Source organism: Camelina sativa, chromosome 12 (genome assembly GCF_030686135.1).
Source record: "Camelina sativa cultivar CO46 ecotype springtype chromosome 12, ASM3068613v1".
NCBI classification, from domain to species: domain Eukaryota; kingdom Viridiplantae; phylum Streptophyta; class Magnoliopsida; order Brassicales; family Brassicaceae; genus Camelina; species Camelina sativa.
In genome coordinates this window covers 13,510,403-13,635,938 of record NC_141891.1, presented here as the reverse complement: position 1 = coordinate 13,635,938, position 125,536 = coordinate 13,510,403, and the positions used below count along the sequence as shown (strand labels likewise).

The following is a 125,536-nucleotide window of genomic DNA, read 5'->3' as shown; positions in this document are numbered from 1 at the left end:
TGATATATATCTGATATTTGCTAAACAAACAAATTCAGATAATTAAGATTTATAAATTATATAGTTTTTTTTCTTCTTCTAAAAATGTATTTATTCATAGTTTTCATGATTTGTATTAGGATGGAGATAACAATGTAGTTATCGAAGATGTCAAAGTTCTTAGATTTAAAATTTATTAGTTTCAAAATAATTAATTATTGATTAAAGTTCACTACAATGTTTTTTGGGAAAATTATAAACAAAGGAGCTTTTTCTAAAAATTTGTCCATATACACTTTTTTTTGAAAATTGTCAATTGTGACGAAAATGCCCCTACTAATAGAAATAGTGAAGTTTTTAGGAGTTTGAACCAATAAACAAACAGAAAACCATGTTAGTATACACCTGTGTAAAAGAAAATTTGAAAAAAATGTTTTGGGTGTCAAAAATCAGTTTGTAAATTACTGATTTCTGGTCTAAATTGTTTAGAATAGACTTTCTACGATTTTTCTCTTTCTGAAGCATTTAGATTGTTCATTCTACAGTTTGTACATGTTCTACGAAATTTAGACGGAAAATTTGTTCTAAAAATTTCATAACCTGAATTTTGTATGCTCTACAAAATTAAGAATATGTATTCTACGTTTTTCTTCATTCTACATCAATTCAGAATTCGTTTTCTACGTTTTACCCTATATAGTAAAAGAAGTAGAAGATATATCATAGACATTTTAGAATTTGTAATCTGTAAACCGTATAATACCCTAAAAATAGAAAGAAAATAAATTAAATAAGGAAAGTGAATATTTTTAAATATTTTTTAAATATTCTTAATTTATGGTTAAGATTTCGTAATTATTGTTTAGATTTGTTCTAATACATTTTAGAATGCGTATTCTAAATTATTTAGAAGATAAACAAATTAAGAAAAATCGACATTATACCTTAATGTGATCGGTCACCATCTCTTCCACCTTCCACAAAAGCTTTCACTTACCTGTTTATAATGTAAATCTATGTTACTTGTGGTGTATGGACACTGGATGCCAAGAAGGAGTGAAGATTTATTGATGATGAAGAAAAACGTGCTAGATTACTGACTTTGCAACCCACTACGTCTCTTGAAGAGTTGAAGGTGATGGTTTCAGAAGACTATGAAATAGAGCAAAATATGTTGATGTGGAATTCAGTTATCTATCCACAGAGGTTAAAGTTGATTGTCCTCCTGTTGTATTGACAAATGATAGAGGTATGAAATTTTTTTTTGCATATCTGAAAAAGATAAACATGATTCGGTTGTGTGTTACATTCAAAAGAGTAGTTGATGGTGATAGGAGTAAAGTCCAGTTCGATCTGAATAAGTTCCCAGTTGATACTAGCGATGGTTGTAATGTGGAAGTTGATGTGGGAAAATCAGTAGGTATTATTTCAAGGAATTCACCTAAGCCGACTAATGATGTATTAGAAAAGCCTACTGATGCTAATCTTGGTGATGCTGCTGGTTTAAAGTTGGAAGATTCAATGGTTAAAAATGGTGAATATTTCAGCAGTAAGGAAGCTTTACAGGCTACTATGGAAATGTATGCAATGAAATATAACTGCGACTACATGATTACAAAATCTGATAAGAGATGGTGGTGTATACGCTGCATTGATAGTGCTTGTAATTGGAGTCTCCGGGCTGAGTGTTTACATATTTCAAAATCAACAAGTTTGTGGGTAACCATACAAGTGCCCCTTTAAAAATTCCTCATTTTGTAGGACTCCATCTGCAAGAACAATTGGACATCTCATTAAGCAAAGCTATGAGAGTGTGAAGGAAGGTCCTAAACCGAATGATATAGTTAATATTATTCGTTCAAGGTACGGCTGCGAGCTAACATATCACCAAGCTTGGGAGTCTCGGGAGTATGCAGTTAACGAAGTTAGAGGAATTCCTGAGAAAAGTTATGCTAAGATTCCAAAATACTTGCACATGCTACAAGAAGCGAATCCTGGTACGTTCACGAATTATGAAATTGACTTTGATGGAAGATTTAAATATCTATTTATTTCTTTTGGTCTATCAACAAGAGGGTTCTACAAGTCAATGCGGAAAGTGATAGTAGTTGATGGTACATTTTTGAAGAATAAATACAAAGGGGTTCTCCTAGTTGCTACAACTGTAGATGGTAACTCCATTTTGTATCCAATCGCATTTGGAATTGCTGATTGTGAGAATGATTGTTCATGGGAGTGGTTTTTTATGCAACTTAAGATGGTTACACAAACCAAATTCTATCTTCTTTTTTTCTCCACGATGGAGCTGCTTCAAGGTGGGTCTTCATCAAGTTTTGAATGGTAATGATACCACCTCTCTTCAACAATTTGCTCCAAAACCCATTATCATCTGTCCAACTCTCTGAATCATGACTGAAATCGGCATTGTACTTAAGACCAGTAACTGCATGGAATTCTTGCATTGAGAATCTAAGCGGCTTCTTACCAAACACAAACCACAGCTCATGTCTTCTCTTAGTCACCAACTGCCTACACATGATGTTGTGTATCAACCGAGCTGAGTACCCAAGACCATTCTCATACAATGCAAATACAGATGCGAAAACTGGATCACCCTTCACAATCTCATATTCTTCTGGTAATGCCTTCTTGATTTCGTGTAAGATAGACATTCGACAAGTGTTATTTATCTGTCCAATTTGTGGCTCGCTTCCATCTTCCATAAGCCGTTTAGGGTACTTCAATTGTTCCATTCCTGCTGAATATAGTAAAATATGAATTAGTATAAACTAGCCACAACTGAAATAAATCAACAAAGATATGAGACTTCAATTTTGCAAAACAAAAAAACAGATTACTAAAAGTATGATTTATAAGTCCATAGAACCAATAGAGTCAATCCATAAGTCCAATAGAACCAATAGAGTCAAACACTAACAGATTACTAAAGCTATGATTTAAGAACAAAAAAACTCTGTTTATTAATCATTTAGATGCAACACATGAATTTAAAAACAATAACATACTCAAAAAGGAACCAAACCGTGAGATGATGCTTACTCAATTTCTTGAGATAATGTATTTGTGTAAATATAATGCTTATAAAGGTCAACAAACAAGATATAATTCCTACCGAACAAGCATTTAGTTTAAGAAAATACAGATTACTAAAGCTATGATTTAAGAACAAAAAAACTCTGTTTATTAATCATTTAAATGCAACACATGAATTTAAAAACAATAACATAGTCCGTGAGCAATAATTCTTTCACTCCAGGTATACCTTGAATAAGTAATGTTGAAAAATTATAAGGTAAATCATATGTAATAGCATTATCAAAATTAGCTGAAGTTGAAAAAAGAACTAATGTGATCATACCTGCAAGCCGAGAGGAAAGGAAAGAATGAGGCACAATCAGAGAGTGTCTAGCTCTGTCAGCTGAAACACCAAGCTCTTGGTAAGCTATATATCTACCAACTGGAAGCTCTACACGGCTTGCACTGGTAGGATGCTGATGGATTTTCTTCAACACAGGGACCGATCTATCATGGTCTGAACCAAAACTCAATGCTGCACTTAAAAGATGGATATGTCAGAGAAAGGATATAAGCCTCTCTTGCACCAAAACAGAATCTAATCAATACTCCCACTTAAACCCAACATATAAGCAGAAACAAGTAAACTTACATACAACAACCCCCAGAAATTTCTAAATGATTCATCACAATACACAGTTCTATAGCAGACATTTGAATGAAGAACTGTTCAGATTTAGTAATTATGTTTGCTGGATTCAGAATTCTACTGTGAATGATACAAACACAAATAATGATCCAGAATCACAAAAAAACACTGTTTTATCAATATGTATATATACATGTGAGAGCAAGGAGGAAGACGAAGAAAATGCAAAACGGATCTAAAGTTATATTTACACAAATTTGGGTTGAAATCAAGTTATAAAATTTACATAATCTCAAGAAACTAATACATCAAAATAATCGACATGCAAAAAAATAAAGAATTCTACATACCCAATTCATGAAGAGATGAACCGATGGTGAAGACGGAGAGAAGGTGAGATGGAGAGGCGGTGAGAGACGATGGTGAGAACCAGACAACGGCGGACGGCGAAAGAAAGAGATATGGTGAAGACGGAGAGACGGTGAGATGGAGAGACGGTGAGAGACGATGGTGACAACCAGACAACGGAGAGAGAATGCGGACGGCGAAAGAAGGAGATATGGTGAAGACGCAGAGACGGTGAGAAACCATGGTGAGAAGCAGATGACGGAGAGAGACGGCGGAAGGTGGAACAAGGTTTTGTTTCGATTAAAATATTTTTCCCCTTTCCAAAATTTTTTGTATTCTCAATTGTAAGTTTAGACCCAAATAAGGCCCACTCGATTTCAAAATAAGACCCAACAAAAGCAAATAGTTTGTTCAAACTGTTTTCTTAATTTCAATTAATAAAAATCAACAAATTATATCTGAAAATATTATTTAGGGTATTATTAACTTTTTTTTAACCCCTAAAACCTATTTAACCAAAATTTTCAAAAAAAAATATAGATAGACAAATTTTTAGAAAAATCTCCTTCATTTATAATTTTCCCATTTTTTTATTTAAAAAATAACTAATATATACTTCCGTTGGAATTTAACTTGGTACTTGCCATCATATTCTCTCTGTAAATTTGATAACATTAAAGATTCTATAGTTACATTTATTACTTTGTTTTAATTAAAATCTTTGTTGGAGTAAAAAGATGGCATATGGAAAATATCCACTTTCCCTTTATTTCCTTTTCCAGTTTTTGTAAAACTCTCCACGGTTTTTGCTGACGTGGCTAGATCAGAGTAGTTCATCAAAAACAATCAAGTTGCTTGGACTTCACGAACCTAGCTTAGTGTGTATATATATACACTGCCAACCCAACTCTATTGCAACTTGTTCTAATCAAACATTCTGCGAATTGAACTCAGAAACAAAGCGATCGAAACTAAAGATGAGTCACGAAGAGGATACGTAATGCTTTCTTCTTCTTCTTCTTCTTCCTTATTTTATCTCTATGAATTCTATGGTTTATGCAAAGAATTAGGGTTTACAAGTTTCGTTTCTTGGATCCTTGAAGCGGTTCTGTAGATTTTTGGTTCGTCTATGTATGTGCGAGTACAGTTCTGAGAATTAGGGTTTTTTTTTTTTTTAATCATCAATACTTTCATTCGATGTATGTAGTAGACACAACTACTTTTAAGTTTGATGAACACGATAGTTAACATCGACAAATTTGGTCTTGATCACAATATCTAGGGTTTTAACGGTTTCATTGTTCTTTTTTTTATCCCGCAGGATGCAAGCGTTGAGTCATTCTGACGATGAATGGGTGAACGAACTTGAAGATGTTCTCACGGACCCTAAAGATAAGGAGGAATCGAAATTCACAGGGAGGAGATTAGTGAAAAAGTCGAATTCTGTTCCTGATGCAGTAGTCGGAGTTGAAGAAGATCTTGACGATTGTATTGAGCCTACGGCTGATGTTAATGACAAAGTCGGGAAGAAGAGACAGAGGAAGAAAGATGATCAGTCTGGTGTTGACAAGACTAAGAATAAGAAGAGGAAGAAGAAGGATGACTCCGCAGAGGTTCAAGAGATGTGGGATTCAATTACGAACGACAAGAACCCCAAGGTTTGTTTATTTTCTTGTCTAAAATCTTTTGGCTCAATGTTCTGTTTTCTTGAGATCATAAGTTTGATTTTTCTCTGTCTTTATTGTTAACAGGATGTTGATAAAGACGAAGTGAAGCGTCTAAGGAAAGAAGATAACGATGAGATTAAAAAATTGTTCAAGCTTAAGCCAAAGAAGAGCAAGGTCGAGAAAGACGCTTCGGAGATTGCGATGCAAGTAGAACAAGTGATTGCGACTCTTGAAATTGCGGTAGAAGACGATGTAACTCAAAACAGAGAAGGGAAGCCCGCCATTAATAAGCTCATGAACTTACCTCTTCTCATTAACGCTCTCTCAAAGTAAAGAAGATTCATCCAACTCTTTAATCAATCCTTTAAGTGATTATAATGCACTCTATATCTTCGTGTGATATATCTCTGACATTTTTCTCTGTCTCTTTCACAGGAAACCACTTCAAGCTGAGTTCTTAGATCATGGAGTACTTAATCTCTTAAAGAATTGGCTCGAGCCGCTTCCTGATGGTAGCTTACCGAATATTAACATCCGCACTGCCATTTTGGAGATCCTCAAAGATGTATGAACCTTCTTCTCTCTCAATCCATTATAATAAGTTCTAAAATATAAATTGGCTATAGAAAGATCTCACCTTTGCTATTCTTCTGTTTTGCAGTTGCGCATCGATCTAGATCAAGACAGTAGAAGAGAACAGTTCATCAAGAGAGGTATAGGGAAGGTAAAATAGCAAAATCGAAATAACTCATGCAAAAAAATCATTACAGAAAGGATTCTTCCTTGTTGAGTCTAATGTTCCTTGTTCTATTTTCTTGCAGGTCATAATGTTCTTATCAAAGTCAGATGAAGAAACTACACCTAACAGGAGACTCGCTAATGATTTAGTCAACAAATGGGTACTTATATCTATATATAAACCATAAATCCTTTTCTGTTATAAACAGTTTTTGGGGTTTGATTCTGTCGTTACTCACCTCTGGTCTTGATTTTTTTTTGGCAGGGCCGTATCATTTATAATAATAGCACAAGATATGATACTATGTTAAGTAAGGAGGAACGTGAAGAGCAAAAGCAAATGCTATTAAGAAGACAGAACAAGACTCGTAAGGTGTCTGAAAGAAAAACTATAATCTGTGATACAGATGTTGACCTTTATGTGTAAGTTTCTCTTTTGCTTTTAACTCAGCTTAAAAGAATTTTGTGTTTTTTGGTAATCTGAAAAATCTATGTTCAAAAAAAAAACATGCAGAAAACCAATATGCAAGCTAGGTACATGGACAGGAGGAGGAAGAACGCAAATACCGAAGGCAATGTCGATGGACTTTACGATCCGTCCTCAAAGCAAAGTTGACGAAGCTTGTGTCAAGAAGCAAAAGAATGCCAGCACCCATGAAAAGGTAAGTGTCCTGCAGTAACAGATAGATGATCACTACTTGCATTGTATCCATGACTATTTTTTTTTTGTTTGGAAACTAATAGAAAATCTGATTACCTTTGTGACAGATAATCAAGAAACTGCAGAATCAAAAGGTCTTCAGGAAAAGGGGTATGCAAGCATTGAAGCCTAGTGCAGATGGCCGCACTATGTTCAAGTACTTGTAGAGATTATTCATCAGAGAAGTTCTTGACACATCAATTGCATCCATGGCGAATTTTAACACGCATTGTGTCTAGTGTTTTATGTATAGAGACTATTATTATTATATAGAATCAAAAAGTGTGATTAGAGAATGATTGTGTTATCAGAATACAAAAAGAGTTGTTTCTCCAATTTTTTTGTCCTTGGTTCGTAAGATGTTTCCAACATTACCAAAAGTTTTATACAGAGTGGTATCAGACAGAGAACTTGACACCTTCATCATCAGCTGATGTTCCCTTGAACAATGCAAGTTTGCCCTTGTTCTCTAGAAGCTTTAAGGCTCTCATTAGAATGGTTCGATCTATCCCTTGAAGTTCTGAAACATCAAAAAGAATCGAGTTTCACAGTTTGTGTGACACATACAAAATCTTATAAGAGAAACAAGAATTGAGTTGAATACCTGTTCCAAGTGATTCTGTCCCTGAACGTATTTCTTCAACAGTCATAACACTGTCTTCTAACCCATTATCTCTCACCTGATAGAGATGATACATTAGAGAAGAGTGCAAACAAAACTAAAACAGATTTATGATGTTTCTTTGATAAATTCACATGTGACTCACAAACTGAAGAATAATGTCTGCCCAATCTTGAATCCGGTGCCACAGAATCAGACATTTCCTATGCCCTTTATCTAACCACTCAGCACGCCCTATCAATAGATAAAGAATGACACATTCACATGAAACAATGAGATTTAAAAAAACCGGAACATGAATTCATAAAACCAAAACAAACACAAGCGGATTGAATATGCTCTCGGAATCTAACCTTCTCCAACGATGGCTGAGAGAAATGTTTCCTTTGCTTCATGACTTAGAGATCCTACAAACCAAATTAAACAAACGCTTTAAAGCACTACCTTTGAAATTATAGAAAAGCTTGCATGATTAAACTGTAAAACCACAAGATTGAAGGATCTAAAGTTACAACAGCTAAGATTTTAATCAGCAAAGGCAAAAACTCAACACATAAATCGAATGGTAATCAGGTGAAAAGGGCACAATGAATCATCATACTATCAATGGCAGAGTTTGAGAAGAGAGGGAAATCCTCTTCAACGCAAATCAAGAAAGTCTTTTGGGATTTGCAGTAATCCAAAATAAGCTCTTTCCAGAGCTGTATCTGCTTCTCACGAGTGTCCCTCACAGGCTGCAACCTAATAGAAAAAGAAACATACTTTTTCTTCAATCCACAATCTTTTTAAGAACTTATAAAGGGAGAAAAAAAAAAAAAAAAAAAACTTGAAGAAGAGAGATTGAATACGTGAAGTATGGAGGATAATTGAAGAACTGAGGAAGCTTGAAATCAGCCAGTTTCTGCATCTTTGGACCTCCCAAATCTATTCACAAAGCAGCAACCATACTTATGAACTTGAAGTATTAGTATCTAGCAATTAAACATCGAATCACCAAAACCCCAACACTAGAAAAATCTAAAACCCAGAAACAACAATCACAAATTTATTGAATTTTTAGAAGAAACTAGATCTGGGTTCTGTCAATTCAACGACACATAACACATACCGATGATTCCCTAAAAAAATCTATTCCCCCAGAAGACAGAACATTAGAGAGCGAGCAGCTTACGAGGCAGACAGATGGGGTAACTGAAAGTTTGAGTCTTTGAGAGACTTCGGTGTTCTGTTTCAAAATCTCAAAATCGGTACTTTTGATTTAAGCGACGATGATTAATTGGGGTTAATATGTTTTGACTATTTTAGCCTTAGGACCCAACACTTATAAATTAGTAGTTGACAATTTGGATTCATTCCACTACTTAAGAATATGTCAAATAGGCTTAAGCCTAAAGGAAACAATAAAATTATAAAAGATGAAACTCAACTAAATTGGATCACCCTGAAATGGACGAATAGAGAGGAGGATACATTTTATGTCTGTGAAGAACAAAGGTTTAAAAGTAACTGTAGCTCCTAAAACACTTAAATAGAACTTGCATTTAATCCCCTCAGAGAATGTTACAATCTATAGCTTAAACAGACAACGAAGAAGAAAAAAGAGGAAACAAGGGTTTTAAGCTGCAACAAGATCAGGTGTCTCGGCCTCAACAGATAACAATGTAGTGTGAACTTTATCGACCCAACTGTCTAGCTGATCCCTCAATGACTTGATCTGCGGAATCCCTAACACCCTGGGTTGCGCCCATGAGACATAAACTGTTCCATCCACTTGATCTAATATTCCCTCTATCAAGTGCACCTGCAATCACTCATTCTCCTCAGTTTTCATAATGATCCGATATAAATTCACTACATAACATTCACGAAAATCCAAGAATGGGGCAGACAGAAAGAGAGAGAGAGGAAAGAGAAGGTACTCACGGATAAACTCTTCATGAGAAGGTGCTCGACATCTTCGATTGAAAGTTTAGTACGCTCGGCAATGACACTCAGAGGTATGGTCCTATCTTCAGCAGGTCGGCTGTGGCAGATGGTTGGTCATAAACAATTTAAGTACTATTTCTCTTTCGTCTGTATATGTGTAAGATGTTTCCCAAAGAGACAATAAATTACCTGAAAATGATCTCAATAAGGCAGAGAATGTTGATCTTCTCTAATAGTTTCTTCTCATTCTCAACTAGTGCTGGTTGAGCGCTCAAGGATGCGTTGTGCACACGACAAAGTTCTTGATACTGAACTAAATCACCGTGGTTGAATGCTTGTAGAATGTGGTAAAGCCATTCCACATTTGTTCCAAGTAGACTTTTCAACTGCCATCAGAAATATAACATTCAGTGTTCTCTTTTATCCTCAATGAAGAAATTTGTAGTACACTAATACGGAGGGTGAAGGCAAACTTACAACTGGATGCGCTAACAGTTCCCCAAAGTTATAGATATTGTCTCCAAGTAGAGCTGAAAGCGACAAATCAAATGCCAGATCCTGACAGACCCAAAAGTATATGATATTAGCACTACAATATCATTGGTGAATACAAAGCAGGTTCCAGAAATAATCATTTTCCTTCCATAGCTAGCTAACACTTATCCGAAATTGCTAAAAGGCCATTTGGTATCGCAAAGACCATATATATTAAACATTCCAACAAGATTTAGAATATTCAGAAGGACATACCAGCTTAAACGATTCCGAGAGTGACTCCACAGAGGTATAAGCGAGGTAAAGAAGAGCATTCTTGTAGAACTCAGAGAATTCTTGACGGAACTTATAGTACTGAGAAGACACCCAATAGAAGTTGGCATAGACTGATGGATCAATGTCAGTCATACTATCAATCAAGCTTTTTCCATCGTCCAAGATTTTCTTACACTCCTTCTGGTCACCTTGCTCAAGCTTGAACAAAGATATTTGTGTTTCTACATAGCAAATTGGCTCATTTATCCGTGACTCTTTAGTAGCTTTAAGCTTTTCAATCACTCCTTCAAGATAACTAACAGCAGCATCTTTCTCAGGGTACTGTCTCGAGACTACCACAGCAAAATGAGCAAGCTTCAGAAGATTGATCCTCGTCTCAAAGTCAGTAATGAAATTGTTGTAAAGCTGTATTAAAGCATCTCCATCCTGAGAGGATCATGGACATAAAACGGGGAAAACACGTTAACAAATCTATAAACCCTTACCAAATCATGGGGTTTAGCAGACAACCTACAGAACATAGCAACACAAAAGGCCCTTAAACCTCGTAAAAGCTAAGTTCATCTATATCTCTGCGCTAAAAATTTCAAAAGCTTTCGTCACAGAAGTGCGATAATTCACCAATACAAAGCTTTTCAATGAATCTAGAAAAACACCCAACTCATAAAAATCCACAGTCGGATACGAATCCCTTAGATCTCTGTAAACCCAAGTATGACATGACGACTCCTACCAACTTTCTCGAGATCTATGAACCCTAATTATTCCAGAACAATTTACTAAAGAATGAAAATTTTAAATCGATTGAAGAAAGTAAATGACCTGAAAAACTGAAAGAGCGATGAACTGCTCGAGCTTAAGGGTGAGCTGGTGCCAGAGCTTCTTCTGGTACAGATCTGCGAGCGAATTGTACCATTCGCCAAGCTCCGGATGCGCATTTTTCTGCGATTCAAGGTACTGTAGAGCAGCCATGGCAGATTTTTCGAAGAAACAGATTAAAAAGCTTCGATCTTGTATCAGTTTTGGGAGTAAAAGAGAAGTTCCGGAAAAACCCAGCCTTTTTAGTAAACTATATTTCTTGAGCTCAAAGACAAGTATTGGGCGATAAATGCAAAAGTAAAGATTATAAGGACCTTTTTGTGAATAAAATTTAATGACAATTTACAATTTAGGGCTCAGAACAAATTCTTGTTTCCAGGTTGAGTTATAAATTATAATGCTCTTCTTATTCAATTACTCAAAGGAACACACACACTGCTTCGTTTCTTTTGAAGCTACAAAACAAAAGAATAATTGAATTGAAGGCTATATTCGTGGATCTCTCCGTGCGCTATTATAGTATCATAGTCTTGACGAGATAGTGTTTGTCAGAATTTTCTTTAGTTCCTTTCGTAATATCTTCCCAGTTGGAGATTTTGGTATAGAGCTAACCATCACCACTTTCCTCACTTTCCTATACGGTGAAACCTAGCAACCAAAACAAGGATCCATCGGTCCATTCAGATTCATTGATCATTATTAATGACGGGAAAAGCCTTTTTGAATAAGTGGGAACCTGACCTGAGCAGCTACATAGCTTATTACATCTTGTTCCGAAAGTGCTGCTTCTTTTCTCCGGACAACGAATGCTACGGGAATCTCTCCGCATTCTTCATTTGGTGCACTGAAATGCAAAGTCTTTTGTTAGAATACAGTTCACAAATTTGGATACTTTTTTAGTAGAATAACAGACTCCAGTCACATTGTCAAAAACCGGATTTGCAGTATCTTTCACTTATTACACGATTATATTTATGCTTTGGGCGTCCGAACTTACGCTGTTACTGCAGCGTCGAGAATCAAAGGATGTGAAACAAGAACAGCCTCCAAATCTGCTGGTGCGATCTGCAAAACACAATTTCAAAGATTAAACATGTCCTATTTTACAGTTGGCTGAAAAACGAAAGTAATGTAGATGGTTTTGGGTTTGGGAAAACTGTTTCTTACCTGAAACCCTTTGTACTTTATAATCTCCTTGATCCGGTCAACAATAAACAAGTAACCATCTTCATCAAAATAAGCAATATCCCCAGTACGTAGCCAACTATCTTCAACAATTGTCATCTGAGTTTCTTTTGGGTTATTCAAGTATCCTGATAGACAAATGAATGATGAAAGTAAATTTTAAACTGTTTGATGAAAAACATGTAACACACAAGCAAGAACAAGATTATAAGCCTAATCTATCAACACAATCACCAAAATAAGCCAGAGGAAAGTTGGAAGATCCAATCTATATTTGCATTTATGAGGATGCAAGAGTTTCCCAGTGATTTGTATCTTTGACACGAGACTTATTTATATAATAAAAAGGAAAATCTCAACTATTTTGGCAAGATAGTACAATAGGAAGAATCTATACCTTTCATGACACCGGGACCTTGTATCCAGAGCTCTCCACGGTTTCCTGGTGGAAGGAAAGAACCAGAGCTCCAATCGACTACCTTGGCTTGCATATTAGGAGCAAGTAGTCCCACAGAAGAATACCTACTAAACTTTTCCGAGTTGAAGCCACGTGTTCCAACTGCGGTTGATTCAGTCATTCCATACCCCTGGAACAAAACGCGATCCCATACATATACTCTTTCAGCCAAATGTAAACAAAACACTAGTGCAACTCAAAAGTCATAGCCTCATAAATTCAGAATTATTCATTCCTTTTAAGCAAAGTTAAAAATCTAGATTTTACTTCTTACTAAAAAAAACTGCTAATTAAAAGACACTTGCAACAATAAATAAATTCAGAGACCTGAATCAAATCTACATGAGGAAGAGTCCCAAGGAAATCTTCAATGAATTTCATACTTAAAGGGGCTGCTCCAGAAGAAACTTGCTTCAAACTTTTAAACACTTCCCCACAAACTCCTTTTGCCTTCTTAGTCAATGCCATCAACATAGGTGGAACAACTGGAAAATGAGTGATCTTAAACCTTTCGATCACATTAATAACATCATTAACACTGAACCTCCTCATAATAACAATGGTTGATCCCAGAGACAACAATCCCATCACAAAGAGTGATAACCCGTAGATATGGCAAAATGGCAAAGCTGCTAGATAAACATTACTCGAGCCAGGACATTCGTATTGCGAAGCTTCAAACCTCACAAAAAGCTCCATTGATGCTATCAAATTCCTATGAGTTAACAAAACTCCTTTAGTAGCTCCAGTAGTCCCAGAGGAATACATAATTGCAGCTACATCGTCTTGCTTAATCAACGGTTTGGGAACAAATCCGAACCTTCCTCTAACTATAGCGTAAAACTTAGGATTCTCGATTCTAATCAAATCAAAATCGTAACTTTCAGGTACCCTAATCACCATTACCCCTAAAGACTTCAACTTTTCAGCGTTATCAGTAGAAGTAAACGCTAAACCAACATTACACTCACTAACTTGCTTCTTAATCTCTCCCAAACTACTCGAAGGATTCATGGTAGTAACAACGGCACCAAGCGAAACCAAAGAGAGAAAAATTATAGGGAAGTAGACTGAATTAGGCAACACGAGGGATACAACGTCACCTTGACGAACACCTAAACCGTGATAAATCCCAGCCGCCATGGATTGAACCATAACCCGAAGCTCAATGTGAGATATAGAACACCCGGTTAAGGAATCGACGAGGGCGACATCTCCGTGGTGACTGTGAGAGAAAAGGGCTGAGACGGCGTCGAGATTCGGGTCGACGGGGAGGTGGACGGAGGGGAATTTGCTGGTGTAGATTCCTGTTTTGGGAGAGAACCAAAAGGGAGGGTTTTGGTGTGATGATGTTTGGGTTTTAGTATTTGGGGTTATGTGAAGATGAGTCGCCGCCATTAGAGAGAGAGTACGAGCACTGACTGAAGTTTTATGCTGCGATCAAATCTTCTAATGGACGACCGACGGAATCGCCCGGCTAGTTTTTATAAAAAGCCAAAAGTGTAAAAAAAAAAAAGAGTTACATTTTCTTATACTCCTCTCTATAATAACTAGGATTTAACTCGCGGTGAAAAATATTTTTTATTTTAAAATTTTAAAATTTATATTATATTTATTTGTTATTTTATTATTATTTTATTAATTTTAAAAATATAAAATTTTACAGGTATTTGATATAAGTATTCAAAGTATATGATTTTTATAATATTTTCAAGGTTTTAACCGGTGTGGTATATGTATAGTATAATAATACATTTATCTTTTGGTACACATCTAAAAGTATTTAAAAAAAAAACAATTCCACTTAACTCCCAATATGGGATTAATGCCAACCCATCTCACTAAAATCAAAATAAGTTTTTGCGTAAAAAAAAATCAAAATAAGTTTTTTTATCAAGTTCAATTATGTTAATTGTTTTACCAAATTAGCATATTTTTATAGTTTATAATTTTTCCATGTCAATATATATAGTTTATGATAATTAATAGAATTTTAATTTTATTGGTACTTCCTCAAAAAATAAAAAATAAACCAAATTATATGAGAGGGGGGTTTCAACATATTTAATGTGACATTTTATAATTGGATTTTCGGTTTAGGAAATTTATTAATGTTAATATAATTATGGAGATTGTAAACTTTTGTTTGAAAAATCTGTTGTATATCATTTAAAGTTGAGAGATTCTAGCATCCATAAAAATAGTTTTGGAGATTTAATGGGTTAAAACTTTAATGGGTGGAGTTGTTTTTGGAAAAATATGAATGTATAGATGTTGTTAAGATTTTATGGCAATAAATGTAACAAATGTTGGTCAATTTAAGAAAGTTTAGTATTTGAGTTTCTCTGCAATGTTATTTATGGAATTGCTTTAGGGGTTAATGTTGTAAAAAAAAATTAAATAAGTAAAACTTAAAGGGCATAAACAAAAATATACTTCAAAAATATTAATAAATTATTTAGGTTTATTGGTTTAAAAATTTAGGTTCACCAGTTTAAATTGTTAAATTCAGAATATAACTCGTGATATAACATAGTATTGCTTGTTTATTTTAATAATAATTTAATAAACTCAATTAGATATACCTAATATTCTAAGTCGATGGTGTTAACAAAATAATGAACTGATGGTTTACTAAAATTAATGATATAATTTTCAATTTTTATTAATACACAAACTCATCCGGCTACATACCCAAACACAATTTTTCTTCCTTGCTTAAGTAAGACATGCATGTTTTTCAAAATCCAATAACGAAAAATGCAAGAAAAAATATAATTACATTAATTTTACGTATTTTATGATGAATTAAAACAAGTAAACTAAATAAATCAAACAAAGATGATAAGAAAATCGTAATTTTAATTAAAAAATATTATTTTATATTTCAAACAAAAACTTTTAATTGTGTTTGGTTATAAGGATAGTAAATAATTAATTGAAGATATTGTAATTAATTTAATTAGATATTGTAACTAGTCATTGATTGATTAAGGAGATATTTTAGGAAATTTTGTTTAACCCAAAATATTGGTTTTAAATTTCAATATAAAAATTAATGGTAATGGCATTCCTTGTAAATAAGTAGCAACTCTAGGATTTATTTGCTAAATGTCTCCAAAAATGTATATATAGATGGGGGAAAAGCAAAAATGCCCCTTTTTCCCTTCCACTTTTTAAAAATGCCCTTGGGAAGGGTCCATTTTTAAAGGTACCCCTTTTTTGGGTGAAAAAGACTTTTTTACCCTTAATGAAGAAAACCTAATTTTCTCTCCACTCGCCGTGCTTCTCTCCTTCCTCAACCGACGATTCTCTCTCCTTCGTTCATCGGCGATTCTGCGCGGCGATTCACGATTCTTCTTCGCGGCTAATCTCGATCCTTCTTCGCGGCGATTCTGCGCTTTCGTCTCTCGTATACGTAATTCCCGACATTGATTCTGGTTCTATCGCAGGCAGGTTCATTCTTTCTTTTTTTCTTTCTGGGTTTATCAATTTGGACTATCGCTTTTTTAAATTTAGGGCTTTTAGATTTCTTTGATATCGATTTGGAATATGTAAACTCTTTTAAATTTGGATTTATGTTCTTTTAAAACAGTTTTTAAAAGCCTCTTCAGTTTCTTTGATATCGATCCAGATTCAGATCTGATGCATTCAGATCGATAATTGTGTTTGATATGGATTTGAAATTAGTAAAGTCTTGTAAATTTGGATTTTTGTTATCTCTTGTAAAACACTTTTTGAAAGTCCCTGTTAAACCATTTGATATCAATTTTTAGATCGGTCGTAGTTGAATTATGTCGATAAAGTGTGTTGATAAGATGACTTCAGATCGATAACGTGTGATATTGATTTTTAAAAACCCTTTTAAAACTCTTGTAAATCCGTTGAAAAGTCTAATTAAGTGTGTTTCTTTAACAGTTGGCATCAACTGATTTTGAACCCCTTGCACTACCAGAACCAACATATGGTATGGGTTTAGAACCAATTGTTGGAGCAAACATATGTCAACATTCAGACTTAAGCCTAGTTGCCAAAGTTAAACATACATTAGGAAAAGCATCTTTCACGAAGCTTCAATCTTCCTTCCTTGGGCACATCATCAATCTTTCTGCCAGAGACATTGGATTTTCTGGGAAAATATTCCACTACTTGATGCTGAGAAGGCTGAAGACAAGAGGGAGAAACTTATGGTTTACAGTCGACATGCAACCTCTTCGGTTTTCCATGAGAGAGTTCTTCCTTACAACAGGTAATTATAAAGTGTTTGCAATGGTTTTAAAACCCTTTTAAAACCCTTTTAAAAACCTTTTAAAACTCTTTTAAACTCTTTTAAAACTCTTTTAAAACTCTATTGTAAAGGGTTTTTCCCGTTTTAAATGTTTTAAAACCCTTTTAAAACCCTCTTAAAACTCTTTTGAAACTCTTTTAAAACTCTTAAATGGTTTTTAAAGGGTTTTAAAAGGGTTTTAAAAGGTTTGTAAAAGGGTTTTTCCTGTTTTAGAAGTTTTTAAACCCTTTTAAAACTCTTTTAAAACCTTTTAAGAGTTTTAAAAGAGTTTTAAAAGGGATTTAAAAGGGTTTTAGAACAGTTTATATTAGGCAAAGTTTGAACAAACTAACATCATTGTTTTATTAAACATAGGGATTCAATGCGAACCTATTCATAGAGAACCAAGGAATAACGGAAAAGATCCAATTAGTGAACCATATTCTTGGGCGGTGAGAGGAGATTACACTTTAACTCAACTTCAATATCGACTATTTAATGAACCAGAAGAGGGTGAAGAACCTTTGGATGACAAGGAAAAGGAATGCCTCGCTGCAGTGGTATTAACAGAAGGTATTTTGATGACACCAAATTCAACAGAGAAGATACCTCTGTCTAGGCTGAAGCATGCATCAGATTTCGAGATGTATACAGCCCAACCATGGGGCAAGGAAGCGTATAACATTCTCGCCACATGCATTCAGAAATTCGATAAAAATACTTGGTTCAAAGGTCAGTATAGTGTCAAGGGATTTCCCATGGCATTATATATATGGGCCTTGAGTGCTGTTCCAATTTTTGGTGATAAATTTGCGATAAGATGTAATTTTTCAAGAACATTCTATCCACTGATTCTCAATTGGCAATCAAGTCGTTATGCAAGGTTTGATGATGTTGTTGAAGCTATTAAGACAGCAACTTGTGTAAGTTTTGAATTCTATTAAAAGTGTAGTTTTGATTATTCATTGGTTATCTATATTTGATGAGTTTTGTTTTGATGGATTTTGATTATTTTTGTAGGTTGAAGTCAAAACAATAATTGGAGATCCAGAAGAATATAAGCATTTGGTTGATAAAGATGACAATGATTTTGAAGAAGTTATTGGCTTGGTTATGAAAGGCTATAGGTTGAAGAAAGAAGAATGGTCTACAAGATTAGTTGATATTTACTGTGCTTTGGGAGAGTTGGGTGACAAAATGGGGGAAAAATTGCCAGACTTTGAGAAACAAGAGAAAATGGAGAAAAATTTGTCAGATTCAGAAAAACTTGACATAATCCTCTTTATGTTAGATGACTTCAACAAAAGACTAGAAGCCATTGAAGAAGCTGTCAAAACCACATCAGGGAAAGATAAGGATAAAGGAGTAAGATTACAAAATTGCACCTTTTCGCATATATTCGACACTAAACTCTTTAAACTGAGGTCCTTTTTTTTCTTTTCCCTTTGCAGTCTCACGAAGATGAAGATGGACAGAATAGAAATGAAGAGGTTATAAATGAAGAGGTCAGTATCTATTTTAAAAGTTTTTCTGTTTAAAAAGTGTTTTTAACGGATTTACAGCATAACACTGATTAAAGGGCAACCATAGTGACTTAAACCTTTTAAAACCCTTTTGAAACAGAATGTAAAACCTTAAAAATGATGTTGTTATATGTTCTTTTTTTTTTGTTGCAGGCTGGCAAACAAAATGTTGATGGAGATATTGCTAGAGAAAATTTCGTAGAAAGCCAGTCTGCAGATTCTGTCCGTCCATCAAACACACAAGATGGGAGCTACGCTGCAGATGATGAAAACACTCAAAAAACTGGTGGTGATGATGGTAATTACTTTGAAGAAACACCAAAGGTACATATATCTAGTATTTTTATAAGTTCTCAAATATCCTTTTAAAAGCCTGTTGTAAACCACAATTGTTATCATCTTTGAAGGATAAATCTCCTTCTCCACGCCCTTCTACACCAAAATTTGATCTTCTTTCTGAAGAAGATGAGGATAGTGGAAAAGATAAAAGCATTGATAAAGAGAAGGGAGCAAGCAGTAAGAAGAGAGTTTTGAGAGAGAGAAAACAGGTAAATCATTATTTTTTTATATAGTTGTTATGAGTATTTTAAAAGATTTCATCAAGTAAACCAAGAAATGATGAACTGCAGAGAAAGTGTAAGCAAAGCAATGATGGTGATGATGATGTTATGAACAGAAAAGAGGTTAGTAACTAGTTGTATAATGTTTTACATTTTATTAAATGTTTTACAAAAAATTGTGATTTTCTTGAGGCACTACAGAGGAAGAAGCGTAAACCAAGTGACAACCCAGATGCTGATATTCAAGCTAGAGAAGGGGTATGTATCTAACTTAATTATTTATTTCTATGAGATATTTAAAATGTTTTCCAGTGTATCGATATAAAGTGTGAAATTTTTTTGTTTTGTAAAGCCACAGAAAAAAAAGATTAAATCTGATGATGTTGGTGGTGTGCAAAGAAAAAGTGAACGAAATACAATTCCTTCTATTCACACTCAGCCGCCTTACACGGCCGAAAAGAAGAAGGACCCAATACTTTATCCTTTTTCCAAAGTCGATAAGACCCGGTTAGATGTATTTAGTGACTGGAAGAATTCAAGGAAAGCAAAGTAAGTTTTAGTTTCTAGCAACAAAAGTAAAAGTTCAATTAGTCTTTTAACAGATGTATTCATGGTTTTGAAAGTATTCTTGATTATTCTGTTTATTTTTGGATGTAGGCAACTAACAATTCTGGGTAAAAAAGTTGATGCCAAGTGGTTCACAACACTAGAGACGCCAGGGAAGTCGTTAACAACAATGGTATGATAACAAAGCTTAAGGTTTTACAAATGTGTTGTTAACGTTTCATGGGGTTTTAAAAAGGTTTTAAAAAGGTTTTAAAGAGTTTTAAAAGGGTTTTTAAAAGTGTTTACAAGAGGTTTAAAAGGTTTTAAAAGGAATTAAAATATGTCTTTTAAGCGTTTTCAAAGATTTACAATGTGTTTAAATTGGTTTACAAGATGATGTGTGACCGGGTCTGAACTTATTTATATGAGTTATTTGACAACAAGACTTGTTCTAATCTGTTTTTTGTTGTTGTTTAGCATGTTGATACAGTTGTGAAGTTGTTAAGCAGAAGAGAAGAAAGTCATCCGCACTTCTATAAAAGCAAATCATTGACGTTGGCTGAAACTTCTTTTTTGAGAGAGATTGATGAATATTACTCAATATTCGTTGACAACAAAGATGAATATGAGTTCCCTGAAGAAGGATTCAGTCAACTCTTCAAGGAAGCACCTACAAACCAAATACTGGCGCCAATGTTGGTTAAGGAAAGGCTTTGGATGCCATTGATGATCAATTTGGAGAAGAAGGAGATGATTATCTACGACTTGGGCAAGCATTTCTACACCAACAAAATTAAAGACAAACAGGTGGGTGCATATGCTGTTGCAATGCCTTATATTGCCCAGAAGAAGTTTGGGATGAAAAATGATACAAAGAAATCTCCGTTCAGAATCAGTATTATAAATTGCATACCTCAAGTAAATACTGTTGAGCTTGTTTTCTAGTTTTTTGATATGGTCTCTGTAAATACTTTGGACTCTTCACTTTGTTTTTTCTTGATAGGTTGATAAGATTGAAGATAGTGGTGTCTTCATGCTGAAGACAATCGAATGTTTGGCTATGAGCATAACAACACATGGCAATCTTAAAAATGAGTCAATTGGTGATTTACGGAAGAAAATGGCGGTTGATATCTTTGCAGGTCAGTGTAGGTTTTTACATGGTTATTTAAACTGGTTTTAGATGGGTTAACAACTTTTGTATTGCAATGTATTTTAAATGGTTCTAACATCAATTATATTATATTTGCAGAATTACAAAATGACTAGGATAATGGAAGTTTGCATCTTGCTGGTATATGAACGTGATCGCAGGAATGGTGCTTTAGATTATTGCATCAAGAACAATATTATTGCATCAAGAACAATATTATTGCATCAAGAACAATATTATAACTTAACATATTCTAAAAATATGTTAAGTTACTCCTTTTATATATATACTTCGTTTAAGATTAAGTATTTACAATGAAGTTTAAAACGTTGTTTATCATTTCTGAATCCTTTTAAAAACTTTTTAAAACTCTTGTAAATCCTATAAAATTTATTGAAATACCCAAAAAAATCCCTTTTAATCCTTTTAAAATACGTTTTAAAACACTTGTAAATCCTTTAAAATCATTGAAATACCCAAAAAATCCCTTTTAATCCTTTTAAAATACGTTTTAAAACACTTTTAAATCCTTTAAAATCATTGAAATACCCAGAAAAAAACCCCTTTTAACCTTTTAAAACGCTTGTAAAAACTTTTAAATGGTTTTAATACTATATTTTAAATGATTTTACAATGTTTTTGTATAATAAGGGTGAAAGCCCTAGGCCTAGGCCCAAATAGTAAAATATAACCTCCACTCCCCCCCCCCTTATCATTTGTCAGTAAAAACTAGGGTTTCTCTTTCAAAAAGTACAGTTTTCCGTCTGGGAGGTTGAATGCGCGAAATTCACTCAAATCTGTATTTGCTTAAAATTGGGTTCTCGATTTCGTCGGATTGCAGTCACGAAATTGTCGGATTGAAAGTAGAAGTCGGCTGATTGGGTACGCGAGGACTTCAAATTGCAATTTCTCTTTGTCGAATTACGGACTCTTCTTCTTCCTCGTTTTTCCTCTCAGTCCTCTATTCGAATTCGTCGTCTCTTCTTCTCCCTTTTGTAAGTTTGGTTTGGAATTTAATTTTGACTTCAATTTCTATTTCAATATGAAATTTTATGATGTTTTGGTGAACTCGGAATACGAAGGTTGGAAATTTATCAATGTCTTTAAAAAGTTTTAAATTGGTTTTAAAATAGGATTTATAAGGGATATTGGGTGCATGCCTTGAATATGTTCTCTGTAAACAATGTTGACAGGTTTTGCGATATGAGTAATTTTGAAGATTCCGCGAAGAAACTGTGCTTTCCAAAAAGATTAATCACGCCAGGCACAGAGGGAGATACATTAGAAAGAGTTACTAAATATTCTTCAGAGCAAGCTGTTTTGGCGAGTGTAAAGAATGCATTAAAAATAAAAGAGTTCCAGCAGTTAGAGAAGTCTTTCTTGGGTCCAATTATAGAATTTGTTAATCGGAAAAATATCAAGTTCTCGAGTCAACTGGTCCACCACTTACTACAGAGGAGGATTTTGTCTGCGAAAAACGAGCTCTGGTTTGCATTTGATGATCAACCTATGCGATTTTCGCTAAGGGAATTCGTCATTACAACAGGCCTTCCCGTAGGCACTGTTCCATCAGGTACTGTTACATCGAAAAAAGATTTGTGGATGAATGATAAAATGACATGCAAACGTCTTCTTGATACTTTGAGAGTTAAAGGGAAAGACATGAAATCTGAGGAAAGAATTAGATTAGGTGCTTTGATACTAGTGGAGGGGATATTGATAGCTCAAAATCCAGTAGTTCAAATTCCCTTAAAGAATTTGCTGAGAGCCAGTAGTTTTGAGAATTTCTGTAAGTATCCTTGGGGTGAAATTGCTTACGAATCATTAGTGAGTGATGTGAAACAAATGACTGTGGGAACGTTGGCAAAGAAACAGTATGGAATGGCTGGCTTTCCATTTGCAATCCAAATCTGGTTGTTATCTTCAGTTCGACAGCTAGGGGAACATTTTGGTGTTAGGGAAAGCATTTCAAGCCAAAATCAACATCTCCCACTGATCTTGCAATGGCAAAAGACATCATCCCCAAGATTCAATGAAATAAAATTTGTTTTCGAGTCTTGCAAGGTACCATTACTTCTCTAGAACTATTTTTTTTTTTGTTTTCCAACAGTTTTAAAACACATTGTAAAACCTTTTTAAAAAAATGTTAGTAATGTAATTTAGATTTACAATGTGTTTTAAACTGGTTACAAGACTTTACAACGGATTTACAAAGGATTTCTAGAGTTATAAAAGAGTTTTAAAAGGTTTTAAATATCTGTATAAGATTTTTGAGATATAATATGAATCAATTTATCTTTGCAGTTTGAAGTGAAAACAATTGTCGGTGATCCCGATGAATATAGCCATTTGGTTATGCCACCGAATGATGAAGACAAGGATTTCGACGAAGTTGTTAAACTTGTAATCCAAGGCTATAGGATGACTAAGGAGGAATGGATTCAAGGATTTATTCAAGATGAAAAAGGAGAAAAAAATAAAAAAAAAGCGTGTGAGAGAAGCTGCAGGGCCATTCTTGAATCAAACTAACAAAAAAAAAAGAATATCTTTTAGTGAGAAAATTGACATGATTTTAAAAACATGTCAACTTACTCACAAAAGATTAGTGAGACTGGAGAATCATGTGGGGATCACTACTGCTGCTTCAACACCACAGTGGGAATCAAGGGCATTTCAAGAAGAAGTACCAGCCTCGGCAACTGCATTTCAAGAAGAGGAAGTACCAGCCTCTACAACTGCATTTGAAGAAGAGGAAGTACCAGCTTCTGCAACTGCTTTCCAAGAAGAGGAAGTACCAGCCTCTGCAACTGCTTTCCAAGAAGAGGAAGTACCAGCCTCTGCAACTGCTTTCCAAGAAGAGGAAGTACAAGCCTCTGCCACTTCATTTCAAGAAGAGGAAGTACGAGCCTCTGCCCCCGATTTTGAAGAAGAGGATGTACCAGCTTCTCAAAGTGAATTTGTAAGTGAAATAAAAACTTAATTCCTTTTAAAATCATTTTAAAAAGTATTTTAAAGAGCTTTTAACAAAATCATATAAACGTTTTCAAAGGTTTTGCTAGTGTTTTAAATGTATTAAACAAAATTTACAACATTTCTAGGTATCTAAAGAAGATAATCAACATGAGAAACAAACTGACTTGAGAGGGGACCCAAGTGTTATTCCTGAAGAAAAAACCCAGGATACTAATGAAAATGATCCACAAGAAGAGGATATGAATAATGATAAGGTATGTGTTACTTGAATATGATCGACAAATTTTAAATACCTTGTAAAAACATATTTGAAAATAATTACATATGGTTAAAAAAAAATATCATTATTTATGCAGGATGAGAAGCCTAACAGTGCTGATAATGTATACTCAAGCCAAGAAGAAGCGTACACTATTATATCGGATGACGAAGAGTGTATTAATATTTCAGATACTGATGAAGGGCCAAGCCAAGAAGAAGCTCCCACTCAACAAGAAGACCAAAGCCAACAAGAAGCTCCCACTCAACAAGAAGACCCAAGCCAACAACAATATCACACCAGCCAGGAAATGGGCAGTTGTAAGTTGTTGAAGTCTTTATTATAAATGATTTTCCCTGTTGAAAAATGACATATAATATTTTGTTTCTTTTGTTTGTATTAGTGCAAACACCTACTACGCAGGAGAACAATTTAAGTTACGAAGAAATAAAACAAATCGAGGAAGTAATAACTTCTTGGACGAAGACCGAGGACATCAGAACTATGCTTTCGTCAATTGATAACGTAAGTTTGAAAAAATCATATACTTGTTATCATAGGTGTTAAACATTAATTAAATTTGGATTTCTACATTGTAGTATCTTTGGCAAGGGAATAAGTGGGAAAAAGTCTATGCCATGGATTTGATTACTAAAGAAGATGTAAAAAAAGTAACAAGGAAGGCAATATTACTTCTTCATCCTGACAAAATTCCTAAAGATGTTACTCCACAAATGAGATACCTTGGTACCAGAATGTTTACAAAATTAAAGGTCAGTGAACCTCGACTTTTGTTGGATTTTATGCACATTTTACAGTTATTTAATATTAACTTATATTTTTGTTTTCTTTTGCAGGAGTACAAGGACAAATACGTAGGTTAAGGAATTTGGCATCTTGCTGGTCGCATCAAGAAGAATAATGGCATAGTATTTCAATGTTTAGTTTGCAAGTAGATTTTTTAAAATTGTCTTTTTAATGTTATGTTATTTTTTTCGCTTGTAAAACTTTTTAAATGGTTTTAATCCTATAAACAGTTTAATTAAACATGAGTAGTTTGTTCAAACTTGCCTAATATACGAGGTTATTACTTAAAAAACTGTTTTTAAAAACCTTTTAAAAGGGTTTTAAAACCTTTTAAAAGGTTAAATTTTCTAAAACGGGTTAATATTCTTTTAAGTTTTAAGGGTTTAAAAGGTTTCAAGAGAGCTTTAAAAGATGAAAAACCTTTTTGAGGGTTTAAAACCTTTTAAAACGAGTTTTAAACCTTGTATAATCTTTTAAAAAGAGGTTTTAGAAGTTTTTGAAAACTTTTTTAACATCTTTTAAAAACCATTTAAAAATTATTGCTGTTATATAAACGTGATCACATCAAGAAGAATATTGAATAGAATAGTATTTCAATGTTTATTTTGCAAGTATATTTTAAAAAAATAGTTGTTATAAAAGGTTTTAAAAGGTTTTAAGAGAGCTTTAAAAGTGTTAAAAACCTTTTAAAACCTTTTAGATGGTTTTATAACCTTTTAAACCCTTTAAACCTTTAAGATTATATCTTTTTTTAGAAATTTTAAAAGGTTTTACAAATGGTTTATAATGATATATATCAATTTGGTTTGCTTTTTTAAAAGCTTTACAAGTTGTTTCTAATATTAAAACAGTAAACTCTGAATAAAATATTTATTAAAATAGTATTTACAAGAGCAGAGACTGAAATGTTTTATTAAAAAGAACAAAAACAAGATATGAACTATTTCAGTTTCCTCTCCCAGCATATTTATTAGTCATCTCTCTAGCCATAGCTTCAAACCTTCTCCTATCAGATTTGTAGAGGTTGGCAAGATATTCAATGGTCTGTCCCTCATCATTGACCTCTGGTTCAATCAACTTCTCCACTAATTCCTTGAAAAGCTTAACAATGGACATGGGAGTCCAAGAGTCGCGCCTCAACACTTTTAGGTAAATGCCTCCATTATCTGATACATTTGGGTGGCAAATTCTTGTGATGAAAATAACCTGCATTATCAAGAAATTTTAATTAAAAAACTATTGAGTTGCTGCAAAAAAGGAGTCCTAATAATCATGCTTGCTAAAATAAAAAGGAGTATAATCAAAAATAGATACCTTGGGGGGACTTCTTGGGTAATCAGGTGGAAAAGTAACCTTAAGTTTAAACACTCCCCCTTCATAAGGAGTATTCACCGGTCCGATTAGAGTAGCCTCACAACGGAAAATGTCGTCATCAACAGTTACTAAAAAAAAGGCAAACACTCAATCTCTTTTATCCTTAACAGTAACACAAATCTACTCTGAAGATGCATGTGTTTACCTGCTGTGATGTTTGGCGAAAGATCCCTGTTCAGACATCTCAGATCAGTCTTTATAAGGCTTGAAGCAGGACGACGGGCCATTTCAGACGGATTAGAGGAAGAATGTAAATAGAGTTTTCGAGAATGATTTAGGAGACAAAGGTTTGATTTTTTGAATCTGAGAGATGATTGAGGAGTTATCGTGAGACAAAAAGTATATATAATAGGCGAAGCGTCGCTTTGGTTTACAAAAAGTACCCATTCAACGCTTAATTAAAACCGAACCAAAGCGACGCTTCGCTTAATACCCCTTCAATAAATTAACCCTTCGAAATCTTATCCATTAAAATCTTACCCCTTCAAAACTTACCCCTTCGCTGTTTCCAAGTGACTCTTCGCATATTACCCCTTCAATCTTCTTCCACAAAAAAAACTTATGCGATTCGAAATCAAAATTTGAAATCTTCTCTATCTGTTCAAATCATCTAAAATCGTTGGAGTGTTTTGCTTGGTGTTTGATTACGAAGCAGTGAAGGAGACTGAAGATGGTGAAATCATAAGAAATTTAGGGTTTTTGCAGTGAGAGAGAAGAGAGAGAGAGATGAAGAAGTGTAAGAGGAAGGGGAAGGGGAAGGGGAAGGGGAAGAGAGAGAGAGTGTGGCGACTTGATTTTTACAAGAGTATATATATATATATGGATTTTAATCGTTGTAGGGTTTTACAAGAGTATATATGGTTTTTAACATGTTTTAAAGGGGTTTTAACATGTTTTAAAAGGTTTTACAAGTTGTTTTAAAAGGTATATATATGGTTTTTAATCGGTGTAGAGATTTACAAGAGTATGTATGGTTTTTAACATGTTTTAAAATATTTTACAAGTTGTTTGTAAATGATTTTAAAACAGTACGACTTGCTATTTTAAAAGGCATTACAAGTTGTTTTGAGAAAATGGAGTTTACAACACCACAGACTGAAAGTATTTTATTAAAAAGAACAAATTCAAGTTGAATTAAAGAGAGAGAGAGAGAGTTAGATAGCTGCAACACAACTAGATTTGTTGTGTCCACACTGACCGCACCTACTGCATTTGTATTGTTTTGAATTTGTCTTAGCCTTTCCATACTCCCATGAACTAGCTATTCTCTTTTTCTTTCGCCTGCCACTAGGTATACGAGTAGAAGGTGGCCGAATAGAAGAACTAACACTCTCTGGAATCTCCCAATACTGCATATCACCTACTGGGTGAATGCTCTCTGAATATGCTAAACGCCATCTGTAAAATAAAAAAGAGGAAGATAAGACTAATATAACTTTGATAAACCTTTGAAAAACCTTGTAAAACCTTTTTAAAACTGTTTATAAACCTTTTAAATAACTTATAAAACCTTTTAAAACCTTTTAAAACATTGTAAAAACCCTGTCGGATCCGTTACTTTAGCAACCTTTTAAAGACGTTATTAAAGAAGAGAGTTATAACCTTTCAGTGGAATGATAATCATCAACAAACATGTTTTCATTGAGATTGACATGTTTTGCAGCAGCAATTCCATGTGCACAAGGGAATTTGTCAATATCAAACATACAGCATGTGCATTTCCTTGTGTCCAAATTCACCATATATGTCTTTAAAGCTGCTTTAACCTCGAAGATATTTTCATTTACTTGACTAACTTCAAGCCAGCGGGTAGTATTATTATAAGATTCATTCATCTTATTCCCAACTTTTGTAGTAACAGCATATGGATGTCGACAGCTCTCCTCACGTCGTTCATTAAACCACGTAGTCAAAATAGACCTGATTGTATCAAACAGGCAGACAATTGGATACTCACGAGTCTCTTTTAACCTGGAGTTAAAGGACTCGGCACAATTAGATGTCATAATGTTGTACCGGTTAGAAGGAGAATATGCACGTGACCATTTCCTAATATCAGCTTGCCAAAGATATTCTCCAAGAACCGGATCACCATTGGAAATTTGAGTGAACAAATAATCAAAATCATACTGAGTGTAAGCTCTTGAAGCATCATGAACAACTGGAAGAAGAGAAGCAGAAGCTCTAAATCGTGTTTCCAGGTTCTTTTGCAAGTGGAAAGTGCAGATCCCATGATGAGCATGTACATAATTTACTGATAGCGCAGTTGCAATTGAAGAAGACCGATCAGACACAAAAACTAGATCCTCTTCATCAGGAATAATAGTCTTCAAACACCGCAAAAACCAATCCCATGATGCATCATTCTCAGAATCAACAACAGCAAAAGCAATAGGATACAACTGAAAATTACCATCCTGAGCTGATGCAGCAAGCAAAGTTCCCTTATATTTTGATTTCAAATGGGCGCCATCAATAGAAATAACTTTTCTCATCAACTTAAAGCCTCTAATTGATGCACCAAAAGCCAGAAAACCATATCTAAACTTATTATCAGAATCAGCTTTGATGTAAGTGATAGTACCTGGATTCTTCTTTTCTATCATGTGAAACCAACTCGGTAAAACCTCATAACTATCAGCAGGTATACCCCTAGCAAGTTCTGATGCATGTTCTTGAGCTCTCCATGCTTTTGAGTACGAGACACCAACTCCATGGTCATTCCTAAAAATTTCCATGAGCTGTTTGGGTCTGAGAGGAAGCTTTCCTCCTGCAAAATGGTTACTAACCAAACCAGCCAAAGTCCTTGCAGTTGCTTGGCGATGATTAACATTCCTTAAAGCAGAGTCACAGCTGTGCTGACTACTATACTTTCGAACAACAAAGCTATCTGATGCTTTAGCCTTAGTTGCAAGTAGCCTCCAACTACATTTTTCATCAATACATTTAAGAACATACCTCTTGTTGTCTGACTTAAAAGTATGAAACTCAAAACTGTGCTTGACTGCATACATCCGCATCTGACTTCTCATTTCTGTTTTGTCTTTGAATAACTTTCCACAAAACAGTGAATCAACATCGATTAGACCAGTTGAGTGTGAAGAACAAGATGGATACCCAACAGAGGTTGTCATGTTACGAGGAACACCCTCGACATATGAATTTGGTATTGGTTGATCCTGAAAGTACAAATAAATGGTTTTTTAAAAGGTTTTACAAGTTATTTAAAAAGATTTACAAGTTATTTATAAGGTTTTACAAGTTATTTCAAAGGATTTAATAAGGTTTACAACCGTTTTCAAAAGGTTTTTTAAAGTGTTTAAATGTAAGTTACCTTAGTATGAGTAGAAGTAAAATCATCAGAATTGCCAGTATATTGACTTGAAGAAGCAACAGGAGAACAATAAAAACGAGGAACACCCTCGACATATGGATTTGGTATTGGTTGACCCTGAAAGTACAAATCAATGGTTATTTAAAAGGATTTACAAGTTATTTATAAGGTTTTACAAGTTATTTCAAAGGATTTAATAAGGTTTACAACCGTTTTCAAAAGGTTTTTTAAAGTGTTTAAATGTAAGTTACCTTAGTATGAGTAGAAGTAAAATCATCAGAATTGCCAGTATATTGACTTGAAGAAGCAACAGGAGAACAATAAAAACGAGGAACACCCTCGACATATGGATTTGGTATTGGTTGACCCTGAAAGTACAAATCAATGGTTATTTAAAAGGTTTTACAAGTTATTTAAAAGGTTTTACAAGTTATTTCAAAGGATTTAATAAGGTTTACAACCGTTTTCAAAAGGGTTTTTAAAGTGTTTAAATGTAAGTTACCTGAGTATGAGTAGCAGTAAAATCATCAGAAGTGCCAGTATATTGACTTGAAGAAGCAGCAGGAGGATCACTCTCGACATATGGATTTGGTATTGGTTGACCCTGAAAGTACAAATCAATGGTTTTTTAAAAAGATTTTACAAGTGATTTCAGAGGATTTAATAAGGTTTACAGTTTTTAATAAGGTTTACAACTGTTTTCAAAGGTTTTTAAAACGGGTTGAAAAGACAATAAAAACATTTATACCATTGTAAATTACCCGAGTATGAGTATAAACATCAATAACATTCCCAACTAACAGATTTGAGCTTGTTTGATCCTGAAAGGATTTGTAAAGTATTTAAAACGTTTTACAAGTGTTTTCAAAGAATTTTATAAGGTTTTGTAAGCAATAAATAATTTAAAATTCTAAAGTAGAAAGTTACCTGAGTAACAGCAGTAACACTCTCAATAAAAGGAGTAGATCTAGGTTGACCCTGATAAAGAAACATTACTCAAATCAGTTACTTTTCTAAAACAATATTAGAAAGAACAAGAGAATGAGTTTACTAAAAATACCTGCTCTACAATCTCACAAAAATCCTCAACAGTAACACATAGATGAAGAACTCCTCCACTTTGTGCATATTTGAGTTTAAAAGCTTCAAGCTGCCTGTCATTTCTAATAAAGATAGGAATACTACCTATAGTAGAAGACTTAGCAGGCAATGAATAACTTAGCTTTAAACATTGTGCCTGAATATCAATGTCAAAATCTTCTAATAGAATTTTTACCAACTCACTAAATCTAGTATTCTCATCAATGTTAATCAAAGAAGCTCCCCTTTCATTATCAATCTCAAATTCCCAATGAATGTTGTTGTTCAACTTCCACAAACCACATACTGAATACAATTCAATCATTTGTACACCCAAACAAAACCTGAGAAAACAAACCAATAAAACTACATTAAAAGAAGAGAGATCCAAACAACTATATCAAAGAATAACAGTAGATGTCCAAAGATCTAATAAAGGACATTATTATCACGAACAGATCTAAAAGAGCAAGTGTTAAGACCTAAAAAAATTCTGACATCAAATTTGAAATCGAAACAACAATCTAATAGCTAACACAAAATTGAAATTGAAATCAAAACAAAAATACAGAAACAAGCTTACACGATGGGAGAAAAAGACCTAAAAATTTTCAATTTATAACGGCGGAGGAGAGATTTGCTTTATAAGACCTAAAAATTCAATTGCTCAATACGATGGGAGAAGAAGAGACGAAGACGAAGACGATGGGAGAAACAATGATAACGGCGGAGGAGAGATCCGACCGGAGAAGGAGAGATGTCTCCGGAGAAGAAGAGACGAAGACGAAGACGAAGACGAAGAAGGTCGACGGCGAAGGAAGGTATAATTATAAAACAAGGGCAAAAATGTCTTTAAAAAATAATGGAAGGGTATAATTAAAAATGATTATCAAAGGGGGTATTATTAAAAAGGGGTATCAAAGAAAGGGCATTAGTAACAAATTCTCCTATAGATAGATGATTTTTTAGAATTTTTTTTAATACATATTTTTATAAATTGATGCTAAAAATTGTAAATGTCAAGAACTATTAAAGTTTGGTGACTATTAGTTAATAGTTATAAGAAATATTATTATAAATAAATAATGCATTTATATCTAAATATTAAATATTTTTCTTAGTTTATGTGAAAATTCTACAACATCATACTTTTAGTAAGTTACTAGGTATATATATATTTAAGGGAGCTTTACTAGAGTAGGTCATAAATGGTGGTTTATTACTAGAATAAGGGTAAAGAGGTTTGGTTCTAAATAAAAAATCACCATTGAAAAAATGTGTTACGAAAAAAATTTATAAAACATGCCATAGTAATTAAAAGCCACATAGGAAAGAGAGTATTAAAAGGGAGTTGTGTTTAGAGGGAAAGTGTCCCGTCAATCTATAAGTCTATCATTGTATTGACGGTAGAGTTAGTGAATAGATTTATGGAATTTTTGAGAGTTATGCGATATATTGAAGTGTAATGGCGGTAGAGATATAGTTAAATGATAAAGTCAAAAAATTTAGTAGATTTAAGCGACAGAGATATAAATAGTTATGGTAGAGTTAGTAAAACCCGTAGAATTATAGGGTAGAGTAAGTCGCAGTCGTAGACTTTAAAATTAGTGGTGGTAGAGTAAGTAAGAAAAAGATTCTTAGAGTTATGGGTGTAATAGAGATAGTCGATAGACTTAAGTGGTGATAGAGTAATAAGGTAGAATTGAGTTATATGGCAGACTAATAAATAGTGACAGTAGAGTTAGTATTTATGATAGAATTATTGCTAACTATAGAGTTTTTAAATTATGTTACGATAGAGTTACTGCTTACTAAAATAACATAAGATTCATAGATTTATTGTTTCGTGTGATGGTAGAGTTATTGATTAAACGTAAATTTAGGTCATCGTTTTACAAGTATTTTGTAGGTTAAATGAAGTAATCTAAATGGTAAAAAGATAAAAATACCCTTAACGAAGAGTTAACTGAATTTGTAAAAAGTTAACGAAAAGTTAACTCTTAGCGAAGAGTTAACTGAATTTGTACTAAGTATAAGTTTTTGAGTGGATTTCCCATAGACAAAAGAGAATTAGAGTTTTATCTAGGATACTATGTAGAGATTTAATTGCAAGCAAACCAATGCAATACAACTAATGGCTTGCAAATCGAAGTTAATCTCCATGTGCAAGACTCCTTAGAATTTGGGTCATAAGAAAGTTAGCTCATACTTATTTTATTTCATGATTTGCATGGTTGTATGTACATGACAAATAGAGGATGTTCTAATTTGTATTTATCCAACTATACAAATAGAGGTATACAACAAGACTATATAATTCACTAAAGCTAACATAACATGTTATTGTTGTTATTTCACCCTAGTATCCCAATCCACCTACGCAAAATATTTAAGTACAAAAAATCATTGAATCGATCTCAGGCTGTAATTCAAATCAATAAGCCATCTTAAGGCTTCAGTACATCGAATGTTTATCTGACACAAATGAAACAGAGAATACTTTGATTTTCTTGCTGGTACTGCAACTCGGGCATTTTTAATGTTTGATGTTCTCAACGTTTGCTGGTGTTGATCTTCACACATTTTCTATGGAACCATTTCTCACAAGCATCACAGCATATCCAGAACTCATCTCCTCCATAGTTATCTCCACACGCACCACAAACCTGGCATCTTCCTCGTCATCTCCACTCTCATCTTCTTCTTTTGGTGGTGGGGACATCTTTGAAGCCTTAGTGTGAGATTCAGAGTGGCGAGGCTGCATGAGACAACAAAAGTGGTAAATAAAGATAAGAACCCAACCCAACTGTCAGAGAGAGAGAGAAAAAAAAAAGAATGGAGTAAACAGAAGCTTCTACCTTGGCACCGCTAGATTTGCTTCTGCTACTGTGTGGTTGTCAACCTCAAAAATGGTTGGGAGATCATTTATCATCTGGAAGAGCCTCTTTTCAGATGTCAGAGAATATAAAACAATTAACTCTTCAACATTCAACAGAGGAACTAGAGGCTCTCACATGAACTTTGAATTTAATATAGCTCAGTAAAATTGATTCAGCTTGATGTGAAACACAACACTTATGGGTTCACTTTTTATTCACAGAACTAAGATATCTTGAGTTTAAAGGTGTACCAGAGATTGTAACAACGATACAATGCCAAAAAAGGTTGCAGCTACCATGACGGTTATTGTAATTACCCTATGATGAGAAACCAACGAAATGCTAAAGACAAACTATACACAATCATCTAACCCAACAACAAAAAATAGGCGACAAATGCTAAAGGCGATATCGTTTCTCTAAACTACGAAACAAACATTTTTGAGGCGTCAAATCAAAAAGTCTGAGCTGAATACAAACCTGGCAAAGATACATCAGATGCTAAAAGGCGATATCTTTTTTTCCTTGGCTCGAACCAGCATCATTAAATCCGTTTGAAAAGAAACGCAACCGAAAGAGACCTCCACCGCCAACTCCTGAAGCAGATACCACACCACCACCACTACCTAATTCGAGAACCCTTGCTTCTCATCGAAAGCCATGCCTCGGCGGAAGAAAAAATCACCATTCCAAAACACCACTCAAACCTTCCTCATGTCGGAATCGAACCACCGCAACCCCATGTCTCATTCTCTAATCTCCAATCAAAGCCGTAACAAACAAGAAAAAGAGAAGCAAAGTGTGATGTGATCTACACTTTTTTTCCGGCGGCTAGAGCTCGAGAGAAAAGAGAACTAGGTTTAATCTTCTTTTTTTTTTTTTTTTATCATGGTTTATATTTGTTTTTTCTTGGTTTTATATATATATATATATATATATATATATATATATATTTAAGTCCTTTCTTTAAACCAAAAAAATTATATATGTCTTTTTCCAGCAAATGTGGACTACTCTAAAAAAAAGACATATGGTTGCAGAAATCAACATCAAAAAATTTATATGTCTTATACGTATGGTTGCAGAAATCAAATGTCGTCGTTGATTTTGAAGGAAAAACTCCTTAGGAGAATAAGCAATTCTCTAAACGCCATGTAGAGAGTGGTCTCATTTCCACCAATCTGCAAACAAATAGAAACGCAAGAAATCAAATAAGGAACCCAAAAAAAATCAGTAGCACAAAAAAATTATGTCATTATCAATACCTTAAGAACTCTATCATCACTGTCCTCATCGTTGAGAGAGATCACGGCACCATTTATAATGGACCAGATTGTAAACTCTCTATCCAAAAACTTCTTGTTCACTATAAGTCTGACCTCCCACAAATCTCCATTGTACTCCTTGCAGATGTGAAGAAGTGAGATAGCAGCCTTCTGGATTCGAATGACATCATCTGCAAGTTTCTCTTCTACAGATAAACACACAGTGTTGCCGATGATTTCACATTCACATTCTCCCTTGATATTTTCGATTTTGCCTTGCAGAAGTGCTAATTTGCTTAATGGACAGAGAAGAAGTATCTTCAGCTGTGTGACTTGTTTCACACGGGGTCGAGATAAGTTCACCATTGCAGAAGCTGGATTCTGTTTGCTTGAGATAGAAGCTTCATCTTCACCAAAAACTACAGCTTCATCATTATTTATACCTGGAGCCGTTCTCTTTAAGAACCTTCCACTAGAGCTAGCTTTCATCCTGACACTAGGGCTGGCTTCAACACGTTCATATGGTGAGTACACATCTAGAACCAACTTTGTTCTCTGATCTTTTCTCCCTGTTAAGACATAGATATATATCAAATTCTGATTGCTTTCAATATCAATAAAAGATAAGAAGAGTTCTTACTTGATTCCACAATCTTGTAGGAAAGATCAAGTTGTCTAGATTGTTGTGTCTCTCGTCTTTCAACAATGGTGCACTTTGCCTAATTAGAATTTGAATGAATCAATATGTAAAACTATGTATCAAAACTGAAAAGTAACAAAATTGAATTAAGATAGTTTTGTGCACCTCGAACAATTCTCTCCATTTCAACTCCTGCTGAAGAATTTTTGGTCGCATCAACTCTTTACATACATGGACAGTTAATTGATCACCAAACTTTTTTGCAAAAAACTCTTTCCACAAATCATCTTTACTGGAGTCAAATCATCCACCTAAAAGAAGAAATATCAAACATGAAGTAGACAAGCGAACATATAAACAACTAGAAAGTAGCCCACGCGATGCGTGGTTTATGTATACATTATTAATTTGATATAAAATAAAGTTTTTATTCAATTATATATGAAATGTATAAATGTAATTGTTAATATATGTCTTAGAAAAATAATATTCATAATACTACGGTGCATTTACAATTTATTATTTATATATGTTACAATTTAAAGAGGAAAGTTAAAGTAAATATTATTAAATATTTTTGATTACAATGTATTGTTGAAATTATTTAAACAGTATGTTACTATAGTAATAAGACCATTACTTATAGCAAAATCAACTATATATGGTATTTTCGTTAATAGTTAAGATAAATTATTATTATTTTTTTTTTTGGAAAATAAAAAACTGATAAGTAGTCTAGAAAGAAAAGTGTAAGATCGTTTTATTGTCATCATCTAAAAGTAATAGTTAACAAAAAATAGTTTTATATATGATAAGTCAATTTTAAAATAATTTATTAAAACAATATCACAAAACAAATATCTTAAACTATAAGTTTAACCAGTTTTTATAAAAATTCATGAAAATAAAAGTGTGTGAAATTTAATATATTTTTTATTTTCTATATATTGTCTCTACTTCTAGTCATTTTAATATAAGTAGTATGATTAACAATAAATTAAATTTTGAAATTACTTTTTCCTGTTATATCATAGGGTGATAAAGCAATTATGTTATGATACCATTATGTGTTTTTTTAGTACATATAGTTTAAACACAATCAAAATATAACTTATAAACTACTATTAATTAAAAATTTGAGTTGTGTCTTTAATACAATATATGATTATTGAATATAATGTGAGGTTTTTATATAATGTGAGGTTATTATTTTTGTAACAATTTTAAAATTCAAAAAGCAAACTATACAACAATTATATTTTTTTAACAAACTATATAAGATACAAATAAAATAAAGTAAAAAAAAAATAGAATGTTAAATTTAAAATTAATGAGAATGACATGTGTCACAAATATAGAGTGTCAAATGTCACATTGTTAGACAAAATTAGAAAAAAAAACCTTAAAACGATATCACAAAACATATATCTTATACTCTAAGTAACTAATTTTTTATAATAATTCATGAAAATAAAAGTGTCTCAAATTTAATATACATATTTTTTTCTTCTATAAATTGTCTCTATTTTCTAATCATTTTAAAATAAATAGTATAATTAACAATAAATTTTGAAACTATTGTTTTCTATTATTTCTTGGGGGAGATAAAACAATTATGTAATATGATAAAGACAATCAAACTGTAACATATATAATACTATTAAATACACAATTTGAGTTGTGTCTTTAATACATTATATATAATTATTGAATATAATATGATTTGTATATATATAGATTTGAAAATCTTCTATATTTTTAAATTAGTCTATCATAAGTTAATTTGGTTTCAGTTTTTACTTTAAAAGTATTAAACGATTTTTTATTTTTATTTGGTTTCAATTTGTTTATATTTTTTAGTTGGGTTGATTAGTATTTTTTTTTTAGGTTTTGTGATGTATGATTTCATTATGAAATATATTAGATGCTAAAACTAAAAAATGGAAGGAAGATATTTTTGTAACAATGTTGAAATTCAGAAAGCAAACTATACAACAATAAGGGGCATTCTCAAAAATGCCCCTTTCTCTATATCTCTTTTTAAAAATACCCCTTCATGTTGACCATTTTTAAAACTACCCCTCTTTACATACAAAATGACCAAATTACCCTTTTTTGAGTGACAGCAAGAATGTACAGTCATCAAAATCGAAAATATTTTTCCGCCAAAAAAATTTCCCGCCAAAATTTTTTTCCCGCCAAAATCGAAAATTTTTCCCGCCAAAAAAAAAAATTTCCCGCCAAAATCGAAAAATTTTCCCGCCAAAAATATTGAAATTTATACCTTTTAAAAACCTTGTAAATGCTTTTAAAAAACTTTTAAAAGCGTTTGCAAGGTTTTTAAAAGGTTTTTAAACACATTGTAAACGCTTTTAAAAACCTTGTAAATGCTTTTAAAAAGCTTGTAAATGCTTTAAAAGGTTTTTAAACACCTTGTAAACAATTTTAAAAACTTTTTAAAAGCATTTACAAGGTGTTTAAAAACCTTTTAAAACTCTTTTAAAAATCTTATAAAAACTTTTACAAGGTTTTTAAAAACATCGTAAAAGCGTTTAGAGGGTGTTTAAAAACTTTTTAAAAATCCTTTTAAAAACCATTTGAAAACCTTTTAAAAACCTTTTAAAAACCTTTTAAAATCTTTTAAAAACCTTTTAAAAATCTTGTAAAAACGTTTACAAGTTGTTTAAAAAACCTTTTAAAACTCTTTAAAAAATATTGTAAAAGCTTTTAAAATCTTTTAAAAACCTTTTAAAAATCTTGTAAAAACGTTTACAAGTTGTTTAAAAAACCTTTTAAAACTCTTTAAAAAATATTGTAAAAGCTTTTACAAGGTGTTTATAAGGCTTTTATAAGGTAGAAACCTTATAAAACCTTTTAAAACCTTTTAAAAACCTTGTAAATTTTTTTTGGCGGGAAAAATTTTGGCGGGAAATTTTTTTTTCGAAATTTTTTATCAAAATTTTTTTGACAAAAATTTTTTTGGCGGGAAAATTTTTTCGAAAATTTTTTGGCGGGAAAATATGTCGGAAAATTTTTGGCGGGAAAATTTTGTTTTTCTTTTTATTGAATAAAATAATTTTCATATAAGGGTAAAATGGTCATTAAAAATTAAAAGAGGGCATAAATAAAAATGGCCAGAAAAGAGGGTATTTTTGAAAAGGGGTATATCAAAAGGGGCATTTTTAACAAATTCTCATATTTTTTTAACAAACTATATAAGATACAAATAAAATAAAGTAAAAAAAAAGTTAGAATGTTAAATTTAAAATTAATAAAAATAACATGTGTCACAAATATAGAGTGCCAAATGTCACATTCTTAGGCAAAGTTAGAAAAAACCTATATATTTGAAAATCTTCTATATTTTTAAATTAGTCTATCATAAGTTAATTTGGTTTCAGTTTTTACTTTAAAAGTATTAAACGATTTTTTACTTTAATTTAAAAACTTTTTAAAAATCCTTTTAAAAACCATTTGAAAACCTTTTAAAAACCTTTTAAAAACCTTTTAAAATCTTTTAAAAACCTTTTAAAAATCTTGTAAAAACGTTTACAAGTTGTTTAAAAAACCTTTTAAAACTCTTTAAAAAATATTGTAAAAGCTTTTACAAGGTGTTTATAAGGCTTTTATAAGGTAGAAATCTTATAAAACCTTTTAAAACCTTTTAATTTTGTTTGGCGGGAAAAATTTTGGCGGGAAATTTTTTTTTCGAAATTTTTTATCAAAATTTTTTTGACAAAAATTTTTTTGGCGGGAAAATTTTTTCGAAAATTTTTTGGCGGGAAAATATGTCGGTAAATTTTTGGCGGGAAAATTTTGTTTTTCTTTTTATTGAATAAAATAATTTTCATATAAGGGTAAAATGGTCATTAAAAATTAAAAGAGGGCATAAATAAAAATGGCCAGAAAAGAGGGTATTTTTGAAAAGGGGTATATCAAAAGGGGCATTTTTAACAAATTCTCATATTTTTTTAACAAACTATATAAGATACAAATAAAATAAAGTAAAAAAAAGTTAGAATGTTAAATTTAAAATTAATAAAAATAACATGTGTCACAAATATAGAGTGCTAAATGTCACATTCTTAGGCAAAGTTAGAAAAAACCTATATATTTGAAAATCTTCTATATTTTTAAATTAGTCTATCATAAGTTAATTTGGTTTCAGTTTTTACTTTAAAAGTATTAAACGATTTTTTTTTTATTTGGTTTCAATTTGTTTATAATTTTTAGTTGGGTTGATCAGTATTTTTTTTTTAGGTTTTGTGATGTATGATTTCATTATGAAATATATTAGATGCTAAAACTAAAAAATGGAAGGAAGATATTTTTGTAACAATGTTGAAATTCAGAAAGCAAACTATACAACAATAATATTTTTTTAACAAACTATATAAGATACAAATAAAATAAAGTAAAAAAAAATTAAAATGTTAAATTTAAAATTAATAAAAATAACATGTGTCACAAATATAGAGTGCCAAATGTCACATTCTTAGGCAAAGTTAGAAAAAACATTCTCTTATTATATAAGATTGTATTTTCTGAGTTTAGATCATGATTCATACAGTGTTGTCTTCTATACGTCTGAGATGAGACGCAGAGCATAAAGGCAAAACTCGATCCAAGAGGTATCTGTCAATGCCATCAACGTTGTTCTCCATACGATCAACATTCGCAATGAAATTGTTAACGCACAGATCAACCAAAGATGGTGCTTTCCTAAATGGTTCCATAGCTCCTATAGAGGAAACGAGACGAAACAAAAAGTTACAAACTGAAGAAATCAAGAGAGTATCTGAAACAAAAACAAAATCTTTGCCCATGAAAAGGGTGATCTGTTGAATCTGGAGATCGAATCATGATAGACAATAAAGCAGATCAAGAAACAGGGAGTAATGAGAAATCAAAGTTCGCAGATCGAAACCATCAAGAACCCAGAGTCGTGGTCTTAGGCTAAAGCTTACCAAAGAATCCATAAAGAAAGAACAAAGTCTCCGTCTTGGAGGTTAAAGCTCTTACCAAAGTTATAAAGACTGAAACTTCTGAACTTGAGCGACACGTTAAAACCCAGAGATTGAAACTTCTGATACAGAAATAACAAATAAGAATTAGAGAGTAGCCAAAAACGCAGAAATTGAATTGTTTATTTGCGAAGAAATCAGTATTAATATATCGACGTTGAAGAGATGGAATGATGATACCCAATAAAACAGATCAAAGAGAGAGAGAGAGAGTTATCAGAAATCAAAGATCAAGAACCAAGAGTCTTGGAGGCTAACGCTTACCAAAGAATCGATAAAGAAAGAACAGAATTCTCAGTCTTGGAGAGGGTGAAGCCTGATCAATGTAGTTATAAAAGTTGATACTTGATCGACACGTTAAAACCCACAGTTTGAACTTCTAATACACAAATAACAAATCGGAATCACAGAGTAGCGAAAAAACGCATAAATTGAATTGTTTATTTATTTTCATCACCTATATCAAATTGAATTGTTTGAAAAAACGCAACGCAACGGTCGAATTTGTTTATTTCTATTTTTTTCCAATTACAAAATAAAATGGATAAAGTGTATACAATAACTCTAGTAACGATGATAACAGAGTATTAAAATTTGGTGAGAATTGGAAATAAAGCATATTTTTTCAGGAAAAATGTCCAAATATACTTTATTTGCAAAAGTTTAGCTATATAGGTTTTATATTAATCAAGAACCAGTTATAACTGTTTCTTGATTAATATAACAAAAATATAAATAACAAAAATAACAAAAATATAGTTATTTTTAGCTATATAGGTTTGAGTAAACTCTCAATTTTACGTAAATTTAAATAACAAAAATATAAACTCCTAATTTTTTTTATATAAATTTTAAAAACTTTCTAATATGAAAATCTCTAATTGATAAGAGAATTCAACAAACCTCTTATTAAAACTATCTTTTCTTTGTTTCTTCTTTTACTTTACCAAATCGTAAAAAAAAAAAAAAAAAAACTTATACTGCTCTCATCAACTAAAGGTGAGTCTTTTTACTTTATCTAAGCCAATTTGGGTCCTTTATGCTGAGAAATGTAGTTATTGATGATTTTATCTGTTAGGTTCTGTGGTGAGAGATGATAATCAGAAGGTGATCTTGAAGGGTATGACTTATACTGCTCTCGAAGTAAGTTTTTTAATTTAAAGTCTCAATCTTTTCTTGAAGGGTATGAACTTATCCTGTTCTCGAAGTAATGTTAGCATTGGGTTTATTTTCAACTGTGCAGGAATGGGTTCAGTCTCATGGGTTTAGACGAGGACAGGCTTTGATGTTGTGGAAAAGATTATACAAGGATGAGCTTGAAGGTTTGTCTACTGATATGTATTTATTCAGAAGAGTTTTTGAGTTCTTAGTTTATGAGGATTGGTTCTCAGGTTATGTTGTTTATTCTTGTAAGTTTGAACAAAGATCTCAAGAGAATGATTAGTGAACATGATGCGTTTGGTGCATTATCTTTTAAAGATATTCGTTTGGCTTCAGATGGAACTAGGAAGGTGAACTGATCGTTTTTTTTTCCTATAAATAATTGAAAGTATTCTTTATTTATATGTGATGCCTGGATGATGTTGGATGAGTCACTGGCGGGGCAATGGTTATTTCTCATTGAATTTTGGGGGTATGTTCTCATTGATTCATAACTCGCAGGATGTTGCAGATTTTGTTCACGTTGGATGATGGACTTGTGATTGAGATAGTGGTTATACCCTGTGATCGAGGCAGGACAACAGTTTGTGTTTCGAGCCAAGTATGCTGTGCCATGAATTGTCAGTTCTGCTACACTGGCAGGTAAGCAGAAGAATGCATATATTCTCTTGACCCACTTTCTCATCTCTTGATTTGTGGTTTAATGTATGTTTGTACTGATTTCACAGGATGGGCTTGAAGAGAAATCTCACTACTGCTGAAATAGTTGAGCAGGCTGTTTATGCTAGGCGATTGCTTTCCCATGAAGTTGACTCAATAATAGGAAAGAGCAAAGCTGTGGAGTAATGGACCATAATATTCCAGAGAGTCCATATCTCTTCAACTTCTTGAGAAACCTGCAAAAAAACATCCAGGCGGGCAAAATCATCAAAAGGAAAAGGAAGAGATAATTTCTAATGCTAAGATTATATTAATTCCCCAAATCTTTCCTTTGCAATGCATATCTCAATCACATTGAACAGAACCGGAACTATCTTATCTAATATTTGGACAGACCATATCAGAAATACAACTTACATTTTCATGATCACCACAGAAGTGGGAAATCAAGTAACTCAGGCAAATCATTATGAAAAGCAAAGATAAACATTAAACCGCAATTGTCTGTGGGAGTCTCGAACAAAACATGAAAATAATTACCATGGTAGCCATAGTCATATTCTAACTCATAAGCGTCATTACAGAGGCATTAGAAAAGTATATACCAAAGCAAGGATTTAGTATATGACATCCTCTTCTGAAACGAACGGGTTGCTCCTGGTTGTCCCAATCTTATCCAACATTTCATCTAGAAAAGGTAAGAGAAGACAGTGTCATAACTCAATTCAATAACAAACAAACAAACATGGGAAGAAAGACAAAAAGGAGAGAATGTATCAACCAGAGAGTATAGAAGATACATAAATTAAATCGTTGATGTAAATGTCAATACATGAATACCTTCGCCATAAGAGTTAAACGGTAGACGCCTGCGACACTCACAATTATCGTCGGTGTGGATTCTATTAATTTTACAAAATTCATGTAAACTGTTTAACTGTTAATTTAAACCGAACTTGAACCAGAATCTTTAAACCGAGTCTATAAAGCCTATGCAACTTCAAGACTCCAAAGGCAAAAGGATTACGTGATTAATCTCATTCTCAAAACTTATTTTTCGTGAGAACAGAGAAGGAAGCAGAGCAAAGAAGAGTAACGAAGAAGAAGAAGAAGAAGAAGAAGAAGAAGAAGATGATGATGATGATGATGATGATGATGATGGAAGAAAACGTTATAGACCGTAACCACAATATGACCGTCGACGACATTGATCTCTCTCTCCTCCGTATCACTTCTCCACCTTACGACTACTCTCCTTCCCCATCCGTCTTATTTTAAATTAGAAATCAGAGAAAACTCCTCTAGGGACAATAAACTAGGGTGATCAGAGCTTTATACACTTTTTTTTTTTTGAAATACAATCTTGGATAAATTTTTTGTATCCTTTTTTAAAGACTCACTTCCTATATTTAGTGAATTCTAAAATTTTCAGACTATACAGTAAATTCTATATTTCGGTAGTATATACCTACTAATTTTTTTAGATATAAAGTAAAAAGAATAAAACATATTCTAACGTTTTCAAAGCATAAAGTAAATCGTAGAATATTTATACTATTTCTTTTAGAACATAGAGTAAACTGTATAGTACATACTCTGGATATCGTAGAATATTAAATTTTGGACTACTAAACTATTTAGAATAAAAACCTTTTCTGAAATTAGTCTAACATTTACAAAATGGTAGAATACAAAATCCAATATTTTCAGAATAGTAAAAAATGTTTTCTAGATGTTTTATATCAAATTTTATCCATAAAAAAGATAACTTATATATTATTTTATTTTTTTAAGAAAAATTATATTACTTCTATAATTCTATAACTACATATCTTCCTAGATTTCACTTCTTAAAACTTGTTAAATTTGGGTTCATTAATTTGTATGGGTATTTTAGGTAAAAATAACCATTTTGAAAAAAAGTGTATATGAACAATGTTGTAAACTAGAAGATTCAAAGGCTGAAATCTCTTGTTCTTATTATTGATAAATCGAATGGAGGTTACATATATATAGTAGAGACAAAGTCTAAAACCTAAACCGACTAGGACTTAGTATTGTGGCCGATGGGCCTTAGGACATAAACACTTAAGGGGGCCGGTTATAGAAGTCCACTCCAAGTGTTTTACAACACTCCCCCTTTGGACGAAGTAATTGTGCCGATGCTAAGGGATCGATGCAATACGCTTGGGGGTTGCTGCCTCATTAAAACTTTACCAGGAAAATCCAATGGGACAAAACCATGGTGAAGGAAAAAGAGTACATCACGCATTGCTCCCCCTGTTCTAAGCATCCTTAAAGTCCTTAAGTCTCCGCATTCCAATCTGGTGCATGAGCTTCTTGAATGTTGTTGTCGGCAATGCTTTGGTGAAGAGATCAGCTGAGTTGTCGCATGATTGAACTTGCACCACTTGAACTTCTCTGGCCTTTTGTAGTTCATGTGTGAAGAAGAACTTCGGTAAGATGTGCTTCGTCCGATCTCCCTTGATGTAATCTTCCTTGAGCTGTGCGATGCAGGCCGTATTATCTTCATGTATGACCGTTGCTTCCTTGTTGTCGAGCATCCCACAACCGGCCTTGATATGTTGAGTCATAGACCTCAACCAAACACATTCACAGCTAACTTCATGAATTGCTAGGATCTCTGCGTGGTTAGATGAGGTTGCTACTATGCTTTGCTTCATAGAATGTCATGAGATTGCCGTACCACCATGTGTGAATACATAGCTTGTTTGAGACCTTGAATTGTGTGGATCCGACAAGTAACCTGCATCAGCAAAACCAACTAAACCTTCCTTGTTATAGTTAGTATAATGTAAACCAAAGTCTGTCATTCCTTGTAGGTAACGCAGAACATGTTTAACACCGTTCCAATGCCTTTTGGTCGGACAAGAACTAAATCTTGCTAGGAGGTTCACGGCAAAACATATGTCTGGTCTAGTGTGGCTAGCCAAGAACATTAAAGCTCCTATAGCACTGAGGTATGACATTTCAGGACCAAGAACTTCTTCATTGTCCTTCTTTGGACCGAATGGATCTTTATCCAAATCAAGGCTTCTCACAACCATTGGGCTGGTCAGTGGGTGAGCCTGGTCGATATTAAACCTCTTGAGTACCTTTTCTGTATATGCCATTTGATGCACAAGGATTCCATTATTTATGTACTCAAGTTGTAATCCCAAACAGAACTTAGTTTTACCTAGGTCTTTCATTTCAAATTCTCTCTTGAGATATTCTACTGTTTGGGAGATTTCACCAGGGGTTCCAAATATGTTTAAATCATCAACGTAAACTGCTATAATAACAAACCCTTTGTTTGTAAACTTTCTTATGAATATACATGGACTGATTAGGTCATTTTTATAGCCTTCTTTAGCTAAATATTCACTTAATCGATTATACCACATTCGACCACTCTGTTTCAGTCCATAATGGGATTTGTTCAGCCTAATGCAGTACTGTTCTCGAGAACCACTCTTATCTTTGAGCTCGATACCCTCTGGTAATCTCATATAAACTTCATTATCCAGTGGACCATATAAGTATGCGGTTACAACATCCATTAACCGCAAATCCAGTTTTTCTCTTATAGCCAGACTTATTAAGTACCTAAATGTTGTTGCATTCATCACAGGGGAGTATGTCTCCTCATAGTCTATTCCTGGTCTTTGAGAGAATCCTTGTGTTACAAGCCGTGCCTTATATCTCACAATTTCATTATTCTCATTTCTCTTCCTTACAAAGACCCACTTATGTCCAACTGGTTTAATTTCAGGTGTTGTCCTTAAGATCGGACCAAACACATTTCTCTTATTCAAAGAGTCTAACTCCACGTCAATGGCTTCTTTCCACTTTCGCCAATCTTTACTTTGAGTGCACTCTAATATAGATGTGGGTTCATGATTCTTATTTATCTCAAGTGTTACCTTGTATGCAAATATTTCATCGATGTCGACATCTTTACGGTTCCATTGAATTCCAGACATGATATAGTTTATTGAGATCTCGTTATTATCAATACCTTCAGGTCCTTGAGGTTCAGCGTCCCAAACCTCACTTGGTACCTTAGGCTTTGACGCAGCTATGTCTATATCTTCTGTAATTCCCTTAACCTCGGTTTGTTTTGCACCTTTAGACTTCCGAGGGTTCTTATCTTTGGAACCTAATGGTCTACCTCGTTTCAAACATGGCTTAGACTCTGTAGCAACTTGATTATTGTGTTCCTTTTGAACATCAATACGTACTGGTGCATTACAAGCTGGTATGTACAATTTTGTTACTCTCTCTGGGTCAGCAAAGGAATCTGGCAATTGATTAACTAGCTTCTGTAAATGAATAATCTTTTGAACCTCTGCATCACATGCTAGAGTTCGAGGATCTTGCTAATTTAAGGATGTTTGATTCCATTTTAATTCCTTAACTAGCTTGCTAGTCTCACCATCTAACATAGGGAATTCGGACTCAACAAAGTGACAGTCCGCGTATCTGGCCTAGAATAAATCTCCTGTGGTTGGCTCAAGATACTTTATAATAGTTGGAGACTCATATCCAGCATATATTCCCATCCTCCTTTGAGGTCTCATCTTAGTTTTCTGTGGTGGAGCAATAGGTACATAAACGGCACAATCAAATGTTTTGAGATGGGATATGTCTGCCTCATGACCCGTTAATAGTTGGGATGGGGAATATTTGTGTTCACTAGATGGCCTGATGCGTATAAGTTCTGCTGCATGTAAGACTGCGTTTCCCCAAGCCGACACATGGAGCTTCGATCTCATTAACAATGGTCGATCTATCAACTGTATTCATTTAATGAAGGATTCAGCTAATCCGTTTTGTGTATGGACATGTGCCACAGGATGTTCCACACTCACCCCCATGGACATACAATAATCATTAAACGCTTGGGATGTGAATTCACCAGCATTGTCTAGACGTATAGTCTTAAGTGGGAAATCTGGAAAAATGTGCTCTTAGCCTTATAATTTGAGCCAACAGCCTAGCAAATGCTAGGTTCCTTGTGGATAACAAGCAAACGTGTGACCATCTAGTTGATGCATCGATCATAACCATAAAATATCTAAATGTCCCACAAGATGGGTGTATTGGTCCACATATATCACCTTGTATCCTTTCCAGAAAGTTTAAAGTCTCTCTTGTGCCTTTTACTGGTGATGGCCTTATGATAAGTTTCCCTTGTGCACATGCTATACAAGTGAGATGTTTAAGGATAACTTTTTCTCTCTTTAAGAGTGTGCCCATTCAAATTCTTAATCAATTTACGCATCATGTTCGAACCCGGGTGGCCTAGCCGGTCATGCCATAGAGTGAACTGTTCATTGAACATTTTGTGCTTTGCCAAGTTAGCTTCTATCATGTTAATCTTAGCATGGTATAAACCAGTGGCTAGTGCAGGTATAGTCTCTAGGACCTTCTTATGTCCTTTCACAATTTCTGTAATGTATAGGAATTCTTTATTTCCTTCACCCTTGGTTTCGATATGATAACCATTCAATCTAATGTCTTTAAAGCTCAATAAACTTCTTTTAGAGCTGGGTGAGTACAAGGCATCACTTAGTTCAATATGTGTGCCATTAGGTAATAATATGTGAGCTTGGCCGTAGCCTTCTATTAAGCTTGCTATACCCGCAATTGTACTAACATTGGCACTTTTCATTATGAGGTTTATGAAAAATCTTTTATCCTTCAAGATTGTGTGGCTGGATCCACTGTCCACCACTAGTACACTCATATCCTCGGCCATTTCTATATAAAACAACATTTTGTGTTTTGATTTAATAAGACAATCAATTATAAAATAAAATCTTTGAATTTAAACCAAAAATAATTATCCAATACATAAACCGAAAATTAAATCATGAAGGCATAGAAATTAAACCAAATCCATAATTAAAATTAGTTATCTTCCTTAAAACAGTCGGAAGTCTCATAGGCTAGTGAATCATCATTCTCATGGTCAAAATTCTCTTCAGCATCGAGATGCACACAGTTGGCTTCTGGGTTCTTCTTCAAGACCTCTTGATATGCATCAATAAGATGTTTGGGTGTTCTGCAATTCTTGGCCCAGTGGTTAGACATACCACATCGGTGACAAATCGATTTAGCCTTGGATTGTGGTTTAAAGGATCCACGGCCCCTACCACCACGGCCTCTACCACCACGGCCGTAACCATCAAAGCGGCTAGCTTGGCCTCCTCGACCACCACGTCCTCTGCCACCACGGCCATGGCCGTAGTGTCTTTCTCTGTGGATATAGTTGGTCTCCTTAGGCTCCTTAAGCTCTTTAGGCTCTACAACATTTTTCTTTGCCAAATCAACCTTGTGTGCTTCTGGTAATGGGGCTGTACTAGGAGGTCTCATAGCACTATTCATCAGCAACAGCTCATTATTCTGCTCAGCTAGCAGTAAACAATGGATAAGATCCCCATAGTTGTCAAAACCCTTTTGCCGGTATTGTTGCTGAAGGACTATGTTGTGAGTGCTAAAAGTAGACAATTTCTTCTCTAGCAGCTCCTTTTCTGTTACTTCAGTACCACACAACCTAAGGAGTGAGACAATCCTAAAAAGCTCAGAGTTATACTCATCCACGGATTTGTAGTCCTGGATCCTTAGGTTTTTCCAATCAAACTCAGCCTTTGGTAGGAGCACCGTCTTTTGGTATCCGTATCTGCGTTTAAGCTCTATCCAAAGACTAAGAGGATCTTCTATGAAGAGATACTGATTCTTGAGACTCTCAGCAAGGTGATGGTGTATGTGCTGAATGGCCTTGTACTTTTACTTGTCAGAACAGTCATTATCTTCTTCGATGCATTCGAACAACTCCTTTGACTTCAGATGGATCTTAGTGTCCAATGCCCATTGCAAGTAGTTGTCTCTAGAAGCATTCAGGATACCATACACTAGATTCTTGAGCCTTGCCATCTGCATAAAACAGAAATAGACAACCGATCATTAGCATGCGATAGATATTTGAGACCGAACCATGCAATCAATCAATAGGTCATGCGGTATTTGAGACCGAACCATGCCATCAAATTAAACTCAGGTCATGCGGTATTTAAGACCAAACCATGCCTTGCCTCTACTCATAATTTCGGTTTAATTCATGCACACAAAGACAACAAAACAGATAGATGATGCATGCAACAATTTCCTTATTACTAGATAGAATTTCCTTTTCTTAAGTTTTACTTTTCCAATTAGGATTTTAGTAAATACTGTTCTAGGCTTTTAGAGAATTAATTTAGGAGTTTATCCTAATCAATGTTTTGATCTTAAATCCGAAATTTTAAGTTTTAGTTTCTTAAGATTTTAACAAAAGTTTTTAAGATTAATCGGATTCAATCCTAGAACAACAAAGCTAATTGTTTCTTATAATTTTAGGATAATTACCATTTATTAGATTTGGAAGTTTTAACAGCCTAAGAACAAGTCTATGTGTTCAACTTTTTAGGGTTCATGCAGCCGAGATTTTACAAGAACAAATTATGCTCTAATCGATTCTATAACATCCTATACATGATCCGCTTTTCTTATGATGCATGAACAATCAAGCAATAACAAACAACCAAGTTTTTAATCATGATTAATCGGTTCAATTTACAATCAAACTATGCAACCCTAAGCAACAAGATATCCGATTTTAAGTTTTAAAGTTATAGGGTTTTAGCATAAGACTTGTTTGTTGATTGTCTACTTTGTAGTTTTAGGGTTCCAATAAGTCTATTAGCTCAAATTCGATTCATATGTTCTAAGGAGGTTTTGATCTTATTTACCTTCACTGATTAGGGGTCTGACTGGATATGAACCGGGAGCTAAAGACCTCGGTCGTACCTCTCTCTCTCGATCACGAACCTCGGACAGGACCAAACAGCACCCGATCACGAACACGATCAGGAACCGGATCTCTCGGACAGTTGACGAATTGCGAACCTCGGACAGAACTCGGATGAGCAAGGATCGATCGCCGATAGAAGCTTCGAACAAGGGAAGGAGGCGACGGCTTTTAGGGTTTTAGGGTAAGGGTTTTTCTCAGCTGGACTTAGAGTCTATCGTGCTGATAACGTGTTGTAAACTAGAAGATTCAAAGGCTGAAATCTCTTGTTCTTATTATTGATAAATCGAATGGAGGTTACATATATATAGTAGAGACAAAGTCTAAAACCTAAACCGACTAGGACTTAGTATTGTGGCCGATGGGCCTTAGGACATAAACACTTAAGGGGCCGGTTATAGAAGTCCACTCCAAGTGTTTTACAACAAACAAAGAAATTTTAGTGATCCTTTATTTCCAATTTCCCCTTCAAATTTTAAACATAGCAATCTATAACTTTTTTAGTAACGATGACTAGATTTCACTTTCCATATATTGGGTTGCATTTAAAAGAGTTTTTTTGCTTGAGAATTTGTTAAAAATATCCTTTTCAAAAATACCCTTTTTTGGCCATTTTTATTTTTGCTCTCTTTTAATTTTAATGACCATTTTACCCTTACATGAAAAATATTTTATTCAACAGAAAGAAAAATAAAATTTTCCCGCCAAAATTTTTTACAAGGTTTTAAAAAGATTTTGTAAGGCATAAACCTTATAAAAACCTTATAAAAGCCTTATAAACACCTTGTAAACACGTTTACAAGATTTTAAAAGAGTTTTAAAAGGTTTTTTAAACATCTTGTAAACGCTTTTACAAGATTTTATAAGGTTTTTAAAAAGTTTTCAAAATGTTTTTTAAAAGGTTTTTAAACACCTTGTAAACACTTTTATAAGGTTTTTAAAAGCGTTTATAAGGTTTTTAAAATCGTTCACAGTGTTTTTTTAATGTATAAATTTCAAATTTTTGGCGAGAATTTTTTTATTTTATTTTGGTGACTGTACATTTTTGTTGTCATTCAAATAAAAGGTAACTAATCTAGGTGATCAATCTAGCTTAAGCTTTAAGAACAACAATAGATGAAGAACAATAAGATCAATCCCAAATCTAACAAACCTAGCATCAATTAATCATAGAAACCCTTCTCAAACCCTAAACCCAGAAACTACTCAGACATGGAAAAACAGAAACAGCAAATCAAAGATGAATAAGACATAATTGAACTGCAAAAGAATAGAAAATAGGGTTTAGAAATCTTCTCCAAAGTGTCAAGAATGATAAGAGATCTTCTCCCTAAGCTCTCAGTCTCAGAAAAATAAAGCTTATGTCTCTGGAGGCCGAGCCTCTAACTTAAATATCAAAATAAAATTCTAAAAGTCGGTTTAAAACGAATAAGGAAAAGTTGTTTCGGGTACGGGACTGGTCGATCCCGAATGCGGATCAGCCGATCCTGGATGCTTTTCTCTGTTTGCTCCATCTGCTTGCTATTTCGATCAGTCTTCACCAAATTGGCTTCAGATGCCTGTCTTTATCCCCAAAATACTCAGTTTCCTTCCAAAATAACCTAGAACCTGTACAGACTCTCAAAAGATTAAAAAGACTCTAAAAACACACTTGGACCTAATAAAAGACTCAAAACAAATGTAAAAACTATGGTTAAAAACCTATAAAATATAGACACATCAATAGTTTTACATTTTGCATTTCATTATTGTCTTTAAGTTGTTAGAAAAGCAAACCATAATCATATCTGGCTTGACTTGAGTTAGTGTTTACATTTTAATACTTGAGGTTTCAATTCCCTTATGGATTGACATCTCTTATATTTCAATATCATAAGAGAATTGAAACATATCGCATTCTACCTGATCATCTTAGCCTAAGTCTAGTTTGCATGTTATCATACATTCAGTCATAGGTTAAGCAAACAAAATTACAAGTTTTAACCAAGAAGAAGCTTTCTATCAAGGTAACCCTAGAACCCGACCATCTCCAGTACCTTACAATGTCTATGAAGATTGGGAACTTGCCCCACGTCATCACCAAAGTCGTTTCCAAACACCTTACCCAAGGAGAGCCAAAACCAATTTAAACCACATAAGTGCTGCACGCATCTGGAAATTCTGCTTGGTTGAAACGTCATATGCTGTAGTACCATGATCCCATAACATTTTTAGCTCATATATCAACGGTTGCAGAAACACATCAAGAGATCTCTTTGGATGATCTGGACCGGGAACAAAAATCGAAAGGAAAAGAAACTCTCGACACATGCACAAAGATGGCGGTAAGTTATAAGGTGTTACGATTACTGGCCACAACGAATATTGCCTTCCATGCTTTCCAAATGGGTTGAAACCATCTGTAGATAATCCTATGTACACGTTTCTTGGCTCATACGCAAAATCTGGATACACAGATTGGAAATGCCTCCATGCTTCTGCATCTGAAGGATGCGTAATCTCTCCGTTTGATCTATGTTCTGCGTGCCATCTCATTGGACCAGCCGTACGCTCAGATTGATATAATTGCTTCAGCCTTTCTGTGATCGGTAAATACCACATCCGCTTATATGGAACTGGAACCCTACCGCCTGTTTCCTGATATCTTGGTTTTTGACAAAATCGACACCTTGTCCTATCTTCGTCTTCTCTCCAATAGATCATGCAATTATCTTCGCATACATCTATCATTTTATACGGCAAACCAAGACCGGCGACCAATTTCTGAATCTCGTAATATGTACCTGGAAAATGATTATCTTCAGGCAAAATGTCTTTCACAAAATCTGTTATCGCATCCACACATTCTTCAGCCAAATTGTAGTCCGTCTTTATGGTCATCAATCTGCTTGCAGATGATAAAGCCGAATGACCTTCCCTACAACCTTCGTATAACGGCTGCTTAGCTGCGTCCAACATAGAAAAAAACTTGCATGCCTCTACATTAGGTTCCTCTAACCTATCAACATTTTGACCCATCGATTGCATGTTTTCCCTATATGCATCATTCACCATCTCAACAGTACCCACACCATAATCTACTTCTGTTCTAGGTTCCTCTACGCTATCAACAATATATGGTTCGCTAGAACTAATATACTCTGGTCTTTCACCATGGAGAAACCAAATTTTGTAACCCGGCATAAAACCATTCAAATAAAGATGACCCCATACTAAATCAATCCTAATATTGTGAGAATTCCGGCAAATCGAACATGGACATTTCAACTTACGGGTTTGAAGAACGATCGGTTGTTGACATGCCAACTCCATAAACTCGCCTACACCACGAGCATACTCATCATTCAATAAATTTGATTCTGGATCAAGCATCGGTCCGTCCATCCACGATCGAAAATAAGAAGAAGAAGAAGACATTTTTTGTATTTTCTGGAAAAAATGAGGGAGAGTATGAAAAGGAGTGGTTCGCTTTTATAGAAAAAGTAAATTTCGTATCCGTCAGTAATCCGTCAGTAATTTTGAAATTTCAACGGCTATACAACGGCTACATTAACAGATATATTTACCGACAAATTTCCGACTGATATTTATTTAACTTGTCAGAAATCCGTCGGAAAGCGAATAATCAAAACGGCTATAATAACGGATAAGTTTACGGACGGCTTTCTGACGGCTGTAAATTAATTCCCATCGGAAATCTGTCGGAAATCGTAATCTGACGGTAGTGGTTTGTCAGTAATCCGTCGGAAATGTTGACAGATTACTGACGGACTATGTTTGTCGGTAAATTTCCGACGGAAAACTGACAAACTCTTAAGGCGTCAGAAAGCTGTCAGTATACCGTCGGTAATTACCGACAGAATGTTGACCGTCAGAAATTCCGTCAGTTATGACCTTGTTTTCTTGTAGTGGAAGCCTGATTTTATTTGACTTTCCCACCAAGTTTTTCAAGATAATTCTCATGAGACTACACAACAAAAATCTGAGAAAGAAAGACTAGAGAACCTAATAATACAATTGGCAGATCTTCAAGATGAGAGTATGAAGATGCTACATGAGAAGATTGAGGAAGCCAATTTTGTTCTTTCGGGAAAAATGGATGACATTGCTGTTAAAGTTAGAAGCATAGAGGAGCTAAGATCTAAAACTGAAGAAGCCATGGAGAGGAAGCTCTATTTCTTGAAGAAGAACAAAATCAAAATTCAAAAGAGATACAAGAAAACACTAAGGATATTAGCGATTGCAACATGAGGATTAACACCTTGGAGAGCCATTGCTATAACAATTCTGAAGCCATTCTTAACAAGACCCTCAACCTGTGCAGCCATATATGGAGAAGTATGAAGTACGAGCTAAGAAAACCAAAACCAAAGTAGAAGAGATTGGTAACCGATTCAATACCTTGGAAGACACTCTATGAAGAGTTCACTAGCTTCTTGTCCTACTACGTGAGTCTAACATTGGAGCTAGACAAGTTACCATTAAAAAGAGAATCGAGTCTCTTGAAGAGAATCTTGAGAGCTCAATCTCATGTGTTGATGGACACAACAAAGAAGAAAACTCCAATCGATGGAGAAAAGGAAGGAAGACAAAAGGAAATCCTTGACGAAAAAGGAAAACATTCATGTTTCCTTTTAGAAAAGGGAAATTTTGGTCTTATAAAAAAACAAGAGAGAACCCTACTCCTCCTCAAAAACCACGACTTGGGATTATACGCCCTTTTTTTGTGTTAGTTACCGTCTACAAAAACATGAAAATTAAAAGTCAACAAAAACCCTAATGCAACAAAAGATAAGCACGACCGATTGCATCAATAATACTTATATGATTATATCAAGTCAATAATACTTATATGATTCAAATAATTACGACACAAGCTTTCTCAGACTCTTAAAACATAAGACCAAACCATAAGTTTATAAATCATAACAAAACATAAGATTGACATCATGAAATAGACTACAAGAACACTTCAATGATATAATCATACAATTCTACTCTAATTAGAAGACAAACTTTATCTTAGAAAAAAAACTTTAACAAAAAGAAAGACGTGTGTAAGAAAAAAAAAAAAAAATCAACAGTGTCCAGGAAAAGAAGACAATGAAATAAATGAGAATAAGGTAGAAATGGTTATTTTTTTTGTCAATGAACGTGCCATCTTTCCGGGTGTGGGTCTGTCACACCACCGTAGTTGCTGGTGGTGCTACTACGCCAGCCTCGACTCCCTAAAAGTACAAACATTGAGTGAATAATAAAAACTAAAAGAAACTAGATGGAATGTCAAAGTTCACAAACCATGTCATAAACAACTCGGGAATGTTTTTTAGCTCCTGAGACATGGCGGTGAGAGCCTAATCCATCAGGATTAGAATTACAATTCTTTGAATTTCTTTCACTTCTCTTCTTAGCTGGCTCTATCTCCCAATTTTGTTTCATACCGTTCCAGTCTGCTTTGCTAATGTACTCTGGTTTTTTTCCCATTTATCTTCCGCTTGCTTATAAGGTTTCCAATGGACTTTTTAAATTCCTCTTCCCAACAGAGGAGAACCATATCATGATGCTCGTTACTCCAATAATATTTTTGCTACAAAAAAAAAATATAGATATTAATAATAATTGAACTTTCACTAATAATTATATAGATGCAATAAAATACAAAACCTGTAAATCATACCACAAAACTAGCCCACCAAGAATCCTTCTTACTCAATGGGACCATACCATAATTCCACCATGGTCCCCAAAAGTCAGACTGATATGTTGCAACTATGTCTTTCTGGATGCAATCATGTACGTCGAACCTCTGATAATGCAAAGAAACCCCATTAAGCTCCATTAAGTCAGATTCTGATCATGCAGAATCGATCAAATTATCTTAGCTAATAATATGGGATGAAGCTCCAATGATGAGCAAACATTGTTTTGAGATAATAAATGAGAACATTTGAGATATTGTGCGATAGAAAGATGATAAACCTTTTGTTGGTGAGGTCATCGTTTTTGGTGGTGACTTTAGACATTTTTGCATGTGATTGTTGGTGCTGAGACAGAGGAGACTAATTTGGCTTCTTTAAATTCGTCATACTTATGGCGTAGCTGCAAAGCTCTAAGACTTACTAAAAACATGAGGCTATTAAGAGTAACTGATCCAAAGAAAGCACAAGATATCGAAGAATTCTCGAAATGGATCCTAGATATTGGAGATGGGAAATCAATTAACCTTTATTCAGGAGAGGTGAATATTTATATACCAGAAAAGTTACTTATTACAGATGTGGACAATCCTATAGAGGCTATAATGAAGGCTGTATACGGCGAAGAGTAGTTTAAGAAGAAATATGCATCGTTCTTACAAAAAAGAGTCATATACTAAGTCAACCAAATCAAGACGTCGACATGATAAACGAGTTCATGCTCACTAATTTGGAAGGTATTTTCTTTTGACAACGAGTGATTTTATTAGTATATAATTTAGGGTATAATTTATGGATATAATCAAAGTTAGTAATTAAGAATTAATCATATTATTGCGGAAAAGTCTTATCTTATCGCAGATAACATTGAACCGGCTGATGAGACCAAAGCAAATATAATGGTTTATTCACAGGAATCAAGTAAGGTTTTGATCTTTCCTTATTGGTTAATTTTTATTCAATGTTTTCTATTTTTTTTTATTTTTTTATTTGCTCTCTAATTGCTTTAAACAATTTTTAAGACCCAATAAACACAATACATTTAACTCACACATTAAAATAATTTTATAACTGAAAATAAAATAAATTATGCATTAATCATATTCCACCACTCAATTTTATTCAAACACAGTAAATTACTATTGTAACTCCATAATTCTAAATGTAACTTTCATCATTTCTTATCGTATAAATAAGCATTCTCTCAATCTCTCATTCTCTCATATTTGCATTCTTTTACTATCCCATTTGCATAGTTAAATTTAAATTCACATATGTTGGTTTTAACAAAAAAATCAACTTTATTTGAGAAATAGATGTTCCTATTCATTTTTAAATGATAAATGTGTAACATAATATATATAAGCATTTTGTCTAGAAATTACAAATTCCATTTCCATTGCTTAACTCCATGGTTAAACTATAATATATGTTGTCCTATTTGTATGAACAACAACGTACTTATTTAATATATTTAAAAGAGAAGATGATTAATCGAAATAAACATTTCTCTAAATTTTATAATTCAATCACTACAAGATATACGGCTTTTTATGTCAGTTTTTTCAATACCTCACGTCGGTAATAAACCGACTTAAATATATACACATCGGTTACGAAAGCGACGGAACTTTCATCGACGTAAAAAAAATTTACGTCGGATTTCAAACCGGCGTTATGTTTAGCGACGAAAATTTAGCGTCAATTGTTGAAATAGTAACGTCAGTTAACATCCGACACTATCCAATCATTGATTATATACTGTTATTTATTATATTGTATCAAATAAACATAAAATTCAATTTAAATTAAACTTTGAAACAGCAACTGATCCATATAAAATTTAATTAATAATAAATGTAGTTTGTACATAAAAACATCAATATCATGGCTGTAAAACAAAAAAAAAAATCATGGAAAATACAAAATACATAACATAATTAAAACTGGAGCCTTGCTATTTGTCTGAATTCTGAAGCTTAAAAAACAGCAACACGGTGTGCAGCTCTTCCAAATTCAAACCAGAGCTCTTGTAAGATCTGAAATCAATCATAAAAACAGTCTTATAATTAAATCATGAGCAGCTTAAGAATCAAACCAAATCCAAAATGCAATTCTGATTTCATGAGCACTTTAAGAAGTAATGATAACTTGCTCTATCATACTATTTATTGCTTTAAATGAAAACATATAAATAAAAGGACAATACTAATACATATCTCATGAAATAAACATATGCCTAAAGGTTATAGAACACTGGTACCTTTTTACGGAGAAGGTTGGCTTCATAGAAGTTTCACGCAGATGCAGAGACCAACGAAAATCACCATGCTACAATGTTCAACGATTCAACAACGACCATAGAAAATATAAGATCATCCCATCTCCAACACCTATATCAACCAATTTCTAGCTCAGTTCCTCATGCTAATACAATACTATATGTACCTTGGAAAACGCCACGCTTAGCCTCCCAGTGTGCATGACATATGTGTCCTATGAGTTCATCAAACAAAAAGAACACAATATTCCCTGCCAAGCAGACTGAGGCTTCGTAAGTATGTGAATGATCTCACAAGATTGAATCAGTGTGAGTGTAATTATTACTTTGAAAAACCTTTTGATTGAAGTTTATAAAATCATATATGAAAACTAAAATATTATGTCACTTCAAATTTGGAAGGAAACACTTGTTATTTCCTTTTTTAAAAAGTCAAGACACATATAAAATTTTATTAATATTTAACTCACTTTAAAGGCATAAAAGGTCATTTAACTCAAAAATAACTTCTATCCAATAATTCCATACATTCCTCCCACAAAAATAATAATATATATATATGTTCAAGATTATATTTAAATATTACAGAATTTTTTAGTTAGCTAAACTTATAGTCACATATATACAATATATATACATAAGAATTTATATTACTTATTAACACCATAATTGGACCCATTATTTGCTTAACTCAAAATTGGTTTCAAAGCCAACTAAAGAAAAACAGAAACGATTTTATTGATATTAGACCAAAAGATGGGCATACAAACATAATCACTTACACAGAAGATAATTATTTTTTAAAAATAACTTATTATTGCAACATTAACGTATGAAGAGTTTACATAAGCAGTTAATTAGAAAATCTAAAATACAATAAATTTATTGAGGACAATATCAGTCAATGATAAGATTGGATCCTCAAAAGCAAAAAACAACATCCTCATAATTCATAAAAAATAAACGCCACAATTGTACACATTTAAATGAAATGGTATAAAGATATATTGTATAAATACAAGTGACTGTAAAGCCCATATATGCCTAATTAAAACGAAATAATACAAACGAGAAAACAAAAAAAATCAAAAAAAAAAAACAACAAAGTGTCAACTACACCACAATCCACGCGTTGCGTGGAGAAGCACCTAGTTCTTGAACAATAATAAGGTTTCGAGATTGCCTCATCATAATGTGGTATTCAAGGTAGGTGCTCCGATAATGTTGCTTCGGAACCTAGATCCAAAGAAAGGTTTGTGTAATGGTAAAAGGCTTTAGAGTACACAATTAGTTAAACACGTGATTGAAGCAGAGATTATAAATGACCGCATTGACGAGAAGATAGTTATGATACCGAGAATATTTCTTATCTCGCCTCAGACTAAAATTTAGTCCATTTTAGAATGAGACGACAACAATTTCCACTGAATCTTGCCTTTACAATGCCATAAACAAGAGCCAAGAGCAAACGCTATATTCTTACCGAGACCGGTGTTTTCACATGAGCAAACGCTATATTCTTACCGAAAATTCTCATCAATTACGATTAAGGGAAGCCTAGCTAAAAAGACAACGCGTAAGGTAATTTACAAGACAATTTACCAAAACATTTAAGTCTGATAGTTGGTTTTTTTATTAAGTTAAATTTATTTGGTTTTCTTTAAAATAAATTATTTAAGATACAATATTTTGTTATTTAAACTACAATATTTTGTTACTGAAATCGTTTTTGGTTGAAAACATACAATTCATAAATGGGATTGATATACTAATTTAAATTATTTGAAAAGAACGCTTATATTTACTAAATTATCTAATTTGAAATAAATTTGTATCATTAAATCATTAATTTATAAAACTATTAACATTCCGTGCAAAAATCAAACACCAAAGCCCAGAAACTAAAAACCAGTGGCGGCTTAACTAGGTGGGCGGGCAGTGCGACCGTCCCGGGTACATAAATTAAAGGGGCATATACGTATAAGAAAAGAGGCACAAAAAAATTTTTGTAAGTTAAAAAGGCACAAAAAAACTAGAAAGGGACAAAAAAAAAATTTGTAAGCTAAAAGATACACAACAAAAAAACTTTGTAAGCTAAAAAGAGGCACAAAAAAAAATTTGTAAACTAAAGAGGCACACAAAAAAAAACTTTTTGAGCTAGAAAGAGGCACAAAAAAGAAATTTATAAACTAGAAAGTGGCACAAAAAAAAAGTCATATGAACCAAAGAGACCTAAAAGAAAACAGTAAATTTTTCTATAGATTAAGGGACATTTTTTTTAGTTTGCCCAGGGGCATGTAATATGTTTAAACCGGCACTGCTAAAAACCCAAAACCAATTGAAAACTGCAAACCATTCATGACACTAATCAAATCATCGTTTATGCTTACAACCGTACCAAAAAAAAGAAAATCGTAGGATTTGGTACGAAGATCATGTATCACTAGTGCGTGCGAGGGGTATCACGACCTTGAAGCAATAAGGTACCGTTGTCAATAATTTCCATTGGTGAGAGGTTAGTTCGACAAAGCAGAGAATAAACTCTCAACATGATATACAGAACCTACAGGTCTGGTAGGTGTAAAGAGAAGCTCGTAGGATTTGGTATGGAGGTCATGTATCACCAGTGGGTGGGAGGTATCACGACCTTGAAGCAATAACTTACCGTTGTCCATAATTGCAATCGGTGAGAGGGCGAACATGGGTACCCCAAACCAAGAAAAAGTTTGGGTGAGATCTATGGAACACATTAGGTTCCAAGTTTTGCCTGAAGAATTGAACGACCATATGACTTGAGTGGGCCATTTTTTCTCAGAGACAGCACAAGTGATCATTGAGGATGCACATGGTGAGCTGACGAGGGTCACATGGATGCGTAAAGGGAGTTTTACAGATGACTTGGAAAGTTTCGGTGTGAAGATCGAAACATAGTAACTTGGGTGGGTTCTTCACAGTTGGTGAACCAATAAAGTGACCCATCTATATACACCGGTTTATGATAAGCGTTGATCTCATAAGAAGAAGCAGGGACAACGTACCTCCAAGCATTGGTGGTAAAATCGAAAAGCTCACACGTAGTAGTAGCATTGTCTAGGCCAAATATGGATGAAGTATATAACCAAACCGGCTTGTACGTGCCGGTTACTTTGTCTCTACCGAGTCCAAGCTTAGCACTTGGGAAGTTGACCTTTATTCTATCGAACAAAGGGATGTGGAGCTGTTGATAGCTGCTAAGAGGAAAACTCTGATACCATCCAGTTGCGGGATTCACCACGTAACTTGGATTGTGGATACTGTAGAGGCATAGCATACCGTCGCAACTGCCATAGCAGAACAAGGGGCCCAAATACGGGAACCTTACCGTCCAAGCTATTGATGACCCGAACTTAAATGATTGATAATCCCTTAGTTTCATGGTATTTTCACCATTGACACACATGAAAAGGACATAGACACCTCGTGACTGCCTACAGTGGTCCAGACGTCGTTCCTTGAATTGTCGAGAATCGATTGTCGATTTCCACTCCTTGGATACGGACCTGTATACAAGGAGAACCTGGATGGGAAGTCTCTCGAGGATGAGCTCTACCACATATCGTGGGGTAGCAATTCCACACACGGACGATGTTTTTTCGACAACATCTGTATCTGTATCGTCCTCCAGTTGATTAGAGGGAAATTTCAACACTTTCTCTTTCTAACGTTCAATTGAATTCAATCAAATCACGTTAACAGAAACAAAAAAAAACCCTATAGTACCTCAGCCTGAGTTCAATGATTTGATTGAATTCAATTGAATTGATTTGGGACTTTGTCAATGAATGAAGCTGGATATTCTCCTCAGGCAATGGTCGTATCAAATCTTTCTTCCTCAGAAAATCGATTTCTTTCTCACAGGCGGAGGAGACGAGAGACAGATCTGGAATTCAGACCAAAAGTAGGTTTACTATTTTTCTAGTGTTATTTATACATAGACAATCGGACAAAGCCTATTGTATCAAGACAATATTTTACAAACCCATTAAAGTAAACATACCCACTAAAACAGATTGAAAGCCCAAAAGCCAAATAATAAAACCTAACACTGAAGAAGATAGAGTCTTCTTCGCCTGTGAAATATTGTCACGTGAAAGAAAGAGGAAACAAGTTGGATGACACGTGGAAAACCGAAGAAGATAGAGTCTTCGATAACTGGCCCATTGCCGGAAAGCTTCTGAAATTGTATGAATCTCCGTGAGAGGAGAGTTGTATATTTATTATGTATTTATAGTGTTACAAGTGATAAGATCATAATTGACACGCATGACACAATTTTGTCATGTCGGTCTTAGTAAAAGAAATAACACCCGAGGAAACAAGAGACTGGAGAGCAGAGGAGCCAAGATGACCGAGACGGCGATGCCACAGGGAACCCGGTTGTGCGAGAGCGGAGAAAGCTTGTGCAGGCGAGATCGGTGGCGTGATGGTATACAGAGGACCATCACTGTTGCATCGTAGGAGCTTCATCCGAGTCCGAAGGTCCTTAACACAAAATCCAAAGGGATCAAATTCGACAGTACACATATTATCGGTAACAAAACGGCGAACGGATATGAAGGTTCTTGACAATGGATGGGCTCACTAGGACATGACGTAAATGAAGAGGTCGTGATGATGTGGGTATGGATGAGGAGCCGGTGTGAGTTACAGGGGCAGAGGATCCATTACCAACCATAACAGAGGGAACAATGCTTTTATTAAAAAGGGAACGTAGCGTACCTGGCTGATTTGCTATGTGGTTGGTCGCGCCGGTGTCCATGACCCAAGAGGTTCCAGTCGGATCCTGCAACGTCATGGTACTGAAAGCTTGAGGCAGAGTGGTTAGCTGCGGCGTGGTTCCCATCGGTTGCATCGGATAAGGAGTTTGGACGTAGTGAGCCTCACTGTGTGGTCGAGAGTGAGGGTAAGGTCCAGTGGAGCCACGAGGAGCACCATACGGCGGTGAGTAGGTCGGAGGATAGGGTGGTGGTGGAAAAGATGGCGGCGCCCCATACTGCGGAGGATACGGCCATGGAGATTGAGTGTAGCTCCATGGAGGAGGAAACCCTAACTGGTTGTTGTTCCAATTGTTACGACCTCGTCCACGGTTGTTGCGTCCCCTGCCTCTGTTGCAATGGTTAGGATTGTATCTGCGGCCGGAGTTGTTGTTGTTGTTGTTGTTGTGTTGCTGTGAAGTGTGCTGTTGTTCTTGATGTTGATTAGTGAAAAGGACCGTTGGCGACGAAGGATTGGTGGTGTGCTGAGCCACAGGTTTGACTTGTTTGTCAAGGCACTTCTCTTCCATCAAGAGCATGGAGCGAGCCTTGCTGAACGAGGGAAAGGGTGTCTCATGCTGGATAACATTGATGATGTTGTCAAACTTGTCAGACAAGCCGTTCAACATGTGCATCACTAGAGCCCGATCAGAAACAGGGGAGTCGAGGTTAGCCAACAAATCGGAGAGGGACTTCAATTTGTGACTATAGTCGGTGATGTTCATATCACCGATCTCAAGAGTGCGGAGGTCGTTGTCATACTGAAGCGAACGAGCCTCCTTGTTATCACGAAATAAGTCTTCAAGCGTGAGCCAGATGTCACATGCTTTGGATTTGGCTTTGAGGATTGTGTCAAAGAGCTGTTCGGACACCGTGCCATAAATCCACATTTTTACAAGCCCATCACGTTCTTTCCACTATTTCTCATCATCAGTGGTAGGTACAGAGGAGCCATCAAAATGACCCAAGACACCAAAACTGCTGCAATGGGTTTCGAAGAGCTCCCACCATACGTCATAATTCAGCTTGTTGAGATCAAGCTGGATGGGGATGTAGCCTCGAATCTGTGCGATTCCAAAGGGCTTATCAGTGTTGGGAGTGACAGCGGTTTGGGAGGAGCCGGTCATCATCACCAATCACGAGTTGAACAAAAAATAACACGAAAGGAAAGAAGAAAAATAACAAAAGAGAAAAGAGATAGACGGAGAGAGTAGAGAGCGGAGGAGGATCGATTAAAGCGTTGAGAATAGCTTTAGCTCTGATACCATGAAATTGTATGAATCTCCGTGAGAGAATAGCTGTATATTCATTATGTATTTATAGTGTTACAAGTGATAAGATCATATCTTTGCCGAATATGAGGAGATATACACAAACATAAGATTCTCATATATCCTATCTAACAGCTTCAAATCTGGTCGAATGCGTTGGGAAGCTTACTCAACTCTTGTGTCAAATCTCAAGCTTCACCAAAAAATTAAAGGCGAAATCCCACTTTAAGCTTTGATGAGAATATGACTTCACTTTATGCAAATCTGCAATTCTTCTTTATCTTCTTCTAAAAACAAACGCTTTTAATCTTCAAGGAAATTATGCATTTCACCAAGCATAGACTTTTTTTTTTTTACCAAGCATAGACTTGCTTTCATCAAAACCATTTGGAATCCAAAGTTTTTTTTTTGGAGAAAAGCTGGTAATCCTTAATTGAAATTAAATATTGTTGGAGGTATAAAAATATTAATGCATAATTAGAAATAGATAATGGTAACACTACAAGAAGGAGAAAAACTACTTACAAAAATAGAAATAGAAATATCGAAAAAATAGTAATTACGTATAAAAATATTATGTATAAAGATTTTTTATTTCAAAGTTTAAAGAAATATAAATAGAAGATGTATATATATTTATCCGAAGACATATGTTTTATATTTCTATAATATTTCTATAGTAGATAATCGTAACACTACAGACTAAAATAAAAATATGGAAATTTATCACATTTTATCTTAAAAGATAAATAAATTAATGGGACAATGAAATCTATAATAATTATTGGATAGGAGTTATATACTACTTATATTTGAGTTAAATGTAGAATTATACATGATATTAAATGTGAGTTAATTAGAAACAATTTTTTAATTTATTTTGTTTTTTATAAAAAGAATACCAAGTGGCCCAATACAATTTTTAACTTACATATAATTTGGTTTTTTGTTGATATAAACTCATACATAAACATTCAAAATTTATATTATTTTGTAAGTGACAAACTACATTAGTTTTTTTTATAACATCATATAAAATTCAATCTAAAGATTTTTTAAAATTCTAAGGATAAATTCTATCTTTTTTTTTTTTTTTTTTTTTTTTAATTTCACTCATTAGTTTAAATTCTAGTGCTAGATTTTATGGGGGGGTGTATTGAATTTGATATTTTAGGAGATTTTGGAGTATTCTTAAATCTCCTGTTATCTAATTGATGATTTTAAAAAATCATATGAAATCTTATGTTATTGAATGTGAAATTTATAAAAATCATTTAGAATCTCTTGTTATTCAATCAATAATTTATAAATCTCACTTCAAATCTACTGTTATTCAAAAAATCACAATTTTTTAATAAAAACCTACTGAATGAGATTCTAGGAGATTTTTCTAACATTTCTAGTTAAAAAATATGTCTTACAAAATCCCACCTTAAGGGGTGAAACTTTGAAAAAACAATTCTTCGACATCTACTGCAATTTTTTATAAGTGTAACTCTCTTTCTCTTTCTCTTTCTCTCTACTCTCTTTTTATAAATGGACAAAAGCAGCCAATAGAGCATGCAATATCTCCCAGTAAATCATGATTCCTAACCGTAAGGCAGGTTGTCTCATGAGCGTCCGATCACAAGAGACCCTGACAAAGAAACCGAAACAATCGCCTTTGTTAGATCATAATTAAGAACCTTAAATTGAATGGGAAAAGGCTGATCATAATCCATCGACCATGTTAGTGAGGGGTCTTGTGAACCTAGGAATGATTCTCGACGTAGACATTGATCTGAAACCATGAGCTATAAACGCAGCCAAAAAAAAATACAAATGGAGATGTTACTAAAGTAATAAACATTTAGGGACAAGTTTAGTTACCTTTATCATCATCATCTTCTTCTAAGCTACCACTTTGATCAGCGTGATCTGCATCTATAGTTCTATACTAATGGCCACTTGGTCGTTGTTCCCTTTACGCAAACTCCGGACTTGAGATGAAACCGGTGTTTTCGTCCACTTGTTTGATAAAATCATATAGTATAATTTTTTTTATCAAACGCTACTATAGATTACAATAGTTAAAAGAGTTTACAAAGGGGAAAAAAGTTGACAGACGATAGAGAACATAGAGCAGTTTTAGCAAGAGCATCTGCTTCTATATTGTTTAAACGTGGGAGTCAGAGCAGATCAATAAAGATCAGTAAGAACCTGGGATGTCATAGAGAACTTCTCTATGACATAGAGAACTTCTCTCTCTCTTCTCTCTTTGATCAATGGGATGTCATAGAGAACTTCTCTCTCTCTTCTCTCTTTGATCTTAAAATTCTAAAAAGTTTTGTTGATGTGTATAAAAAACTCTGCGCAAAACTTTTTAATTACTGATGCCCCTATGAAACACAAAAAAACAAAACCATCTATGATCATGAGGAGAGTCTCGTCAGAGCTAAAACTCTAATCGGATCGTCTCCACCATCGCTCTCCATGTCTCAGCCACCTCCGCAATGGAGCTTCCATCAACGGTGCCGATCAAAACCTTCAGTTTACCATATACATAGTCATGGACATATGAGCTTACTCATCATCATCTTTTGAAATGAATTTGGAGGAGTTTGTAGGAGGTGATGGCAACTGAAACAAGAGATCTACTTTTTCCATAAAACATCAAATACGACATTCGAAGTTGCTCCTTAAAAAAAAATATATCAAAATCACCTAAAATTCAATAATCAAATCTTACCAAATTCCAAAGTTCAAATCTCACCAAATCCTAAAATCTCAAATTCAATAACCAAATCTCCTAAAATTACACTCAAATCTCTCAAAATTCTAAAATATTAAAATCCCAGCAAATCTCCTAAAATATCAAATTCAATACACCCCCCTATATTAATAGTGTCATCTTTAGAGGGTTTAATTAGAAGATATATTTTGAAAATTATATTATTTTTTCTATATTTTACTCCATTTAAATTTGAGTTCTAGAAGAGAATTAATAGATAATTAGACATGGATTTTTTCAACCTCATGATCTTGTATGTCGCTTTCACTCTAGGGATTAGTATTTCTCTTATCTTGTGTGTCTATCAACTAGTATGTCACATGTAAGGGAATAGCCCTAATGTTTTTACCTATTTAAAGGCTTATAACCACCTTGTAACTTTAACATTAGTGGAATCTAGTAACTTGCTTATTCTCTTTGTCGATTAAACTCTCGTCTCATCTCATCTTATCTCATGATTTCCGCTTAATCTAACATGTAATATATTTTTTATTCGAAATGTTTTTTGAGCCAATAATTTTAGTAATTAAAAAACTATACGAACGTAAAAGTAAAATAGTTGGTTTAATGTGTTCATATAGACATTTTCTAGGTGTGTGAATATATTTGTAACATAGAGTATATATTTAGGTGTAAAAAAAATTATTTGTAATGGTAACATACATAATTTTTTTGTAAATGAATATAAATCAGTGTATTATAACAAAAAATTTATAAATAACATACAACAAGTTTTAATATCTTATTATATAAAGTTGGGTTTTGAAAGTTAGTCATTAACAAGATTTTGACATGTGTCAAGTTAATATTTAATAGGAAGAATCTATATATATAAAGTGCAGTTTACTCACTCCTGGTGCTGCCACCTCAGCATATCTTTCTGTTTAAGAGGCCTAATTTCAAAAATTATCCAAGTTAATTTTTCTTCTATTTTTGGGCCTAATCTTTTAAAGGCCCATTTTTTGTTTCCCCTGAAAGTCTAACCCCTCGCTATCCTCCATTCCGCCGTTCTCCGAGTTGCGACCTCAACCGTCTCTCCCCTTCTAGATTAAGTTTACCATCGATCTCAAATTAATGGTCGCCACTCCACACCTTTTCACTGCCTCTCCTGTCTTTCTTCTCCATAGTAACGGTTTCGGATTTAATGGCCATTCATGAGCGTCGATGATCTCTCTTTTGATTCAACACCCACTTCGCTTTCTTCAATTGTCGTAAGTTTCAGTCCTATATATTGTTGTCGCTTACAATTTCATGCTTCTAAGATTGTACTTTCTCTCTTACTTTACTCTTGAATAACATGGATTCCACCTTCGTTTCATTTGCAAATCTCAAAGCTGGCCGCCTTCACCAACAGATCGTCGGAATGATGCTTTGTCACTGGCCTGTCCGTAATGTCAAAAAAGGCGGCCAACTCATGGGCGTTGATTTCCTACTCATTGATGAGAAGGTATAAACCATCTTTAGTTTTCCTTATTCTTTTCCCGTTTTAGTTAACTTTATCTAATTCTCAATTGTTTTATAAAGTACTGTCATCCAAGGGTCGATCAATGTTTTTGTGTTGGCGTTTTGTAATCTGGTTCTTTCGATTTGCTGTGTTTAGAGGCGAGACTAAACATTCTCAAACATTGATGAGTTCTTTTCAAAAGTTGCACTTGGCTTTAGGCTCATTTTGAATATCTTACCCGGTATTTTAATGCCAATGAATATAAATTACAGATTGCAGCAAACCCTGGTGGGAAAAGCCACCTGGAAGCACAACTACAACAACATTCTTCAAGGAGGCGATTGAATCCTCCACAGGCTCGTGCTCCTGTTAGAGCACCACCACGGGATCGAGGTCGTCGTTTAGGTCGTGCACCTGGTTTTTTAGACGAAGCTATGAATTTCAAATGATATGAGCTTTGACGAGGTACTCTTTTAACCATGTTTATATCCCTAATGTTGCTGATGTTTTATTAAGTATCAAAGCTAATAATCCTTTACCCCTTTTAAATGTAGCAGAGATTGGATTTTTTGGAGGGACTAGAGAATGCTATTAACAGTAGGAATCTTCTTCATACGGATCGTGACTTTATCGAGTATGGTATCTTGTATATTTGTCTCCTTATTTTACTATGATTCTTCGATATGTGAAGCTTGATCGTTTAAACCATTTTTGATGCAGAGATGATTACGAAATGCTGCTAGCTCTTGATGAAAACAAGGAATAAACGAATATTTGGGCCCAATCAATGTAAGGAATATATATATATATATATATATATATAAACACCCGAGTGTAAGTAAATTAAAAACCTTATCATAAAAAAACAAACGGATAACAGGAAAAAAAAAAAACAATGCAAAAAAAACAATTACATCCAGAAATCAACTTATACATCATAATCTACAAATATGCAGTTTAAATAACTGAAAAAGAAAACCAAATTTTAAAATAAACACAACTAATATAAAATAAAATTGTAAAACTACACAGTAGATTATACTTAATGCAAAAAAAGCAAGCAAGAAAGCCAAAATGACCATTTCAAAAAAAAAACACCAAAAAATAGCAACGGCCAAGATATAAACAGAAAATAACAAAACACTTTATAAATATCCACCAAAAAAACATATATCACACTTTAATCAAACTCCCCCGCTAAGTTTAGGCCAAATACTATACAATGACAAAATGACAAATAATAATTCATTAATCACAACTAACAACTACACAAAACAACAACTTTAAGTACACAATGTTAACTTCTCATCATAATTATTTAAAAAAACATTTAAAAATACAGAAGATGATCTCAAATTTTGAAAAGAAAAAACTACTAAATTATACTTACTGCAAAATCTATTTTTTTAAAAAAATATCCAACAAACAACATAAGCACCCAAATCAAATACAAAAACAGACATAAAGATGAATTTATATAACCAAAAAATAATATATACAACAAAACCTCCAAATACACCTTCATCTAAGTTTCGCGCGTAGCGCGGGTCAATTGCTAGTCTTATTATATAAAGTTGGATTTTGAAAGTTAGTCATTAACAAGATTTTGTCATATGTCAAGTTATCAATCTCAGATTTTGACATTTGTAAAAGTTAATATTTAATAGGAAGAATTTGATTACAACAAAAAAAAATATTTTGTTTTAAAAAATATTAATAATGTGAAAAGATAATGATAAAAAAATAGAGTTTATAAAAAAAGAATACAAAGTTTTTTAAATAATTATAAGGAGATAATATAATATACATATATATATATATATTTCATAAAATTCGAAATATTATGTACTTATTTTTAATTTTACGTTATTAATTATACAAAAATATAGAAAAAGGGGTTAAGGAAAATATACAATTAATTATTAATCATCTCATATGTAATTAATTTATTCAAAAACACTACTTTCTCCTTTTTCAGTTGGTAATAGGTCAGATTAATATGTTGACCCAAAAAAATATTAATATATGTGTCTTCTTTTCCTAATACTGTATTTTAAAATTTATTGTAGTATTTTTAGATTGTTTTATTTAATTTATATTTATATCTTTGGATTATTTGGGATTCAAATATTCTCGTGCTTATAATTTTCTATTGTTTCTTTAATTATGTTAAATTAATTTTCTTCTAATTTCTCAACTTTGATTGGTTGGTCATAAACTCTTTTTTTTTTTGCCAACATAATTGTTATCATTATTCATTCAATCCAAAAGGGAGATAACGAATAGAAGCTTATTAACCTAATGGATGGATAAAATAGGTTAATCAAACACAAGCTTACAACAAACATAGATAGATAGATTGGAAAAATAGGGAGATAACGAGTAGAAGCTTCATCAACCTAATAGATGGATAAAATAGGCTAATCAAAGCTTACAACAAATATAGATAGATAGATTGGAAAAACATAAATCGTTGTTGAGAGATCCATAGGAGCTCAAAGACTCTGACACTTTGGTTTTCGGAAATGTTTAAAAGAATCGATTTGACCACATATGTCACCAAAATGCACATATTTTTTTGGTCAAGGATCCTGAGAGAACTTCATGATGGGTGACCTTCCTGGAAGTGATTGTCAGAACTGTGCGAGTGAAGATAAAATACAGGAAAAGATCATTTGTTGATTTGTAGGATGGGTAAACAAGTTTTTAAAGCCTCTCAAACGTAACAAACCGGCCATCGAATATGGGTGGGTCCACGGGCCGAGAATAGATGTATGGCTCACTTAGAAAGGTGGGCCCATGGACTGAGAGTGGACATGGGCTCACGAAGCTAGATGGCGGTTGAGGTGTTACAGAGACAGTGGCTATATAATGGTGTGTCAAAGACACTTTCACCAATACAATGGGAAATTTAACATTAGTTACTATCAAAAGATTTTGTGACGTTAGAAAAAGGTTTTTACTTTCATTGGTTGTCAGAGCAAGCCATTTTGAGATAACAAAAAGAAGTGAACATTTTTTCTCCACATAGGAGGAGGGCAGAGCCGAGGCTCTCTCTATGGTTGAGAAGGTTGGACACAAGGTTATCTCTCCAAGGGAGGAAGGTGGAGGAGATTGGACGCAAGATTATCTCCCCAAGGGTGGAAGGGAGAGTCAAGGTTCTCTCCATGGTGGAGGAGGTTGGACGCAAGGTTCTCTCTATAAGGGATGAGGGTGGAGCCGAGGTTTTCTCCATGGTAGTCATACATTATTATGATGATTAGAGATGTCAAAATGATTAACTCAACTCAGTTCAACTCATTACCTAATGAGTTTAGATTAAATGAGTTCATAGATTGACCCAACTCATTAATCTAAATGAGTTGGGTTAACCTATGAACTCATTTAATCTAATGAGTTAAATGGTTAAATGGTTAACTCAACAAAATACATTATCAATGATGTTTTACACTTTTATCATGTGTGATAGACATTAGGGGTTCCCCATGTCCCCATGTCTGATTCAAAAAGATGAAAGTCAATACACTTTGCTCAGTATAACAAAGCTGCTATAGTACATGTTCAACACTTTTATCTTATGAATCAACCAGTCAATGATTCACAAAGCAAACTCTCACTACTCTGACAAACAAAATCAATCTGCGACTATGTCTATGAAAGAAAAAATACAGGATGATATCCTAGTCTATAATCAGTCATAGAGCAACTAGGCATTTCATATGCCAAGACACATTCAGATCAAGCGGAGAGAGAGAGAGAGATCAAATCAGCAATACATTCATCAATCCAGAGATTTTAAAGAGGCTGCAATCAGGTAATCACCATTAAGCACAAAAAGCATCTTCTCCCCGTCACAAACCTGAATCAAACATCCATTCACAACTTAATTTGGTCATTAGACAAACAAGCCACTTCAAACAAGGCCATTGGTCTAAACAAAGAACATATGCAACAAGAGCATTTTATTCGAGGAAAGGCTCGATGAGTCTACCAAAAGTCAATTTCTCTTGCAACATTACATCATATATATAGTCTTCTCGATTATCCAAAGAAGCTAAAAATGAACATTAAAACAAACACAAGCAATCCAGTTTCCTATACAATTGCTGAAAACTTGACATACACCACCAAACATGATGATCACCGAGAACAAGTTTAAAAACCCAAATCAGTCACTATAATCTTTTGTTTAACAACCCAAATAAAGAGAACAAGCCACATAGATACACAAACACCGAGAGTAGCGATTCTAAGATATCAAAACTCAGAAAAAAACAAAACCCAAAAATCAAAACCCAAAGTCAATTTGTTTCTAAGATATCAAAACCCAGAAAAAATCAAAACCCACTTCGAGATTTCAATGACTAAAGCAGAGATCAAATCAATAATCAAATCCATGAGACAAAGAGACAGAGAGAGAGACAAAGACACCAAGACAGATGGAGAGAGAGAGAGAGAGAGAGAAAGAGAGAGAGAGAGAGAGCATGAGAGAAGAAACAAACCTGAACTCAGGCAAAGATCCGGCAAAGATGAGTGGAGCGAACCAGCTGCCTGGTTCACGCCAGCGAAGATCCGATCCAAATTTTATTTTTCTCCTCACCTCAAATCACGATTAAGCTGTTTTGGGAAAAAATCAAACATTAATCGGTTTATACATTTTGATTGGTTTACAAAGTTTTGGTTATATCTAACCGGTTTAACCATTTGATTCAATAAAAAATAGAATTGATGGATTAAATGGTTAACTATTACCCATTTCAACTCAATTCATTTGATTCACTAAACCAATTAACTCATTAACCCATTTTATTCATGAACTCATTAGGATAAATTTTGTTAACTCATTAGTGTTCATGAGTTGGATTGAGTTGAGTTGATCCATGAAACTTGACCCATTTTGACACCTCTAAGGCCATTATTAACGGCAGAACACCTTTGGTGTTCTTAAGCAAAAAAAATAATAAAAATAAGCAAAATTGGACTGAGATCAATTTTTTTGATCTTAAATAAGAACAGATTTAACCCCAGTTCTTCGTCTACGTGGCATTACGGGATTGGTTGGGAATTTTTTGCAATCGGGATAATTTTCATTTCTCTTCTTCTTCCAAAACTCAACTAGGTTTTCTTCGAGAAAGAGAGAAAACGGCGAAATTGATCTTTGCATAGCTTTTCCGACAAATCAGAGAAGAAGACTAATTCGCGACTTCGAGCATGAGGCCAAACATTGTTGCCGAGGTGGTTCCCGTGTTTAATTTTCGTTCTGCCTGCTTGTTCTCCTTGATCTTAATTAGAAATTTATGCTGTCACTAATTATTACTCTTCACTATTGAATTTTGGAAGGGGGAATGGAATCAGAGAAACTCCTCAATCCAAGGCTTCTTTCGATTAATAGCAGTACCACCACCAACAACACCACTGGTCACAAAGCGATGTCCGTTGAGTTGCCGCAGAAACCGCCGCCGCCGCCGTATTTGCTTGACCGGTTCAAGGCTCTGCTTAATCAGCGTGAGGATGAGTTCGGTGGTGGTGAGGAGGTTTTGCCTCCGTTTATGGATGAGATTGTTCAGCTTTATGAGGTTGTTATGGGAGAGCTTACTTTCAATTCCAAGCCTATTATTACTGATCTCACTATTATCGCTGGTGAACAACGAGAAGACGGTGAAGGAATCGCTAATGCCATTTGCACTCGAATCCTTGAGGTTTGTTTTTTCTGCCATTGATGCTTCACTGTAGGTTTTTTGATTGTGGAATTAGAGAAGAGTGTTTAGTCTGTGGTTTAGTGAATAGGGGCTACTTCTAAATTACTTTGTTGGTTTATATGCAGGTTCCAGTTTAGCAAAAGTTGCCTTCTCTGTATCTATTAGACAACATCGTTATTTCTCATCTCGTCTACCAGAGGTGAGCAGGCTACAAGGAGATGTTTGCTTAATTGAATTTGTATATGGATGAAGCATGGTCATAAAGATGTTTTGGTTCTTTGTCTGCTGCTTTAGGTCTTCTGTCTAGCATACAAGCAAGCACATCCGAGTTTACATCCTTCAATGCGTCATTTGTTTGGGACTTGGTCAAGTGTTTTTCCACCGCCTGTACTACGCAAGATTGAGGTGTAATTGCAACTTTCTTCTGCAACAAACCTAATGGCCCTGCAGCAGATGGTTTTCCCAAGAGGTTCAGTGATGGAGCTATTCCTTCTAATCAAGCCCTTAAATATGGAATGGGTCGACCTACTGGCAGAGATCGTAGCAGAGCTGGTGAATATTTGCGATCATCTAACCCAGCATTAAGAAGTGTAAGGGCAAGACCTAGAGTAGGAAACACAAGTGATTTTCCGTTAGATGATCGGATTTATGTATGAGATAAAATCAGATTCTTGAAGCTTTATGTATGAAATATATTTTTTGTTTCATAAAAATTTCCTAATATATTTATTCTAAGAACACCATAATTAGTTCCCCCATTTTTTTTACCTATGATCTTAACAACAGATCTTAGATTATTTTCACTATATATTTAATCTAAGAACACAAAAAAAAGTTCTCCCATTAAGGATGCTCTAATGATGATACATCATTGATTAATATATTATGTAATATATTTTTTATTCAAAATATTTTTTGAGCCAACAATTTTAGTAATTAAAAAACTATGCAGAAGTGAAAGTAAAATAGTTGGATTAATGTGTTCGTATAGACATTTTCTAGGTGGTGATAAAAAATATATTTGTAACATAGAGTATATTTAGGTGTAAAAATATACACTTTTAATTGTAACATACATAAAAGATTTGTAAATAGATATAAATCAGTGTATTATAACAAAAAATAAAATTTATAAATAACATACAAAAATTTTAATATATTTTTGTTAAATTTAATTTAATTTAATTTATAAAAATTGAAATCCGCACATCGGGCGGATCCTCATCTAGTAATTTATAAACTTTAGACCCACACATCGGATGGATCTTCATCTAATATTTGTATAAACATAAAATAAATAAATAAACACATACAAAAATTGACTAGACCGTATATCCTACCATCTATATAATTTGTTGTGTAACCTAGACTCCATGTTTGTTGCATTGCTTGACTAAGTTTCGTAGTTCGGTTTCAGACTTGAATAGCAATTTATTCCTTTACTTCGACCCGCATGCGGGAACATGCCTTCACAATCTCTGATAATCCATCCTGCTTGGGTTTCATTTGTTGATGGCAAATACTTACTCCCATAGACCATAGTTAGGAGAGAAAATAGTTAAATTCTAATAAATTTCTTAAAAGAAAAGTTAATTATCAAGCATAAATAATTGTGACTTATAGTTAACGGCAGTGTAAAAATATTAAGCTTCTACAGTTCTACTACAATATGTCGATTAAATTATAGAGTTGTACTATATATATTATGCTTTTTTTCCTAAAAATATCATTAAAATATATTTTTTAAAAATATTTTAAAACTATAGTATTATAAAAAAATATAATAAAGAAGATCATGCATAACACGTGACAGTTGGTTTCAGTAAAAAAAAAAAAAAAGCAAAAAGGAGTCAAAAAGGTAGAAAGAGTCAGCCAGTCACACTCACTTGATATCTTCCCTTTTCAGTTTCATCCTCATTGGCTAATTTTGGATCCGTTTCTTCTTTATTCACCTTCTCCGATGTTATCGCCGGCGAAATGTGAATCAGAAGAAGCTCGAGATCAATTGGATCTCCATTCTTCTCCTAGATCCGAACCAGAGTGCCTCGCTCTCGTCCTCTGGGTACCCAGTTCCGAAGAAGGAGCTGCTCAGTCGTCTAGTAGAGAAGAAGCCACGAAGCTCGGAGAGATGAGTTTGAGGAGATCCAATTGTGACTCGCCTAAAGAGAATGGAGGAGGAGAAGGTGGGGTTTCGCAGCGGAAGTCTTCCCGTGGTAAGCCGCAGCGGCTGCTTATGCTGACGAACGGTCAGGTTCGGAGGTCGCCGAGATTTACGGCGACGAGTGGAAATTTCAACAATGTATGCTCGATTCCGGTGATCGGAAATAGTAATCGTGCTCGCGAGAAGGTTAGTCGCCAAATTTTGTTAGTTCTTGTTTATAGTCATGCAATTGCAATGCAGCTTAGTTAGAGACTGATACGAAAGAAGAACTAAAATTATCCTTTTTTTTTTTTTTTGATGGATTGATGCAGAAGGAAAGCTCAGATTCTCAAGGATTGACATTCAAGTAAGTGATAGCTTCAGGGCATTTGTTAAGATCCTTGTTATATAATTATGAATTAGTTGAATTGGTTATCTTCAGATCATCAGATGAACATCAGTAAGCTCTAAATCAACTTTGCTTGGGAAGTCATCCTTGAAATGATGATTTTAGTTCTCAAATATTGTTTTTTTTTGTTGTTGTGTGAAATTGATGCAGAGACATAGCTGGAATTGGCAAGAGCCTGGAGTTGGAAATCATTTCCGAGAGTCAATATAAGAACAACGTTGCTGAAGGTAGATCAAGATTGCGAGATCCAGCCAAGAGGAAAGTTGGCAGTGATGCATCATCTTCATGCATCAAGAGTTCTTACCAGAGTCTCGGCTGCAACAAACGAATGAGGAGATCTCCAAGATTCATGAAGGGAAAGGAGAAAGTGGGAGAAGAAATTCTAGGCAAGTCTAGGGAAAAAGGGAAGTCTCTGGCATCTGGGAGCTCATTTAAAAGATGTTCAAGGCTATCTGGAGTTGTAGAAAATGGCCACGCAGAAATGGTGAACACAATAAAAAGTTGTGGCCCCGCATTATGTGCTGCGGAACAGGTGAGAGGAACTGAGAAGCTGGTGCAAATTAGTGAGATTGATAACTGTTGTGAGGCTATAAAGAAATGTGAAGGTGATGGCGTTGTTTCATCCAAGCAAGAGGTATTAGTTTCTCTTTCGGGTTGCAGCAAGACAAATGTAAATGGTTGTAGGGACAGAACGTTAGGAGAACCCAGATCTTCTGACCTAAATGCGGATGATATTCACACTAGGTCTTTAAAAATTAGCGAAAATGGTACTAGTAATGGATTAACTATGACGACCGGTTTAGTGGAGCAAGAAGCAGTGGCATCTTTACTTCAGGGCAAAACTAGTGCTTGTGGTGCTGCTGATAAGGGAATAACTAGGGAGATGCATGTAAATTCTACTATGATCTATCTCTCTGACAGCAATGAACAGTCTTCTGTTGAATATTTGTATATGAGAAGTTCAAATGGAGATATTTTGACACAAGTCAAAAGTAGATCTACCCTCTCCTCTGGGGGAAATGAGGAAATCATTTCATTGGATCAGAATAATCCAACAAAATCAACCAAGAGAAAGAGTAAACGGGTAATCGGGACTGCTGTCCAAGAGCAGGACAAACGCAGTATCTGTTTTTTCATTGGAGAGCCAATTTCTTGCGAGGAAGCTCAAGAAAGATGGCGCTGGAGATATGATCTCAAGGTAGTTGATTATATGCTTTGCACTTGACTGCTTTAGCTTAAAAATTGTTTCCAGAAGTTGCAAAGTTAAATTTGAGCAATAGAGATTGCATAGTCTAATGGTGTGTACATGACAAATCTGTGTCTTTTTCAGTCCTATAAGATAGTATATGTTTGTAATCCAACATAACAAGGACCTCATATCTTTCTTTTCACTCTCTAAATATCCGTTTCATTTCTGATTATAAATTTCATTAATTTTCAGGAACGCAAATCTAAGAATACAGGCCAACAATCAAAGTAAGTACTGGATGTTTTATCAACTCACTGTTTTTTTCTATAATATTCTCTTCCTTCATATATCTTCGTTCTATTACTATACATTCATTATCCTGAGCGATTCTTTTGAAGAAATGACGAAAACAAGATTGTTGCAAATGTGGAATGCCATTATTCGCAAGCAAAAGTCGACGGGCACACCTTTAGCCTTGGAGACTTTGCCTGTATAAAGGTAAAACGTGCTTAATATGAATATGGTATTCTTTACCTCAGTACCGTGGGGTGCTTTTCAGTTTCACTATTTCATTGGATCAAACTACTTTTTCATTCAAGAGCCTTGAATTTTCTAGAATGTTATGCCTTTGTGAAAATAAATTACATAGCTAATTACATGTCAATCTCCAATATGGTACAGGGTGAAGAAGAAGAGAACCATATTGGCAAGATAGTAGAGTTTTTTAAGACAACAGATGGAGAAAGCTACTTTCGAGTTCAGTGGTTTTACAGAGCAACAGATACAGTGTGTATACAAGTTTTTCTCTCTTGGTTGTTTAAATCTTTGCGTTGCAACAACTAGTTTCTCATTTGTCTAATGTTTGTAGGTAATGAAACAGCAGGCTACTAGTCATGACAAAAGGCGTCTCTTCTATTCTACCGTAATGAATGACAATCCAGTAGATTGTCTTGTTTCTAGAGTTACTGTTTTACAAGTTTCACCTAGGGTATGCTAAGTCAAGCTCATTCTCTCTCTCTCTCTCTCTCTCTCTCTCTCTCTCTCTTTTGTTTTTCTTTTTCGCTTACAATTTTAACAGATTTGATTAGTTTGTTACAATCTGCATTTGAATTTTTTTGTTTAATGACTTTGCAGGCAGGATTGAAGCCCAATTCTATAAAATCTGACTACTATTTTGATATGGAGTATTGCGTGGAGTATTCAACATTTCGAACCTTGAGAAATCGTAAGTGCTTGTGTATTATGTACATATCAGCTTATGAGTTGTCGATTGGAAACGGTTATAGCTATTTCTCTTTATTTCTTTATGCAAAACACATGCCACAGTTTTTTACCAGTACTACACTGTCTATATAAGATCCTAGGCACAGAAGCTTGAACATTCCTTTTTTTTTTTTTTTGGTCTCAGCTAAGTCGTCCGAAAACAAGCATGAGTGTCGCGCCGATGTGGTACCTACAAAATCCACTGAATCTATTTTGAATAAGAATTCTTTTAGCGGAAAGCTTCCTGTGCTTGATCTTTACAGCGGTTGTGGTGGAATGTCAACTGGGTTAAGTCTTGGAGCCAAAATATCTGGTGTCGGTGTCGTGACGGTACTTGCTTTAAGTAATTAATCTTTATCTCTTTAACTTAGGCTGGAAAGCTATTTTTGCACTCAGTTTCGTATAATATCTGGATTCCTTTCTTATTTTTTTGCTCTTCCAGAAATGGGCTGTTGACCAGAATATGGCTGCCTGTGAGAGCTTGAAATTGAACCATCCAAATACAAAGGTCAGAATACTTTCGGAGACAATTGCTAGATCATTTTGGAGACTTATACCAAATCTAAGGATGCAGTCGTTGTTTGCAGGTTAGAAATGATGCTGCTGGAGACTTCCTCCTACTTTTGAAGGAGTGGGATAGATTATGCAAGCGCTATGTGTTAAATAATAATGATCAGAGAACTGATACATTAAGATCCGTAAATTCAACACAAAAAACCAGTGAAAGTAGCTCATCTACTGACGATGATTCGGACTCTGACGAGTACGAAGTGGAAAAGCTGGTTGATATATGCTATGGTGATCCTAACAAGACAGGAAAAATTGGCCTGAGGTTTAAGGTATGCCCTATGTTGCACTTATGTTGTTGATCAAACCTTACTTCTTAGGGGTTTAGGAATGTTCTTTGCTAGCTTATGACGTTTTAGGTTTGTGAAGATGAATTATACCCATGACTCTTCATTAGGTGCACTGGAAAGGATACAGCAGCAACGAAGATACATGGGAACTAGCTGAGGAATTGAGGTATACTTTAAAACAATGTCAAAAAGGGTTCGTTGTCTGGATCTAATTAATATTGTTTGAAATTTTAGCAATTGTCAAGATGCCATTCGGGAGTTTGTAACTAGTGGATTTAAGTCCAAGATATTGCCACTTCCTGTAAGAACTTGCTTCTGAATTGAATTTCTGATCTTTGAAAGTTGTATGATTGTACCATCAACATCTATTTGCACTGAAAAATCAGAAATCTTGTAAATGATTGTAAACAGGGTGGTGTTGGTGTGATATGTGGGGGCCCTCCATGCCAAGGAATTAGTGGCTATAACCGCTACAGGAATGTTGATTCTCCGTTGAATGATGAAAGGAATCAGCAAATTATAGTTTTCATGGACATAGTGGAGTATCTGAAACCCTCATATGTGTTGATGGAAAACGTTGTTGATATTCTGCGTTTGGACCAAGGTTCTCTTGGGCGATACGCTTTGAGCCGTCTTGTGAACATGAGATACCAAGCAAGGTTGGGTATCATGGCAGCTGGTTGCTATGGTCTTTCCCAATTTCGATCCAGAGTTTTCATGTGGGGAGCTGTTCCTGACAAGGTGAATTTATAGGCCTGTTAACTTCCTCAAGCTGACTATTTCATACTTACATTATTTGGTATTTGATTTCAGAACCTACCTCCGTTTCCGCTTCCAACCCATGATGTTATTGTCAGATATGGGTTTCCACTGGAGTTCGAGGTAATAAAAATTGATAATTGGTACTTACTTCATACTCCTTTCCTTAAGCCTGTCGTTCTTACAACTTAACCCATCTTGGTCTGGTCTTCATGTTTCAGCGGAATGTAGTTGCTTATGATGAAGGCCAACCCAGAATACTTGAAAAAGCTCTTGTCCTAAAAGATGCGATATCAGATCTTCCTCATGTATGTTTCATATCCACTAGATCCATCTGCAATTCAGGGCTATATATATATATATATATTAAAATTCTTTTCTTTTCACATCTCTAGGTGTCAAATGACGAAGACCGGGAAAAAATGCCTTATGAAAGTCTCCCACAAACAGATTTTCAGAGATACATCAGATCAACCAAAAATGGTAAGTTGGACCATCTGTAGTTACACAACATTGTTCTGATAGGCCATGACCACTCACTTGCATATTACATTACTACTCACGCGTTTTGCATTGTCAGATTTGACAGGCTCTCCAACTGATAATTGTAACAAAAGGACAATGCTACTGCATGATCACAGGCCGTTCCATGTAAATGAAGATGATTATGCCCGAGTTTGCCAAATCCCAAAGAGGAAGGTACGCGTTTCTACCTTACTACTAAACAATCCCAATCCTCGAGCGGAAAGATTCTCATGTAGAGAGAAGTGTCTGCAGGGAGCTAATTTCAGGGATCTTCCAGGGTTAATTGTCAGAAACAATACAGTGTGTCGTGATCCATCAATGGAACCGGTTATTCTGCCATCAGGAAAGTCTTTGGTAATGAGTCCTCTAGTATGAACTGAGCTGTACCCATATTACATGAGTTATCAATGAAACTACACATTACTAGTATTCTCAAGCAAATTCAACAGTTATCAAAATTCCAAAATTTAATATGTGTACTGAATCAGCTCAGTTGTGGCCCTCTTTAGGTACCAGAATACGTCTTTACTTTTCAGCAAGGGAAATCTAAAAGGTATACTCTTAGACTCTTTTATCTGAAACTATTTGTTGAAACTTTCAAGTTTTTAAGTCTCTGGATTGCTAAATTCGCAGGCCGTTTGCCCGACTTTGGTGGGACGAAACAGTTCCAACCGTTCTGACAGTCCCAAGCTGCCATAATCAGGTACACTCAAAGCCATTCCATGTTTTTAACCTGAATCCATCTTTTAAATTCTTAAAACATTCTCTAAGAAAGTTTGCTATTTGCAGGCGTTATTGCATCCCGAGCAAGATCGAATGCTAACCATAAGAGAATCAGCACGGCTTCAAGGTTTCCCTGATTACTTCCAGTTCTGTGGAACCATGAAACAAAGGTACTTCGTGTTCTTTCAGAAAAAAACCGAGGACAATAGTTTCAGATTACTAAGCAAATGCATTAATCCACTGCTTTTCAATACTTACGCAGGTATTGTCAGATTGGAAATGCAGTGGCGGTCTCGGTTTCTCGTGCTTTAGGTTATTCGCTTGGTATGGCTTTCCGTGATCTAGCCGGCGACGAGCATCTGATAAAACTTCCCCAAAACTTTTCTCATTCAACTTACCCTCAGCTTCAAGAAACCATTCCTCGTTAAAAGGATATTGTACAAGTTTAGGCTTTTTTACATACAAAATAATCAATTCTGTTCTTCATTTTTTCTTATGTTAGGGACTGCGATCGAGATTTTGGTTTGATTCAAATTTTTCGAATATTAAATTTAAATTTATAATAATATTCTACAAAAGTTAATTTAATATAGTTTCAGTTAATTTAGTTTGGTCTTGGATAAGAATTTTTTTGATTTGGTTCGCGTAGGATCGAATGAAATCGATTTGTCCGGTTTAATATTCCACCTTAACTGATGTTTTGGGTCCGGGTTCCCGCACATACGTGCATTGGGTTTGGATAAACCTAATAATACCTTTTCTTCACCGTTGCGGTCATCCATATAAATTAATCTACGGTAAAATCTCTATAAATTAATAATGTTGGGACTACAGAAATATATTAATTTATAGAGGTTTTATTTTATACAGATATAGTGATATTATTAATTTATACAGATATTATCCATATTTGGTAATTTTTTTAAAAAAGTTTTTAAAACTAAGGTTTAATTATTATAAATAATATTTTTATATAATCAATTACAAGGAAAATAACAATTCTCATGTTTTGAAGAGAAAACTAAAAGTTTTTGATATAGTAGAATGATTAGAAATGAGGTCTACCAAAAATTAATGTTCATATATATACATATATTTTAATATTTTTTTATAATTATTAATTTATACTATTATTGGGACCATATATATACAAAGAATTTTCAAAAAAAATATTATTTTATTATATTATCAAATTATGTCTAAAATTACATTGGTCCCAAGTTGGGACCGAAGAAATTTATTAATTTACAGAGAGTATTAATTTACCGAGTATTAATTTATAGAGGTTTGACTGTATATAGTAATAACAATCCGAATAACAGCAGTTGGGACTTTTTGTCGCATCTTTTCGCAAAAAAAATTGGTGTAACTAATTTTTTTTAATAAAGTTGCATCTATTTATTGTAAAATTGTATTTTTCACTATATTTTATTCGTATTTTTTCATCATTACTTTTTGTTTTAATAGTTATGTCTGTTCAATATTCATGTCTTTTGAACTCTATATATATTTGTGTCTTCTTCAATAATTAACAAATATATTCTATTTATGTTAAATCAAAATAATTTGATTATTAATATATTAATCAATGTTATTCTATAATCTAACTAAAGATTTTAAAAATAATTTTATAGCAATATAGAAATTTAAATACAATTTTAAATATATAATTTAGAATTACGTCTATTTATCTTAACTCTTTGTAAAATACATGTCTTGAATATTTTACATTTAGAAATTTTGTATTTTTACTATAATTTTTCTTGATCCATTTTCAATAAGGATTAAATCTATTTTATATTTATAATTATTTTATCAGAAATTTAGATTTTCTCTCTACAATATTCGTTCGATATTGTCACACTTAAATTATCTTTCTTATAGTTTTTATTAGTAATATAAATATGAATAACTGTTCTGATGGTTGCAGCTCTTTATCATAATTCTTCATAAAATATCTTATATTTATAGTATATTAAATAATAGGGAATTTCACAAGAAATGCCATTTTTAAAACAAAAGTTATGAGAAATGCCACTTTGTATTTTTCTTTTCTAAACTGCCACTTTAAATTATATGCCACATATAAAAAAACATAAATACCTTTAAATTAAAGAAACAAGAGAGATGAGACATTTGGGCGACTGTTTTGTGCGGCTCCCAATGGAACATTAATGACACGTTTCTCTTTCATTATTTTGTGTTTGGGTAGACAATATTTAGGACATTATAACAATGAGTAATTATTGTCCATCCATATCATGGTAGACAATGTTATTATGAGTCGCATTGTGAACAATTATTTTGTGTGTATCCAATTATTGTAATACAAGAGAACCTTGGACAATAATTTTATTCAAATTTGGACAGTAATGGTAACTGTTGACATTGTTGTCTATCAAAATATGGTAGACAATTTATCCAATTATTGTAAGACAAACAAGTCTTTTCTGCACAAACTTTTTCATTGCTCATATTATTGATTGACCAAAATAGAATACATTTAGAGGAACAAAAGAGTAGGGTTTACATAATAAAATTTTGAAGGTAGATAGACAAAAACGCAAGGAGGGACAACAAACAAACATGTCCACCGTAGGTCAGTGCATTTATTGTCAGCAGACCTGAAATGTGTACAAAAATTGTCAAACCAAACATATATAGTCCTCTTAAGAGAACGAAGGACATAATAGTGGTGGACAAAAACCTTGCATGTTGAAATTGGTCCACTGGAATTTCAGACCTGCTAGATAATTTTTTTGTTAATTAGCAATTGACACAAAGGGTCAAACCAAACATATATGCTCCACTAATTAAAAAAACGAAAACATAATAGTGATGGACATAAACTTTGGCTGTTGAATCTGGTCCACTAGAACTGCAGACCTGCACTGAGTACAATTTTTTTTATTAGCAATAGACAGAAATGTTCAGACCAAACCGATATTGTCCACTAAAGAGAACAAATAACATAATAGGGGTGGACAAAAAACGTTGGTCGTTGGATCTGGTCCACCGGATTTGCAGACCTGTAGTGTTGACATTTTCTGGTAGGCAATGGACACAAAGGGTCAAACCAAACAGATTTGTTCTACTTAAGAGAACAAATGACATAATAGTGGTGGACAAAAACCTTGGATGTTGGATCTGGTCCACCGGAACTGCAAACCTGCAGTGAGTACAATTTTATTTGTTAGCAGTGGACACAAAGGGTCAGACCAAACATATATGGTTCATAAACAGAACGAATGACATAATAGTGGTAGAGAAAAACCTGGGTTGTTAGATCTGGTCCACCGTTTTTGCATATAAAAAATTTCTCCATTATATTTGGGCGGCGGACTGAAGCATATGGAGTTTGGCATAGAGAGATTCAATTTATGCCGGCAACAAACTGAAAGAGTCTGAGATTGAATAAGATGAAGAGTTGAGAGAACCTGAGATAGAAAAAACAGAAAGTCGAAAGTTAGACTGAGGTGAGAGAAATTTGTGTTTTGGAGAAATAATTAAATTTATGTTTCAAAAGAAAAATGGTATAAAAGTTTTTTGATGATAGAGTTGTGGCAGACGAGACAGTGAGTAAGAGAAAATGGCATTAGGCAAAATGTTTGGTACTGTTCATGACAGTATTGAAAAATTTCTCTAAATAATATTTTTTGGCAAGATTGCCTCAATTCAGTATGACTATTCATTCTCTAATTTTTTTATTTAGAGTTATGTCTCTTTGCCATAAGACAAGCACCAACAGTGCAAATGGGCAAGGTTGCTCAAAAATAAATATATCATATTTTAATCATACAACAATATTTTAATTTTTTTATTAAAATTAGACCACTGACAAAGAGGCACATGTATAGACAATTAAAGAAGAGATTTTGTTACTAATGCCCTTTCTTTGATACCCTTTTTAATAATACCCCCTTTGATGATCATTTTTAATTATACCCTTCCATTATTTTTTAAAGACATTTTTGCCCTTGTTTTATAATTATACCGACAATCTTATTATACCTTCGCCGTCGACCTTCTTCATCTTCGTCTTCGTCTCTTCTTCTCCGGAGACATCTCTCCTTCTCCGGTCGGATCTCTCCTCCGCCGTTATCATTGTTTCTCCCATCGTCTTCGTCTTCGTCTCTTCTTCTCCGGAGACATCTCTCCTTCTCCGGTCGGATCTCTCGTCCGCCATTATCACTGTTTTCCCATCGTCTTAGTCCTCTCTTTTAGTTCGTCATCTCTTCTACCCCCTTCGTGTAAGTGTTTCTCCCATCGTATTGAGCAATTGAATTTTTAGGTATTATAAAGCAAATCTCTCCTCCGTCGTTATAAATTGAATTCTTTTAGGTCTTAATCACTTGCTCTTTTAGATCTGTTCGTGATAATAAAGTCTTTTTCTCCCATCGTGTAAGCTTGTTTCTGTATTTTTGTTTTGATTTCAATTTCAATTTTGTGTTAGCTATTAGATTGTTGTTTCGATTTCAAATTTGATGTCAGAATTTTTTTAGGTCTTAACACTTGCTCTTTTAGATCTGTTCGTGATAATAATATCCTTTATTAGATCTTTGGACATCTACTGTTATTCTTTGATATAGTTGTTCGGATCTCTCTTCTTTTAATGTAGTTTTATTGGTTTGTTTTCTCAGGATTTGTTTGGGTGTACAAATGATTGAATTGTATTCAGTATGTGGTTTGTGGAAGTTGAACAACAACATTCATTGGGAATTTGAGATGGATAATGAAAGGGGAGCTTCTTTGATTAACATTGATGAGAATACTAGATTTAGTGAGTTGGTAAAAATTCTATTAGAAGATTTTGACATTGATATTCAGGCACAATGTTTAAAGCTTAGTTATTCATTGCCTGCTAAGTCTTCTACTATAGGTAGTATTCCTATCTTTATTAGAAATGATAGGCAGCTTGAAGCTTTTAAACTCAAATATGCACAAAGTGGAGGAGTTCTTCATCTATGTGTTACTGTTGAGGATTTTTGTGAGATTGTAGAGCAGGTAATTTTAGTAAACTCATTCTCTTGTTCTTTCTAATATTGTTTTAGAAAAGTAACTGATTTGAGGAATGTTTCTTTATCAGGGTCAACCTAGCTCTACTCCTTTTATTGAGAGTGTTACTGCTGTTACTCAGGTAACTTTCTACTTTAGAATTTTAAATTATTTATTGCTTACAAAACCTTATAAAATTCTTTGAAAACACTTGTAAAACGTTTTAAATACTTTACAAATCCTTTCAGGATCAAACAAGCTCAAATCTGTTAGTTGGGAATGCTATTGATGTTTATACTCATACTCAGGTAATTTACTGCCTTTTCAACCCGTTTTAAAAACCTTTGAAAACAGTTGTAAACCTTATTAAAAACTGTAAACCTTATTAAATCCTCTGAAATCACTTGTAAAATCTTTTAAAAAACCATTGATTTGTACTTTCAGGGTCAACCAATACCAAATCCATATGTCGAGAGTGATCCTCCTGCTGCTTCTTCAAGTCAATATACTGGCACTTCTGATGATTTTACTGCTACTCATTCTCAGGTAACTTACATTTAAACACTTTAAAAAAACCTTTTGAAAACGGTTGTAAACCTTATTAAATCCTTTGAAATAACTTGTAAAACCTTTTAAATAACTTTTAAAACCTTTTAAAAAAACCATTGATTTGTACTTTCAGGGTCAACCAATACCAAATCCATATGTCGAGGGTGTTCCTCGTTTTTATTGTTCTCCTGTTTCTTCTTCAAGTCAATATACTGGCAATTCTGATGATTTTACTTCTACTCATACTCAGGTAACTTACATTTAAACACTTTAAAAAACCTTTTGAAAACGGTTGTAAACCTTATTAAATCCTTTGAAATAACTTGTAAAACCTTTTAAATAACTTGTAAAACCTTTTAAATAACTTGTAAAACCTTTTAAAAAACCATTGATTTGTACTTTCAGGATCAACCAATACCAAATCCATATGTCGAGGGTGTTCCTCGTAACATGACAACCTCTGTTGGGTATCCATCTGGTTCTTCACACTCAACTGGTCTAATCGATGTTGATTCACTGTTTTGTAGAAAGTTATTCAAAGACAAAACAGAAATGAGAAGTCAGATGCGGATGTATGCAGTCAAGCATAGTTTTGAGTTTCATACTTTTAAGTCAGACAACAAGAGGTATGTTCTTAAATGTATTGATGAAAAATGTAGTTGGAGGCTACTTGCAACTAAGGCTAAAGCATTAGATAGCTTTGTTGTTCGAAAGTATATTAGTCAGCACAGCTGTGACTCTGCTTTAAGGAATGTTAATCATCGCAAAGCAACTACAAGGACTTTGGCTGGTTTGGTTAGTAACCATTTTGCAGGAGGAAAGCTTCCTCTCAGACCCAAACAGCTCATGGAAATTTTTAGGAATGACCATGGAGGTTGTGTCTCATACTCAAAAGCATGGAGAGCTCAAGAACATGCATCAGAACTTGCTAGGGGTATACCTGCTGATAGTTATGAGGTTTTACCGAGTTGGTTTCACATGATAGAAAAGAAGAATCCAGGTACTATCACGTACATCAAAGCTGATTCTGATAATAAGTTTAGATATGGTTTTCTGGCTTTTGGTGCATCAATTAGAGGTTTTAAGTTGATGAGAAAAGTTATTTCTATTGATGGCGCCCATTTGAAATCAAAATATAAAGGGACTTTGCTTGCTGCATCAGCTCAGGATGGTAATTTTCAGTTGTATCCTATTGCTTTTGCTGTTGTTGATTATGAGAATGATGCATCATGGGATTGGTTTTTGCGGTGTTTGAAGACTATTATTCCTGATAAAGAGGATCTAGTTTTTGTGTCTGATCGGGCTTCTTCAATTGCAACTGCGCTATCAGTAAATTATGTACATGCTCATCATGGGATCTGCACTTTACACTTGCAAAAGAACCTGGAAACACGATTTAGAGCTTCTGCTTCTCTTCTTCCAGTTGTTCATGATGCTTCAAGAGCTTACACTCGGTATGATTTTGATTATTTGTTCAGTCAAATTTCCAATAGTGATCCGGTTCTTGGAGAATATCTTTGGCAAGCTGATATTAGGAAATGGTCACGTGCATATTCTCCTTCTAACCGGTACAACATTATGACATCTAATTGTGCTGAGTCCATTAACTCCAGGTTAAAAGAGACTCGTGAGTATCCAATTGTCTGCCTGTTTGATACAATCAGGTCTATTTTGACTAGGTGGTTTAATGAACGACGTGAGGAGAGCTATCGACATCCATATGCTGTTACTACAAAAGTTGGGAATAAGATGAATGAATCTTATAATAATACTACCCGCTGGCTTGAAGTTAGTCAAGTAAACGAAAATGTCTTCGAGGTTAAAGCAGCTTTAAAGACATATGTGGTGAATTTGGACACAAGGAAATGCACATGCTGTATGTTTGATATTGACAAATTCCCTTGTGCACATGGAATTGCTGCTGCCAAACATGTCAATCTCAATGAAAACATGTTTGTTGATGATTATCATTCCACTGAAAGGTTATAACTCTCTTCTTTAATAAGGTATTTAAAAGGTTGCTAAAGTAACAGATCCGACAGGTTTTTACAATGTTTTAAAAGGTTTTAAAAGGTTTTATAAGTTATTTATAAGGTTTATAAACAGTTTAAAAAAGATTTTACAAGGTTTTACAAGGTTTTACAAGGTTTTACAAAGGTTTATCAAAGTTATATTAGTCTTATCTTCCTCTTTTTTATTTTACAGATGGCGTTTAGCATATTCAGAGAGCATTCACCAATAGGTGATATGGAGTATTGGGAGATTCCAGAGAGTGTTAGTACTTCTATTCGGCCATCTTCTACTCGTATACCTAGTGGCAGGCGAAAGAAAAAGAGAATAGCTAGTTCATGGGAGTATGGAAAGGCTAAGACAAATTCAAAACAATACAAATGCAGTAGGTGCGGTCAGTGTGGACACAACAAATCTAGTTGTGTTGCAGCTATCTAACTCTCTCTCTCTCTTTTAATTCAACTTGAATTTGTTCTTTTTAATAAAATATTTTCAGTCTGCGGTGTTGTAAACTCTATTTTCTCAGAATTTTTTTTCAGATTTTATAGTTTTAAATCATTATAAACAACTTGTAATGCCTTTTAAAATAGCAAGTCGTACTGTTTTAAAATCATTTACAAAAAACTTGTAAAATCTTTTAAAACATGTTAAAAACCATATATACTCTTGTAAAACCCTACACCGATTAAAAACCATATATATATATACCTTTTAAAACAACTTGTAAAACCTTTTAAAACATGTTAAAAACCTTTTAAAACATGTTGAAAACCATATATACTCTTGTAAAACCCTACAACGATTAAAAACCATATATATAAACTCTTGTAAAAAGCAAGTCGCCACACTCTCTCTCTCTTCCCCTTCCCCTTCCCCTTCCCCTTCCTCTTACTCTTCTTCATCTCTCTCTTTCTTCTCTCTCACTGCAAAAACCCTAAATTTCTTCTGATTTCACCATCTTCAGTCTCCTTCACTGCTTCGTAATCAAACACCAAGCAAAACCCTCCAACGATTTTAGATGATTTGAAGAGATAGAGACGATTTCGAATTTTGATTTTGAATCGCTTAAGTTTTTTTTGTGGAAGACGATTGAAGGGGTAATATGCGAAGAGTCACTTGGAAACAGCAAAGGGGTAAGTTTGAAGGGGTAAGATTTTAATGGATAAGATTTCGAAGGGTTAATTTATTGAAGGGGTATTACGCGAAGCGTCGCTTTGGTTCGGTTTTAATTAAGCGTTGAAGGGGTACTTTTTGTAAACCAAAGCGACGCTTCGCCTATTATATATACTTTTTGTCTCACGATAACTCCTCAATCATCTCTCAGATTCGAAAAATCAAACCTTTGTCTCCTAAATCATCTCCCAGATTCGAAAAATCTATTTACATTCTTCCTTCAATCCGTCAGGAATGGCCCGTCGTTCTCCTTCAAGCCTTATAAGGACTGATCTAAGATGTCTGAACAGGGATCTTTCGCCAAACATCACAGCAGGTAAACACATACATCTTCAGAGTAGATTTGTTTTACTGTTAAGGATAAAAGAGATTGAGTGTTTGCCTTTTTTTTAGTAACTGTTGATGACGACATTTTCCGTTGGGAGGCTACTCTAATCGGACCGGTGAATACTCTTTATGAAGGGGGAGTGTTTAAACTTAGGCTTACTTTTCCACCTGATTACCCAAGAAGTCCCCCCAAGGTATCTATTTTTGATTATACTCCTTTTTATTTTAGCAAGCATGATTATTAGGACTCCTTTTTTGCAGCAACTCAATAGTTTTTTAAATAAAATTTCTTGATAATGTAGGTTGTTTTCATCACAAGAATTTGCCACCCAAATGTAGCAGATAGGGGAGGCATTCACCTAAAAGTTTTGAGGACCGACTGTTGGAGTCCCATGTCCATTGTTAAGCTTTTCAAGGAATTAGTGGAGAACTTGATTGAACCAGAGGTCAATGATGAGGGACAGACCATTGAATATCTTGCCAACCTCTACAAATCTGATAGGAGAAGGTTTGAAACCATGGCTAGAGAGATGACTAATCAATGTGCTGGGAGAGGAAACTAAGATAGTTCATATCTTTTTTTAAGAACTTGATATATCATGGTTTTTGTGGTTTTTAACCATGATATAAGGAGTCTTTTAGAGTCTTTTGAGTTGTTTTCTAGGATGTTTTTGAGTCTTTACAGGTTCTACAGGATTTTAGCATGAAAGGAGCAAAATGGAGCAATTTGGATGTTTTGGAGCATAAATCTTGAAGAATCAATTTGGTCTCGGATGAAAGCAGGAGCATCGACCGACACCAAGATAGGAGGCATCGATCGACACTCATCTCTGCCGATTCAAGACCTAAGTTTTGGAAGTTTTACAAATCTGCCCCAAAGTTTTCCATATTTGCAACATAAGTCCCTGACGTGTTTTAGGACATATAAATAGTGTTTTTAGGTTTTCCAAACCCTTAAGTTTCATTCTATCAAGTTTTATTTTTCTGCAACCCTGTGAGATTTTGAGAGCTTTGGAGAGAGAGAGAGATCTGCTTTGAGAGAAGAATTTCTTAAACTCCTTCCTTACTCTTTTAATTTCAATTGCATATTATTCAGAATTATGTCTTGTTCTTCATTGATTATGTCTGAGTAATTTGTTTGTTAGGTTTAGGGTTTTTCACAGGGATTTTATGAATTATTAGATCTGTTTATTTAGGATTCATTATCTATCTAGATCTTCATCTTAGGTTGTTCTTCATATTAATCCTTGATTGGCCATCTAGAATTAATACTCTAGGAAAATAAATTGATATGAGAATATAATTGATTTTCCTGATAAAACCTTTTGATGAGCAAAATTATTTCTTGCAAAGAGATTTGATTTAATAATTTTGTGAACAATCTAAACCTGATTTTATTGCTGATTTTTAACCTAGAATTTTACAAAGAGATTTGGATTTTCTGGTTTTAAATTTAGATATTATTTGCAGTGAGAACTGATTTAATTTACAAAAGTGTTTAGAGTTCTAGATCTGTTCTTAATTGCTTGAATCCTATTTATTTCCTGATTTAATATTTCATAATTTCCTGAGAAATTCCCTAGGCCTAGCTTTTTGATCTTCTGAATTTACAACAAGCTCTATTTAATATTTTGCATTGCTATTTTTAATTCAATTTAATCTGTTTAGCATAATTATAAAACTCTATAATTTATTGTGTAGTCTTGAGTCCTTGTGGAATTCGACCCCTAAGTACTGCAGTGATCTCTTAATTTGAGAGAGTAGCTCTAGGGTTAATTTGAGCATATCAAATTTTGGCGCCGTTGCCGGGGACTCTTTGATCTACCATTAGATTTGAGTTTTTGATTTTGTCTAGATTTTTTCTTTTTATTTTCAAACTAACACGCTTTTGTTTTCTTCTCTCTTGTGTGTTTCCAGGTGTATGCCTAATAAGCCTAACACAAGGAGCAACAAGACTGGTCCAATTCTGAAGCTTTCAAACCAAGAGTTGGGAAAACTTGAGCGTGAGAACCGAAAAGCAGCCAAATCTCTGAAGATGGTTAACCCAATCATTCTGATGCGAGATGAGGATGGTGCTTTGAGGGATCAAGAGGGCCACTTGCGCAATGAGCAGGGCCAAAAGATTGATGCTGAGGGCAATGTGATTGCTGAAATTGCTGTTGTCGACGAACCAGCTGATGGTGTCGACGGTGTCGATCGACACCAACCAGGTGGCATCGATCGACACCCAGCTGCAGACGTGTGTGGAGCTGCCAACCACGTACATAACCCAGTTCGACGACAGGAGAACAACCGGGATCTGATCAGGACCATTACTGACTACAATCGGGCTGATCTGGTGTATGAGAACCGGTCTGCTATTGTTCCTCCCCCTTTTCAGAGGAATGATTTTGAGTTGAAACCTGCATACTTTCAACTAGTTGGGCAAAGACCTTTCTCTGCTTTGCCCAATGAGAAGCCCTTGGATCACATTGAGCATTTTGAGGATCTGGTGACTAGCATCAAGGCTAATGGGGTGACTGAGGACTACATCTTCTGCAAACTCTTCCCTTACTCACTTGCGGGAGAGGCATCTCAGTGGTTGAAACAGCTGCCTGCTGGATCATTGACAAGCTGGCGTGATGTCAAAGTGGCTTTCCTCAACCATTTCTATGATGATGCAATGTCAGATGAGTTGAGAGTCAAGCTATCCACTTTCAAGCAAAGACCAGAGGAAGCTTTCAAGGCAGCTTGGGTGAGATTCAAAGCTTATCAGAGGGACTGTCCACACCATGGTTTTTCAAGGGTACAACTGTTGAGTATCTTCTTCAGAGGGTGTGACTGGAAGTATCAGTTAGCTTTGGATGCTGCAAGTCATGGGAATTTTAAGACAAGAATGCCAGAAGATGCTGAAGTTTTGATTGAGAATTTGGCTTCTAGCAATAGCACTAAGGGAGCAGATGCTGAAAGGAAGAGATTGCATGGAGGATTTGATTCAAACCAGTTAGCTTCTGTTAATGCTAAGCTGGATTCAGTGCATAATCTCCTTATGGGAAAGAAATCTGTTCATTTTGCTGCTGAGGTTGAGACATATGAGCCAGAACCTGATCAAAGACACCAAGAGGAAGATGTGAACTATGTGTATGGGAATCAGGGACAGCGGTTTGGAAATAAGCAAGGCAATAGGCTTTACAGTGGGAACTCTTCAGGCTACACTTCCAAGCCAGAGTATCAGCAGCAACAACAGAACAATGGCTATACAAGGACATATGGGAACTCATCTTATCAGTCTCCACCTCCTAAGACTTCTTCTGAGAGTAGAATGGAGGCCATGCTTGAGCAGTTTCTGCAAGGACAAGAGAATCTGACAGTGACATTCAATGGAAAGATTGACAATGTCTACACTGAGCTGAATGAGAAGATAGAAGCATTAAATGTTCATGTTAAGAAGCTGGAAGTTCAAGTTGCACAGACTACTGGGTCTGTAAAAAGGCAAGAGAATTATCTTCCAGCAAGAACTGAGTCAAACCCCAGACATGCTTGCAATGCCATATCAGTGAGAGATGAAGATGATGGTGAAATTTTTTCTGCAGAACAAGGAGAAAAATCGGCCAATCTGTCGGATCCAGATGATGGCATCGATCGACACCACCTGGGTGTCGATCGACACTCTTCTCAGACGGAACCAGAAGCTGCAAAATTTCAGGTTCCAACAGTTGAGAGGATCTACAAGCCAAAGGTTCCTTTTCCCAAGCCAAGAAAGTCTAAGCAAGAGATGGAGGAAGCTAGATGCAAGGCAATGATGGACAAGGTGATGATTGAGATGCCATTGATTGATGCAGTGAAGCTTTCACCACCACTCAAGCGCTATGTTAAGAGAATGGTATCAAATGGTTTGAGTCCTGAAGAAGGAGCACTGCTTACTAAAGATGTCAGTGCAATTCTGTTGAACCAGCCTGTTCAGAGGAAGAAGGAGAGAAAGCAGGAAGTGGTTGTCTCTAAGGAAGTGAGTGCAATCATTCAATGTAAGACTGCTAAGAAGTTACCAGATCCTGGAAGCTTTGTTCTTGATTGCTCCATCTCCACAGGAAGGTTTGCACACTCACTTTGTGACCTTGGTTCTAGCATCAACTTGATGCCACATTCTGTTGCTGTGAGACTTGGGATGACAGAATTCAAGCCAACTCAGATTTCTCTAATCCTAGCTGATCGCTCCCGAAGAATTCCTGAAGGTGTTTTAGAGGATATTCCAGTTAAGGTTGGCAACTTCATGATTCCTACTGACTTTGTGGTGCTTAAGTATGATCAAGAGCCTAAAGATCCTCTCATCTTAGGAAGATCTTTCTTGGCTACAGCTGGTGCCATCATTGATGTGCAGAAGGGACACATAGCACTGAATGTGGATGGTTTGAGTTTGAATTTTGAGATGGATAAGCTGAGGAGGGCTCCTACTATTGATGGACAGACTTTTTCTGTTGAAAAAGTTTCTGCAACACGAGCATCAGGCTCAGTGTCGATTGATGCCACCAAGAGGGTATCGATCGACACCCCTCCACGACCGCGACAAAGCTTGTCCAAAACTGATGCTCCAAGTCAGAAACTTGTTCCCAAACAGAAGAGTCATCAATCCACACTCCAAAGCCCTCAGGTAAGGCAAAGGTACACCTCTCCTTCTCCTAAAATTCCTCCTATCATCAACAAGAATTTCAAAGAGATAAAAACTGTTTTGCAGTTAACCAAGCCACGAGATTATCGTAGAGCGCTTGTTTCTTCTGTTGATGATTTTGCAGGACAGAAAAGATATCCTCCCATACCTAAGTCCCGCCCTGGTACTGTTCTTAACATCCTTGGCAAGCCTCATGCACCTAACGCTTATACACCACCTTGGATGAAGAGGACTTCAATGCCATGTTTTGCTCCTCCGGATGCCTGAGCTCCAATACAGTCAAGCTAATGACTGAAAACAAGCGCTTAGTGGGAGGCAACCCACTAGTAGGTTTTCTTTTTCTTTTGATTTTGATTTTTATTTATTTTATTTTTATTTTTGCTTTCCTCTTACTTGATAACACTGGGGACAGTGTTGTTTAAGTCTGGGGGAGGTTAGTTACTAACTATGTTTTCTGTTTTTGAGTTTCAGTTGTGTCAGTCAAAACAATAAAGTTTGAGTCAAATTTTTCTTTTTATCTTTGGGAATTATGATCTTGACTAATGATTTCTCTTATTTGGCTAACACTCTAATGATTACTTGTTTATGCTTGATCTCAAAACTGAAGCTTAGAAAGACTATGAGCCTTATCAACAATCCTGAAAGCCCTTATTCAATGGATATCTGATTGATCTAATGCTGTCTCAACTTTTATCAGGATTTTAACCGGACTTAATCTCTTACTTTGGGGTTGGAAATCAGTGGACTAGACTTCTTCTTCGGGCCATACAAGACAGTGCAATTTTTCAAAGTATGTCTCCCCTCTCTCTTCCCTTCAGTGCTTAAAAAAAATATAAAGAGAATAAAAGATGAGATGATTTTGATCAGTTTAGAGAGGTAGGTAAATTACCAGTGACCTCATTATTCTACTCTTGAGTCAAATGATCACACAAAGCTTGGAAGCGAGAGGTAGGTAAATTACCGATGACCCCGGTATTCGCTTACACCTTTGATTAGAAGAAAAAAAATAAGAAAAGAGAGAAAAGAAAAAAAAATGGAAGTGAGAAAAGGGAGAGGAAAGGAGATGTAAGAAGAATGTATTGGCCTGAAGAGAGTCCATATGTCACTGATCAATACATCCAAGGTAAGAATTCACCTTATTTGTGCTTTAATATTGACTAATGAGATGACAATGGAGATTTCAGAGATTCCAGAGGATTGTGGGATTTGAGTAAGGAATGTTGATGCTGATCATGGTTGAAGTATAAGAAGTAAGTTCTTGAGTCAGGTAAATGAAGAGTGCAAATAAGAATCATTATGCAGTTGAGTGAGTTCCCAGTTTTCAAACCTCTTTCACAGGTCTAAGTTTCTGTTTTGCTTGAGGGCAAGCAAAGGCTAAGTCTGGGGGAGTTGATATATCATGGTTTTTGTGGTTTTTAACCATGATATAAGGAGTCTTTTAGAGTCTTTTGATTTGTTTTCTAGGATGTTTTTGAGTCTTTACAGGTTCTACAAGATTTTAGCATGAAAGGAGCAAAATGGAGCAATTTGGATGTTTTGGAGCATAAATCTTGAAGAATCAATTTGGTCTCGGATGAAAGCAGGAGCATCGACCGACACCAAGATAGGAGGCATCGAATCGACACTCATCTCTGCCGACTCAAGACCCAAGTTTTGGAAGTTTTACAAATCTGCCCCAAAGTTTTCCATATTTGCAACATAAGTCCCTGACGTGTTTTAGGACATATAAATAGTGTTTTTAGGTTTTCCAAACCCTTAAGTTTCATTCTATCAAGTTTTATTTTTCTGCAACCCTGTGAGATTTTGAGAGCTTTGGAGAGAGAGAGAGATCTGCTTTGAGAGAAGAATTTCTTAAACTCCTTCCTTACTCTTTTAATTTCAATTGCATATTATTCAGAATTATGTCTTGTTCTTCATTGATTATGTCTGAGTAATTTGTTTGTTAGGTTTAGGGTTTTTCACAGGGATTTTATGAATTATTAGATCTGTTTATTTAGGATTCATTATCTATCTAGATCTTCATCTTAGGTTGTTCTTCATATTAATCCTTGATTGGCCATCTAGAATTAATACTCTAGGAAAATAAATTGATATGAGAATATAATTGATTTTCCTGATAAAACCTTTTGATGAGCAAAATTATTTCTTGCAAAGAGATTTGATTTAATAATTTTGTGAACAATCTAAACCTGATTTTATTGCTGATTTTTAACCTAGAATTTTACAAAGAGATTTGGATTTTCTGGTTTTAAATTTAGATATTATTTGCAGTGAGAACTGATTTAATTTACAAAAGTGTTTAGAGTTCTAGATCTGTTCTTAATTGCTTGAATCCTATTTATTTCCTGATTTAATATTTCATAATTTCCTGAGAAATTCCCTAGGCCTAGCTTTTTGATCTTCTGAATTTACAACAAGCTTTATTTAATATTTTGCATTGCTATTTTTTAATTCAATTTAATCTGTTTAGCATAATTATAAAACTCTATAATTTATTGTGTAGTCTTGAGTCCTTGTGGAATTCGACCCCTAAGTACTGCAGTGATCTCTTAATTTGAGAGAGTAGCTCTAGGGTTAATTTGAGCATATCAGAACTCTTGAATAATTTATCTTGTTTTTGTTCTTTTTAATAAAACATTTCAGTCTCTACTCTTGTAAACTCTATTTTAAAAAATATTTTATTCAGAGTTTACTGTTTTAATATTAGAAACAACTTGTAAAGCTTTTAAAAAAGCAAACCAAATTGATATATATCATTATAAACCATTTGTAAAACCTTTTAAAATTTCTAAAAACAAGATATAATCTTATAGGTTTAAAAGGTTAAAAAGATTTATATGCCCGTTTAAAAGTTTTTAAAACCATCTAAAAAGGTTTTAAAAGGTTTTTAACACTTTTAAAGCTCACTTAAAACCTTTTAAAACCTTTTAAAGCATAAAATAATATTAACCCGTTTTAGAAGATTTAACCTTTTAAAACCTATAAGCAGTTTAACACCATTTATAGGATTAACCCCATTTAAAAGGTTTTACAAGCGAAAAGAAATAACTTAACATTAAAAGGACAATTTTTTTTAAATATACTTGCAAACTAAACATTGAAATACTATTCTATTCAATATTCTTCTTGATGTGATCACGTTTATATACCAGCAATAATTTTTAAATGGTTTCTAAAAGAGTTTCAATGGTTTTAAAAGGTTTTTTTTAAAGGTTTTAAAAGATGTTAAAAAAGTTTTCAAAAACTTCTAAAACTCTTTTAAAAGGTTTTACAAGGTTTAAAGCTCGTTTTAAAAGGTTTTAAAATCCTCTAAAAAGGTTTTTCAACTTTTAAAGCTCTCTTAAAACCTTTTAAACCCTTAAAACTTAAAAGCATATTAACCCGTTTTAGAAGATTTAACATTTTAAAAGGTTTTAAAACCCTTTTAAAAGATTTTAAAACCCTTTTTTAAAACAGTTTTTTAAGCAATAACCTCGTATATTAGGCAAGTTTGAACAAATTACTCATGTATAACTAAACTGTTTATAGGATTAACACCATTCAAAAAGTTTTACAAGCGAAAAGAAATAACATAACATTAAAAAGACAATTTTTAAAAATCTACTTGCAAACTAAACATTGAAATACTTTGCCATTCATTATTCTTCTTGATGCGACTAGCAAGATGCTAAATTCCTTAACCTAAGTATTTGTCCTTGTACCAAGGTATCTCATTTGTGGAGTAACGTCTTTAGGAATTTTGTCAGGATGAAGAATTAATATTGCCTTCCTTGTTACTTTTTTTACATCTTCTTTAGTCATCAAATCCATGGCATAGACTTTTTCCCACTTATTCCCTTGCCAAAGATACTACAATGTAAAACATCCAAATTTTATTAATGTTTAACGCCTATGATAACAAGTATATGATTTTTTCAAACTTACTTTATCAATTGACGAAATCATAGTTTTGATGTCCTCGCTCTTCATCCAAGAAGTTATAACTTCCTCGATTTGTTTCATTTCTTTGTCACTTATATTGTTCTCCTGCGTAGTAGGTGTTTGCACTAATACAAACATAAGAAACAAAATATTATATGTCATTTTCAACAGAGAAAATCATTTATAATAAAGACTTCAACAACTTACAACTGCCCATTTCCTGGCTGGTGTGATATTGTTGTTGGCTTGGGTCTTCTTGTTGAGTGGGAGCTTCTTGTTGGCTTGGGTCTTCTTGTTGAGTGGGAGCTTCTTATTGGCTTGGGTCTTCTTGTTGAGTGGGAGCTTCTTCTTGGCTTGGGCCTTCATCAGTATCTGAAATATTAATACACTCTTCGTCATCCGATATAATAGTGTACGCTTCTTCTTGGCTTGAGTATACATTATCAGCACTGTTAGGCTTCTCATCCTGCATAAATAATGATATTTTTTTTTTAACCATATGTAAATTATTTTCAAATATGTTTTTACAAGGTATTTAAAATTTGTCGATCATATTCAAGTAACACATACCTTATCATTATTCATATCCTCTTCTTGTGGATTATTTTCATTAGTATCCTGGGTATTTTCTTCAGGAATAACACTTGGGTCCCCTCTCAAGTCAGTTTGTTTCTCATGTTGATAATCTTGATTATCTTCTTTAGATACCTAGAAATGTTGTAAATTTTGTTTAATACTATTTAAAACACTAGCAAAACCTTTGAAAACGATTATATGATTTTGTTAAAAACTCTATAAAATACTTTTTAAAATGATTTTAAAAGGAATTAAGTTTTTATTTCACTTACAAATTCACTTGGAGAAGCTGGTACTTCCTCTTCTTCAAAATCGGGGGCAGAGTCTCGTACTTCCTCTTCTTGAAATGAAGTGGCAGAGGCTTGTACTTCCTCTTCTTGGAAAGCAGTTGCAGAGGCTGGTACTTCCTCTTCTTGGAAAGCAGTTGCAGAGGCTGGTACTTCCTCTTCTTGAAATGCAGTTGTAGAGGCTGGTACTTCCTCTTCTTGAAATGCAGTTGCCGAGGCTGGTACTTCTTCTTCTTGAAATGCCCTTGATTATCACTGTGGTGTTGAAGCAGCAGTAGTGATCCCCACATGATTCTCCAGTCTCACTAATCTTTTGTGAGTAAGTTGACATGTTTTTAAAATCATGTCAATTTTCTCACTAAAAGATATTCTTTTTTTTTGTTAGTTTGATTCAAGAATGGCCCTGCAGCTTCTCTCACACGCTTTTTTTGATTTTGTTCTCCTTTTTCATCTTGAATAAATCTTTGAATCCATTCCTCCTTAGTCATCCTATAGCCTTGGATTACAAGTTTAACAACTTCGTCGAAATCCTTGTCTTCATCATTCGGTGGCATAACCAAATGACTATATTCATCGAGATCACCGACAATTGTTTTCACTTCAAACTGCAAAGATAAATCGATTCATATTATATCTCAAAAATCTTATACAGATATTATAAAACCTTTTAAAACTCTTTTATAACTCTAGAAATCCCTTGTAAATCCGTTGTAAAGTCTTGTAAACCAGTTTAAAACAAATTGTAAATCTAAATTACATTACTAACATTTTTTAAAAGGGTTTACAATGTGTTTTAAAACTGTTGGAAAACAAAAAAAAATAGTTCTAGAGAAGTAATGGTACCTTGCAAGACTCGAGAACAAATTTTATTTCATTGAATTTTGGAGAAGATGTCTTTTGCCATTGCAAGATCAGTGGGAGATGTTGATTTTGGCTTGAAATGCTTTCCCTAACACCAAAATGTTCCCCTAGCTGTCGAACTGAAGATAACAACCAGATTTGAATTGCAAATGGAAAGCCAGCCATTCCATACTGTTTCTTTGCCAACGTTCCCACAGTCATTTGTTTCACATCTCTCACTAATGATTCGTAAGCAATTTCACCCCAAGGATACTTACAGAAATTCTCAAAACTACTGGCTCTCAGCAAATTCTTTAAGGGAATTTGAACTACTGGATTTTGAGCTATCAATATCCCCTCCACTAGTATCAAAGCACCTAATCTAATTCTTTCCTCAGGTTTCATGTCTTTTCTTTTAACTTTCAAAGTATCAAGAAGACGTTTGCAGGTCATTTTATCATTCATCCACAAATCTTTTTTCGATGTAACAGTACCTGATGGAACAGTGCCTACGGAAAGGCCTGTAGTAATGATGAATTCCCTTACCGAAAATCGCATAGGTTGATCATCAAATGCAAACCAGAGCTCGTTTTTTGCAGACAAAATCCTCCTCTGTAGTAAGTGGTGAACCAGTTGACTCGAGAACTTGATATTTTCCCGATTAACAAATTCTATAATTGGACCCAAGAAAGACTTCTCTAACTGCTGGAACTCTTTTATTTTTAATGCATCCTTTACAGTCGCCAAAACAGCTTGCTCTGAAGAATATTTAGTAACTTTTTCTAATGTATCTCCCTCTGTGCCTGGCGTGATTAATCTTTTTGGAAAGCACAGTTTCTTCGGAGAATCTTCAAAATTACTCATATCGCAAAACCTGTCAACATTGTTTACAGAGAACATATTCAAGGCATGCACCCAAGATCCCTTATAAATCCTATTTTAAAACCAATTTAAAACTTTTTAAAGACATTGATAAATTTCCAACCTTCGTATTCCGAGTTCACCAAAACATCATAAAATTTCATATTGAAATAGAAATTGAAGTCAAAATTAAATTCCAAACCAAACTTACAAATGGGAGAAGAAGAGACGGAGAATTCGAATAGAGGACTGAGAGGAAAAACAAGGGAGAAGAAGAGTTCGTAATTCGACAAAGAGAAATTGCAATTTGAAGTCCTCGCGTACCCAATCAGCCGACTCCTACTTTAAATCCGACGATTTCGTGTCTGCAATCCGACGAAATCGAGAACCCAATTTAAGCAAATACAGATTTGAGTGAATTTCGCGACTTTCAACCTCCCAGACGGAAAACTGTACTTTTTGAAAGAGAAGCCCTTGCTTTTAGGGACAATTGATACAGGGGGGGAGTGGAGGTTATATTTTACTATTGGGCCTAGGCCTAGGGCTTTCACCCTTATTATACAAAAACATTGTAAAATCATTTAAAATATAGTATTAAAACCATTTAAAAGTTTTTACAAGCGTTTTAAAACGGATTTTAAAAGGTTAAAAGCGTTTTGTTTTGGGTATTTCAATGAATTTAAAGGATTTACAAGTGTTTTAAAACGTATTTGAAAAGGATTAAAAGGGTATTTTTTGGGTATTTCAATAAATTTTATAGGATTTACAAGAGTTTTAAAATGTTTTTAAAAGGATTCGGAAATGATAAACAACGTTTTAAACTTCATTGTAAATACCTAAACTTAAACGAAGTATATATATAAAAGGAGTAACTTAACATAATTTTAGAATAGTGTCACAGTAAAAAAACTAAAATATTGTTCTTGATGCAATAAGCTAAAGCACCATTCCTGCGATCACGTTCATATACCAGCAAGATGCAAACTTCCATTATCCTAGTCATTTTGTAATTCTGCAAATATAATATAATTAATGTTAGAACCATTTAAAATATATTGCCATACAAAAGTTGTTAACCCATCTAAAACCAGTTTAAATAACCATGTAAAAACCTACACTGACCTGCAAAGATATCAACCGCCATTTTCTTCCGTAAATCACCAATTGACTCATTTTTAAGATTGCCATGTGTTGTTATGCTCATAGCCAAACATTCGATTGTCTTCAGCATGAAGACACCACTATCTTCAATCTTATCAACCTATCAAGAAAAAACAAAGTGAAGAGTCCAAAGTATTTACAGAGACCATATCAAAAAAACTAGAAAACAAGCTCAACAGTATTTACCTGAGGTATGCAATTTATAATACTGATTCTGAACGGAGATTTCTCTGTATCATTTTTCATCCCAAACTTCTTCTGGGCAATATAAGGCATTGCAACAGCATATGCACCCACCTGTTTGTCTTTTGTTGTTGTTGGTGTATAATCAACTCCTTCTTCTCCAAATTGATCATTAATGGCATCCAAAGCCTTTCCTTAACCAACATTGGCGCCAATATTTTGTTTGTAGGTGCTACCTTGAAGAGTTGACTGAATCCTTCTTCAGGGAACTCATATTCATCTTTGTTGTCAACGAATATTGAGTAATATTCATCAATCTCTCTCAAAAAAGAAGTTTCAGCCAACGTCAATGCTTTGCTTTTATAGAAGTGCGGATGACTTTCTTCTCTTCTGCTTAACAACTTCACAACTGTATCAACATGCTAAACAACAACAAAAAACAGATTAGAACAAGTCTTGTTGTCAAATAATTCATATAAATAAGTTCAGACCCGGTCACACATCATCTTGTAAACCAATTTAAACACATTGTAAATCTTTGAAAACGCTTAAAAGACATATTTTAATTCCTTTTAAAACCTTTTAAACCTCTTGTAAACACTTTTAAAAACCCTTTTAAAACTCTTTAAAACCTTTTTAAAACCTTTTTAAAACCCCATGAAACGTTAACAACACATTTCTAAAACCTTAAGCTTTGTAATCATACCATTGTTGTTAACGACTTCCCTGGCGTCTCTAGTGTTGTGAATCACTTAGCATCAACTTTTTTACCCAGAATTGTTAGTTGCCTACATCCAAAAATAAACAGAATAATCATGAATACTTACAAAACCATGAATACATCTGTTAAAAGACTAATTGAACTTTTACTTTTGTTGCTAGAAACTAAAACTTACTTTGTTTTCCTTGAATTCTTCCAGTCACTAAATACATCTAACCGGGTCTTATCAACTTTGGAAAAAGGATAAAGTATTGGGTCCTTCTTCTTCTCGGTCGTGTAAGGCGGCTGAGTGTGAATAGTAGGAATTGTATTTCGTTCACTTTTTCTTTGCACACCACCAACATCATCAGATTTACTCTTCTTTTTCTGTGGCTTTACAAAACAAAAAAAATTCGCACTTTATATCGATACACTGGAAAACATTTTAAATATCTCATAGAAATAATTAAGTTAGATACATACCCCTTCTCTAGCTTGAATATCAGCATCTGGATTGTCACTTGGTTTACGCTTCTTCCTCTGTAGTGCCTCAAGAAAATCACAATTTTTTGTAAAACATTTAATAAAATGTAAAACATTATACAACTAGTTACTAACCTCTTTTCTGTTCATAACATCATCATCACCATCATTGCTTTGCTTACACTTTCTCTGCAGTTCATCATTTCTTGGTTTACTTGATGAAATCTTTTAAAATACTCATAACAACTATATAAAAAATTAATGATTTACCTGTTTTCTCTCTCTCAAAACTCTCTTCTTACTGCTTGCTCCCTTCTCTTTACCCATGCTTTTATCTTTTCCACTATCCTCATCTTCTTCAGAAAGAAGATCAAATTTTGGTGTAGAAGGGCGTGGAGAAGGAGATTTATCCTTCAAAGATGATAACAATTGTGGTTTACAACAGGCTTTTAAAAGGATATTTGAGAACTTATAAAAATACTAGATATATGTACCTTTGGTGTTTCTTCAAAGTAATTACCATCATCACCACCAGTTTTTTGAGTGTTTTCATCATCTGCAGCGTAGCTCCCATCTTGTGTGTTTGACGGACGGACAGAATCTACAGACTGGCTTTCTACGAAATCTTCTCTAGCAATATCTCCATCAACATTTTGTTTGCCAGCCTGCAACAAAACAAAAGAACATATAACAACATCATTTTTAAGGTTTTACATTATGTTTTAAAAGGGTTTTAAAAGGTTTAAGTCACTATGGTTGCCCTTTAATCAGTGTTATGTTGTAAATCCGTTAAAAACACTTTTTAAACAGAAAACTTTGATGTGGGACTTTTAAAACTTTTAAAATAGATACTGACCTCTTCATTTATAACCTCTTCATTTCTATTCTGTCCATCTTCATCTTCGTGAGACTGCAAAGGGAAAAGAAAAAAAAGGACCTCAGTTTAAAGAGTTTAGTGTCCAATATATGCGAAAAGGTGCGATCTTGTAATCTTACTCCTTTATCCTTATCTTCCCCTGATGTGGTTTTGACAGCTTCTTCAATGGCTTCTAGTCTTTTATTGAAGTCATCTAACATAAAGAGGATTATGTCAAGTTTTTCTGAATCTGACAAATTTTTCTCCATTTTCTCATGTTTCTTAAAGACTGGCAATTTTCCCCCCATTTTGTCACCCAACTCTCCCAAAGCATAGTAAATATCAACTAATCTAGAAGACCATTCTTCTTTCTTCAACCTATAGCCTTTCATAACCAAGCCAATAACTTCTTCAAAATCATTGTCATCTTTATCAACCAAATGCTTATATTCTTGTGGATCTCCAATTATTGTTTTAACTTCAACCTACAAAAATAATCAAAATCCATCAAAACAAAACTCATCAAATATAGATAACCAATGAATAATCAAAACTACACTTTTAATAGAATTCAAAACTTACACAAGTTGCTGTCTTAATAGCTTCAACAATATCATCAAACCTTGCATATCGACTTGATTGCCAGTTGAGAATCAGTGGATAGAATGTTCTGGAAAAATTACATCTTCTCCCAAATGTATTACCAAAAATTGGAACAGCACTCAAGGCCCATATATATAATGCCATGGGAAATTCCTTGACACTATACAGACCTTTTGACCAAGAATCTTTATCGAATTTCTGAATGCATGTGGCGAGAATGTTATAAGCTTCCTTGCCTCATGGTTGGGCTGTATACATCTCGAAATCCGATGCATGCTTAAGCCTAGACAGAGGTATCTTCTCTAATGAATATGGTGTCATCAAAATACCTTCTGTTAATACCACTGCAGCGAGGCATTCCTTTTCCTTGTCATCCAAAGGTTCTTCACCCTCTTCTGGTTCATTAAATAGTTGATATTGAAGTTGAGTTAAAGTGTAATCTCCTCTCACCGCCCAAGAATATGGTTCACTAATTGGATCTTTGCCGTTATTCCTTGGTTCTCTATGAATAGATTCGCATTGAATCCCTATGTTTAATAAAACAATGATGTTAGTTTGTTCAAACTTGCCTAATATAAACTGTTTTAAAACCCTTTTAAATCCCTTTTAAAAGAGTTTTAAAAGGATTTTAAAACTTCTAAAACGGGAAAAACCCTTTTACAATAGTTTTCAAAGGGTTTTAAAAGGGTTTTAAAACTTTTAAAAAGGGAAAAACCCTTTTACAATAGAGTTTTAAAAGGGTTTTAAAAGAGTTTAAAAGAGTTTTAAAAGAGTTTTAAAAGGGTTTTAACGGGCTTTTAACAATTTTAAAGTTTAAAGGGGTTTTAAAAGGTTTTAAAAGGGTTTTAAAACCATTGCAAACACTTTATAATTACCTGTTGTAAGGAAGAACTCTCTCATGGAGAACCGAAGAGGTTGCATGTCGACTGTAAACCATAAGTTTTTCCCTCTTGTCTTCAGCCTTCTCAGCATCAAGTAGTGGAATATTTTCCCAGAAAATTTGATGTCTCTGGCCGAAAGATTGATGATAGGCCCAAGGAAGGAAGATTGAAGCTTCGTGAAAGATGCTTTTCCTAATGCATGTTTAACTTTGGCAACTAGGCTTAAGTCCGAATGTTGACATATGTTTGCTCCAACAATTGGTTCAAAACCCATACCATATATTGGTTCTGGTAGTGCAAGGGCTTCAAAATCACTTGATGCCATCTGTTAAAGAAACACACTTAATTAGACTTTTCAACGGATTTACAAGAGTTTTAAAAGGGTTTTTAAAAATCAACATCACACGTTATCGATCTGAAGTCATCTTATCAACACACTTTATCGACATAATTCAACTACGACCGATCTAAAAATTGATATCAAATGGTTTAACAGGGACTTTCTAAAAAGTGTTTTACAAGAGATAACAAAAATCCAAATTTACAAGACTTTACTAATTTCAAATCCATATCAAACACAATTATCGATCTGAATGCGTCAAATCTGAATCTGGATCGATATCAAAGAAACTGAAGGGGATTTTAAAAACTGTTTTAAAAGAACATAAATCCAAATTTAAAAGAGTTTACATATTCCAAATCTATATCAAAGAAATCTAAAAGCCCTAAATTTAAAAAAAGCGATAGTCCAAATTGATAAACCCAGAAAAAAACAAAGAAAGAATGAACCTGCCTGCGATAGAACCAGAATCAATGTCGGGAATTACGTGTACGAGAGACGAAAGCGCAGAATCGCCTCGAAGAAAGATCGAGAATCGCCGCGAAGAAGGATCGAGAATCGCCGCGCAGAATCGCCGATGAACGAAGGAGAGAGAATCGTCGGTTGAGGAAGGAGAGAAGCACGGCGAAGTGGAGAGAAAATTAGGTTTCCTTCATTAAGGGTAAAAAAGTCTTTTTCACCAAAAAAGGGGTACCCTTAAAAATAGACCCTTCCCAAGGGCATTTTTAAAAAGTGGAAGGGAAAAAGGGGCATTTTTGCTTTTCCCCTGTTTCTCAAATAAGCATTTTGAAAACACTCCTACATTATCTCTCTTACTTTTTAATATACATATATATATATATATATATATATGAGAAATTTGTTCAGCAACTACAACAACTGGAGTTGCCCTAATATTTTTATCATAAACAACTTTTTGTTTTTAATTTGATGGTTGTGGTTTTACTAACGCTTTGTGTTTAAGATTTATGTAGTTTAACCCTACTTATTATTTTTTCTTTTTTAAATAATTTTATTTTAGTAGCAAATACTCTTCATTTATTTTATTACTTTCAAATAAATTTATAATATATAATATAAATTTTAAATTAAAAATTTGTTTTTTTTGAAATATTTCTCCCGTGACATCGCGAGGGTCTGAGTCCTAATACTTATAAAATTAGTGATCAAGCTAAAATCATATAGACACTCTTCGATAGAAATTAGATGTAAATACAGAAAAATGTGAGGAAAGATTCAACCATATATAACTGATGAGTTGGATAATGGAGTCATGGAGATGTAGTTGATGGTAAAAAGTTCTCATTTAATTTACTAGATTTAGTATATTCTAATTCTATATTTGCAGACTTGCAGCTATTAGGCTCAGGGGCGGATCCACCTTGATTAAGGGTGGTAGCTTACTGTTAAGAATGCACCAGCTCAATTGTTGAAGCTGACCTATCCTTACTGCATTCCCTCAAAAGAATTTTCTCCAAAGTTTTCAGTTTTTTTTTTTTCTATATATATAAACCGATAACAATCACTTTTTTGTTGGAAACTGGTAACAATCACTCTGTCATGAAATTTTGATTTATTGAATTGAGAATAAATGATTCTAAACACACAAGTTTTTAGTCGCAAAGGGTTTTAAATATCAATTCTTCGGGCACTATAGATTTTTTTCCATTTTATCATATTAATTTATGATCTCCTTAACACTTTTACGCTTATCCGTTTGTTATTTGTTTGATACTATAATGAATGTATTGAGTGTGTTTACTGATTCACAATTATTAACAGAACATATACATTCTTTACCCATGTTATTGTCTTCATAGAGAAAGTGAGATGGATTCTAAGAAGTTCAGCGATTTCTCGACCATGCCTCTTAAAAATATCAAAAATAAAGGCAAAATGGGAAAAGTAAACTTGAATCCCAAGTAGTAACCAAACACAGATTCATTATAAATATATGCTCATCGCCTCCTATCCGGCTAATCGTTTTAGAAAAATCAGACTTCAGAAAAAGGAAAAAAGAAAAAGAAAGAGATAAAAAAACAGAGCTCTAGGATTATAAACTTCTTTGAGTATTCTTAACTAAATCGACTCTTCATTTGGTTACGTTCGTGATGAAATTGTATTCAAAGCATTTGAAGCACATGAGAGATGTACGTATATTAGATTTTGCAAATTTACACTAGTTTTTAACAAACAAATTAGGAGATTTAGAGGAGTGGGTAAATGGAAAAAGGCATGCAGAAAATAGTAAAAAAAAAATATTACAATACTCTAAGAATTAACACAATTTTTGTTGTTGTTTTGAAATGTAATGTATACTACAAATAACTAAATGTTAAAAATGTATTGAAAATATTTTACATCTATATTTTTTTTTTATAATTGTATATGATTTTGATTATGTTAATGATTTTATGTTATTTTTGTTTTTCATTAAAATTATAATCTTTACTCTATTAAAGCTTTGTGATGGAGCGTTATTGCTCTTAGAAATGGCAGTATGAAACCTAATAATCAACAAAAAATTTATAATAAATGCAAAAATCTGTGCTTAAAATTCATCATGATGATAGGAATAATAAAGTTAACATTAATCCTATAAATTTTTATTAAAGAGTTTAATTTTTTTCTTAATTACCAAAACTTAATACTAAATAAATAACACGTCAATCTATATATATATTTTTGAAGACATTCAGCAAATAAATCCTGGAGTTGCAAACTATTTACAATCATGCCATTATCATTAATTATTAATTTATTTTTATCTAGTTAATTAATATTAAGTTTTGATTTTTGGAAACAAGATTTTCTATCCTACTAAAATTTCTAAAACAATCAGAATCACTCCCTTTAACATTAAGTATTAAGTTTATTATTAATTTAATTAATATAAAGTTTCCAATTTTACGAAATAATATTTTCTCCATATAGACATTTTTTGAATAATCGGCCTTGTGACAACCCGTCCCGTTGACCCTACTAGCCCACCGCTAGCTTGCCCCCATAGGCTTGAAGCTGGCCCTGCAGGGCATCGATCCTAACCCCTCACTGGGCAAATGGAACTATTCATCCAAATCCACAGTAGGTTATTGGTGCGCCAGGCGTTCCTCGAACCCTGGTCCCCACCCTTTAACAACATTCCCACAGGACAAGCTGTCACCAATTGACCTGTAGATCAATTGATGGCAACTTGTCTTGTGGGAAGGTTGTTAAAGGGTGGGGACCAGGGTTCGAGGAACGCCTGGCGCACCAATAACCTACTGGTGGATTGGGATATCCACAGTGATGGGTTAGGATCGATGCCCTGCAGGGCCAGCTTGGGGTCCGTTTGGGCGGCTAGCAGTGAGGCTAGTTGGCTAGCAGTGAGGCTAGTGGGGTCCACGGGACGGGTTGTTACAGGCCTAATCAATCAACGACAATGTTTTTAAACCCGGGCCGGAAGATGAACCGTAAGTCTTTCAGGTTGCTGGGTCAATTAGCCGGACCGGTTGAACCACAAGTCAATTAGTTTATTGGTTTGTTTATATTTTATAAATATAACATCTACTTTTCTATAAATATATGAACAAAACATACACAGTTAAGTATTAACAGTCAATATAACATTCCTACTTTTAGTACACATAGGAATTATATACTACTAACAAAATACTTTCTAATTTCTATACTAACTAATATATCTATATTTGTAAGGTTGTACATTTAAAAAAAAATACAAATTAAACATTAGTTATATATATAGTTAATCTATAAAACAAATTACATTTTTTTATTAAAAAAATAGCTCCGCGGTGTACCGCGGGTGAATATCTAGTATTACTGATTTATAAAATAAATAATGTTGTGAAATTGTTAAGTTGACTGAATAGCAAATTACATTTGCCTAAACTTATTGTTTTTTTAATTAACAAGTTACTCAAAACATAGGATTTTTTTTTTTTTTTTGCTTTAACAATTTGGATATAAATATATTACCATTTTCCCCTCATCCATATATATGAGACTATCTGTTCCTTTCAGTTCTTATAATATAGAAAAAAATCATACATATACAGTATACTCGTGCAAATGATCATTGTAAACCAATTTTGAAAGAGACACAATTTCTTTTTTGGTCACTGAAGAGAAAATGAAACGTGAACCGAACCGTCTAATTTATCACCGAACCTTAGGTTCGGATTTGGTTTTGATTTTAAGGAGAAAAGGAAACTTGAGTCCCAAGTTGATTCATTATAAATAAACTTATCGCCTCCGATCTCCAATCTCCAATCTCCTATCTGTCTCAGAGAAAAAGGAAAAATTAAGAGAGAGAAAAAAACAAAACAGAGGTGTAGGGTAATAAAGATGTCGAATTCAACATCTTCTGATAGATTAGGTCAGTGGGACGAAGACTCGAACCGTCCCCACAAGAAGCGGAAGTATTCACAAACCAGATCAGAGACGAACGTGATAGAGGATGATGCAGATTCGTCGAGCAAGAGGAACCGTTCGATCCTAAGAAAGCCAGAGAGCGATTCGTGGGTGGTGGCTCGTTATCTCGGAAGCGACTCAAACGCCTCTGTTTACTTAGCCTTAAGAACGACTGAAGAAGGCGAAGACGATCTTCCTCCCAGGATGGCCATCAAGTCTAACGAGTTCTCAGAATCAGCATATCTCATGATCGAGGAGAAGTTCTTGCATCGTCTCGAAGGCCCATACATCGTCTCTTGCTACGGCCACGAGATAACAGAGGAGAAGAACGAGCAGAAGAAGTACTTCAACACCATACTCGACTACTGTCCTGGCCAAACCCTAGAGAAGCAAATCAAAAGCCACAGAGAAGGGTTACCAATTGATGATGTGAAGAGATTCGCTAGCGATATCTTGCGTGGTCTCAAGCGTATACACGGAGAAGAGATCATTCACCGCGACATCAAACCAAAGAACATCTTACTCAAGCCTTTGAACAGCCTATTTGCCAAGTATGGGTATAACAATGCTAAGATCTCTGGTTTGGGAAACGCGTTGGAGAAAAAGCGGATTGATGATGGTGAAAACTGGAATCACACGAGTGGAACCGCAAGGTTTATGTCACCGGAGCTTATAAGGGACAAGGTTTTGGACTATGGTGCGGATGTGTGGGCTTTTGGTTGTACTGTGCTTGAGATGTTGACTGGAGAACGGGTTTGGGGAGAGTATGGTGAGCTTGATTGGGAAAGTTGGGTTACTGTCATTGGTAAAAGTGGTCTGGTTCCAACTATCCCTGATTACTTGTCTGAAGAGGCTAGGGACTTTCTCAGAAAGTGTTTGGAGAGAGACCCTGCTAGAAGGTGGTCAGTTGATAGTTTGATCAATCATGAGTTCTTGTATGATGAAGTAGAAGCAGAGATAGAAGCAGATGAAGCAAATCTAAATGCTGTAGCGGCGTTTCAACAAGAAGAGGAAGAAGAAGAAGAAGAAGAAGAAGAAGAAGAAGAAGAAGTAGAAGAAGGAGGAGGGGGAGGAGGAGGAGAAGAAGCCATTGAAATAGATGAAGAATACCCTAACGACGATTCGGAAGAAGAAGATTCGGAAGAAGAAGATCCAGAAGAAGAAGATCCAGAAGAAGAAGATGAATTTGAGATTTTTATGTGACAATCTACACTTGTTTGGAATCTTATATTTCATTATTGGTTTACTAAATCTGCAAAATTAGGATGATTATTGTAAAGACGAAATATGTTTCAGTTGCTCTGTATTTTTATTGATTGTTTGAAAAGCTTGAGATGTTATATGTTTTGGTTTAAGAAGAGAAAGCAAATTTCATATTTCATGGAACCACTATTACTGATTACATAAGCTAATAATGGACAAGTTGAGAAAGTTTGTGTCTTGCTAATTAATGTACTGTAAATGGAAAAAGATTCCAAATCTTGATAATCATGTAATCTTCTTCTTAGTAACAACATCCTTAAGCTTCATCTTAGATAATGAATAATTAACATTGTGGTGGTGAGAGAGTATTTTGACAGTTTTGGGTATTATTAGTGTTTAGTCAGGGTCTATAAAATGGGTTACTTTGCATCTGATCTTGTTAGTCTTCTTCTTGCACAATCCTGAGTGTGTTTTGTTTGGCCTTTCTAGATCAATAAAAATTTTAAAACCCTCTCTCTCTCTCTGCTATTTCTAAGGGTTTTAGGGATTTTTAGGCATTGTCGTCAAAATGGCTACCACCAGATTACTCGTATCGCGATCTGGAACAGTATCTTCCTCTCGGTCTTTGCTCTCTCCTCGCCTCTTTGGTTTCCTCAATAGCTTCACTTCCTTAAAATCGGTTTCACCACCATCGAAGCCTCTCCTCAAATCGTTTTCCTCAGTGCCGAGAGCTCAGGAATCGAGAAAGATGTCGCAGACCAAGATACTCGCATTCCCGCCACAGTTATCACCGGATTCCTCAGTTCTGGAAAGGTACCGGATTGAATTCATGTTTATTGAACTTGTGTACGATTCGCGAAACTTGTCCTCTTTCTGCGATTTCTGAGATATTTTTGTTTGCTGCAGACGACTCTGCTAAATCATATTTTGACTTCAAACCATGGGAAGCGCATAGCAGTCATAGAAAATGAGGTAACACAAAGTCAAAAGTAGAGGAGTATCTTTTAGCTTAATGTTGCAGTCAGATTGGTTAAGCATTTCAGATTTGTGGGATATATAAACAGTTTGGGGAGGTTGATATCGATGGATCTCTGGTTGCGAGCCACTCTTCTTCCTCTGACGATATCATCATGGTCAACAATGGTTGCTTATGCTGTACTGTTCGTGGTGATTTAGTCAAAATGCTTCTTCAGTTGGTTAAGAATAAAAGAGACAGATTTGACCATATTGTTATCGAAACTACAGGTATAATCTATCTGAAGCTGATAAATTTGAGTTATGCGACTTGGCATTATTAGTTTCTCGGTGTGTTAGTGAGATTGTGCTTACCTTTTTGATGCTTATCAGGGCTTGCGAAACCTGGTCCCGTCATTGAAACCTTTTCTAGTGATGATTTGCTTCCGAAATATATCAAATTAGATGGCGTTGTTACACTTGTTCGACTCCAAACACGCGATGCAGCATTTGAATGAAGTGAAACCGAGATTTGTTGTGAACGAGGCAGTTGAACAAATTGCTTATGCAGATCGTATAGTTTTGAATAAGGTTTGTTTGTTTTATCTTCTTTTAAGAGTCCAGTTCTGTGATGCATATCAGTCATTTGATACAATGTATGAGGAATCATCTTGTAGGTCGTTAAGTATTTAACTATATTTTTATGGTAGATTGATTTGGTTACTGAGCCTGAGTTGGAGCACTTAACTAAAAGAATCAAGGTAAGACACTTATTAGCTCATGAGCTCACTTTCTCCAATAGAATGAAGATGTATTTGTCATTGACATTTCTTATTTAATTGGTTTTAAAAATCAATAGCAAATCAACTCTATGGCACCCATCAAACGCACCAAATTCGGAGATGTTGATATGGATTTTGTCTTAGGGATTGATTGGAGGTTATGATCTTGAGAGGTAACCTCTGCTATGTCTTTTGTCCAAGTTTAAGTTATCTTTCTCTCTGTTGGTGTCCTGAAATAGCTTACCTTTCCAGAATCGACTCAGAAGTCAATGCAGATGGCTTTAGTTGTGCAGAGGATCATGATCATCATCACCATCAATGCAGTCATGGTATATAGATCAGTCTTCAAATAGAAAATGCTTTCTTAACCTAGCTAATTTAGAAGTTGAATCATTCCACGAGCATCTTCGGATTTCACTTTTGTCATTATAGATGGGTGATATATTAATACTAATACAGGAAAGCACAAAGAACATCAACATGATCACGTCCATGACTCTGCTGTCACAAGTGTTAGCATAGTTTCAGAAGGAATTCTTGATCTAGATGAGGTAAAAGTTACTTTTCTCCATCTTTACTTTAGCTGATTCTTGATTCAGTCATGCTATCTCCGTTGACCTCAACACATTCTGTTTATATGAACTTGTAGGTTGACGATTGGTTAGAAAGATTGATAGAAGAAAAAGGCGATGATTTATACAGAATGAAAGGTGTTCTCTCCATCGAGAGCTCTGATCAACGTTATATTTTCCAGGTCTCGAAAATACTAGTTCAACCGTTACTTATACGATTAATCTCTTATATAATTTATTCAAATCCATTGGAGTTGACAATGGAATCCATTGCAGGGGGTCCATTCGACGTTAGACGGATGCCAGGGTAAATCATGGGGACCCGAAGAGAAGCGGATAAACAAACTTGTGTTTATTGGAAGAAACTTAGATGAGACCATTCTCAGAAAAGGCTTCAAAGGTTGTCTAATATAAAAAGGAAGAAAGAACTCGGAAGCAGGGTCCATGTTTAATGTTTTGATTCTAATCTTCTACAGATAACACATCTTAGTCGATAGAAAGTAGGCAGACGTACTTGAAACAGGGTTAAACCCAGTTTAGCTAGCAGGTTATCTCAAAACGTACTGGGTTTCTAAAAGGCGTTGTCAGAACATATATAAACGTGTACTTTATTCTTCTGTTTGGCTCCTTACCATCTTCGTTGATTGCCGGACATGCAAACGCAAGGTCCGCAAACCTTATCATTGACGCCATTGTTAACTTCTGCTTTTCGTTTGGTTTGTGTTCGTATTTTGGTCTTATAAGAGAGGGGAGACGTTGCATGAGGAAGTTAATTATACCGTGGATGTTAATTTGGATATTTCCGAACAAAGCAACATGTGCCCGGCTTGTAAAAGTTGTGGACACAAAAAAAGTAGTATCGCTCGCTTGATAAGGATTGCGACTCCGGATTTTGTGCTTCCTTTGACAAGTTCCAACATTTTTGCTTAAAAGAAACCCTTTTCTTACCACAATTGAATTGAATTATTTTTTTTAATACTACGATCCGTATATACGATACAGTTCCACATAAATATGAAGATAGAATCTTTCGCATTAAGTAAAAGAGAGAAACGTAGCAATTAATGCATCATATCGAATCCATATACGTAAGGTATGGTATGGTGAAAGTTGTTACAATTCATTTTGAAAACACTTAATACTAAAATATTCCCATCACTTCTTTTAACAGCCATGCTTTTTTTTTTTTCTGTTCTCCTTAACTAAGAGGTACCGCTTCGCACGGTCTTTAAAAACGAACCGCTTTTGGTTATTTCTCTCAATGGTTTGTCGGTGTATCTAACCGTGTTATAAACCCACGCACCCGAAACCGCACCAAGTATTGGTGAGACTATGTAGATCCAAATTCCTTTATAGCAACCGTGCACCATTGCAGGTCCAAAACTTCTTGCTGGATTCATCGAAGCACTCGATATCGGTCTGATAAAAATGATAAACATAAATATCATTTTTTTAATTTTTTTTAGTGGAAAAAGAAAAGTATGTGCACACTAATAATAAATAGAATTGGTGAGTGATAATTTAACTTACGCAGCAATTAGAACATTAAGTAGAATCGTTGCTCCTATTGCTAATCCAGCAAGCTCTCCGATCTGAATATTGTAGCATTTGATCCCAATGTTAACTTTCTCATAAATTTAAAGACCAAAGAAAACAAATGTAATCTCTGAGGCAGTAGTATTAATTAACAACACTAACTAATATATAGAGAAACAATTGAAAACCAGAAAATGTCTTTGGTCACGAAAAAATATACTAATATTTTTGGTTAGAAACTTAGAATATTGCCTTCCTTGTAATCAAAATTTATTATATATATTTGTTTTTTGATCATTTATAATTTTATATTATTAGAGTTTGTGTATTCCTTTGTTTGTGACGTTTACATTAACTATATATATAAATTGAATTAGATTTTGAAGGGTGAGTCTAGTATACAAGCCATCAAATCTGACTAGTACATAATTTCAGTTCAACACAAGAAAAATTTGGAAATACTAACCGCTCTATTATCCGTAGCAACGCCAGAAGTGATGAACATTAGATAGAAAGTGACGATAAACTCCATCACAAACGCTTGCAGATCCGATCCCACCGGTGATGATCCAATAAACACATCGTGTTTTCCGCTACAAACGTCGTGATCAAGTCCCAACAACAGCCGTAAAGTTGCAGCCGCCAGCGTTGCTCCCATCACTTGTGATATGACATAAGCCGGAACCTAAAAACATCAAAGAAAAGTTCAAAAATACATTAAATTACAATTTCACATTAACTAATTAAGGGACCCAATGTATTAGAAGATTGTGACGTTTATTTAACAAACTTTGACTTTGTACGTGTGGAATTACTATTTCCGGAAAAAACTTGCATGAAACACTTTTCAAAAGTTTAATTTGGAAACTAACTAAATAAAATTTTCATTTTATTTATCGTCACTCAAACTATCTTCACTCATCTATTTTATAGTTAATGTCGCATTAAAAATGCTACTTTTTTAAATAACCTAAAGTCTCGTGCAATACAGCAAACGTTAGCTAAATTAGACCTATCAAACACAAAACACTAATGTTCTTGATCGATCGATCAATATCGGCAGCTATATATGTAATTGTGTTATGTATATGACCTGTTTAAGAGGAAAACGGCGGCAAGAGGCGAATGCGATAGTAATGGCCGGATTGAAATGAGCACCGGAGATGTGACCAAGAGAGTAAATGAGGACCATGACGGTGAGTCCCCAAACGATGGCGATCCCTGGAAGAGTTAAAGCATTGTCGTTTTGTATGTTTACAGCCACTGATGCACAACCGGTGAATACCAAAAAGTAGGTTCCCACAAACTCCGCCATCAACTGAAAACATATAGCGTACAGAAAAAAAAAACCCAGTAAATTAGCTTTTGATGGAGTGTTTTCAATTCTAACTTGTAAGATGGAAGTCTTGGAGATGGAGAGTTACAGAAGTGACAAAACCTTTTGTAAGAAAGGGACAGAGACTGAGAGGAGAGAGTTTTGTTTCTTCAAGGGGTTTGGGTTAATATGAATAGCTTCTATTTGTTGTTGTTGATGTTCGTCTTCTTCCTTGAGATTCACCACTACTGCTTCTTCTCTGGCGTTACCATAGCCGTTTCCCGAGATATCCCCCATAAGTAAATTCTGTTTAGTCAGAAACAAAGAAGAAAAAAAGGGTTAAACTTTAAAGGACTTGTTATGACTTGTGAGAATGATAAGTTTCGTGGCGATTGTCTCCTATTTATTGGGGATCGGGGGAGAGAGAGATTAGAGTCTCTTTGACGATTTCAATAATTACCACTTTAAGTAATGCTTAAAGATATTCCCTTAATTATTTGCATGCATTTCCCATACTATATTCTTACCCACAAAAGTATATTTATATAAGTTGATGAAAAGGAAAATCATTTGTTTTGTTTTAACGTCATACGGTTAATTTGATCGTCATAAGTTGCGTATTATCTAATATTTCGAGTAATATAACGTTAAAGCCCAAAACAAGTTTTGGGTAATTGGATATGAACTAACTAAAATATCTTAATTATTTCGGCTAGATAGTAGGTTTAGTCTGCGGAAGCAATTATAGTGATCAAGAATTTTAAAAGTTTTTATAACAAATCATTCGATTTTTATAGATTATTTTTTTTGTTTGCAGATCAATACAAAGTTAAAAGTTTATAAGCTACAAGAGATCTCTCATCTATAGATATCCTAAATTTTAAAACATGTCATATCGAATATTGCATTTCGGATATTAAGTCAACCCTACCGGACCCGGTCATATGCACAACCAAATTTGTTCGTATAATCGTATCATATAGACCAAAAAAAGATATCATGCAAAATTTATGGAAAGTTGAAAAGTGTCAATTGATTGAATTGATTAAGGCATGAAGGCCTCTTCAAGTCTTCAACTACCACCCGAAATATGGACACACTTTATTTATCTTGTCGCTGTTGTGCGCATAAAATTACTCTAAAATTTTCAAGATATTTAAATCTAGATGCCAACTTGCTAGCGTAACTATCTAGATTTCGATCCGTAGACTTTAACTTATTGTTCGGATCAGATCATATCAACCTCAACTTTGAATCCATCCTAACATGTAACTAATTATCAGAAAATTTTTTATATGCGACGATAGTTGTTACTTGATGGCCTCCTCAAAATGTCATCTCTAGCTTACGTTGAGTTCGAACCTCTTTAATGGATGTTAACATGTACGGTTGTGTGTCGCATTTACAACTCACGTTTTGATTTTTCAGTAAAATTATACTAGCATTTAATTTTAAAAACTTTTCAGTTGCACCAAGTCATTAGAATACATATTTTTTCCCCTTTAATCAGTGCTTCAGTATTTTCCTGTATATATAAATTTGGTTTCCACTTGTCACATATACATTAATAATTTTCAGTGTTAATGCCACATGTAACACGTATCCTCCTCGATGCATTTATGATTTTTTCATATCAAGACTACGATTTACGATCAAATTAGTACTAAAGTTTAGACGTAAAAGAACTGGTGAACTGTGAGTAAATACATTATGTATATGATGTAAATCGTATGAAAAATTGTATATTCGGTATACTTTTTGTATATTATGTATACCGAATATACATTATTTCATACCGAATGAGTAAATACATTATGTATATTATGTTTAGACTACGATGATTTTTCATACCGAATGAGTAAATACATTATGTATATGATGTATGATGCCAAAAATGTGAGGTGAGAAACTGAGAATACGTATTGCATGTGAGAACACACACACATATACATAAAAAATGAAGGTCAATGAATGAATTCAGAAAGAAAAAAGAACATAGAGTATATGTAGGAGAGTGTCAAAGTCGATCAAAATTATTATGTTTCCAATGACAAGGGAAGGTTTTTTAAGATTTTAGAATAAACATACTTGTTTGTATTTTACTGTTTGACATAAAAATGAAGGTGCCACGGATCACGGGGAAATCATTTAATTTAATTAAGTTTGAATCAAATTTCAGTCACATGTATAGTTACTGTATCATTCATTCATCAAGATATGCTAAATCTCTATTAATTTAGAAATTTTGGACAACTGTATGTCAACTTCATTATTCTTTTATTTCGCCAAAAAAAAAATGCCAATCATCTATTAATACCAAGTTTTTTTTTTTTTTTGGCATGGGAAAACCAATCCGAAAGTCCGTAGTTTCCACGGAAAAAGAGAATTTCGTGCTCGTGCTCTTCTAGCAAAGCAATTTGCACATATACATTATTACAATAAAAATAATAAAAAATAAAAAACAAAAAAAAAGACTAATCATATTGACTGACAACTGAATTTAATGTTTGCAATCAGTTTCAGAAACACATCATTCGGAGAGACTAATACAGTACAATGCACTTCATAACATAACATGTAGTTTTAAAGTTAGTTTTAAAGTTAGTTTTAAAGTTTACAGATCACAAAAACTTTACCAAAAACTTTATTAAAAACTTTAGTACTGATTGGTAAACACACACAAAGTATTACAAATTGAAATGACCGATTTTTTTTTAAAATAATAAATAATCAATATAATAAATAAAACTACCACTAGTGGTCCCATACCCACTAGCCACCTAACCACAAACACATTCAACAGCGGAATAACCAACTAATAATCAATAATAATCCAATAATCAAATATAACCATATTCCAACATAATCAATATCCAAACATCAAGAATCAAAGAACCAGCAACCTAGCAATGTTCTAATGACCCAACTCTAGCAACCTAGCAATGCCAGACAACATCAAACCGAGTCCCTAGAACATCCTCCTCTTCATTGCCTTGATTCCACGATCACACTTTGCCTTTACCTGCACCACAAACACATATTGCAATGCATGAGTATTTTATAAACACTCAGTAAGGCAATCCTCCCATCTACTGGGCTATACACACAAGCAATAGAGACATCTCTAACCATCAAACAACATTCAACAATCAACAATAACAAACCAGGACTTTGCATCGACCGATACCAACATGCATCGACCGACACCAGATGGAGGTTGCGTCGACCGACGCAAGATCTGCGTCGACCGATGCAAGGTTAACTTGCATCGACCGATGCAAGATATGCATCGACCGACGCATGCTCGACATAACACGAAAACCCTAGAGTTTACACGCCGTCCTCGCATCTGCATCGACCGATGCAATGCCGAGCATCGTTTTCCTCCGAAGCTTCTCGCCGGATCTTCGTTCCTGCAACCACGAAACTCGATCCCAAGCCACAAGAAAGCTTCCTAACGTCCCAATAACAATCTAACCAACCTAACAACACATAACAGGCAAATCAGAGAGGTCTCTAGCTTAGATAAGCCATGGTCATGCACTTACCTTTGCCACAGAAGAAACTAAGCCTCAAACAAACAAGAACAAGCCTCTAGGAAGCTCCTACAACGATCCCAGCTACAGATCTCACCAAGAAACGCCTCAAATCTCCAGAAATCACCAAGAACTTTGAAGAACTCTTCCTCCCTTCTCTTTTATCTCAAAAACGGCCACACACGTCTAATGAGACAAAAGGAACGACCCTAAGGGTTTTCTTTTCTCTTTTTACCCTAAACGCAGCGTTTGACTTAAGTCAATACGCAGAGAAACCACCTTGCATCGACCGATGCAATATTTGCATCGACCGATGCAATATTTGCATCGACCGATGCAACTCCCAAACCGGGATTCTGGTTCACGGATGTTACAATTCTCCCCCACCAAACTGGATTCGTCCTCGAATCTCGAACAACCATCAGCCAAGGACTTCTGTGCAACCGTCTCCACGGCCCGCACTCCTCCGACTGATCTACAGAAGGTCACCTCTAGGCGATAGACTCACGCTGCAGGCGTCATTTGCTCTCGACTTTTGGACTTTCCTTTACTCATAGGCCTAAACCTTGAGTTTTTATTGGCTCCTCATCGGGCCAAGACCCGCATGCCATAATATATAAGGAGAAGTCCAAACTCGTCTCTCGGGTTGCCACCCTACAGCGCGCCCCCGGATCGTCATCCGAAGTCGATATACCAACCATACTCCCAAGCCACAAAGTCTCTGAATATGGCAGTACTAGGAGAACCTAAGTCCCCCAAGAGTCGCGAGCAAACAATTCTGAACACGTCTGAATCCTATCCCTATCCAGGTTTCCTTCCCGTGGCTCGCGTAAAAACATCTCAATGTCCTACCAACCACATATCCCCTCACCGGAATACCCCATGACCACACAAGGATCATATATACGCCACAAGGGCCGCCACAAAGGCCAACAAAATGTCCTAACGAGGACCGCCACCAAGGCCAAACAAATGTCCTAAAAAGGACCGCCACCAAGGCCACTCGTCCCAAAGGACCGTCACAAAGACCATCTGTCCCGAAGGACCGTCACAAAGACCATCTGTCCCGAAGGACCGTCACAAAGACCATCTGTCCCGAAGGACCGTCACAAAGACCATCTGTCCCGAAGGACCGTCACAAAGACCATCTGTCCTGGAGGACCGTCACAAAGACCATCTGTCCCGAAGGACCGTCACAAAGACCATCTGTCCCGAAGGACCGTCACAAAGACCATCTGTCCCGAAGGACCGTCACAAAGACCATCTGTCCCGGAGGACCGTCACAAAGACCATCTGTCCCGAAGGACCGTCACAAAGACCATCTGTCCCGAAGGACCGTCACAAAGACACTCTCGCTAAACAGCCCGCCACAAAGGCCACAATTGGCTAAAAGCCCGCCACAAAGGCCACACAATCGGCTAAAAGCCCGCCACAAAGGCCACACAATCGGCTAAAATCCCGCCACAAAGGCCGTCCAATGTCTAAAAAGACCCCCACACACAGGCACACTGACTTGAAAGTCCACCACAAAGGCCACAAAAGCCCCTCCAAGGCTTCCCACCGCTAAAATGGACAAATTCTAACTCCCATAAAACTTTCCATATTTGGCACTTTCCACTTTAAGAAACTCCTATTCCAGGAAATTTTTCTCCAAACTCCCGCCTCACGGAAACTTTGTACCCCGAACACCACCTCATCTTGTTACTGAGTAGCACAACCAACCACCCTAAGCGACTGAGTAACAAGAGAGATGGGCTGGAATACTCTATTCCCGCTCCAGCCACGGATTACATATGAGACCAGGCTAAACAAGCTCAAGTCGCGGCTTGCTTCTCATACCACTTCTTGAACCTTGCCTTCATCTTTGCCTCAGGCTCCCAAGTCTGCTCCTCGACACCATCACAGTCCCACAGGACTCTCATCAAAGTAATCTTCTTCTTCCGAAGTTCCTTGATCCTCCTCTCGAGAACCCTCACTGGTCTCGCCTCCACAGTCATGTTAGGCTGAAGATCCTCAGGAATCTTAGCCAACACCTCCTCACCCTCACGGAGACACTTCCGCAACATAGACACATGGAAAACCTTATGGAATGCACGCATAACCTCAGGTAACTCCAATCTATATGCCACTGGTCCAACCCGCTCAATCACTCTGAATGGACCCATATACCTCGGACTCAACTTAGTCTCTGACAATGACCTGTTCGGACCCCGCAACATGGCCATCTTGAGGTACACTCTGTCTCCTACCTGAAACTCAAAATCTCTCCTCCTCCTATCAGCATAACTCCTCTGTCTATCCTGAGCCTCCTTCATGTTCAGCTTGAGAACCCGAATCTTCTCTGAGGTCTCCTGAACAAAACTAGCACCAAACATGCTCCTCTCCCACACCTGAGTCCAGCATAATGGTGTACGACATGGCCTCCCATACAAAGCCTCATAAGGAGCCATCTTAATACTCCCCTGATAACTGTTGTTATAAGCAAACTCTACCAGGTTCAGGTGATCTGCCCAATAGCCACCCCAATCCAACACACACATCCTCAGCAAATCCTCCAGCGTCTAGATCATCCTCTCAGACTGTCCATCTATCTGGGGATGATAAGTTGTACTCATATGCACCTTAGTGCCCATCTCTGCCTGAAATGCCTTTCAGAACACCGAAGTGAACTTAGAATCCCTATCAGACACAATGCTCGCTGGCACCCCATGCAATCTGACTATCTCTCTCACATACTTCTTAGCCAAGACCGCTGCTCCATCAGTCTTCTTAATGGCCAGAAAAATGTGCTGACTTAGTCAACCGGTCCACAATGACCCAAATAGCATCAAAGGTCCGTGACACTGGCAATCCTACCATAAAATCCATGGTGATCATATCCCACTTCCACTCAGGAATGGGTAAACTCTTTAGTAAACCGCCAGGAACCTGATGCTCAGCCTTCACTAGCTGACACACATCACACCTCGAAACCCAACTAGCTACATCCTTCTTCATCCCGACCCAATGATAGTACCTCTTGAGATCACGGTACATCTTAGTCGCTCCTGGATGAATAGACACTTGCTCGCATGAGCCTCTCTCAGAATCTCCTGCCTCAACTCCTCATCCTTGGGCACACAAACCCGACCGTGCACCAAGATAGTACCATTATCTGAGACCTGATACTCTGAACCCACATCCTTAGAGGCATTCACCAGCCCCAAATCCTTCTCCTGAGCCAACCGCACCCTACTCAGAAGATCTGCTCTATCTACTGCTTCCAAACCCAATGGTTCCTGTGAAACAGCACACAAACTCAAAGCACTGATCTCCCCTACCAGAGACTCCTGAGCCGAAGCTACCCTCTTCCGACTCAGAGCATCTGCAACCGTACTAGCCTTTCCAGGATGATAGGCTATCTCCAAATCATAATCTGCCACCAGCTCCATCCACCGCCTCTGTCTCAAATTCAACTCAGGCTGAGTGAATATATACTTCAGGCTCTTATGATCTGTAAACACCTGTACCTTTGCACCATAAAGATAAGATCTCCAAATCTTCAGGGCAAAAACTACAGCACCCATCTCCAAATCATGAGTAGGATAATTGCCTTCATGCACCCGCAACTGCCGCGAAGCATAGGCAATCACCTTCCCATGCTGCATCAGAACACACCCCAAACCAACTCTAGATGCATCTGTATAAACCACATAAGGTTCTCCCTGCTCAGGCAAAGCCAACACTGGCGCAGTAGTCAACATCTCCTTCAGGCTTGC

General features: G+C 34.7%; 12 protein-coding genes, 4 long non-coding RNA genes and 6 pseudogenes across 26 annotated transcripts; 9 read left to right on the top strand and 13 right to left on the bottom strand.

The window, feature by feature from the left end:
• The first annotated feature begins 4,915 nt into the window (after nucleotides 1–4,915).
• Nucleotides 4,916–7,453, top strand: LOC104733502 (protein IWS1 homolog 2-like). Its single transcript, XM_087478132.1, has 9 exons — nucleotides 4,916–5,009; nucleotides 5,334–5,670; nucleotides 5,764–6,008; nucleotides 6,115–6,244; nucleotides 6,341–6,403; nucleotides 6,501–6,578; nucleotides 6,683–6,840; nucleotides 6,932–7,079; nucleotides 7,186–7,453. The coding sequence occupies exons 1-9, from the start codon at nucleotides 4,990–4,992 to the stop codon at nucleotides 7,282–7,284; spliced, it is 1,278 nt and encodes a 425-aa protein (XP_087334258.1). The 5' UTR covers nucleotides 4,916–4,989; the 3' UTR covers nucleotides 7,285–7,453.
• LOC104731676 (vacuolar protein sorting-associated protein 25) lies at nucleotides 7,344–9,037 on the bottom strand. 2 transcript variants are annotated; one of them, XM_010451128.3, is made up of 7 exons: nucleotides 8,848–9,037; nucleotides 8,588–8,663; nucleotides 8,341–8,480; nucleotides 8,093–8,146; nucleotides 7,885–7,973; nucleotides 7,722–7,797; nucleotides 7,344–7,637 (listed from the first exon to the last, which is right to left on the bottom strand). In XM_010451128.3, exons 2-7 carry the CDS (start codon nucleotides 8,644–8,646, stop codon nucleotides 7,516–7,518), a joined length of 540 nt encoding a protein of 179 aa, XP_010449430.1. In that variant the 5' UTR covers nucleotides 8,647–8,663; nucleotides 8,848–9,037; the 3' UTR covers nucleotides 7,344–7,515. The 2 variants fall into 2 exon arrangements, with proteins under 2 accessions (XP_010449430.1, XP_010449429.1); XM_010451127.3 differs by having other exon boundaries at nucleotides 8,911–9,033.
• A 108-nt stretch (nucleotides 9,038–9,145) lies between these two features.
• On the bottom strand, nucleotides 9,146–11,618 carry LOC104731675 (26S proteasome non-ATPase regulatory subunit 13 homolog B). Its single transcript, XM_010451125.3, has 6 exons — nucleotides 11,259–11,618; nucleotides 10,416–10,862; nucleotides 10,143–10,223; nucleotides 9,855–10,051; nucleotides 9,663–9,762; nucleotides 9,146–9,540 (listed from the first exon to the last, which is right to left on the bottom strand). The coding sequence occupies exons 1-6, from the start codon at nucleotides 11,406–11,408 to the stop codon at nucleotides 9,355–9,357; spliced, it is 1,161 nt and encodes a 386-aa protein (XP_010449427.1). The 5' UTR covers nucleotides 11,409–11,618; the 3' UTR covers nucleotides 9,146–9,354.
• LOC104731674 (4-coumarate--CoA ligase-like 6) lies at nucleotides 11,558–14,418 on the bottom strand. The gene is made up of 6 exons (XM_010451124.3): nucleotides 13,225–14,418; nucleotides 12,838–13,027; nucleotides 12,423–12,568; nucleotides 12,253–12,320; nucleotides 11,997–12,099; nucleotides 11,558–11,903 (listed from the first exon to the last, which is right to left on the bottom strand). Exons 1-6 carry the CDS (start codon nucleotides 14,293–14,295, stop codon nucleotides 11,778–11,780), a joined length of 1,704 nt encoding a protein of 567 aa, XP_010449426.2. The 5' UTR covers nucleotides 14,296–14,418; the 3' UTR covers nucleotides 11,558–11,777.
• A 2,416-nt stretch (nucleotides 14,419–16,834) lies between these two features.
• On the top strand, nucleotides 16,835–20,738 carry LOC104789090 (uncharacterized). Its single transcript, XM_087476894.1, has 11 exons — nucleotides 16,835–17,146; nucleotides 17,540–18,087; nucleotides 18,185–18,529; nucleotides 18,616–18,669; nucleotides 18,841–19,011; nucleotides 19,095–19,235; nucleotides 19,317–19,370; nucleotides 19,449–19,505; nucleotides 19,600–19,796; nucleotides 19,905–19,986; nucleotides 20,271–20,738. The coding sequence occupies exons 1-11, from the start codon at nucleotides 16,867–16,869 to the stop codon at nucleotides 20,736–20,738; spliced, it is 2,397 nt and encodes a 798-aa protein (XP_087333020.1). The 5' UTR covers nucleotides 16,835–16,866.
• A 62-nt stretch (nucleotides 20,739–20,800) lies between these two features.
• Nucleotides 20,801–21,245, top strand: LOC147930489 (uncharacterized). The gene is made up of 2 exons (XR_015574353.1): nucleotides 20,801–20,935; nucleotides 21,046–21,245. It is a non-coding gene; the product is annotated as an uncharacterized LOC147930489 (long non-coding RNA).
• Nucleotides 21,246–25,930: 4,685 nt separating this feature from the next.
• On the bottom strand, nucleotides 25,931–26,586 carry LOC104772467 (ubiquitin-conjugating enzyme E2 4 pseudogene; annotated as a pseudogene).
• Nucleotides 26,587–27,513: 927 nt separating this feature from the next.
• Nucleotides 27,514–31,098, bottom strand: LOC104733869 (uncharacterized; annotated as a pseudogene).
• A 2,003-nt stretch (nucleotides 31,099–33,101) lies between these two features.
• On the bottom strand, nucleotides 33,102–34,581 carry LOC104731673 (uncharacterized). Of its 3 annotated transcripts, none has more exons than XR_015575255.1 (3): nucleotides 34,133–34,581; nucleotides 33,632–33,705; nucleotides 33,102–33,531 (listed from the first exon to the last, which is right to left on the bottom strand). It is a non-coding gene; the product is annotated as an uncharacterized LOC104731673 (long non-coding RNA). The 3 variants fall into 3 exon arrangements; XR_015575254.1 differs by having other exon boundaries at nucleotides 33,632–33,970; nucleotides 34,133–34,563; XR_015575253.1 differs by having other exon boundaries at nucleotides 33,632–33,717; nucleotides 34,133–34,563.
• Nucleotides 34,582–48,318: 13,737 nt separating this feature from the next.
• Nucleotides 48,319–49,344, bottom strand: LOC147930488 (uncharacterized). The gene is made up of 3 exons (XM_087476893.1): nucleotides 49,202–49,344; nucleotides 48,872–48,964; nucleotides 48,319–48,634 (listed from the first exon to the last, which is right to left on the bottom strand). The coding sequence occupies exons 1-3, from the start codon at nucleotides 49,342–49,344 to the stop codon at nucleotides 48,319–48,321; spliced, it is 552 nt and encodes a 183-aa protein (XP_087333019.1).
• A 3,013-nt stretch (nucleotides 49,345–52,357) lies between these two features.
• Nucleotides 52,358–53,674, bottom strand: LOC104733500 (uncharacterized). Its single transcript, XM_010453074.2, has one exon. The coding sequence runs from the start codon at nucleotides 53,672–53,674 to the stop codon at nucleotides 52,358–52,360; it is 1,317 nt and encodes a 438-aa protein (XP_010451376.2).
• Nucleotides 53,675–57,781: 4,107 nt separating this feature from the next.
• Nucleotides 57,782–58,527, bottom strand: LOC104731672 (uncharacterized). The gene is made up of 3 exons (XR_758637.3): nucleotides 58,402–58,527; nucleotides 58,217–58,284; nucleotides 57,782–57,992 (listed from the first exon to the last, which is right to left on the bottom strand). It is a non-coding gene; the product is annotated as an uncharacterized LOC104731672 (long non-coding RNA).
• Nucleotides 58,528–60,572: 2,045 nt separating this feature from the next.
• LOC104731671 (F-box protein At1g11270 pseudogene) lies at nucleotides 60,573–62,014 on the bottom strand (annotated as a pseudogene).
• A 439-nt stretch (nucleotides 62,015–62,453) lies between these two features.
• Nucleotides 62,454–64,377, bottom strand: LOC104733499 (uncharacterized). Its single transcript, XM_087479542.1, has one exon. It carries the CDS (start codon nucleotides 63,915–63,917, stop codon nucleotides 62,799–62,801), a length of 1,119 nt encoding a protein of 372 aa, XP_087335668.1. The 5' UTR covers nucleotides 63,918–64,377; the 3' UTR covers nucleotides 62,454–62,798.
• A 9,236-nt stretch (nucleotides 64,378–73,613) lies between these two features.
• LOC104731670 (polyadenylation and cleavage factor homolog 4-like) lies at nucleotides 73,614–74,932 on the top strand. Its single transcript, XM_010451121.3, has 4 exons — nucleotides 73,614–73,747; nucleotides 73,853–74,211; nucleotides 74,337–74,410; nucleotides 74,506–74,932. Exons 2-3 carry the CDS (start codon nucleotides 73,858–73,860, stop codon nucleotides 74,346–74,348), a joined length of 366 nt encoding a protein of 121 aa, XP_010449423.2. The 5' UTR covers nucleotides 73,614–73,747; nucleotides 73,853–73,857; the 3' UTR covers nucleotides 74,349–74,410; nucleotides 74,506–74,932.
• Nucleotides 74,933–76,000: 1,068 nt separating this feature from the next.
• Nucleotides 76,001–82,664, top strand: LOC104731669 (DNA (cytosine-5)-methyltransferase CMT2). Of its 7 annotated transcripts, none has more exons than XM_087478648.1 (24): nucleotides 76,089–76,558; nucleotides 76,684–76,718; nucleotides 76,911–77,958; nucleotides 78,202–78,236; nucleotides 78,348–78,447; nucleotides 78,631–78,735; nucleotides 78,818–78,937; nucleotides 79,084–79,174; nucleotides 79,358–79,398; nucleotides 79,476–79,542; nucleotides 79,655–79,720; nucleotides 79,800–80,051; nucleotides 80,177–80,235; nucleotides 80,304–80,370; nucleotides 80,481–80,810; nucleotides 80,883–80,951; nucleotides 81,050–81,136; nucleotides 81,224–81,311; nucleotides 81,409–81,527; nucleotides 81,606–81,707; nucleotides 81,863–81,906; nucleotides 81,987–82,056; nucleotides 82,143–82,246; nucleotides 82,339–82,664. In XM_087478648.1, the coding sequence occupies exons 9-24, from the start codon at nucleotides 79,379–79,381 to the stop codon at nucleotides 82,502–82,504; spliced, it is 1,710 nt and encodes a 569-aa protein (XP_087334774.1). In that variant the 5' UTR covers nucleotides 76,089–76,558; nucleotides 76,684–76,718; nucleotides 76,911–77,958; nucleotides 78,202–78,236; nucleotides 78,348–78,447; nucleotides 78,631–78,735; nucleotides 78,818–78,937; nucleotides 79,084–79,174; nucleotides 79,358–79,378; the 3' UTR covers nucleotides 82,505–82,664. The 7 variants fall into 7 exon arrangements, 4 of the variants coding, with proteins under 4 accessions (XP_010449422.2, XP_087334774.1, XP_087334775.1 ...); XM_087478649.1 differs by having other exon boundaries at nucleotides 76,096–76,558; nucleotides 79,476–79,555; XM_010451120.3 differs by having other exon boundaries at nucleotides 76,001–76,558; nucleotides 79,358–79,542.
• A 5,406-nt stretch (nucleotides 82,665–88,070) lies between these two features.
• On the top strand, nucleotides 88,071–90,068 carry LOC104733498 (uncharacterized; annotated as a pseudogene).
• A 969-nt stretch (nucleotides 90,069–91,037) lies between these two features.
• On the top strand, nucleotides 91,038–91,693 carry LOC104733497 (uncharacterized; annotated as a pseudogene).
• An 11,502-nt stretch (nucleotides 91,694–103,195) lies between these two features.
• On the bottom strand, nucleotides 103,196–103,824 carry LOC147930487 (uncharacterized). Its single transcript, XR_015574378.1, has 3 exons — nucleotides 103,608–103,824; nucleotides 103,383–103,521; nucleotides 103,196–103,272 (listed from the first exon to the last, which is right to left on the bottom strand). It is a non-coding gene; the product is annotated as an uncharacterized LOC147930487 (long non-coding RNA).
• A 7,935-nt stretch (nucleotides 103,825–111,759) lies between these two features.
• On the top strand, nucleotides 111,760–113,234 carry LOC104733495 (mitogen-activated protein kinase kinase kinase 20-like). The gene has a single exon (XM_087479917.1). The coding sequence runs from the start codon at nucleotides 111,815–111,817 to the stop codon at nucleotides 113,081–113,083; it is 1,269 nt and encodes a 422-aa protein (XP_087336043.1). The 5' UTR covers nucleotides 111,760–111,814; the 3' UTR covers nucleotides 113,084–113,234.
• Nucleotides 113,235–113,548: 314 nt separating this feature from the next.
• On the top strand, nucleotides 113,549–116,092 carry LOC104733494 (uncharacterized; annotated as a pseudogene). Its single transcript, XR_015573643.1, has 10 exons — nucleotides 113,549–113,896; nucleotides 113,990–114,055; nucleotides 114,148–114,328; nucleotides 114,431–114,628; nucleotides 114,748–114,798; nucleotides 114,897–114,992; nucleotides 115,072–115,148; nucleotides 115,279–115,370; nucleotides 115,469–115,573; nucleotides 115,668–116,092. The product of XR_015573643.1 is annotated as an uncharacterized LOC104733494 (transcript).
• A 310-nt stretch (nucleotides 116,093–116,402) lies between these two features.
• Nucleotides 116,403–118,701, bottom strand: LOC104731667 (aquaporin NIP1-1). Its single transcript, XM_087476756.1, has 5 exons — nucleotides 118,366–118,701; nucleotides 118,021–118,245; nucleotides 117,394–117,612; nucleotides 116,922–116,983; nucleotides 116,403–116,810 (listed from the first exon to the last, which is right to left on the bottom strand). The coding sequence occupies exons 1-5, from the start codon at nucleotides 118,537–118,539 to the stop codon at nucleotides 116,594–116,596; spliced, it is 897 nt and encodes a 298-aa protein (XP_087332882.1). The 5' UTR covers nucleotides 118,540–118,701; the 3' UTR covers nucleotides 116,403–116,593.
• Nucleotides 118,702–125,536: the final 6,835 nt, after the last annotated feature.

Excerpts from the sequence above, each read along its gene's own strand:
- LOC104731676 (XM_010451128.3), bottom strand. The coding sequence starts at position 8,646 with ATGCAGAAACTGGCTGATTTCAAGCTTCCTCAGTTCTTCAATTATCCT. Across the intron at positions 7,798-7,884 it reads CAGACATTATTCTTCAGTTT|GTGAGAGATAATGGGTTAGA; the intron begins GTGAGTCACATG and ends CATCTCTATCAG. Across the intron at positions 7,638-7,721 it reads GACAGAATCACTTGGAACAG|AACTTCAAGGGATAGATCGA; the intron begins GTATTCAACTCA and ends TTGATGTTTCAG.
- LOC104733500 (XM_010453074.2), bottom strand. The coding sequence starts at position 53,674 with ATGTCTTCTTCTTCTTCTTATTTTCGATCGTGGATGGACGGACCGATG.
- LOC104733495 (XM_087479917.1), top strand. The coding sequence starts at position 111,815 with ATGTCGAATTCAACATCTTCTGATAGATTAGGTCAGTGGGACGAAGAC.
- LOC104733499 (XM_087479542.1), bottom strand. The coding sequence starts at position 63,917 with ATGTGGATTTATGGCACGGTGTCCGAACAGCTCTTTGACACAATCCTC.
- LOC104789090 (XM_087476894.1), top strand. The coding sequence starts at position 16,867 with ATGGGTTTAGAACCAATTGTTGGAGCAAACATATGTCAACATTCAGAC. Across the intron at positions 17,147-17,539 it reads AGAGTTCTTCCTTACAACAG|GGATTCAATGCGAACCTATT; the intron begins GTAATTATAAAG and ends TATTAAACATAG. Across the intron at positions 19,012-19,094 it reads ACTTTGAAGAAACACCAAAG|GATAAATCTCCTTCTCCACG; the intron begins GTACATATATCT and ends TCATCTTTGAAG.
- LOC104733502 (XM_087478132.1), top strand. The coding sequence starts at position 4,990 with ATGAGTCACGAAGAGGATAC. Across the intron at positions 6,841-6,931 it reads ACAGATGTTGACCTTTATGT|AAAACCAATATGCAAGCTAG; the intron begins GTAAGTTTCTCT and ends AAAAACATGCAG. Across the intron at positions 7,080-7,185 it reads ATGCCAGCACCCATGAAAAG|ATAATCAAGAAACTGCAGAA; the intron begins GTAAGTGTCCTG and ends CCTTTGTGACAG.
- LOC104731669 (XM_010451120.3), top strand. The coding sequence starts at position 76,172 with ATGTTATCGCCGGCGAAATGTGAATCAGAAGAAGCTCGAGATCAATTG. Across the intron at positions 78,237-78,347 it reads AATACAGGCCAACAATCAAA|AAATGACGAAAACAAGATTG; the intron begins GTAAGTACTGGA and ends ATTCTTTTGAAG. Across the intron at positions 80,811-80,882 it reads GGGGAGCTGTTCCTGACAAG|AACCTACCTCCGTTTCCGCT; the intron begins GTGAATTTATAG and ends ATTTGATTTCAG.
- LOC104731674 (XM_010451124.3), bottom strand. The coding sequence starts at position 14,295 with ATGGCGGCGACTCATCTTCACATAACCCCAAATACTAAAACCCAAACA. Across the intron at positions 12,100-12,252 it reads CTCGACGCTGCAGTAACAGC|TGCACCAAATGAAGAATGCG; the intron begins GTAAGTTCGGAC and ends TTTGCATTTCAG. Across the intron at positions 11,904-11,996 it reads TAAGCTATGTAGCTGCTCAG|GTTTCACCGTATAGGAAAGT; the intron begins GTCAGGTTCCCA and ends TTTGGTTGCTAG.
- LOC104731667 (XM_087476756.1), bottom strand. The coding sequence starts at position 118,539 with ATGGGGGATATCTCGGGAAACGGCTATGGTAACGCCAGAGAAGAAGCA. Across the intron at positions 118,246-118,365 it reads CTGTCCCTTTCTTACAAAAG|TTGATGGCGGAGTTTGTGGG; the intron begins GTTTTGTCACTT and ends ATATGTTTTCAG. Across the intron at positions 117,613-118,020 it reads GCCGTTTTCCTCTTAAACAG|GTTCCGGCTTATGTCATATC; the intron begins GTCATATACATA and ends TGATGTTTTTAG.
- LOC104731675 (XM_010451125.3), bottom strand. The coding sequence starts at position 11,408 with ATGGCTGCTCTACAGTACCTTGAATCGCAGAAAAATGCGCATCCGGAG. Across the intron at positions 10,224-10,415 it reads TCTCGGAATCGTTTAAGCTG|GATCTGGCATTTGATTTGTC; the intron begins GTATGTCCTTCT and ends TGGGTCTGTCAG. Across the intron at positions 9,541-9,662 it reads TTCTCATGAAGAGTTTATCC|GTGCACTTGATAGAGGGAAT; the intron begins GTGAGTACCTTC and ends GAGTGATTGCAG.
- LOC147930488 (XM_087476893.1), bottom strand. The coding sequence starts at position 49,344 with ATGGCAAGGCTCAAGAATCTAGTGTATGGTATCCTGAATGCTTCTAGA. Across the intron at positions 48,965-49,201 it reads GATAATGACTGTTCTGACAA|GTTGTGTGGTACTGAAGTAA; the intron begins GTAAAAGTACAA and ends CTCACTCCTTAG. Across the intron at positions 48,635-48,871 it reads GTCCTTCAGCAACAATACCG|AGGACGTGGTGGTCGAGGAG; the intron begins GCAAAAGGGTTT and ends CCGTGGTGGCAG.
- LOC104731670 (XM_010451121.3), top strand. The coding sequence starts at position 73,858 with ATGGAATCAGAGAAACTCCTCAATCCAAGGCTTCTTTCGATTAATAGC.